The 104889-nt window shown below is 43.1% G+C and overlaps 3 protein-coding genes, 1 long non-coding RNA gene and 1 pseudogene across 5 annotated transcripts; 2 read left to right on the top strand and 3 right to left on the bottom strand.

Moving 5' to 3' along the window:
• Positions 1-24870: 24870 nt before the first annotated feature.
• LOC139559898 (angiopoietin-related protein 1-like) lies at positions 24871-44725 on the bottom strand. Of its 2 annotated transcripts, none has more exons than XM_071376338.1 (5): positions 44592-44725; positions 29949-30815; positions 26639-26832; positions 25814-26084; positions 24871-25679 (listed from the first exon to the last, which is right to left on the bottom strand). In XM_071376338.1, exons 2-5 carry the CDS (start codon positions 30748-30750, stop codon positions 25492-25494), a joined length of 1455 nt encoding a protein of 484 aa, XP_071232439.1. In that variant the 5' UTR covers positions 30751-30815; positions 44592-44725; the 3' UTR covers positions 24871-25491. The 2 variants fall into 2 exon arrangements, with proteins under 2 accessions (XP_071232439.1, XP_071232440.1); XM_071376339.1 differs by lacking the exon at positions 44592-44725 and adding an exon at positions 35181-35256.
• A 6593-nt stretch (positions 44726-51318) lies between these two features.
• On the top strand, positions 51319-67511 carry LOC139560353 (transcriptional adapter 1-like; annotated as a pseudogene).
• Positions 67512-69901: 2390 nt separating this feature from the next.
• LOC139560352 (transcription factor Jun-like) lies at positions 69902-71816 on the bottom strand. Its single transcript, XM_071377037.1, has one exon. The coding sequence runs from the start codon at positions 71385-71387 to the stop codon at positions 70437-70439; it is 951 nt and encodes a 316-aa protein (XP_071233138.1). The 5' UTR covers positions 71388-71816; the 3' UTR covers positions 69902-70436.
• Positions 71817-78129: 6313 nt separating this feature from the next.
• On the top strand, positions 78130-95506 carry LOC139560018 (FGGY carbohydrate kinase domain-containing protein-like). The gene is made up of 7 exons (XM_071376521.1): positions 78130-78147; positions 78548-78734; positions 79804-79919; positions 80058-80146; positions 85305-85455; positions 90938-91045; positions 91387-95506. The coding sequence occupies exons 1-7, from the start codon at positions 78130-78132 to the stop codon at positions 91522-91524; spliced, it is 807 nt and encodes a 268-aa protein (XP_071232622.1). The 3' UTR covers positions 91525-95506.
• A 691-nt stretch (positions 95507-96197) lies between these two features.
• On the bottom strand, positions 96198-98691 carry LOC139560354 (uncharacterized). Its single transcript, XR_011671922.1, has 2 exons — positions 98524-98691; positions 96198-97254 (listed from the first exon to the last, which is right to left on the bottom strand). It is a non-coding gene; the product is annotated as an uncharacterized lncRNA (long non-coding RNA).
• Positions 98692-104889: the final 6198 nt, after the last annotated feature.

The raw sequence follows: 104889 nt of genomic DNA, 5'->3' as shown, positions 1-104889 counted from the left end.
AACCTGAAGGATCTGGAGAAGGTCTGTATGGAGGAGTGGGCCAAAATCCCTGCTGCAGTGTGTGCAAACCTGGTCAAGAACTACAGGAAACGTATGATCTCTGTAATTACAAACAAAGGATTCTGTACCAAATATTAAGTTCTGCTTTTCTGATGTATCAAATACTTATGTCATGCAATAAAATGCGAATTAATTACTTAAAAATCATACAATGTGATTTTCGGGATTTTTGTTTTAGATTCCGTCTCTCACAGTTGAAGTGTACCTATGATAAAAATTACAGACCTCTACATGCTTTGTAAGTAGGAAAATCGGCAAAATCGGCAGTGTATCAAATACTTGTTCTCCCCACTGTATATATATGTGATGGGATGTATAGACATTATAGAGAGTAAGTGGATATAATATTTAGTTTGTCTGTAGAATTCGTAGGATAAAATAGTATATACTGTATACAGCAATGGTTGAGTAGGATGGCTATTTGAACCCCACATTACAGCCATATTCTAAAATGGATTTGAAAAAAAAAAACATTTTCTTTATTAATATACAAACAATGCCCAATAATGACAAAGCGAAAACAGGTTTTTGAATTTTCTACACATTTATTAAATATAACAATGGAAATATTACATTTACATAAGTATTCAGACCATTTACTCAGTACTTTGTTGAAGCACCTTTGGCATTGATTACAGCCATGGGTCTTCTTGGATATGACGCTACAAGCTTAGCACACCTGTATTTGGAGAGTATCTTACATTCTTCTCTGCAGATCCTCCCAAGCTCTGTCAGGTTGGATGGCGAGTGTCGCTGCACAGCTATTTTCAGGTCTCTCCAGAGATGTTCGATCGGGTTTAAGTCCGGGCTCTGGCTGGGCCACTCAAGGACATTCAGAGACTTATCCCGAAGCCACTCCTGAGTTGTCTTGGCTGTGTGCTTAGGGTCGTTGTCCTGTTGGAAGGTGAACCTTTGCCCCAGTCTGAGGTCCTGAGTGCTCTGGAGCAGGTTTTCATCAAGGATCTCTCTGTACTTTGCTCTGTTCATCTTTCCCTCGATGCTGACTAGTCTCCCAGTCCCTGCTGCTGAAAATAAAAATCCCCACAGCATGATGCTGCCACTAGCATGCTTCACCGTAGGGATGGTGCCAGGTTTCCTCCAGACGTGACGATTGGCATTCAGGTCAAAGAATTCAACCTTGGTTTCATCAGACCAGAGAATCTTGTTTCTCATGGTGTGAGAGTTCTTTAGGTGCCCTTTGGCAAACTCAAAGCTGGCTATCATGTGTTTATTTGTATTTGTGTATTTATTACGGATCCCCATTAGATGCTGCCAATGCAGCAGTTACTCTGCCTAGGGTCCAGCAAAATTAAGGTAGTTACATAATTTTAAAAACATTACAATACAATCAAAAAAGATTTCACAACACATTAACTGAGGAGTGGCTTCTGTCTGGCCACTCTGCCATAAAGGCCTGATTGGTGGAATGCTGCAGAGACGGTTGTCCTTCTGGAAGGTTCTCCCATCTCCACAGAGGAACGTCGGAGCTCTGTCAGAGTGACCATCGGGTTCTTGGTCAACTCCCTGACCAATGCCCTTCTCCCCCGATTGCTCAGTTTGGCTGGGCGGCCAGCTCTAGGAAGAGTCTTGGTGGTTCCAAACTTCTTCCGTTTAAGAATGATATAGGCCACTGTGTTCTTGGGGAACTTCAATGCTGCAGAAATGTGTTGGTTTAGAATGTTTTAATATTACCTGTCCCTTAACAAATACATTTTAGATATTATAATTATTTAAATCGTTTTTCTTTAGATCAAATCAGAGGTGCCACCAAAGTGGGGTGAGCCTGAGCCGCCACCGCGGAATAGATGCCCACCCAGACCCTCCCCTATAGGTTCAGGTCTCTATTTGGTTTGGTCAGGGTGTGATTTGGGTCTCTCTCTCTCTCTCTCTACCTCTACCTCTCTACCTCCTCAGAAACTCACATGTCTGCCTCTCATTGGCCTCGCCGGTTACCTGGAACACAAGAACATGCTTTACTGCTTTACATCGTCACAGATGTCTCAGATCCACCAAGGCAATCAATGACAGCAGAAAGGATGAGACAATGTTTTGTAATATATAATAATGTCACCTCACCTTTAAGTTGCCCCAAAAACACCAGCCCACTCCTCCTCGAAGACCTTGGCTGCCCCTTCAGTCACCCTCTTCCTTCCAGAAACATCCAGAGACACAAGCAGTGGGAGAATCCCAGAACTGTGGCTGTGGGAGAGTACAGAGGTCCTCCAGGAAGGGGTCTGTGAATGCCAGGTTTAGTGTCCTCAGGCCCAGCAGAGAGCTGAAGCCCAACTGGGCCCCTTCCTAAACCTCCAGGGACTCCCAGCCCATCTGGTCCCCACCCAGAGTGAGCCTCTGCAGGCTGACTCTGCACTCCGATTTGGAGGCCAGGCCTGATAGGATGTGGGCACCAATGAGGACCCCAGGGACCCAGGAAGCGTACAGCTCCTGCTGCCGGTGAAGGCAGAGGGCCAGGCAGAAGGCCACCTGAAAGAGGGGGTTGGAGTGGATACACCCTCGGCGCAGACGGAGTTGTTCACAGCTGCGGAAGTGGCAGACCATTCGGTCGTTGTAAGGTAAAGCTGAAATGTGGATGAGAACGGTGATGACCAGGATGCAGACCTAGCTTTAAGCAGCAAGATCTATTTCTAAAAATGACCTAAAAGCAACCTATTGAATAGAAATTCGCTTTTTTAAACCCATAGAATGTTTGTTAACCATTACATTTATTTAATTCCATTTGTGTGTGTCTGTTGAACGTTCTCTGGCGCCCTCCCTCCCTCCCTCCTACTCACCCTGGGCATCCATCTTGTGCAGTATCTGATTAGCCATCTCCCGTGGGAGCGGTGGGGCCCAGCTGAGCCTCCGGGACACATCTTGTTGCATGCTGCAGAAGGAGTCCAGGCTGAGACACACCTGGGCCAGACAAAGCTTCCGACAGGGCCACGAGACAGGACTCCTCAGCCTGCAGTCAGACACACAGCTGGCTTTGGTTCTGCAGTGCATGACATTGCAGCTGATGCAACCACATTTGACATGAATGCACACTTGGTATGTGTAATTTCATTACAGCAGGGACATGAGCATTTTATGCTCAGGCAGCCTGAATTTGCCACTCTGTATTTTAAGTATTTGGAATAAACGTTTTCCTTTATTGATGACACAAAACTTGTACAACTGGTAAGCAATGTACATTAGCGGACGGCATCGCGTGGTGACACACTGCTTCCCATTAATTTTCAATGTAAGGAACGAGGTGAGGAGCGGAGTGGGAGGCAGTGACAAAACATTTTCAGCATTTACCAACTTTATGCAAATGTTCTGAGAGCTAACACTGGAGACTTTCTTCAGCAAAGATGGCTGACAAAAATACTAGGATTGAAGCAAATGTAAGTAATTATAACCTCTCAACGAATCATCCCAAAAAAATTACAGTTGAGAGGAATATGTTAGTTAATGTAGAGATGTCACGATCGTGTGGAGGAGAGACGGACCAAAACGCAGCATGAGGAAAATAAGCCATCTTCTTTTAATTAAACGAACGAAGATGAACATGAAACGAAAACACTATTACAAACAAACAAAACAACAAATGATCGTGAAGCTAAATAACGCAAGTGCCCAGACAAGCAACAAACGTTAAACAAGACAACTACCCACAAAAGCCTACTGCCTATGGCTACCTTAAATATGGCTCCCAATCAGAGACAAATGAATGACAGCTGTCTCTGATTGAGACCCAATCTAGGCAGCCATAGACATAACTAGACAACCTAACAATACTCTATCCCATACACATACAACACCCATAGACTAACCAAAACACACACAACATACAATGCCCACCCCAACTCACGCCCTGACCAACTAAACATAATCAAAATAACATAAAAATAGGTCAGGTACGTGACATAACCCCCCCCTCAAGGTGCGTACTCCGAACGCACCACCAAAAGTCTAGGGGAGGGTCTGGGTGGGCATCTGTCCACGGTGGTGGCTCCGGCTCTGGACGCTGTCCCCACACCACCATAGTCACTCCCCGCTTCCGTATCCCCCCCCCAATGACCACCCTCCAACTAAACCCACCTAACTGAAGGGGCAGCATCGGGATAAGGGGCAGCACCGGGATAAGGGGCAACACCGGGATGAGGGACGACAGCTCCGGGCTGAGGGACGGCAGCTCCGGGCTGAGGGACGGCAGCTCCGGGCTGAGGGACGGCAGCTCCGGACTGAGGGACGGCAGCTCCGGACTGGCTGGCGGATCCTGGCTGGCTGACGGCTCTGGCTGGTCATGGCTGGCTGACGGCTCTGGCTGGTCATGGCTGGCTGAAGGCTCTGGCTGATCCGGTCTGGCGGAAGGCTCTGGCTGATCCGGTCTGGCGGAAGGCTCTGGCTGATCCGGTCTGGCGGAAGGCTCTTGCTGATCCGGTCTGGCGGAAGGCTCTTGCTGATCCGGTCTGGCGGAAGGCTCTGGCTGATCCGGTCTGGCGGAAGGCTCTGGCTGATCCGGTCTGGCGGAAGGCTCTGGCTGATCCGGTCTGGCGGAAGGCTCTAGCGGCTCCTGTCTGGCGGACGGCTCTAGCGGCTCCTGTCTGGCGGACGGCTCTGTAGGCTCATGGCAGACGGGCGGCTTTGCAGGCTCATGGCAGACGGGCGGCTTTGCAGGCTCATGGCAGACGGACAGTTCAGACGGCGTATGGCAGACGGGCAGTTCAGACGGCGTATGGCAGACGGGCAGTTCAGGCGCCGCTGGGCAGACGGGCAGTTCAGGCGCCGCTGGGCAGACGGGCAGTTCAGGCGCCGCTGGGCAGACGGGCAGTTCAGGCGCCGCTGGGCAGACGGGCAGTTCAGGCGCCGCTGGGCAGACGGGCAGTTCAGGCGCCGCTGGGCAGACGGGCAGTTCAGGCGCCGCTGGGCAGACGGGCAGTTCAGGCGCCGCTGGACAGACGGCAGACTCTGGCCGGCTGAGACGCACTGTAGGCCTGGTGCGTGGTACCGGAACTGGAGGTACCGGGCTAAGGACACGCACCTCAGGGCGAGTGCGGGGAGAAGGAACAGTGCGTCCAGGGCTCTGGAGACGCACAGGAGGCTTGGTGCGTGGTGCCGGAACTGGAGGCACTGGGCTGGAGACACGCACCATAGGGAGAGTGCGTGGAAGAGGAACAGGGCTCTGGAGATGCACTGGAAGCCTGGTGCGTGGTGTAGGCACTGGTGGTACTGGACTGGGGTGGGAAGGTGGCGCCGGATATACCGGACCGTGAAGGAGGACACGTGCTCTTGAGCACCGAGCCTCCCCAACCTTACCAGGTTGAATGGTCCCCGTAGCCCTGCCAGTGCGGCGAGGTGGAATAGCCCGCACTGGGCTATGCAGGCGAACCGGGGACACCACCTGTAAGGCTGGTGCCATGTACACCGGCCCGAGGAGACGTACTGGAGGCCAGATACGTTGGGCCGGCTTCATGGCATCCGGCTCGATGCCCAACCTAGCCCTCCCAGTGCGGCAAGGTGGAATAGCCCGCACTGGGCTAAGCACGCGTACTGGGGACACCGTGCGCTTTACCGCATAACACGGTGTCTGACCAGTACGACGCCCTCTTACTCCACGGTAAGCCCGGGGAGTTGGCTCAGGTATCCAACCCGGCTTCACCACACTCCCCTTTAGCCCCCCCCCCCCAAGAAATTTTTGGGTGAGCCTCTCGGGCTTCCAGCCTCTCTTACGTGCTGCCTCCTCATACCAGCGCTCCTGGGCTGTGGCTGCCTTCTTCTCCTCCCTCAAGCGGCGATTCACACCAACCTTAGCCCAGGGTCCTTCTCCATTGAAAATTTGCTCCCAACTCCATTCCTCTTCTCTCCATTGCTTTAGTTCCTTCCTTCCTTCCTCAATCCGCTTGGTCCTGTTGTGGTGGGTAGTTCTGTCACGATCGTGTGGAGGAGAGACGGACCAAAACGCAGCATGAGGAAAATAAGCCATCTTCTTTTAATTAAACGAACGAAGATGAACATGAAACGAAAACACTATTACAAACAAACAAAACAACAAATGATCGTGAAGCTAAATAACGCAAGTGCCCAGACAAGCAACAAACGTTAAACAAGACAACTACCCACAAAAGCCTACTGCCTATGGCTACCTTAAATATGGCTCCCAATCAGAGACAAATGAATGACAGCTGTCTCTGATTGAGACCCAATCTAGGCAGCCATAGACATAACTAGACAACCTAACAATACTCTATCCCATACACATACAACACCCATAGACTAACCAAAACACACACAACATACAATGCCCACCCCAACTCACGCCCTGACCAACTAAACATAATCAAAATAACATAAAAATAGGTCAGGTACGTGACAAGAGACAAATAATTATGCATATTTGTTTTGTCATAAAGTTAATTTAGCAAGCTAGCTGAGTAGCTTTATGGGCGTTTTGACATGAGTTTGACATTTTAATTAGTGTGTTTAATATTTTAGGGACTCCTGAGAAAACCATCAAACCAGGCTGTCATCTTGTGAAACATTAGTTTTAACGAATCTAGCTAGCTAAAGCATTTACTGCAAATTTGAATGTACAGTTTTGTAAGCTTACCTTGCCGATATTTGCCATGCAATGCAGCTGAAGTAACTTAGCTATCTAACTCTTCTTGCTGATTATGTAGTGGAGGATAAAAATCCTTGTATGCCTATGGATGTGTAGCTAGCTATGTAGACGATCTGTGTATGGACCGTTTGAAGCGTTTGGTATGAATATTAGTTCAGAGCAGTGGTTTTAATTATTTGCACCAGTTAATCATGAATCCCCAAGAAATTGCAGAAAATTACATAACAATGTCAATATCAGCTAGCTAGCTTTGATCCTAGCTATGAACCTCAGCTATCATAGCTGGTTGTATTGACTTCAAGACACTTTAAATGGCATCAATGAAGCCTCTGGATTAAGTAGAATATAATCTAACTTTAAGTCGTGTATATATATGTAGTTATTACCAAGCATGAGTTTCCCACATTGTAGCCTGTACATTGAATATATTCACTGATCATGTACAGTACTCTACCTTGACAAATAAAGGTACGGCTCAGGTATGAATGTCTGTTAGACATGCTTTTTCAGTCATATCCAATTGTAGGAGTATCAAACTCCAGTCTTTAAGTGATACTGTGTCTGCATGTATGTATTACAATTATACACTTCAACAGTGTTTACCAATCCTGGTCTTGGGACATCAGTAGATGAGAACACATTATTCAACTAGTTAAAGGCTGATTTGTAATTCAGGACCAGAAATGTAAAAAACTGTACACACACTACACCTCCTTTGTATCATGTAAACACTCTAAAACAGGTTCATCTCACCATATCATTTCCTTCATCTGCACTGATCTGAGGACACAGGATAGGTGTATTATTTCATCAAATGAGACTTAATTTCAACCAGTAGAGAATGTGAAAAGCTTTATTGAAAGTTAATTATCCAAGTGTTATAAATATATAATACATGCATTATAAATATGATAGTTAGAGTTTTAAACATGTATTTTTCCATATATAGACACACCCTATGTGTTCTAATAAAATCAACTACATGCATTGAGCTTGTCTGATGCTTTAAGTTTATGGTTTGATGCCTCATGAGGGCGCCAGAGATCTGGAAAACCAGAAGAAAAAAAACCTAACCCAACAATTTTCCTCCCGCTCCTGCTGGCTTTCGCAGATTCTGCCATTACTCTCCTGAAGTTGATGGTAATAGGCTACATGTGGAGTCGGCAACCTTTCTCATGTGGAATGACAATTTAACTTACCATTTCTACCGATCTCTGTGCCAGTTATGGTTTTCATATGCAAATGTTTGTGAAACAATTTAATTTAATTTATAATGTCTTCATATCTCAAAATCGGTGTCATGTGGTTAATCAAAATTCTAACCAGATCTAAATGAAAATTATACAAACCTAAAAAGTAACTTCTATTGCCATTGCCAACTATGTAAATAGCCTACATAAAGCCAACAATTAAAAACATTGCATATCCTGATAAAAGTAAATATTATATAAATCACATTGGCTGCACATGGCCTGTCTGCAATGAACTTGAAACACTGTATCAACTATTAACTTGGGTCAGACCCGAAGCTTGTGCTAGTGTAACGGCTCTCATATGGCTCATTGACAAAGGACACAGCGCTGTTCTCTTTCAAGGTTTATTCAGCAAATATATACTGTACCCAACACTGTGTAAACTTCAGAACTGCAAACCCACCAAGCAATCTCCATCAAAGTTGAATAACTCTTTAGCTGGATCTGTAATAGTTTTAGAAAAGTTCAAATGTATATTCATAATATACAGTAAGAGTCAAAAGTTTGGACACACCTCATTTAAGGGTTTTTCTTTATTTTTTTACTATTTTCTATATTGTAGAATAATGAAAACTATGAAATAACACATATGGAATCATGTAGTAACCAAAAAAGTGTTTAAGCAAAATATATTTTATATTTGAGATTCTTCAAAGTAGCCATTCTTCACCTTGATGACAGCTTTGCACTCTCTCAACCAGCATCATGGAATGCTTTCAATTAACAGGTGTGCCTTCTTAAAAGTTAATTTGTGGAATTTATTTCCTTCTTAATGCGTTTGAGCCAATCAGTTGTGTTTTGACAAGGTAGGGGTGGTATACAGAAGATACTGCTATTTGGTAAAAGACCAAGTCCATATTATGGCAAGAACATCTCAAATAAGCAAAGAGGAACAGTCCATCATTACTTAAAGGTCAGTCAACGCGGAAAATGTCAAGAACTTTGAAAGTGGTAGGGGTGGCATCAAGCGCTATGATGAAACTGGCTCTCAGGAATGGAAGACCCAGAGTTACCTCTGCTGCAGAGGATAAGTTCATTAGTTACCAGCCTCAGAAATTGCAGCCCAAATTAATGCGTCGCAGAGTTCAAGTAACAGACATATCTCAACATCAACTGTTCAGAGGACACTGTGTGAATCAGGTCTTCATGGTCAAATTGCTGCAAAGAAACCACTAAAGGACACCAATAATAAAGAAGAGACTTGCTTAGGCCAAGAAACACGAGCATAGGACATTAGACCGGTGGAAATCTGTTCTTTGGTCTGAGTCCAAATGTGAGATTTTTGGATCTATCCGCCGTGTCTTTGTGACGCAGAGTAGTTGAACGGTTGATCTCTGCATGTGTGGTTCCCACCATGAAGCATGGAAGAGGTGGTGTAATGGTGTTGGTGACACGGTCTGGGATTTATTTAGAATTCAAGGCACACTTAACCGGCATGGCTACCACAGCGTTCTGCAGCGATATGCCATCCCATCTGGTATATATATCTCAGTCGAAAGTTTAGACACACCTGCTCATTTTCTTTATTTTTACAATTTTCTATATTGTAGAATAATAGTAGAGACATCAAAACTATAAATAACACAAATGGAATCATGTAGTTCCCACATATGCTGAGCACTTGTTGGCTGCTTTTCCTTCACTCTGCGGTCCAACTCATCCCAAATATCTCAATTGGGTTGAGGTCAGGTGATTGTGGAGGCCAGGTCATCTGATGTAGCACTCCATCACTATATATATATATATATATACACACACACACACACTTTTGTTTCTGCTCGACTTAGACAATCTCGGTCGACCAACAGTCTAACGACCAAACAATCGACCAGTCAACTAATTGGGGTCAACCCTTCTCTCAGGTCATCACAATTATATAGTGTCCCTAGCCATGTCTTCTAACCAGCCTTGGGCCCCAAATTGGGCCGAGGGTTATCTTCGAGGGGGCGATGGCGGTACTGGGGGTTGGCATCCTCTCTCACATCAAAACATACCTGCAGACGAGAGAGATGGCATGATTAAACCTTGTGTCTTTTTAATTCTAACACTATGTCAGTCATCATAGTCATCAGGGGGTTAAATACAAAACTGACCTTGGTTCATTAACTCTGGGACTACTACATCTCCATTTCAATGTAAAGCATCTCTTTAATAATACTTCCTGTTGACCCGACCAAGTGACCTCTCACCTCTGATCATGCTGTGCACTCCATTTCAGGCAGTTCAGAAGCGGTTCACTGACACAGCTGATATAACCTAGAGGATTTAGGGGGGGGGGGGGGGGGGTAGTGGGTGGGATAGTAGAGTACAATTGGAGGTTTACTTAGTAGAAATGCAAATATCATGGTACAGCTACACTCCCGTTCAAAAGTTTGGATCACTTAGAAATGTCCTTGTTTTTGAAAGAAAAGCATATTTTTTCCCCATTAAAATAACATCCAATTGATCAGAAATAAAGTGTAGACATTGTTAATGTTGTAAATGACTATTGTAGCTGTAAACAGCTGATTTTTTAAATGGAATATCTACATAGGCGTACAGAGGCCCATTGTCAGTAACCATCACTCCTGTGTTCCAATGGCACGTTGTGTTCGCTGTAATATTTGTGTTGTGGAGAAATGACCAGGCAGGAGACGGGAGTAGTTAGTTTTCGTTTAGTCAAAACCTCTCGTGCTCTACAGTTCCCGGGCACACTAGTGCGCATGTGCATTTCCTATTAGGTGTAGTAACGTAACACTGTCGTAATACATCACCGCTTAGTAACAGTATAGTAACTAATATAAACAGATGTAGATCCCAGATACTACACTCCTCCCCCATAGTTTTTAACTCCCAGAGAACAAGGTAAATATGTTAGGGAACTACTAATGCAATATCTGAACAATGCATTCTTAACATTTTTCAACTACTGGGTTGAAGCAGACTTTTCAGAGTCCAGCACAAATCCAGGGGATTATTCTGCCCCGAAGATGGAGTTTGTGTCCTAATAACTAACCCAGGTAATGTCCTTTTTCTTTCCTTTTATCTAGGACATATTAAAGTGTTTGTTTGTTTTACTGTCTGTTACCTTAAACAGTTCAACTCACAGGTCAAGCTTTTGAGGTGCCCTTCGCTGTCGAATAGGATATCTCCGCTCCTCCTGGGCTTCTGGTGGTGGGCCAGGTTCGGGTGGAAGTTCAGGCTCTATCTCTCCCGTACGTCCACAGTCAGGAGAATAGTCCTGGGGGTCGTTATTGTTCTCTCGGCGTGTCTCTGCTGGGGCGTTGGACCGTAGCAGATGATCCACATGAACGTTGACCTGGCGATGACCAATTTGGACTTGGTAAGTCAAAGGTCCTTTGCGTTGCAAGATCACACCTGAGTTCCACAGGCTCTTGGGGTGTCTGAAATCACGTACCATCACCCCCTCTCCCTCTTTGAATTCTCTGACAGTCTTTGAGTGTCTGTCATGAGCTTTCTTCTGCTGTAGCTGGTGCTTTGCCACAGTGCTTGACAAGTCTGGTTTCAACAATGTCAGGCGGGTACGTGGTTGGCGTCTCAGAAACAGTTCAGCTGGTGTACATTCCGTTACTGTGTGTGGTGTGTTGCGGTAAGTAAACAGGAACCGGGGAAGCCTTTGTTGGGTGGGAACAGACTGAACCTCGAGTCTAGTCCAGGCCTTCTTAAAGGTTTGCACGGCTCTCTCCGCTGCTCCGTTTGATGCCGGATGGTAAGGTGGTGACCGGATGTGCCTTACTCCATTGTTCTTGAGAAACATTTCAAAATCGTTTGACGTGAAAGGAGGGCCATTGTCCGATACGAGCTCCTTGACTAGTCCAAAGGATGCGAACAGGTGTCTGAGAAGATTGATGGTCTTCTCAGCTGTGGTCAGTTGAGTAGGGAACACTTCCATCCACTTGGAATGGACATCGACGACAACAAGGAAATGTTGCTTGTCAATCTCGGCGTAATCCACATGGATGCGTTCCCAAGGTGTAGCAGCCCAGGACCATGGATGAAGAGGTGCAGCAGCAGGCTTGTTGCGAACAGCTTCACAAGGTGAGCAGTGGCCTACATGCTGTTGAATGTCCTGATCCAGTCCAGGCCACCACAGATAACTGCGAGCGAGTGCTTTCATTCGAGTGATCCCTGGATGTCCCTCATGCAGGTCAGATAGCAGTCTCCTCTGGAATTTGTGAGGTACCACCACCCTTGATCCCCACAGAACACATCCTTGATCAGTGGACAACTGGTCTTTCTTGTCGATGAATGGACGAAGGTTATCGTCATTTACGAAGTTTGGCCAACCTCCTAATGTTAAGTCCAAGACTTTGGAAAGCACTGGATCTTTCCTTGTTTCCTCTGCTATGTCTGAAGCAGATATGGGCAGTTCGTCAATGAGAGAGATCTGGAAGACTGCTCTATCATCTTCACTGTCGGAGTCACTATTGCATGGTAGTCTTGATAGTGCATCTGCATTTGCGTGATCACTGGATCGTCTGTACTCAATCTCGTAGTCGTAGGCTAACAATATCAGAGCCCAACGTTGCATTCGAAGTGCAGCAAGGGTTGGTATAGCTGATTTTGGTCCAAGGATGGCCAACAGAGGCTTGTGATCTGTCAGCAGTTGGAACTTCCTTCCGTACAGGTATTTGTGAAACTTCTTCACTCCGAATATTATGCTCAGGGCTTCCTTCTCAATTTGAGCATAATTTTTCTCACTTGGTGACAGAGTCCGTGATGCAAATGCAATAGGGTGTTCTTCACCTGATGATAGAACATGTGAGATGACGGCTCCTACTCCGTATGGAGATGCATCACACGCGAGTCTCAGCTTCATCTCTGTGTTGTAGTGGGCAAGCCACTTGCTCTTTAGCAGACGCTGTTTGCAAGTCTTGAATGCTTCTTTGCATTGTGGGGACCAATTCCACTTTGTATCGGCCTGCAGCAGTTGGTGAAGCGGATGCAACAATGTGGACAAGTTTGCCACAAACTTTCCGTAATAGTTCAGGAGCCCCAAAAATGACCTCAGCTCTGAGATATTTGTGGGTGCTGGTGCGTTTACAATTGCTTCCACCTTGCTGTTGGTTGGGTGCAGGCCTTGTGCATCAATCATGTATCCGAGATACTCCACTGAGTCCTGGAGGAACTCACACTTGCTGCGTTTCATTCTCACTCCGTATTTCTCCAGTCTTGACATCACTTTGTCCAGCACTACCAGGTGCTCTCCAATGGTTGGTGCTGACACGAGGATGTCGTCCATGAAGCACACAACGTTGTCTATACCGTCCAAGATCTGATCCATTGTGTGTTGGAATATCGCTGGAGCTGTCGAGATTCCATAGGCCAAGCGATTGAATCTGAATAGCCCCTTGTGTGTATTGATGGTCAGATACTGTTCTGACTCCGGATCCAGCTTCAGTTGCTGATAAGCGAATGCCAGGTCCAGCTTACTGAAAACCTTCCCACCAGCTAGAGTGGCAAACAGATCTTCAGCGTTTGGTAGTGGATATTCCTCTGGTAGTATGCAGCGATTTACTGTGACCTTGTAGTCACCGCACATTCTGAAGGTCTTGTCTTTCTTTGGGACTACAACAATCGGAGCGGCCCAGTCGCTCCTCGCTACTTTCGTGATTATGTTATTCTTCTGTAGGCGGTCCAGTTCCTTCTCTACTGCTTCCTTAAGAGCATAGGGAACTGGACGTGGTTTGTGAAAGATAGGCTTGGATCCTTCTTGCACTCTGACTTTTGCTGTGAAGTCTTGTATTTCGCCGTAGCCATCTTTGAAAAGTTCTTTGTGCTTCTCCAGCATGTTAGTGAGTGTAGCCTGACTCACTGGTTTGTCCTTTCTCAGACTGAAGATTTCTCCCCAGTTCAACTTGATCTTTTGTAGCCAGTTTCTGCCTAGCAAGGCTAATTTTTCTCCTTTAACAATGACAAGTGGTAGCGTCCACTCCTTCCCCTCATACCGGACTGGTACCTGGATCTGCCCTAACACAGGAATAGTGTCACCAGTGTATGAAGAAAGGCGGATGGACGCTGGCTGAAGAGGGCACTCTTTCAGTTTTTCTTTGTAGAGTCTCTCTGGAACCAGAGATACAGATGCTCCGGTGTCCAGCTGCATTTTTACCGGTTTTCCCGCTAACTCCATGTTGAGATAGATTCCATCTTTTTGTTGTTGAGCTGTGTACACTGTGGACAGTTCCAATACTGTTTCAGTAGTACCTTCCTCTTCTTGTGCTGCGTCTGACACTTTGTGCGCTCTTGCTGTGCGTTTTGAGGCTTTACACACTTTCTGTAAATGTCCAACCTTTCCACAATTGTGGCACTTTACATTTTGGAATCGACATTCACTGTGCTGATGATTATCTCCCCCACATCTGTAGCAACTTGGCTTAGACCTTTGAGATGTGGGCTGCTTTGTTCTTGTGTAACCTTGAGGACGGGACTGAGAAAAGTGTGACTTTTGTGAGCCTTTTTCACCACGTGCATCACTGACCTTGTGAACACCTTTCTGACGTTCTGCATATCCCGATAGCTCAATAGTATCCCTGTGGGCAAGCTCGAGTCCAAGTGCGATATCACAGGCTTTCCGAAAGGTCAGGTCCTTCTCTGACAGGAGCCTTCTGTGATATGCTTCACCTGTGAGACCACATACAAACTTGTCTCGAAGAGCATCATCAAGAAATTGTGCAAACTCACATGTACTTGCCAGCCTTTTCAAAGCAAGGATGTAGTCAGCCACGGTTTCCCCTTGACTCTGGTGACGTTGGTAAAATCTGAAACGTTCTGCAATGAGAATTGGCTTAGGCTTGAAATGCCTTGAAAGAGTTTCAGTCAGTTCTGCATAGTTCAACTCAACTGCTTTTATTGGTTCAATGAGACCTTTCAGCAATCCATACTCAGTTGGACCCAAAACACTGAGAAATACATCTGCTTTCTTTTCATCCTTGATTTCATTTGCAGCCAGCCAACGCTCAAAACGCTCCAAATAGGAATCAAAATCCTCTTTTGTAGCCTCAAACTCTGGTACTCGACCAATGGTTGCCATTTTCACAGTTAATTGTTCAGTTTCCTTATTCCTTGTATTCCTTAATTTTCCTTTGTTCACTGCACTCATTTGTAATAATGTACACACCGTGTTACGTTCCTTCTTCCTTTTTTTTTCTTTTTTCTTGACAATATTTCTCCACCGAGATCGCCTAATTTCAATGGGTTCAATGACAGTTTTTTTTTATTTATTTAACCACCAGAGGGCAGTGGACTCCAATAGTCTTGCTACTTGGCAGCTCCTGAACACTGTACCTGCTAGCAGTGCTTATTCTGGACTCCAATAGTCTTGCTACTTGGCAGCTCCTGAACACTGTACCTGCTAGCAGTGCTTAGCCTTTTTTTACTGGCGAAAGAAAATAAAAAATAACTGACGAATTACGTAATTATTTTGAGTTTCATTACTCACGCAACATTCTTCCCTTCAAGCAATGTCCGTTAAAGAAGTTTAATCACCTCGTCGCCACTGTAATATTTGTGTTGTGGAGAAATGACCAGGCAGGAGACGGGAGTAGTTCGTTTTCGTTTAGTCAAAAACCTCTCGTGCTCTACAGTTCCCGGGCACACTAGTGCGCATGTGCATTTCCTATTAGGTGTAGTAACGTAACACTGTCGTAATACATCACCGCTTAGTAACAGTATAGTAACTAATATAAACAGATGTAGATCCCAGATACTACATTCGCTAATCCAAGTTCATCATTTTAAAAGGCTAATTGATCATTAAAACCTTTCTGCAATTATGTTAGCACAGCTGAAAACTGTTATTCTGATTAAAGAAGCAATACAACTGGCCTTCTTTAGACTAGTTGAGTATCTGGAGCATCAGCATTTGTGGGTTTGATTACAGGCTCAAAATGGCCAGAAACAAAGCACTTTCTTCTGAAACTCTACAGTCTATTCTTATTCTGAGAAATGAAGGCTATTCCATGCGAGAAATTGCCAAGAAACTGAAGATCTCGTACAACGCTGTGTACTACTCCCTTCATAGAACAGCGCAAACTGTCTCTAACCAGAATAGAAAGAGGAGTGGGAGGCCCCGGTGCACAACTGAGCAAGAGGACATGTATTAGTGTCTAGTTTGAGAAACAGACGCCTCACAAGTCCTCAACTAGCAGTTTCCCTAAATAGTACTCGCAAAACACCACTCTCAACGTCAACAGTGAAGAGGCGACTCCGGGATGCTGGCCTTGGAGCAGTGGCTTCTTCCTTGCTGAGCGGCCTTTCAGGTTATGTCGATATAGGACTTGTTTTACTGTGGATATAGATACTTTTGTACCTGTATCCTCCAGCATCTTCACAAGGTCCTTTGCTGTTGTTCTAGGATTGAGTTGCACTTTTCGCACCAAAGTACATTCATCTCTAGGAGACAGAACGCGTCTCTTTCCTGAGCGGTATGGCGGCTGCGTGGTCCCATGGTGTTTATACTTGCATACTATTGTTTGTTCAGATGAATGTGGTACTTTCAGGCGTTTGTAAATTGCTCCCAAGGATGAACCAGACTTGTGGAGGTCTACAATATTTTTTTCTGAGGTCTTAGCTGATTTCTTTTGATTTTCCCATGATGTCAAGCAAAGATGCACTGATTTTGAAGGTAGGCCTTGAAATACATCCACAGGTACACCTCCAATTGACTCAAATTATGTCAATTAGCCTATCAGAAGCTTCTAAAGCCATGACATCATTTTCAGGAATTTTCCAAGCTGTTTAAAGGCACAGTCAAGTTAGTGTATGTCAACTTCTGACCCACTGGACTTGTGATACAGTGAATTCTAAGTCAAATAATCTGTTTGTAAACAATTGTTGGAGAATTACTTGTGTCATGCACAAAGTAGATGTCCTAATTGACTTGCCAAAACTATAGTTTGTTAACAAGAAATGTGTGGAGTGGTTGAAAAATAAGTTTTAAGTGTATGTAAGTGCATGTAAACTTCTGACTTCAACTGTATATATATACAAAAATATATATGGGGGATTGGAAATTATGCAGACAATTACATTGATGGAATCTACAATCTATATGACCTATTAAGATGATCTATCCCCTAATTAAAAAAAATAATAATAATAAAAGGTTATCCCAGCCATGTGGATGATTGGAGACAGGGCAACAAAGTTTATTTGTCACCAGAGTGGTTTAGAGCGTTTTACCACTTACCTGTGTATAAATTAATTAAACAGAGAATGGATTAAACTATTTACCCATTTAATAACCAGACCTTCATACAAACTTGCTATGCTGAATTCTTGATGCACAATCGAACGTGGTGCTATATGCTGCTATATGCTGTGGAGCCTCTGGATGCATGCAGAGGCCAAATCGAGCTCTGTACTGCATCACCGCGCACCTCTCAGATTTTGTAACAATGCAGAGCCCCGTAGTTCCGCATTGACATGATTCGTTGACGGTAGGTTGGGGCAGTACATCCTGTATAAACACAATCTCACTTCCTTGACAACTTCCTTCACAATATCTCGGCTCTGCCCCACTGAGCGCAAGAACTATGAAAGCCCTGACGTCTGCGGAGACTGCATCGCAGTAAATGCTGTACGGTCACTTCAGATTGACCTTTTACTCAAGGCATAACAACGTGTGCATCATTCATAGTCACACAGTGACAGAGTGGGTGCCATAGGATCTGCGACATTAACCACAACAGACAAGGCACATTTATATTCCTTTTAAATCACATTCTAATCCTACAGATGTCTTTAACAAAGCGGACAAAAGCAAGGCGCTTGCTAATGTACTATTGACAGGGACAGTATGGTAATACGTCATTGATTTTGGTGGGGTAATAACCCACTCAACGTTTTTAATTGCAAGACTGTCTTTTGTCTTGGATATGCACATGAATATTCTGTTCATTTCCCGTCTGTTGACAGAAGTAGAACTCAGTTACAAAGTATTTACTGATAATCAAATGACTGTTGAGTGTTGATACAGTGGCAGGAGTAGATCCACCACGAGCTGTCTTACCGCTTAGTAATAGGTCAGCAGGAGTCAAACGTCATCCAATGGCAACCTCACTTCAAAGCAGGTGGGATACACAAATCATTTCCTGTCCTACAACATTACAGATTGTCGTTTTATTTGCATTCGATAATAGAATGCAGAATGATTTATTCATTGGGCTTTAGTACCATTTGCTCAGTAGCCTATCTGATGTAGGCCTATGTAATGTTTTTGAAGAAGGCAAGTAACTCGTTTTGCCACAAGGAGGGGCCACTGGCTTCAGGGAAAATATTATCGGTAGAGTACTGTTTATACATTCTTCATGACCATTACTTCAGCTGTTTGGACTTAGCTAGGCCATAAAAACAGCTGAGCAATAAGCAGGAGGGCAGTATTGGCTCTATTACCAGGGGCCAGACAGACATACAGGCATCAAGCCCCAAATGTGATTCTTATTATGTCACACAGTAAGAAGTCACATTAGGGGCAAGCTGACACATAGGCCACTGCCAAGTGACAAAGCTGTCTGCCCAACTGAATCAAGATCAAACTTCTGTTTAAACTATTGATGTTCTCCGGGTTTCATGGTTTGGGGAATAACATTTTGTTAAAGAAATATATGAAAATGTGTTGTTTTATCTATCATCATCTACAATTGCATGCCATGCTCTGGCTGTTGAGAGAGCTAACATAATATATCTGTTTAAGTATAGGGACTGTGGAAAGCTCTTGCTGACAACTGATATGCCTTGAAGGACAGCTAATAGACGTCTAATGGACTAAATACCTTCTAAACGGCAGCCGAAACTTGGCTTGAAGAGACGAGTAACGCTCTTTTCATGGCTCAAGGCTCTCTTTTATTTGTTGTCCTTGGATACGTTTTTCTGTGCTTGGATTTGCTCTTGTGTGCTGTTAAAATAAATGTAATTGAGCCTTGGCAAAGGCTCCTGTGTTTCACGTCTCACTGAAATATCATACCACATTTGAAAGTTATTTGAGTGAGAGGCAAACTCCTCCAGCCAGCTGCCTTTAAATTAAACTTCCCAGCTCTCACTGGATGACTATGAATCTAAAATCTGTATGTCTTAGTGGAGGAGTTGCTCAGTCCAGACTCCAGACAGAAATATGCTCTGTTAGCTAATTGGTTATATTTTTATACAGGGATATTTTCTGTCAATCGGTATGGTTTTGCATCCCAGCTCAATATCATTAGCTGATTGTGGGTGTGCTGCCTGTGACAAGTTTGAGAACAACTGGGCCGGGATGGATAAATGGATCTCTATGGAGATTCCCAACTGTCACCGGGAACCTGTTGGTTGAAGGTTCCACAATTATTTTCCGAAAGTCTTCCGAGCTTAGCACTGTCATGGTGGTCAAAGACTCTTTTCACCTCTGAAAGCACTGATGGTTTCACGGAACACCACAAGCCGTCTCCAAGGCCTGGCTGTAGCCAGTGCCTGAGTGTGGTCTCCTCACAGGGCCAAGGATCTCACCTTTTCCCTTCAGGCTCCTGACAGCAGTGGCTCTCTGGCAGAGGGTGGCAGGTGTGTGGCTAACTGACTATGTAAAGTTTGAGGGTTTATGGTGCAGACAGAGTGACGGGAAGACTCAGGGTGGATGTGTTTAACAAACGGTGGACGTGAGCACACACACACACACACACACACACACACACACACACACACACACACACACACACACACACACACACACACACACACACACACACACACACACACACACACACACACACACACACACACACACACAAAGAAAGCGTACAGTACAGTGTAAAGCTGTGGAATCTGAGCATGTTAACAGCTGCAGAAAGAGCTCAATGTGGTCGGTCCATCTCTCTCCGCCAGCCTCATTCATACACACACACACACCTTTAGGAGAGGCCCCAGCGCCATCCAATGCAAATATTAGAGAGTCTGTAAATAAAATGTACAGTACCTCAGGCCTCCGGTGGAAATCTCTTTCTCTCTTCCCCACTGTACCATACCACTGCACACAGCGCACACAGAGACTCAAGCAACCCATGCAAATCAGTTGAGGGAGAGAAGGTCTCAGAATGTAGATCACGGTAATGCTCAATCTGCTGAAATACATATAGAACTGAACTGTTCTCACATAAAGAGAATAACCTTGGATGACCTCTCTTAGTCGTCCATTAGAAGCAAAGTGTCCCAAGTCAACTGTTCCAATGGGCTTCTAAAGGGCCAATCTGCAGTTGAAACAATAACAAAGTAGACACCCACCTCTTTTTTGGGGGGCGACACCCAGCCCTCAGCTCTCTATCTCTTTTTTGGAAGCTGGGGATGGGAGTGGAGAAATGATATCACTCGGAAGTTCATAGACAGGGCTAAGGATGCAAGAATTGGCCATCCGTTATATCAAAATTCAAGTTTTAACTATGTTTTGAAGCTATACCGTGTTTGTTTACATTTGCAATGTTTACAAACATTGGAGTAAAACAAGTTTATATTTTGGGTTCTGACTGGGTGTGACAGTTGAACTAACCTCATGAGGCATTTATAAAACATGTTCTTCAAGAATCAATGGGTATATCATTCATTTTCAAAAATGGATGTAGAATATAAGGGGCGGCGGGTAATCTAGTGGTTAAACTTCTAGTTGCACACAATCCCGGATCCGGGAGCACCCCCATCAGTAAAAAAGCTGACTAGCATAGCCTAGCATAGCGTCACAAGTAAATACTAGCATCTAAATATCATTAAATCACAAGTCCAAGACACCAGATGAAAGATACACATCTTGTGAATCCAGCCATCATTTCTGATTTTTAAAATGTTTTACAGGGAAGACACAATATGTAAATCTATTAGCTAACCACGATAGCAAAAGACACAACTTTTTTTCCCCACCATTTTTTTCCTGCATAGGTAGCTATCACAATTTCGACCAAATAAAGATATAAATAGCCACTAACCAAGAAACAACTTCATCAGATGACAGTCTGATAACATATTTATTGTATAGCATATGTTTTGTTAGAAAAATGTGCATATTTCAGGTATAAATCACAGTTCTACATTGCAGCTGCAATCTGAAATAGTGCCGAAGCAGCCAGAATAATTACAGAGACCAACGTCAAATACCTAAATACTCATCATAAAACATTTCTGAAAAATACACAGCGTACAGCAAATGAAAGACCAACATCTTGTGAATCCAGCCAATATTTCAGATTTTTTAAGTGTTTTACAGCGAAAACACAATATAGCATTATATTAGCTTACCACAATAGCCAGAAACACAAGCCGTTTACCAGCAGCAAAGGTTAGCGATCCTAACAAACCAGCAAAAGATATATAATTTTTGACTAACCTTCATATACTTCATCAGATGACAGTCCTGTAACATCATATTACACAATGCATATAGGATTTGTTCGAAAATTTGCATATTTAGCGGCACAAATTGTGGTTATACAATGTGAATTGTAGCCAAACTTGAAGCAATCTGTCCGGCGCCATCTTAGAGAGGCACCTAATCTAATCGATAACTAATCGTAAACTTGACTAAAAAATACAGGTTGGACAGCAAATGAAAGATACATTAGTTCTTAATGCAACCGCTGTGTTAGATTTTTAAAATTAACGTTACTCGACATACAGCGTTACAGCGAGACCATGCCGAAATTAATGGCGGACTAATAATTTTACATTTTTCCACAGAAATACGAATTAACATCATAAATAGCTCTTACTTTTTGATGAGCTTCCATCAGAATCTTGGGCAAGTGGTCCTTTGTCCAGAACAATCGTCTTTTGGTTGAAAGATGTCCTCTACTCCTGTAGAATTAGCTGCTAACGCCAGCGATGTACCGGAGAGGTGCCCAACTCGCGATAACGCCTGACAAAGAAACTCCAGAAAATCGCAATAAACTGATATAAGTCGGTTTAAATTAACTACCTTATGAAGTTTTTAAGACAAAAAACAAATTAAATCAGAGCCGGAGATATAGAACTGCTAAACCAAAAGCTTTTCAGGACGCCTGCTGGTGTCCCTCCTGCGTCAGGCCCCGCGTCGAAAAGGTCGGTCCTTACGTTCCAAGAGGCTTTATACTCCCCCAGATGGTGCTATCCACTCCATTCAAAGTCTCACCGCTTACTGACATCTAGCGGAAGGCGTATGCAGTGCATGTAGCCCCATAGCTTACAAGGGAATTTATAAACCGACCCTGGAACAGAGACCTCGATTTCAGAAATCTCACTTCTTGACAGGAAGTGTGCTGCAGAATGAGTTCTGTTTCACTCAGAGAAATAATTCAAACGGTTTTAGAAACTAGAGAGTGTTTTCTATCCAATAGTAATAATAATATGCATATTGTACGAGCAAGAATTGAGTACGAGGCAGTTTAATTTGGGAACGAATTTTTTACAAAGTGCAAATAGCACCCCCTATTGACAAAAGGTTTTAAGAGTGTTGGGCCAGTAACCCAAAAGTTGCTGGTTCGAATCCCTGAGCTGACAACTCTGTCAATGTGCTCCTGAGCTAGACACTTACTCCTAATTGTTCCTGTAAGTCACTCTGGATAAGAGCGTCTAGTAAATGTAAAACATTGTTGTAATAGTTTGTGAGTAAGTTTTGTTGTGGCAGAATTGGGGTGAGCTGTTTTAACTTCTCAAGGGTTATGTTCTGCTCTGTGTTGGACTGTGATATTATGCATTTCATAGACTCCTGTTATCTCTGCACCCTAACACAAGGCCATTGTGTTCTGGAACTGTTGCTTGTATAAAATAACTGTTGTGTAAACAATATGTATTATCACCTCCCACTATGTAAGGGACATTGAAGGGGTTAAACCAAGGCCTTATACTTTTTAAAGGGTTAATAAATTGTGTTATGATAAACTGTAAGGTCTCCTCTTTAGGAGACCTCTGTGTGTGTGTGTGTGTGTGTGTGTGTGTGTGTGTGTGTGTGTGTGTGTGTGTGTGTGTGTGTGTGTGTGTGTGTGTGTGTGTGTGTGTGTGTGTGTGTGTGTGTGTGTGTGTAAACACCTGTTTTGAGTGTTGTGCCCTTCAGACACTATCAGAAGGCGGAAACCACCTACGCTCATATTCCTCCTGTCTGGGCCCCACCGTGGCTATCTGAGATTCTGAGAATAGGACTGGTTTCCTGAGAACACAAGGCTGCCGCAGGCCTGGTGAAAACAGCCACCTGTCAGAAGATGCTTAGACTCGTTCACCTTGTTATGACCCTATACTTGTGATGAAGATCAAGTTTTGGTCAAACCCACTTCTGAGCTTTTAATTGCTGACAAGATGGTTGCTGCTGTCAGGGGGAGGTTAGATGTATTAAAATGTTGTTGCCAGGGAAACTCACGCAAGTAGGACTGGGGAGGCTATATGAGTTACAGGATGTCTCAGACACTTTGCAGAACCTGGGGAGAACTATCATATACTGTACTCTGTACCAACTTCTGCCTACAATTGTATTACTAAAGGAGAAGTTTAATACTTAAACAAAGAGTCTGTTTCCATTCTACTACTAATATACAGTTGAAGTTGGAAGTTTACATACACCTTAGCCAAATACATTTAAACTCAGTTTTTCACAATTCCTGACATTTAATCCTAGTAAAAATTCACTGTCTTAGGTCAGTTAGGATCAACACTTTATTTTAAGAACGTGAAATGTCAGAATAATAGTAGAGAGAATGATTTATTTCAGCTTTTATTTATTTCATCACATTCCCAATGGGTCAGAAGTTTACATACACTCAATTAGTATTTGGTAGCATTGCCTTTAAATTGTTTAACTTACACTTAGGTTGGAGAATTTAAGTTTATGTAAACTTCCGACTTCAATTGTATATAAGTTTGATAATTATATAGATCTGATCATCTGTTGAAGAAATTGACCAACAACATGTAACCAGTTACTCTTAGAGCTCCTTCCCTGACTGAGATCAGAGAGGGATCTATCTTCCAGCTCCTTCCCTGACTGAGATCAGAGAGGGATCTACCTTCCAGCTCCTTCCCTGACTGAGATCAGAGAGGGATCTACCTTCCAGTTCCTTCCCTGACTGAGATCAGAGAGGGATCTACCTTCCAGTTCCTTCCCTGACTGAGATCAGAGAGGGATCTACCTTCCAGCTCCTTCCCTGACTGAGATCAGAGAGAGATCTACCTTCCAGCTCCTTCCCTGACTGAGATCAGAGAGGGATCTACCTTCCAGCTCCTTCCCTGACTGAGATCCGAGAGGGATCTACCTTCCAGCTGCTTGCATTTAAATATTCACTATTATACTTTAAATTATTCTCTGCCTTAATCTTTGGATTGAGTATTCCACAACAGCATGTTTAACTGAGTTTTTGTACGTCTGTAAACATGTCTATAAAACAGTACAAAGAGCCTGTTTGGTTCATTCTGACTGGTTTATATTCAAGTTTGGTGACTTAAACTTGAATATTACTCTTCATCTTGTGTCCATGTGTGACAAATATACAGCAAAGCTCATTATAATCATATGTTTTGTTGAAGTTTATGGATGTCTCTTTCCCATTGACTTTAATGTGTGATACCGTATGTCTTTTGTAGTGTGCCGTGTGCTGCAGACCCATCAGCCAGAGGAACCCGCTGGTCTCTCCTTTGGGGTCAGTTTCCCTCCAGATCTAGCCAGTTCTACCGGTGATTACGGACCACAGGGAGTCGTGACTTTTCAATGAAAAATATTTTTTAAACATACAGCCCAAGCACTTTTGTATGGAAAGAATGTAAATTTTTCTGTATTTAAAAGGAAGAAAAAAAAGATCACTTGAAAATGTGGGCAGAATCCATCCCAGTCCCCCCCCCCCTCTTCCCCTCTCTCCCTTCTTCCCTTCACTCTATCCTGTGGCTTTCAGCCATGTGTTTCTCGTTGTCTGTTCCGATACTTCATACTAACTCTCTGCTTCGTGTGCATTTTTTAAGTCTCCAAAAACCACACAAAACAAACCGTAATTCCTTTCCTTTTTTTTCCTGTTTTGTCTCTGACTCGTATTGAGATTTAATCAACTGCAAAATGAGAAAAACATTGACACAGGCTACAGTACATAAGTCAGCTGTGAAAGCACAATAAATGGTGCGTGATCCACAAATACAGACAGTGAATAGAAAACCCAATGTTTTCTATAGGATCATTTACAGCTTCTCCCTGGTTTATTTCAAATACATGAAAAAATATCTTAAGGGATGCAAATCATAAAGCATCTCAAGATGGAGAAGTTGAAACAAAGTAGATTGAATGCTTACATAAGATGTTATTATGACATGTAAAGATATTTACACACCTCTAAAATAGGCAAGCTTTTACCTCTAGTAACATACACAGATTTCAATTCCATACCATATGGTCAGTTGTTTTGCTCTCCATGGTAACCAATAGGCCTGGCACTCCTTGCTCTAAGTCTAGTGCTGACAGTGAGGCCCAGACATTAGTAGTATACTTTAATACTTTACCATCCCACAATAAGGTCAGACAATGTTTGTACTCAATCTCTGTGAGTGAGTAGGTCTGAGATAGGCAATACTGTACACGTGTTGGTTGAGGGATAGGATGGTCATGTCTCTCCCTCTGTAGTCTCAGTCTATAGGTCTAATCATCATGCGGACTCCCTTCATAGAGTAGAATCCTCCGCCGTAGTCTGCCCAGAAAATTCCGTCCTGGAACTTGCTGCGGTAGACCCCGCCGGTGTACCAAACACCATTCAGATTGGCCTGGCCACAGGAGTTGTACCACCAGCCTCCCTTAAGGAAGTGTGCACAGTTACCTGCATAGAGATAATGTAAATAGCCCATTTGTTTGTCTCATATGCTTTCTTTAGGACCTACTGTATATCTTATGTATTTAGCCAACAGTATGTGAATTGATTGATTGATCAACCTGGTTGATTGATTGACCCACCTGAGAAGGCATCCTTGTCTCGGTCCAGTGTGGTGAACTGCTTGCCGTTGTGGCTGCTGAGTGAGTCGCCAGCGTTTCCCTGGTAGGTGCCCAGCCTCAGGCGGTAGCCCTCGTTCTCATGCTCCAGGTGGAAGCTGCTGTAATCAGCATACACCTTCTTCCCCACCCAGTCCTCCAGCTCCACTAGAAGTCTGTAGTCTCCCTGCTTCCCTAAATTGTAGATCCCCAGCAGCCCCAGCCAGTACTCCCCATCTATGTTGCCGAATCCATTCTAAGAAAGATAAATTAAAAGTTAGTTGTTGGTTTTGTATAGTCTGAGTGGTTTAAAAAGAGGAACGTTAAAAAAAGGAATACTATAAATCAATTTTTGTCAGAAAGTACCTTTGGAAGACAAATGCATCTAAATCACTTTTTGGTCTGTTCAGGTGAACAGCTTTAATCTCTTTGGCCATGATAATATATAAGACAAACAATAATCAGAGAGTTCACTTCAGATTGAATTAGTGCACTGTAATGAAAGAAGATGTACCTAGCAGAGCTGTGGTAGTTTGGAAAGTAAACGTTGGAGATTGAGCGGTGGAATATACCTTCCTGTTGGGTCTTCTTACCTTTCATAATGGCCATCTCAAACTAAATCACTTCAGCAATAATACGCAGACACACATACAATGCATTATATTATAAGTGAAAACACAAGGGGTCCAGGCCTTGGAAAGGATCCTGAGACACCAGACCAGACGAGTTCCTTTGGATAGGTCACATAACGGCACCGTTGTTGTCTCTGGCTTATTCGTTTTCGGTGTCTTTTGTCTTTTTCATCATCACCTTGTAAGCGTCCCAGTTCCTGAAAAAGTTGACAGAGCCATCCCTCCTGCTCTGGATGACGGTCCAGCCTCCGTTGTCCAGGTCCTGCTCACACCACGCCTGCATGGGCCTCTCCGCTTCGCCAGGTTTCAGCAGGTACATACCGCTGGTGCCATGGCCAGCCTCCTGGGCCTGGAGACAGTCCCTGAAAGGACCTGGGGGAGGATGGAGGGAGGGATGGGGGGAGAGATGGATGGAGACATGGAGGCATGAAGGGAGAGATGGAGGGATGAAGGGAGAGTTGGAGGGATGGCGAAAGAGATGAAGGGACAAAGGTAGAGATGGAGGGATTTATCAGTTACAAACTGTTAATCAAATCAAATTGTATTGGTCACATACACATATTTAGCAGATGGTATTGCGGGTGTAGCAAAATGCTTGTATTTATATTGTATCATTGTTTTTTTGTTTTTTTGTGTACACAGCATTTTCTGGGCTAATAATGTAAGAAATAACACACAAAAGAACAAAATATCACACACTAGATGTAGGCAGTTAAAGCAGTGATTTGTTTAGAACACATTGAATATTAGGATTTATCTCTATCTACCATTAATTTGTTATACATTTGTCTTAGAGCAGATGTGAACAGTTAAACTATTGTGTTTGTTTAATGTGAGATGAATCTTTGCCTAGTTTATAGGTGAGGATCGCTATTGGTCTCAGCAAGCGGTGGTGAAGTAAACCAGATGTGCAGTTACTTTGTGGTCAGGGAAAACCATGTCATTCCAGCCTAGGATCTGTCCATACTTAGCATGAGAGGGAGCCATCCTGCAGAGGGTTCACTTTCATACACAGCTGCCTTCAAATCCCACACGTTTTATTATTCTTGGGTCGGGACAATCTAAATGTGTCAGGAATTTCGGTAGATGAGTAAAATGTTTCTTTTCTGTGTTTCTTTTTTCTCTTTTCCTTCTTCTGAACTTTCTGTTCTTTCTGGTGAGCCGCACCAAACCTAGTTCTAGCCGAATATGCAAATGTTACATAATAAAAAATCTGACTAAGAAGAAAATGAATACACATTGGTTTGAGGTTAATTTTGAAATAAGTCTATGCTTTATCCTTGGTACCAAACAACCAACATACTAACCACCCATCCACCCCCTCACCAACCACCTCACCTCACCAACCTACACTAAATGACCAATAGTATGTGGACATCGTCGAACATCTCATTCCAAAATAATGGGCATTAATATGGAGTTGGTCCCCCTTTGCTGCTATAACAGCCTCCACTCTTCTGGGAAGGCTTTCCACTAGCTGTTGCTGAGGGGACTTGCTTCCATTCAGCCACAAGAGCATTAGTGAGGTTGGGTACTGATGTTGGGCATTTAGGCCTGGCTGTTAGTCGGCATTCCAATTCATCCCAAAGGTGTTCGATGGGGTTGAGGTCAGGGCTCTGTGCAGGCCAATCAAGTTCTTTCACACCGATCTCCACAAACCATTTCTGTATGGACCTCGCTTTGTGCACGGAGGCATTGTAATGCTGAAACAGGGAAGGGCCTTCCCCAAACTGTTTTCACAAAGTTGAAAGCACAGAATCGTCTAGAATGTCATTGTATGCTGTTGCGTTAAGATTTCCTTTCAATGGAACTAAGGGGCCTAGCCCGAACCATGAAAAACAGCCCCAGACCATTATTCCTCCTCCACCACACTTTACAGTTGGCACTATGCATTGGGGCAGTTAATGTTCTCCTGGCATCTGCCAAACTCAGTTTTGTTCGTCGGACTGCCAGATGGTGAAGCGTGATTCATCATTTCAGAGAACGTGTTTCCACTGCTCCAGAGACCAATGGCAGCGAGCTTAACAACACTCCAGCTGACACTTGGCATTCCGCATGGTGATCTTAGGCTTGTGTGCAGCTGTTTGGCCATGGAAACCCATTTCATGAAGCTCCCGACAAACAGTTCTTGTGCTGACGTTGCTTCCAGAGGCAGTTTAGAACTCGGCAGTGAGTGTTGCAACTGAAGACAGATTCAGCACTCAGCGGTCCCGTTCTGTGAGCTTGTATGGCCTACCACTTTACGGCTGAGCCGTTGTTGCGCCTAGACTTTTCCACTTCACAATAACATAATTTACAGTTGACCGGGGCAGCTCTAGCAGGGTAGAAATTTGACGAACTGACTTGTTGGAAAGGTGGGATCCTATGACGTTGCCACGTTGAAAGTCACTGAGCTCTTCAGTTAAGCCATTCCACATGACAATGTTTTGTCTATGGTGATTGCCTGTCTGTGTGCTCAATTTTATACATCTGTCAGCAATGGGTGTGGCTGAAATAGGCAAATCACTCATTTGAAGGGGTGTCCACATACTTTTGTATATACAGTGCATTCGGAAAGTTTTCAGACCCCATGACTTTTTCCACATTTTGTTACGTTATAGCCTTATTCTAAAATGGATTAAATAGTTTCCCCCCTCATCAATCTACACACATAATGACGAAGCAAAAACTGTTTTTTAGACATTTTTGCAAGTTTATTACAAATAAAAAATTGAAATATCACATTTACATAAGTATTCAGACCCTTTACTCAGTACTTTGTTGAAGCACCTTTGGCAGGTATTACAGCCTTGAGTCTTCTTGCGTTGTCTTGGCTTTGTGCTTAGGGTCGTTGCCCTGTTGGAAGGTGAACCATCGCCCCATTCTGAGGTCCTGAGCAGGTTTTCATTAAGGATCTCTCTGTGCTTTGCTCTGTTCATCTTTCCTTTGATCCTGACTAGTCTCCCAGTCCCTGCCATTGAAAAACATTCCCACAGAATTATGCTGCCCCCCCATGCTTCACCGTAGGGATGGTGCCAGGGAATCTTGTTTCTCATGGTCTGAGAATCCTTTAGGTGCCTTTTGGCAAACTCCAAGCGGGCTGTCATGTGCCTTTTACTGAGGAGTGGCTTCCATTTGTGGCTTTCCAAATCATATCCAATCAATTGAATTGACCACAGGTAGACTCCAATCAACATGTAGAAACATCTCAAGGATGATCAATGGAAACAGGATGCACCTGAGCTCAATTTCAAATCTCATAGCAAAGTGTCTGAATACCTATGTAAATAAGGTATTTCGTTTTTTTATTTTGTATACAGTTGCAAAAATGTCTAAAAACCTGTTTTCACTTTGTCATTATGGGGTATTGTGTGTAGATTGATGAGGGGAAAAAACTATTCAATCCATTTTAGAAAAAGGCTGTAACGTAACAAAATGTGGATGAAGTCAAAGGGTCTGAATACTGTCCCAATGCACTATATAGTGTATCTAACAATCAGTTGCCTCACCCTCTGCACTGAAGTTGCCCTGCGGAGCCTTCTGGAGCTCCAGGGTGCTTCCTGTGGGTGCTGGCCCTGCTTGGGAGCCCCTGTCTCTGGGAAATGCCCGGCCGTGGTCCCTCTGGATCTCGTTGGTAAATCTCGGGATGTTAACCGGTATGTTCTCTGGCACCACCTGCACCAGTGGTGGGCCCTGAGGAGACTGCTCCTGCCGCCGGCCGTACACCTGCAGACAGCGCTCTTCCAGGGCACCAACCAGAACTGACTGACTGTTGACCACGGCAGAGAGCGCAGCGTATCGGACCTCTAGGTCACGGTAGCGGGCGGCCAGACGTAGGGACTCTGCTGTGGCGTTCAGAATGCGTCCCTCCAGCTGAGCCAGCTCCAGAGAGTTGTCTCTCTTTCTGATGATCTCGTGCAGCAGCTGCATGTAGAGCTGGGTCACCCTGGAGTTCATGTTCCTGCTCTCCTTCCTCAGCAACTTCATCTCGTTCACCATGTTCCCATCAATGTTCACCACCAGCTTCAGGGTATCCATCTCCCGTCTCTGTTTGGAGAGCAGGTCCCTCACCGCTGCTACGTCCACGCGGGTCATGCGGTCCTTGTCCGTGTGTAGGCCCCGGCTGGTGCAGATTGGCCCTGTGATCTTCTGCTCAGGGACCAGGAAGGTATACGAGCACTTTTTGGGTGGTTCTCCTTTGTCCTCCAGGTACCTCCGTCTCCGGGTCAGGATGGGGGATCTGAGGCCCTCACTGCTGCCCCAGACGGACAGCCCAAGCAGGACAAACAGGCACCAAGCTCTGGGCCCCATGGCTAGTGGTTCCTCTTCTCTTCTTCTGCTCCTCTACAACCAGGCTGACTGTGTCACTGGTGCACCTAAAACATAGGCAGGGGAGAGCGAGTCAATACGTGGTTGAATTCTTAGCAGTGGTGTGTGCACTGCAGAATAGACATGCAGAAATACGTTATCACAACTCCAATTCTGACTTAAGTTCATTCACTCTTGGATATTCCTTCACGCTACTGCCACTAACCAGGCTATATCATATCTCTGGGTGTCTTTGGTTAGCCCTGGTTCTCATATTCCTAGATCTCCCCTGCTTACTCAAGCTTCTCCAAAGCTTCCAGATTGTGTCTTTGGGTTTTAGAAAAGGGCTATATAGGACCTATCTATTATTATAATTAAGTGGAGGGATACTGTTAAAAAATCTGTACTCCTTCATAATAAAAGTCTGAAAATCAAGTAGGAGGTTTTTGTTTGGAATTGGATGAAGGCAAACATGAAGCCCCAATTCTAAATAAAGAAAGTTATCTAAAAGAAGTATGTGCATAAGTGTACCTATAATAAATTATGCCTGTGCATCTCTTGGGCGCCAGCTGGAGGCCAATGATTGTTTCAGACTGACCCATTTTACTCGCATCCTATTTCCCCTGGCTGGCCTAAATATGGCACTGACTGAATTTGGTATCGAATGAAAGAGCTGGATGTGTGAGACTGGCTTATAAATAATGTTTTCTGGGAATCTATTTTTTATCAGAACTCAGGATAAGACCCAGATGCAGACAGCTAGAGTCACAGATGTTTATTGACCCAAACCGGATGCATGCAAAATACAGGTCAAAGGCAGGCAGATGTCCGTAATCCAGGACAGAGTCAATAAGGTACAGAAAAGCAGGCAGGCTCGGGGTCAGGACAGGCAGAGGTTTGTAAATGGGTCAGAGTCAAGCAGGTACAGAAAGACAGGCAGGCCCGGAGTCAGGGCAGGCAGGAGACAAAGGGCTGTGAGACATAGGTTAAATCCTAGACACATGAAAAGTTGGATGAATACGCAGGGTACGGGGCAACAGAAGACGTACAGCAGAGAGGCTAATAATCTTGGAGAAATTTGCGGTCCGCTTGTCGTCAATACCTGGAGGTGGTCTTGAGAAGAGCCGACCGGGCTCTCTTCCAGGTATGGCAACAGAAGTGGACAAACATCTGGGCCGAGGGTATGCCGACCTCTTCCTCTTGCTCCGGGATGAGCGAGGGCTGACACCCCAGGAAACACTCAAAAGGTGAGTGCCCAGTGGCAGAGCAGAGGAGGGTGATGCAGGCATATTCAACTCACACAAGTTGCTGGCAGAGTCATCTCCAGGTCTCCCTCCGACTGGTCGTTGGACTGCTAGTGGAACCCGGAGGACAGGCATGACCGACGACCCAATGAGCGTGCAGAACGCCTTCCAGAACCCGGGACTAGAACTGAGGGCCCCGGTCAGAGACCATGTGCACCAGGAGTCCATGGATCCGGAAGACGTGCTGCATCATGACCTGGGCCGTCTCTTTGGCAGAGGGTAGCTTGGGAAGAGGAATGAAGTGGGTGGCTTTGGAAAACTAGTCCACTACTGTCAGAATGGCGGTGTTGCCATCAGATGGGGGAAGACGCGTAACGAAGTCCAGGAATATGTGAGACCAGGGATGGTGAGGGACAGGCAGTGGTTGAATAAGACCAGCCAGAGCTTGCCAAGAAGTCTTGTTCTGCGCACAGATCGTTCAGGCGGCGATGAACGCAGAGAATTCCGGGACCATGGTAGGCCGGCCACCAAAAGCGTTGTCGCACAAAGGTCAGGGTCCGATGGGAGCCCAGGTGGCAGGCTTCCCTATTCCCCAGCTGAGTTCCGTCGCCAGACACGAGGTGGGAAGCATGGCCTCGGGGTCCGAGAGTGTAGCTACGGGGCTATAGCAGCGTGACAGTGCATCCGGCTTGATGTTCTTGGATCCTGGTTGGTAGGAGAGGGAGAAGTTAAACCGGGTGAAAAGCAGGGCCCACCTAACTTGCCTGGAATTGAGATGCTTGGCAGTGCGGAGATATTCCAGGTTATTGTGATCCACCCACACAATGAACAGAAGTACCATCCCCTCCAACCAGTGTCTCCACTCCTCCAACGCCATCTTCACCGCGAGAAGCTCACAATTCCCCACATCGTAGTTCCTCTCCGTGGCAGTTCCTCTCCGTGGCATTGAGGCGATGGGAGAAGAAGGCGCGTGGTTGTAACTTGAGGTCCAGGGCAGAACGCTGGGACAGGACAGCCCCCACTCCGACATCCGAAGCATTGGCCTCCACCACGAACTGACGGGACGGGTCAGAATGAACCAATATGGGAGCAGTGGTGAAGCGGTGCTTGAGGTCCTGGAACACCCGGTCAGCAGCTGGGGACCATGTGAACGGAACCTTGGGGGATGTGAGTGCAGACAGGGGGGAAGCAAAGGTGCTGTAACTGCGGATAAATTTGGCAAATCCCAGGAAACGTTGCAGCTTCACTCTGGATGTAGGCTGGGGCCAATCCACCACCGTTCCATCTGTACATTCCCCGCAGCAATGATGTAACCAAGGAAGGGGACGGTGGAGCGATGGAATTCGCATTTCTCCGCTTTCACAAAAAGCTGGTTCTCCAGGAGGCACTGGAGGACCTGTCGGACATGGAGCATGTGTTCTTGGGCTGAGTGGGAGAAAACGAGGATGTCATCGATGTAGACAAAAATGAACTGGTTCAAAATGTAGCGGAGAACGTCATTAACCAAGGCCTAGAACCACGGGTGCGGGCCACTCAATATTGAGTCTGGTCGCTGATCGTTTACAAACATCGATTAGCCCATATTTGTCATTGGGTACTGGAGTTCTGCTGAGGGAGAAAGACAGCCTTGAGCCTAGTGCTTGGGCTTCTTCTTCCTCAATTTCTTCCTCTGGGAAGATGCCAGAATTTTGGCCACCCTTAAACTCGTCAATGAGAAGGTCCCCTTCTCCTTCATCTGCTATCAAAACATATAGGACATAGGTCCTCAGGGTAACCTGCCGCTACCTCCGCCCAAGTGGGTTGCGATTGCGGGGTCTCCTCATCGCCCTGTTTAGAGGGTGAAGGGGTAAGCACGGTGAGTGCTTTACGCAGCCTTCACTTGCGGGTGGGACCCCCAGCTAGGCGGTACACAAAGAGTGTGTCCTTGTCTGAAATCGTAGCCCCACACGGATAAGGGTGTTCCAGTAGAGGGAGCAGGGGCAGGCACTCCGCTTGGTTCTCCCTGTGAGGGGTTAGCCGGCTCCATTGCTCAGAGAAATAGTACATGTGAACTAGTTAGCGTTCGCCTTGCGGTTAAATAGCCTAGCTAGTAACCACACTGCTAGCCAGAGAAAAGCATGTGCTTCGCTTGTCTCTCAACGAACAAATCGTGTCTCTCAACCATCAGGCTGTGAAGCGAGGGTGGTCGGTCTAGTCAACATGATACGGGTGAAAGTGGGTGGGCTAAATGTGAGAGGAGAGCTAGCAATTCTATCCTTGCAAGTGAAAAAGCTAGTTTGGGGTAGCTAGCTTTGCGGAGACCCTTACAAAAATGCACCATGTAAAGGTACTGGTGCAAATACCATGGTATTTTCCTGCCACGGCAGTGACCAAAAACCATGATGATCGTACCATGGTATTTATTTTATTGTACTACCATGGATGGAGGGAATATACCATGGTTTTACACTAACAGCATGTAAACATGAAAGCATGGTAGTTGTTTATAATGTATTATCATTATGTTCTGCGTAACAACATTTTACGGGTTAAGTGACCAAAAATGCAATAATTGATGGTACTCACATAATGCAACATTCACTACTCACTCTGCAATTAAAAAGCGTCGGCCTAGTGGACACTCTTAAACCCCTTTAGCGCATAGTGAAAAACAACAACATACATTCTTGTGTAGTGTACCCTCTTAAACCTTGGGACCTGGATATGGTGTGGTAAGAAAAATGAAGGGAAACTGACACACCGTGAAGATAAGGGTTTTAAAAATGTGTTTTCTGGTGCTTCTCTCTTCAATACAGCTATATCTCATCAATGACTAGGTTAATCTTATACATAGCCAACATACTAAAAACTATTTGTAAAATGTATTAATAATAATCTTATCTCAAAGATACATTTTCTTCATTTCATATCCCTAACAACAGCAAGTTACAATGTTCCCCTTTACACTCTCTGAGTTTATAAAAGACAGGTGATACAGATCAGGGAGTGACCGTGTTAAAATTTGTTGGAGTCCTGTGTTGCCATGATTACAGGCTAGCTTGACTGGAGCTAAAGTTAGACAATTTTAGCTTTTTTGCTAACATACTTTTATAAATCCATTCAACTTCAAAACGTCATAAAAAAAGAACAATAATATAATTATTCCCAGCCTAACTTTGTTTTATATCCTATGCTTTATAACTCACTCACCTTCAAGATAAGGTTTAAAATAATTCTCTCGTCAATGTTCAGTTGGCTCTCTCTCATTCAACTGACTGTCTAGGCAGGCTTAGCGTTCGCAACTGTTTTTCAGTGAGATCTGCTATTGGCTCCTTGATTTGTCGCTAGTAGTCGCTAGATGACGTTTGCGGTTGCCTTTCTTCATCACTGCTGCGGTCCGGACGTAGTTTCTTCTCCCCTCTCCCTTCACACACCCCCTCCCCTTGTGCTTATCTGCCTGTGTGTGTGTCGTTGCACAGACAGCTTCTTCCACTCTCGTTTGCAGCAGAATTTAGTGGGAAAAGTCGCTAAATTTGATCAAAACCACAGAATGCCTCTGTGTCAAAATTCCCCAAAGACAGCCTAAAAGTAGCTAAATTTCTCACTGGAGGGGCCTGAAAACTCACTAAATATAATCATGATAATGACAATGCAAATAAATAAATAATTCAATCTATAATCTCAATCAGTTTGATCTCAGGATTTATCAATTTAGCAAGTAACAATTACGTTTCATATGTCATACTTCCAGGTTTGTCTTCATATGTAATTTTGTTAAATTTTAACCGTATATCAGTGGAATAATTGTCCCGTGATGATCTGTAGGGCCTTGATCATTGTCCATTGATATAACACAATAGGTTAGAAGCATGCGCTCCAAGCTGCGCTCCGTGGTAATAACTATAAACAATAACTGATGTCCCGCTCTCCCGAGAGTAACAGATAGTTCAGATGAACGATAACAGATTCTGTGGATTTATGTAGATTTGTGCGTGCACACAATGTCTGGATTAGATGGAGTTGGGGGAGAGAAAGCAGCGATGTCGGGCAGTGGAGATTTCCTCCTTTTAATGAGTTGAGATCTGTCAGACATTTCAACCTGACCTAATTAAAGCGCTCTGGTCAAGCTGGGAAGTGGCTATGAATTAAAGGGAGATTTCATCAACTCCATGGGCCTTTTCCACAGCCACCCCAGAATTTTGTTAAATTCCATACTCCTCAAAAGGCTCATCCCTCCACGTCCTCTGTCATCTCATTGAGAGGAATTATTCGGACAACAGGCTGGATATATGTCTGGTTCTTTACCTGGATCTCCACTGATCTAACATGACTATTTGTAATTCAGTATTCCTTCAACCTCTATCAGGAAGGTCCGCAAGACGGTTTAAGTGACAGTTTGGTCACCCAGGACGGCTTGTAAGGCCGTCTTCACCAATTTGATCTCTCGCTCCCATGTTCCTCCAAAATTAGCTCCTCGAGGGTTGAATTTGAAGGAGATTTGTTGGCTCCATCAGTTGATCCTGGAGGGTTGGTTCCATTGCTTGGAAGGTTTCCTCCAACTTGGCTTCTCCTACCTTGAAGTTTGTGCCTCTGTCAGCCAGGATCTTGTAGGGTTTCCCCCGTCGGGGGCTAAACCGCTGTAGGGCCATGAGGAAGGCTTCAGCATCCAAACTCTCCAGTAGTTTCAGGTGGATACATCTAGTTTTCAAGCGCTTGAACAGAATGCCCCAGTGCTTCTCCACTGGACGATCTAGCTTGATTGTAAAGGGCCCTACTTCTGTTGACCAGAAGGGGGGTGTCACGCCCTGACCATAGAGAGCCCTCTGGGTTCTCTATGGTGTTTTAGATCAGGGCGTGACTAGGGGGGTTTCTAGGTATTATATTTCTATGTTGGTGTGTGTGTATGGTTCACAATTAGAGGCAGCTGAATATCATTACCTCTAATTGGGGATCATACTTAGTGTGTCCTTTTTCCCACCTGCTATGTGGGATATTGTTTTGTATGAGTGCCTATGTGAGCTACATTTTTCATCGTTTGTTGTTTTGGAAGTTTCACTATTATTAAAATGTGTAACTCTACTCACGTTGCGCCTTGATCCAATTATTTATACGGCGGTCGTGACAGAATATCGCACCAAGTCAGGACCAAGCAGCGTGCCCAGGAGGTGAAGGAGAGTTGGTCATGGGAAGAGATACTAGGTGGATGCGAGACTCTTCCTTGGCGGGAGTCGCCGAGGAGTAAAGGAGGACAGCGACAACGCCGGGGTCCGCGGCCACAAACAGCCCAAGGGCAACCCCAAGATTTTTTTTGGGGGGGGGGGGTACAAGGGGTGGTCGGCTGAGCCGAGGAGAGAACCAGAGACCATCTGGGAGTCGATGGAGCAGTTGGAGGAGGGATATCGGAGAGAGATTTTGGCTAGGAGTATGCTGCAGTGCAGGCGTTTTGAAGAGCGTGTCATCAGTCCGGTGCAACTTGTGCCGGCTCCACGCACCAGGCTTCAAGTGCGCCTCCCCAGCCCGGTACGTCCTGTGCCGGCTCCGCGCATTCGCCCTGAGGAGCGTGTCATCAGTCCGGTGCAACCTGTGCCGGCTCCTCGCACTAGGCCTCCAGTGCGCCTCCCCAGCCCGGTACGTCCTGTGCCGGCTCCCCGCACTCGCCCTGAGGAGCGTGTCATCAGTCCGGTGCAACCTGTGCCGGCTCCACGCACCAGGCCTCCAGTGCGCCTTCCCAGCCCGGTACGCCCTGTGCCGGCTCCCCGCACTCACCCTGAGGAGCGTGTCATCAGTCCGGTTCAACCTGTGCCGGTTCCACGCACCAGGCCTCCAGAGTGCCTACCCAGCCCGGTACGTCCTGTGCCGGTTCCCCGCACACGCCCTGAGGAGCGTGTCATCAGTCCGGTGCAACCTGTGCCGGCTCCACGCACCAGGCCTCCAGTGCGCCTTCCCAGCCCGGTACGTCCTGTGCCGGCTCCCCTCACTCGCCCTGAGGAGCGTGTCATCAGTCCGGTGCAACCTGTGCCGGCTCCACACACCAGGCCTCCAGTGCGCCTCCCCAGCCCGGTACGTCCTGTGCCGGCTCCCCGCACTCGCCCTGAGGAGCGTGTCATCAGTCCGGTTCAACCTGTGCCGGCTCCACGCACCAGGCCTCCAGTGCGCCTTCCCAGCCCGGTTCGTCTTGTGCCAGCTCCCCGCACTCGTCCACCAGTGCGTGTCTCCAGCCCGGAACCTCCAGCGACGGTTCACAGTCCAGAGCTTCCAGCGACGGTTCACAGTCCAGAGCTTCCAGTGACGGTTCACAGTTCAGAGCCTCCAGTGACGGTCCACAGCCCGGAGCTTCCAGTGACGGTCCACGGCCCGGAGCTTCCAGTGACGGTCCACGGCCCGGAGCTTACAGTGACAGTCCACAGCCCGGAGCTTCCTGCGCCGGTGCCATGGCCGGAGCCTTCCACTGCGCCGATGCCCAGTCCAGGCACGGCATCCAGTCCCGCTCCATGGCCGGAGCCTTCCTCTGCGCCGGTTCCCAGTCCAGGCACGGCGTTCAGCCTGGCTCCATGGCCGGATCCGCGGTCTGAGCGGGTGCTACGTCCCGCACCGGAGCCGCCACCAGTTGCCCACCCTAACCCTCCCCATCTAGTTTCAGGTTTCGCGGTCGGAGTCCGCAACTTTGGGGGGGAGGTACTGTCACGCCCTGACCATAGAGAGCCCTCGGGGTTCTCTATGGTGTAATAGGTCAGAGCGTGACTAGGGGGATTTCTAGTGAGTTTATTTCTATGTTGGTGTATGTGTATGGTTCCCAAGAGAGGCAGCTGATAATCGTTACCTCTAATTGGGGATCATACTTAGTGTGTTCTTTTCCCCCCCCTGCAATGTGGGATATTGTTTTGTGTGAGTGCCTTTGTGCACTACGTTTTGCACGATCGTTATATCTTTGTTGTTTTTTGAAGTTTCATGAGTAATAAAAAATGTGGAACTCTACTCACGTTGCGCCTTGGTCAAATTATTTAAATGACGATCGTGACAGATACAACCGGGACTGCTGATGAGCTCACTGTGGCCTCGTTGGGCTTTTCCCCTACTGTTCCAGACCCTCCATTGGTGGCAGCCTGAAATTAGTGAGAGCTGATGGTTCAGGAACAATTTGCTGTTGTTGTTAATTGGCAGAAAGGCGAAGGAGAGGTGCTTTGGCTAGATGGAGGGGGAATGCTAACTTGTGTCGCTGGCATAGAGGGCGTTGGGGGAGCGGCCTGTCCCCCCATGGTCCATGCTGGCTGTTGACCTCGGAGCCTCCGGGGACTGTGTGCCATGCTGTACCAGAGGAGCAGATTGGCAAAGAGAGGCATACAGGTCAGGTCCATTTGGAGTGGTGGTCAGGTCAATACCCTGTTTGTTCCTCTCCAGGAAGGATGAGTATGTATCCCACTTCCTCAAATGTAGCCGTCTCAAAATTAGGATTGTCTAGGCTAGGATTGTCTAGGAATGGTTCCATGAACATAACAGTGAATTCACCTTACTGCAGTGGCCTGCCCACTCACCAGATCTCATTCCCATTGAGCATATGTGGGATGAGATGGAACAAGCTATTCGGAGTTGAGATCCACTACCAGACAATTTGAAACAACTGTGGGAAGCATTGTAGTTAACATGAGCCAGCAACCCTGTGGAACGCTTTAGACACCTTTTAGAGACCATTCCCCGACAAATTGAGGCTGTTCTGAAGGCATAAAGTGGTGCATTTCAATATTAGAAAGGTGTTCCTAATGTTTTGTACACTCAGTGTATATAGGGTATATATAGGGTATATATGGGGTATATACATTAAGTATACCAAACATTAGGAACCTTCCTAAAATTGAGTTGTACCGCAATGGCAGTACCATGGTAGTACCATCATACTTCAAGGCTAAAACCATGGAACATTTCCACGATTTAGACTATACCATGGTATAACCCATACAGAAAATTCATATATTATAATACACTATATTTACAAAAGTATGCGGACACTACTTCAAATTAGTCGATTAGGCTATGTCAGCCACACCAGTTTCTGACAGGTGTATAAAATCGAGCACACAGTCTTGCAATCTCCATAAACAAACATTGGCAGGAGAATGGCCCGTACTGAAGAGCTCAATGACTTTCAACATGGCACTGTCATAGGATGCCTCCTTTCCAACAGGTCAGTTTGTCAAATTTCGGCCCTGCTAGAGTTGCCCTGGTCAACTATAAGTGCTGTTATTGTGAGGTGGAAACCTCTAGGAGCAACAACGGCTCAGCTGCAAAGTGGTAGGCCACACAAGCTCACAGAACGGGACCGCCAAGTGCTGAAGCAAGTAGCACGTAAAAATTGTCAGTCCTCTGTTGCAACACTCACTACCAAGTTCCAAACTGCCTTTGGAAGCAACATCAGCACAAGAACTGTTCCTCAGGAGCTTCATGAAATTGGTTTCCATGGCCGAGCAGCCGCACACAAGTCTAATATCACCAAGCGGAATGCCAAGCGTGGAGTGAGTATAAACTCATCCCGGAGGCCAGCATCCTGGAGTCGCCTCTTCACTGTTGACGCTGAGACTGGTGTTTTGCGGGTACTATTTAATGAAGCTGGCAATTTAGGACTTGTGAGGTGTCTGTTTCTCAAATTAGACACTCAATTGGACTTGTCCTCTTGCTCAGTTGGACTTGTCCTCTTGCTCACCGGGGCCGCCCACTCCCCTTTCTATTCTGGTTAGAGTCAGTTTGTGCTGTTCTGTGAAGGGAGGAGTACACAGCGTTGTATGAGTTCTTCAGTTTCTTGGCAAATTTCTCGCATGGAATAGCCTTCATTTCTCAGAACAAGAATAGACTGACAAGTTTCAGAAGAAATGTCTTTGTTTCTGGCCTTTTTGAGCCTGTAATCGAACCCACAAATGCTGATGCTCCAGATACTCAACTAGTCTAAAGAAGGCCAGTATTTCAGCTGTGCTAACATAATTGCAAAAGGGTTTTCTAATGATCAATTAGCCTTTTAAAATGATAAACTTGGATTAGCTAACACATGCCATAGGAACACAGGAGTGATGGTTGCTGATAATGGGCCACTGTGTAGATATTCCATAATAAAATCTGCCGTTTCCAGCTACAATAGTCATTTACAACATTAACAATGTCTACACTGTATTTCTGAACAATTTGATGTTATTTTAATGGACAAAAAATTTGCTTTTCTTTCAAAAACAAGGACATTTCTAAGTGACCCCAAACTTTTGAACGGTAGTGTAACTCTGGGTCTTCCTTTTCTGTGGTGGTCCTCATGAAAGCCATCATAGTGCTTGATGGTCTTTGCGACTGCACTTGAAGAAACTTTCAAAGTTCTTTACATTTTCCGGATTCACTAACCCTCATGTCTTAAAGTAATGATGGACTGTCATGTCTCTTTGCTTATTGTCACGTTCTGACCTTAGTTCCTATTTTATGTCTCCTTTTTGGTTTGATCAGGGCGTGAGTTGGGGTGGGCATTCTATGTTTTGTTCTATGTTTTGTATTTCTGTGTTTGGCCTGGTATGGTTCCCAATCAGAGGCAGCTGTCAATCGTTGTCTCTGATTGAGAACCATACTTAGGTAGCCTGTTCCCACCTGTGTTTGTGGGTAGTTATTTTCTGTTTAGTGTTTGTTGCACCTTTCAGAACTGTTTGTTGGTCGTTTTGTTGTTTTTGTTCGCGTGTTCATCTTTATTAAAAGTATTATGGATACGTACCACGCTGCACTTTGGTCCTCCTCTCCTTCTCCCGATGACAATCGTTACACTTATTTGATCTGTTCTTGCCATAATATGGACTTGTTCTTTTACCAAATAAGGCTATCTTCTGTATACCACCCCTACCTTTTCACAACACAACTGATCAGCTCAAACACATAAAGAAGGAAAGAAATTCCACAAATTACCTGTTAATTGAAATGCATTCCAGGTGATTACCTCATGAAACTGGTTGTCAGAATGCCAAGAGTGTGTGGCTACTTTGAAGAATCTCAATTATAAAAATCTATTTTGATTGGTTTTATACTGTTTTTGGTTACTACGTGATTCCATATGTGTTGTTTCATAGTTTTGACGTCTTCACTATTATTCTACAATATAGAAAATTGTAAAAATAAAGAAAAACTCTTGAATGAGTAGGTGTGTCCAAACTTTTGACTGGTACTGTATATGAGTAATACATGTATTTCCATATATGTATTTCAAATATTAGTACATATGTAAATATATTAGGCTTCCGCATTGGTAAGTGGAAGTACCATAGTAGTATCATGTTATAAATTAAAGTGCCATAGTAGTACCATGGTACATGTTAGTATGGGCAGTTATCCGTGTGTAGTGTGGTTAGCTAGTTTTACAGCTAGCAAGACGAAAGCCGGGAATTAGCAACACTACTGTTGTTGTAGGTAGTAGTGCTGGTGTGGTTAGCTTGCATTACAGCAAGCTAGCCAGGTGGGAAAAGCTAGTCCTTTGCTTTCGTGTTTAGCTAGCCTTGCAGCTGGTTAGTCAATTTAGCTAAAGCCTTGTGGCGATGGTTAACCAAATCTTGACAGCTAGCCGTGTGGCATTAGCTCAAGAGAGACTGACGAGTAGAAAATTAATTCTACTCGAAGCAAAACCTTTCGTTCTGTACTCAACACTATCAACAGGAGCTGAGGTTCTACATTCGGCAGTGTTAACCTCACGGTTTACCTGAGAACGTTTCAGTAGGAAAACAGAAATCCAGCCGTGATGAGGAGAGCTTTAGTGAATGCAGTCACTTCGACAAGGAGGAGAGGTGAGAATGACCAGTTTGGCGGGCGAGTGGCTCCCTTTGTGGAGGAAGGGCGCTCTCCTCATTCGCCCATCGACCTGTCTGTCTCCAACAAATGTTGTTTGATTGGTTACTTCGAGCTTGGACACGCCCAAGCATATCCCATAGTGAGAGATCGAAACAAGTATTTGAAATAGAACCATCCAACACTTTAGACAGGTGCAAAATATGACCTACTTCACATCATTATGCTACCCATAAAAACAAATCCTCTGGATTCAAACTTACTGAGGAAGCAAGGGCTCAATATGTCTTGGATGGAAAAAGTAGTGGGGGCACGCAATCATTTCTGCCTGCGGTCTTCTCTGAAATGTTCTGAGGTGCATTGAAGGGTCCCATCCCAACCATACTTAATGGGAGCATTACCTGGGATGGGAGCATCCAGTAGCATTACCTAAACCAAAACCAATGTGATGGCAAAAATGTTCACTGTCAACAGAGAGAAAAATAGTATTACTGCCTGACGTCAAGCAGAAGGCAACATCAGATGTTCTTTATTTATGTATGTCCTATTGATTAAGTGTTATTTATCATTACCAGTCCAGCACTGGAAATCCATGAATTTCCTTTGTGTCAGGCTTTCAGGCAAATCAAATCAAAAACACCCAAAAACATACTGACAGATGGAGAATAGTTTTGATGAAAATTGGAGGAGAGATTTAGAAAGGGTTATATTAGAACTTTAAAGCCATAATAAGTCAATGAGACTTGGGACGTGAACATGAACCATGCGCTCTCTCTCTCTCTCTCTCTCTCTCTCTCTCTCTCTCTCTCTCTCTCTCTCTCTCTCTCTCTCTCTCTCTCTCTCTCTCTCTCTCTCTCTCTCTCTCTCTCTCTCTCTCTCTCTCTCTCTCTCTCTCTCTCTCTCTCTCTCTCTCTCTCTCTCTCTCTCATCAAAACCCTTATTCATCATCACTATCAATAATTAGGCTTCAGCGATTAACCCTTCTTAAAAGTTAGTCCCAAACCCCAATTTAGATAAGTGACAGTGTTTACAGAAAATGATCAATATTGCAGGACTATTAATCTAATAGTGTGTTATTACTGCTGTATAGTATGTCTCTGTTGCTAACACCCTAGGCCTGCTACTCTCCATCAAGTCAGCCACATTCAGAGCATTACATTTTTCATTGACTTATAAAAAGGAAAACAAAGTCTCCAAAGTACATTTTCCCCCTCAGGTAGAGCCAGACCGATAGTTCATTTATATTAATGGGGCGGTTTGCATCCAGACAGGTCAAACTTGCGGTGACTGTCCTACAGTAGGCTGGCAGAGGACAGTCTTTGGGGTGACTGTCGTCCAGTGCCAGTGGGTCACTTGATGTTCTGCTGTGACTGAAGTGTGTCTGTCCAGTTACAGGCAGACCCAGGGGGGATGTTACTGAGTCTTTTCTCCTTACCCAGCGTTTGTCTAATAATGGCTCACATTTGTAAGTTAATAAACCATTGATAACAGTTAATACACCTTTAACAACAGCGAATAAAGCGTTAATAAACAGCAGGAGTGTATTAAAATAGATGAACAATTAATTGTGGTTAATGGTTTAAGTTCTGGGAGGCTTCCATTAAAATACAAGCACTTTGAAATGACATTTCTGCTAAATAAATTAGTTACATAATGATAATAGAACCCATTTTCAGAACTATGTTACTCTTGAGGATGACAGATACGATCTACAAACGTGTTGGTATCTCTCATCTAAACAATACCGTAACTGGAATTTGCTGTTTAACTTAGTTGAAGAAAAGACAAACAGGACAAGATAAGCTACAGGAAAGAGGAGTGTGTACACACCTGTAGCTGTGTGAAGACAGTCTATGCGTCCCCACGTCGTTTGTTTCTCCTGCTGGTCTTTGTTACAGGCTTGTCAGAGCCGATGTCTCAGTCTCCGTTGTGGCTCCTGTATAACTGCATGCTCTTGACTCTCATGCCTTCTCCTTAGTACTGGTCTCTCTGTCTCTCTCTCTGGCATTCAAACACACATGCATGCATACACACACTCGCAGTAGGATGGAGGCTGGTCCAAAAAGATTGAGTTAGCCTGGGGTGATGGTAATTTTTCACTGTGGAGTGGGAGGTTGTCCTGCCAACTACCTTTGATGTCATAGTGCTTCTAAAGAATAACAAAACTCCTCCTAATATAAGGTTTCAACTGCTAATGGAAGGAAGGTATTTTGTTATTTTGGTATTTCCCCATTAGGATCCTAACACCAGCACCAGCTACGCTTCCTGAGGTCAACACAAAACATGAAACATGACCTAATACAGAATATCAATAGACATGAACAGCTCAAGGACAGAACTACATCAATTTAAAAATGGAACACGTAGCCTACATATCAATATATACGCACAAACTAAAAAGGGGAGAGGTGTTGTGCCGTGAGTTGTAAAGGAAGGAAGGAGGGAAGGAGCGTAGGAAAGAAGGAAGGAAAGAAAGAAGTAAGTAAAGAAGGCAGGAAAGAAAAAAGAAAAGATCGAAACCCACTATGCCTGGTTGCCTGGAATTGGTGTGTGTGGTGATGACACTTACACCCGCTCTGGATCACACATACATACTCACACTTGCTGTTGTTGCAGCTTAGTGCTTGGTATTTGTTTCACTCACACACGCTCTCAATCAATCTTAAACTTTCAATCTCGTGGTTAAGCTTTGAAACTTTCCCATATAACCCACTTATCAACAACTCACTCTCTATCACTTTCAACATTTCTCTCATACATACTCTGTTTCTATTTCTAGAAGTCCTCTTAGAAGAACTTATGACCTTGATTATACAGTGTTTTGGCTCTTATAAAAGAGGTTTCTGTGAGGGATGGGGGTGCGTTTATGTGTGTTTGTCCCACAAGGCAGGGTGTGTATATTGTGGCCATTTCAGAGCTATTGGCAGCTGTGTTTATTTGATTATGGACACAATATGTGGTCTTAGCAAACAAAGAGGGCTTTAGGCAAAATGTTTTGGACATAAAACCCAAATGAGGAAATACTTGTGAGTGTGGGAGAAGGGTACTACTTGGAAAATACTGGGATAGGGGACTTTCTTAAACTTTCTTGACTGCTGTATGTGTGTGTGTGTGTGTGTGTGTGTGTGTGTGTGTGTGTGTGTGTGTGTGTGTGTGTGTGTGTGTGTGTGTGTGTGTGTGTGTGTGTGTGTGTGTGTGTGTGTGTGTGTGTGTGTGCGCTTGGGTGTTTCATTGTCTCTCAAAGGTGGTTGTTAGTATGTAAAAAGAGCTAACTCTTAACTTTGGAGAAAAAGTCTCTTATGAGAGTGAAGAAAACACAAAGCATGTAGCAGTCCTTGTCTGGAATTGATTTACATTTAAATGAATACGTTCTCTACCCCTCAACACTCTTTAAGTAACCTGTTACCCATCACACACACACATTTATTTTATTATTAAGAGTCATAGACTTCAATAAAGACAAAGGTATTATAGCCAAAAAAAAAAATCTTGCCCTATTAAAAATGATGTTGCTTTGTTGGATTTGGACACTGTAGGCCAGTGCTCCTAATGTACATTTTATTTAATTTAGCTTTTTATAGATTATTTTCCTCCAGTTGATACTAGTATGGATCAGCCACAAGAAAATTATTGATTGCCAAAGTTGTACATCATTAGAAGTGATTTTAATTTCCATGAAACATCAAACAAGAGCCTTAGTGATCTTCGATGAGTGCAAGAATGGGTATTATCATGTCTCGTTGTCTCGAGATTTTCTTAATGTTTGTGGTGAAAAGATGGTCTCTCCCCAAGGCAACTTGTACATCTATACACTGGATTGAAAAACTGTATATTTGATAGGCATATATTGAATCACAAAGTGTCATATTTAACCCAATAACAACCAATCAATAGAGAAAGAGGAAATTGCCCCAGACACTGGGAGAGTATGCGCTGCAAGACGACAACACAACAATAGTGATAGGAGAAAAAAATATATATTCTGTTTGACAATATATCGTATCGTATTGCATATATTCAATCACAAAATGTCATATTTAACCCAATAACAACCAATCAATAGAGAATGAGGAAATTGTCCCACACTAAAATAAAGTCAGATTTACTGATCCTAGATCTGTGACTAATGACAACTTGTACCTGGGTCCAGACATTTTGCACATCACTGGAGCCAAGCTTCCTGCCATCCAAGACCTATACACTAGGTGGTGTCAGAGGAAGGCCCAAAAAATTGTCAAAGACTCCAGTCACCCAAGTCATATGCTGTTCTCTCTGCTAACACACTGCAAGCAGTACCGGAGCGCCAAGTCTAGGTCCAAAATAGGATCCTTAACAGCTTCTACCCCCATGCCAGAAGACTGCTGAACAATTAACAATCAATCAAATGGCCACCCGAACTATTTACATTGACCCTACCCCCCTTTGTTTTTACACTGCTGCTACTCGCTTTTTATTATCTATGGATAGTCACTTTACCCCTACCTACATGTACAAATTACCTCAACTAACCTATACCCCGCACATCCACTCGGTACTTGTACCCCCTGTATATAGCCTCGTTATTGTTATTTATTGTGTTATTTTTCTATTTATTTTTTTACTTTAGATTATTTGGTAAATATTTTCTTAACTATTTATTGAACTGCATTGTTGGTTAATGGCTTGTAAGTAAGCATTTCACGGTAAGATCTTCAGCTGTTGTATTCGGAGCATGTGACGAATAACATTTGATTTGATTTGACCAACATCAAAGATTTCTATAACCCAGGATAGACCACAGTCTGTCGTTTCCATTAGGGGATATCACCACCATAGTTGGTGAGTGGAAATGCCAACCGGATGCTTTAGATTTATACATCCGGTGAAACATCTGGCTCATTGTTTTATTTGTGCCTATATGCAAAGTTCATTGGGAGTCGTGTAAAGCTAAATCAGGAATGGGCAACTTTGATGGGGATGGGGGCCCACAAAAAAACAGAACTCATCATGTGGCTTGCAAGCAAAACATTTTAGCAGCCCCCCTTGTATAGAGAAAATGTTGCCGTTTTAAATTAAGTTTGCTGCAATTCTACACATTTTGCCATGGGGTGGAGAGAAGATTTAGCAATTTTATAACACATTTCATGCAATTCTGCAAATTTTGCCATGGGTGGAGAGAAAAATTTGCAGTTTTACAGCTAATTTCCTGCAGTATTTTGTGCACAAATTTGTTTACATCCTTGTTATTGTTTATCATTTGCCAAGATAATCCATCCACCTGACAGGTGTGGAATATCAAGAAGCTGATTAAACAGCATGATCATTACACAGGTGCACCTTGTGCTGGGGACAATAAAAGGCCACTCTAAAATATGCAGTTTTGTCACATAACACAATGCCACAGATGTCTCAAGTTTTGAAGGAGCATGCAATTGGCATGCTGACTGCAGGAATGTCTACCAAAGCTGCTGCCAGAGAATTTAATGTTCATTTCTCTACCGTCGTTTTAGAGAATTTGGCAGTATGTCTAACCGGCCTCACATCTACAGACCATGTGTAACCACGCCAGCCCAGGACCTCCTCATCCGGCTTCTTCACCTGCGGGATTGTCTGAGACCAGGCACCCGGAGAACTGATAAAACTGAGGAGTATTTCTGTCTGTAATAAAGCCCTTTTGTGGGGAAAAACTAATTCTGATTGTCTGGGCCTAGCTCCCCAGTGGGTGGGCCTGGTTCCCAAGTGGGTGGGCCTATGTTCTCCCAGGTCCACCCATGGCTGCGCCCCTGCCCAGTCATGTGAAATCCATAGATTAGGGCCTAATTAATTTATTTCAGTTGAATGATTTTCTTATATGAACTATAACTCAGTAAAAATTTTGAAATTGATGCGTTTAAATATTTGTTCTGAATAAATACGGTATCTGTGATGGGATGTATAGACATTATGGACACTCTGTGGATAGAATATGTAGTATATCTGTAAAATACGTAGGATAGAATTGTATATGTACAGCAATAGTTGAATAGGATGGTCTTGACTAGAATACAGTATTATAATGAGTAAAACAGTATGTACAGTGCATTCGGAAAGTATTTAGACCTCTTGACTTTTCCACATTTTGTTACCTTACAGCCTTATTCTAAAATTGATTAAATCGTTTTTTTCCCCTCATCAATCTACACACAATACCCCACAATGACGAAGCAAAAACAGGCTTGTACAGTGCCTTGCAAAAGTATTCACCCCCCTTGGCGTTGTTCCTATTTTGTTGCATGACAACCTGTAATTTAAATGGATTTTTATTTGGATTTCATGTAATGGAGATACACAAAATAGTCCAAATTGGTGAAGTGAAATGAAAAAAATAACTTGTTTCAAAAAATTCTAAAAAATTAAAAACGGAAAAGTGGTGCGTGCATATGTTTTCACCCCCTTTGCTATGAAGCCCCTAAATAAGATCTGGTGAAACCAATTACCTTCAGAAGTCACATAATTAATTAAGTAAAGTCCACCTGTGTGCAATCTAAGTGTCACATGATCTGTCACATGATCTCAGTATATATACACCTGTTCTGAAAGGCCCCAGAGTCTGCAACATCGCTAAGCAAGGGGCACCACCAAGCAAGCGGCACCATGAAGACCAAGGAGATCGCCAAACAGGTCAGGGACAAAGTTGTGGAGAAGTACAGATCAGGGTTGGGTTACAAAAAAATATCTGAAACTTTGATCATCCCACGGAGCACCATTAAATCCATTATTAAAAAATGAAAAGAATAATGCACCACAACAAACCTGCCAAGAGAGGCCCGCCCACCAAAACTCACGGACCAGGCAAGGAGGGCATTAATCAGAGGCAACAAAGAGACCAAAGATAACCCTGAAGGAGCTGCAAAACTCCACAGCGGAGATTGGAGTATCTGTCCATAGAACCACTTTAAGCCATACACTCCACAGAGTTGGGCTTTACGGAAGAGTGGCCATAGAAAAACATTGCTTGAAGAAAAAAATAAGCAAATACGTTTGGTGTTCGCCAAAAGACATATGGGAGACTCCCCAAACATATGGAAGAAGGTACTCTGCTCAGATAAGACTAAAATTGAGCTTTTTGGCCATCAAGGAAAACGCTATGTCTGGCACAAACCCAACACATCTCATCGCCCCGAGAACATCATCCCCACAGTGAAGCATGGTGGTGGCAGCATCATGCTGTGGAGATGTTTTTCATATGCAGGGACTGGGAAACTGATCAGAATTGAAGGAATGATGGATGGCGCTAAATACAGGGAACTTCTTGAGGGAAACCTGTTTCAGTCTTCCAGAGATTTGAGACTGGGACGGAGGTTCACCTTCCAGCAGGACAATGACCCGATGCATACTGCTAAAGCAACACTCAAGTGGGTTAAGGGGAACATTTAAATGTCTTGAAATGGCCTAGTCAAAGCCCAGACCTCAATCCAATTGAGAATCTGTGGTATGGCTTAAAGATTGCTGTACACCAGCGGAACCCATCCAACTTTAAGGAGCAAGAGCAGTTTTGCCTTTAAGAATGGGCAAAAATCCCAGTGGCTAGATGTGCCAAGCTTATAGAGACATATCCCAAGAGACTTGCAGCTGTAATTGCTGAAAAAGGTGGCTCTACAAAGTATTGACTTTGGGGGGGTGAATAGTTATGCACGCTCAAGTTTTCTGTTTTTTTTTGTATTATTTCTTGTTTGTTTCACAATAAAACATATTTTGCATCTTCAAAGTGGTAGGCATGTTGTGTAAATCAAATGATATAAACCCCCCAAAAGTCTATTTTAATTCCAGGTTGTAAGGCCACAAAATAGGAAAAATGCCAAGTGGGGTGAATACTTTCGCAAGGCACAGTAGAAATGTTTGCTCATTTATTTAAAAAAATTACTGAAAAATAACATTTACATAAGTACTGCCTGAACAAGGCAGTTAACCCACTGTTCCTAGGCCGTTATTGTAAATAAGAATTTGATCTTAACTGACTTGCCTAGTTAAATAAAGGTTAAATAAAATAAAAAAATAGCTGTGCAGCGACGCTCCCCATCCAACCTGACAGAGATTGAGAGGATCTGCAGAGAATGGTAGAAACTTCACAAATACAGGTGTGCCAAGCTTGTAGCGTCATACCCATGAAGAGTTGAGGCTGTGATCGCTGCCAAAGGTGCTTCTTAATACATTTGATTTTAATACATTTGATTTCTAACACATTTGCTAAAATGTCTAAAAACCTATTTTTGCTTTGTAGGGTATTGTGTGTAGATTGATGAGGGGAAAAAACTAAGGTAAGGTAACAAAATGTGGAAAAGGTCAAGGGGTCTGAATACTTCCTGAATGCACTGTTATTAATAATACACAGCACTGTCTCTTGAGGCATGTGTGCTCTCTGCTGGCAAGAAATGGTAATTGCAGAAGTGTGTGTGTGTGTGTGTGTGTGTGTGTGTGTGTGTGTGTGTGTGTGTGTGTGTGTGTGTGTGTGTGTGTGTGTGTGTGTGTGTTTGCTTATATTCCAAGTTCATAGGTGGCGCTATTACACCTTTTGCTGATGCACACACTTCCGATAACAGAAAAAGAAGATGCAGACAAGGCGCGGAATGATTACGTCCAACACTTGTATAGACGTCGTTATGGCAGCCCATGCTACTGAGCTTGAAATTGCCAAGAAACATTTAACTGAAGCAATTGGTGATCATGTCAAACAGTAAGTAAGCAACCATTGGTTGATTTGATGTTGTCCTTACACTTTTTATTTTTTTACTTTCCTATTTCGAAAGTTGTTTTAATCCGCCACAAATGGATAGCTAAAACTAGCTCTCTGCCAACGGCTATGTAGTATCTAGCGAGCTAAAGCCTGTAGCTCGTTTCCCAGTCGGTATTATGGGTGCGTTCGTAAATTCACTCTGGCTATCTGCTCGATTTTAGAGCTTCTTGCCTGGGTGTGCAAGAGTGCAGAATAACCGATGCATTTCCGAACGCGCAACACCCGTTTAATATGACCGGTGTCTGTAAATCTCGGCAAAAAAAAGTAATTAAAATTGTTGCCATGAAAAGCAGCCTAACCAGCTCCGTTAGGGTGAGTGAAATGATCAGAGTGAGGTGTTCTCTTATTTGTGTCTGGAAGTAGCTAGCAAACTAGCCAACTTTATTTAGCTTGGGTGCTTTTAAATTATTATTTTGTACATTTAACCTTTGTACATTTGTACATTATTATTTTGTACATTTAACCTTTGTACATTTAACCTCTAGGCAAGTCAGACAAATTCTTATTTACAATGATGGCCAAACCCAAATGACGCTGGGCTAATTGTGCACCGCCCTATGGGACTCCCAATCACTAGCGGATGTGATACAGCCTGGATTCGAACCAGGGACTGTAGTGACGCCTCTTGCACTGAGATACAGTGCCTTAGACCACTGTGCCATTCGGGAGCTCAAAACGGCTTGACTGCCGGCTTGACTGCCGGTTTGAGGTAAGAACACACGGATCAACTCTACTCCTACTCCTCTGAATGCTCCGAGAGTGAACCTCTGAATTTACTAACGGGCAATCTGACAATGCTCTCAATTTACGAACGCCCAGAGTGCAGTTTGGCACTCCAGAGGGAATTTACCAACACACCCATAGGTATAACATCACGACCCCGCCCGCCTGTGGGGAAAACAACCTGTGGTTACCTAGGTTACCCCATTGGCTCTTTTTACAAATGCAATTTTCTTGTCTGCTTGTTTTAGCCAATTACTGTTCAAAACTACTTTTATAAAGTATATGTGTAATGACTTTGTTGTTCTCATTGAAAGCAAGTCTAAAGTCTGGTTTACAGTCCGTCTATCGACATGTCTGTAGACAATTGTCATAGCTACATTATGAACATTCTTTTGTCGCCCAACGTCAAACTTGTATTGTCGTTATGAAAAAGTAGTAATATCAAACGACGGCCCGGTGCTCCAAACAGCATACTTTATTTTAACACCAATAAAAAATTGACGACAAAGTTGGCTCTTTTACACTGGAGGTCAACTGAAAATGTTTGTTTTCACCAATTTGTGGTCGATGGGAATTAATTTTTATTACGTGAATATCGACTCGGCAGTACACGGTTCTCGCATATAAATAAACAAATAAAAACTGTTGGGCGTTACAGATCCATATATGGTAATGGTTAACTTTAGTCCGTCCCCTCGCCCCGACCCGGGCGCGGAACCAGGGACCCTCTGCACACAGACAACAGTCACCCACGAAGCATCGCTCCACAAAAGCCACGGCCCTTGCAGAGCAAGGGGAACCACTACTTCAAGGTCTCAGAGCAAGTGACGTCACCAATTGAAAGGCTATTAGCACCACCGCTAACTAGCTAGCCATTTCACATCCGTTACGTAACTCGTACCTATCAATGCAATATAATCCTACTCTGAAGCGTTCTGCCTAAAACAAAATCTCTTGCATAGTTCGTTTTGTTTCGGTATGTTGCATTGAAAGTGGCTAACATTGCATTGATTCGATCACAATTCCCATAGTAAAGGGAAATGTTCATAGTGTGAGTGAAAATTTGAGTGAAGTTCAATGTCGTGCTTCTCTATGCGGGCTGATATTTCTTCTGGGTGGCATTCCCGGGGATCTGCGAGCCTGCAGGTTAGAGGTAACATTGCCCGAGACCCGATCTGGGACCTGAGCGGGTCAGGATCCAGAATTATAAATAGTGTCTCGGGTCTGGGTCAGATTTGATATGATCGTCTCGGGTATGTGTAATTAAGACTTTTCCAGAATGGGCTAAACACACACACACACACACACACAGAGAGATGCTTTTCTGGAGTGTGTAGCGTGTTGGTTCCCTCCTCCCTGTGTTACTCACAGTACTGCCCTGCCCCACCTGCTAGACTGGCTCTTCTCGCGCTTTATCAGCTCCGGTTAATAAAGTAACTCAGCTCCCTCACTCGGATAGGACCAAGTCTGGATCCGACTAGGTCTATACAGGTTGTCCTCGGGTCTGTTTGGAACGGGTCTATATATACAGTTGAAGTCAGAGGTTTACATACACTTAGGTTGGAGTCATTAAAACTTGTTTTTCAAACACTCCACAAATTTGCCTTTAAATTGTTTAACTTGGGTCAAACGTTTCAGGTAGCCTTCCACAAGCTTCCCACAATAAGTTGGGTGAATTTTTGGCCCATCCCTCCTGACAGAGCTGGTGTAACTGAGTCAGGTTTGTAGGCCTCCTTGCTCGCACACACTTTTTCAGTTCTGCCCACAAATTTTCTATAGGATTGAGGTCAGGGCTTTGTGATGGCCACTCCAATACCTTGACTTTGTTATCCTTAAGCCATTTTGCCACAACTTTGGAAGTATGCTTGGGGTCATTGTCCATTTGGAAGACCCATTTGCGACCAAGCTGCAACTTCCTGACTGATGTCTTGAGATGTTGCTTCAATATATCCACCTCATTTTCCTTCCTTATGATGCCATCTATTTTGTGAAGTGCACCAGTCCCTCCTGCGGCAAAGCACCCCCACAACATCATGCTGCCACCCCCGTGCTTCACGGTTGGGATGGTGTTCTTCGGCTTGCAAGTCTCACCCTTTTTCCTCCAAACATAATGATGGTCATTATGGCCATGCAGTTCTATATTTGTTTCATCAGACCAGAGGACATTTCTCCAAAAAGTACAATCTTTGTCCCCATGTGCAAACCGTAGTCTGGCTTTTTTGTGGAGATTTTGGAGCAGTGTCTTCTTGCTTGCTGAGCGGCCTTTCAGGTTATGTCGATATAGAACTCGTTTTACTGTGGATATAGATACTTTGTACCTGTTTCCTCCAGCATCTTCACAAGGTCCTTTGCTGTTCTGGGATTGATTTGCGCTCTTCGCACCAAAGTACGTTCATCTCTAGGAGACAGAACGCGTCTCCTTCCTGAGCGGTTTGACGGCTGTGTGGTCCCATGGTGTTTATACTTGCGTACTATTGTTTGTACAAATGAACGTGGTACCTTCAGGTGTTTGGAAACTGTGCCCAAGGATGAACCAGACTTGTGGAGGTCTGGTTCATCCTTTTTTCAGAGGTCTTGGCTGATTTATTTTGTTGTTGTTGATTTTCCCATGATGTCAAGCAAATAGGCACTGCGTTTGAAGGTAGGCCTTGAAATACATCCACAGGTACACCTCCAATTTACTCAAATTATGTCAATTAGCCTATCAGAAGCTTCTAAAGCCATGACATAATTTTCTGGAATTTTCCAAGCTGTTTAAAGGTACAGTCAACTTAGTGTATGTAAACGTCTGACCCACTGGAATTGTGATACAGTGAAATAATCTGTAAACAATTGTTGGAAAAATGACTTGTGTCATGCACAAAATAGATGTCCTAACCGACTTGCCAAAACTATAGTTTGTTAACAAGAAATTTGTGGAGTGGTTGAAAAACGAGTTTTATTGACTCCAACCTAAGTGTAAGGAAACTTCCGTCTTAAACTGTATATATTGGGTCAGGGTTGGAAAGGCCAAGGTGCATTTCGGAAAGGGCTGTTTTGAAGCTCTCCGCCTCCATCTAGGCACTCCCCCACTGATGTAAAAACTTTTGGAAGCTATAAAAATGCATTTATTAATGTCTAAATTTATTTTTGCCTTATTTATTCTATTACAGACTCACCTTAATGCATACTTTTATATTATATGAGCCAAAAATTAAATTGAAAAAAATATATAAAAACTAAGTATAATTTTTGGAAAGTTCTAATATTACTGCCCCCAAAACCTGTAATGACATGTAATTTTGTACTTGAAACATTTTAATTGAAATACCTATGGAGGACTGCTTCTTCTGGGGAGTGACAATATGGGTGACCTGGGGCTTCAAAGCCTCTCACTGACCAATACATAGTATCAGCAATCAAGGGTTTATAAACCTAGCTCTGGTCCATGCCAGCGACTTGCATCTTTCCATTCATCCCCCATCAACAATTTATTTTAGTGACTGGCTTCAATATACTTTCATTACTCACCAAAGTTAAGATGTTACTAGAGTTCTGATTTAACTTTTCACTGAATTCTTCAGTTGTCCGTTCTCCAAAATATGAAATGAGAGCAGTTTGTTTACAGCCACTAGCCATGCACATGCGTCCGATTCGCACTACGAGCTGCACACCTGACACAAGCGTATGGACCAGAGCTAGTCTGCTCAGTGCAAAAAAATTAAGAATTTCAATAAAACTCTCCCTATTTTTTTCTTTCTCTCTCTCAGTTCATGTCCACAATGACTTTCTCCTGGCCATTCTCACACGTTGTCAGATAATCGTCTCCACACCAGGTAGGTTTTCCATCGAATATATCAATATCGATGGATACCACACATCTGTATGTTGACCACAAACCTGACTGCAACCCATTCCCTTTTCCAGAGGGTGCTGGATCTTTGCAGTGTGCAGGTAGCTCAGCCTCCAAGCCTGGCAAGCCTGCCAAAGGAAAAAAAGAAGTTCTCCTTCAGACAGAAATTTGATGTGAGTTGTCCTTCAATAATGCGTAATGGGAGGTGGCAGTAATACATGGTTTAAAAACTTCAGACCTCTCCTGTTGGTGAAGTATAATTCTGTGTGTGTGACCTGTTGCGTGTCCAGCATCGTTTCCAGCCCCAGAAGCCTCTGAGTGCGGCCCAGGCCTTCAGCCTGCAGGAGGTTGGGAGTGAGGAGGAGGAGCTGAGACTTAGTGCCCACACCCTGTTGCTGCCAACCCGGGGCCAGCTGGAGGCCCGCATGATGGTCACCGCTTTTGAGCTGGGCCTGGACAGCGTCACGGAGGACGCCGTCAGCACCATGGTCCACGCAGTGGAGGTATGTGTGTGTGTGTTTTTATGGGATACTAGTACAAGATATGAGAAGGGTTGTAAGATTATGTTTTTCATGTAGCACAGGTTACTTTATGCTTTGAGACAGGCTTTGTACACCTTCCAACAGCCAGTTGTATCAGTCCACTCAGGATTTCCCCCCTTCATACACACACTTCACTCACCCGTCGTTCCCTCCACTACCACAGAGCCACCTGAAGGACATGCTGACTGCTGTGGTGTCCAAGAGGAAGGCCTACCGGCTGCGTGATGGACACTTCCCCTACGCCTTCGGCAGTGATGTCACCCCCCCAGCCCTACTTGAAGAACAGCCTGGCAGCCTACCACATTGTCACAGATTGGTAATGAGGTTAATTGTCTGTCTGCAGCGTTCAGCCGCCTTAAATCAACTAGAAAAATGTTCAACGAAGTATCAAATCAAATGTTATTTATCACATGCGCCAAATACAACCGGTATAGGTAGAACTTATAGTGAAATGCTTACTTACAAGCGCTTACATTTTTTTTATTTAACCTTTATTTATCTAGGCAAAATAACAATAGCGAGGCTATATACATGGGGTACCGGTACAGAGTCAATGTGCAGGGGCACCGGTTAGTCGAGGTAATATTTACATGTAGGTAGCGTTAAAGTGACTATTCATAGATAATAAACAGAGAGTAGCAGCAGTGTAAAAGAGGGGCCTGAGTAGCCCTTGATTCTTTTTTCAGGAGTCTTATGGCATGGGGGTAGAAGGTTTTTGGACCTAGACTTGGTGCTCCGGTACAGCTTGCCGTGCGGTAGCGGAGAGAACAGTCTATGACTAGGGTGGCTGGAGTCTTTAACAATTTTTAGGGCCTTTCTCTGACACCGCCTGGTATAGAGGTACTGGATGGCAGGAAGCTTGGCCACAGTGATGTACTGGGCCATACGCACTACCCTCTGTAGTGCCTTGCGGTCAGAGGCCGAGCAGTTGCCATACCAGGCAGTGATGCAACCAGTCAGGATGCTGTCGATGGTGCAGCTGTGGAACCTTTTGAGGATCTGAGGACCCATGCCAAATCTTTTCAGTTTCCTGAGGGTTAATAGGCTTTGTCGTGCCGTCTTTACGACTGTCTTAATGTGTTTGGACCATGATAGTTTGTTGCTGATGTGGACACCAAGGAACTTGAAGCTCTCAACCTGCTCCACTGCAGCCCGGTGAGTGCTACGGGTCGGTAGTCATTTAAGCAGGTTACCTTAGTGTTCTTGGGCACATGGACTAAGGTGATCTGCTTGAAACATGTTGGTATTACAGACTCAGTCAGGGACGGGTTGAAGATGTCAGTGAAGACACTTGCCAGTTGGTCATCGCATGCTCGGATTACAAGTCCTGGAAATCCGTCTGGCCTTGCAGCCTTGTGAATGTTGACATGTTTAAAGGTCTTACTCACATCGACTACGGAGAGTGTGATCACAGTCGTCCGGAACAGCTGATGCTCTCATGCATGCTTCAGTGTTACTTGCCTTGACACGAGCATAGAAGTAATTTAGCTCATCTGATTTGTCATAGACATTTGCTAAAGAACTTTAATGAGCAAGCCTTCCTTCATGAACTGGCCTCTGTAAAATGGTATAGAATCAGCTTGATCCTCTGTCGAAGACGCTTGGACCTTCTTTTTTGATACTTTCAGTGGTATTGTTAACAAACATGCCCCCATAAAGAAAATGAGAATTAAAAACAGGTTCAGCCCCTGGTTCGACCGTGATCTTGCAGAGTTACTCCACCTCAAGAATTGCATTTGGCGAAAGGCTCGGCACACGCATACTCAAGTTGACTGGCTATCGTTCAGGCAAATGACAATTAAGTGCACTCAGGCTATCCGGAAGGCCAAAGTTAGTTACTTTAAGGAGCAGTTCTCTCTCTGTGGGTCTAACCCCAAGAAGTTCTGGAGAATAAACCCTCCTCACAGCTGCCCATGTCCCTTAATGTTGATGATGTGGTTGTTACTGACAAGAAGCACATGGCTGAGCTCTTTAATCACCACTTCATTAAGTCAGGATTCCTATTTGTCTCAGCCATGCCTCCTTGCCCGTCCAACATTTCCTCATCTCCCACCCCTTCTATTGCGACTATCCCCGACGTTTCTCCCTGCAGTCCGACGTGCTAAAGGAGCTCCTTAAACTTGACCCCAAAAAAACATCAGGGTCAGATGGTTTAGACCCTTTCTTCTTTTAGGTTGCTGCCCTATCATTGCCAAGCCTATCTCTAACCTTTTTAACATGTCTCTCCTTTCTGGGGAGGTTCCCATTGCTTGGAAGGCAGCCACAGTTTATCCTTTATTTAAAGTGGGAGATCAAGCTGATCCTAACTAGAGGTCGACCAATTAATCGGAATGGACGATTAATTAGGGCCGACTTCAAGTTTTCATAACAATCGGAAATCTGTATTTTTGGACGCCGATTTTGCCGATTTTTATATTTTTATTTTACACATTTTATTTAACTAGGCAAGTCAGTTAAGAACACATTCTTATTTTCAATTATGGCCTAGGAACAGTGGGTTTAACTGCCTTCTTCAGAGGCAGAACGACAGATTTTTACCTTGTCAGCTCAGGGATTCAATCTTGCAACCTTACGGTTAACTAGTCCAACGCTCTAACCACCTGCCTCACGAGGAGCCTGCCTGTTACGCGAATGCAGTAAGAGGCCAAGGTAAGTTGCTAGCTAGCACTAAACTTATCTTATAAAAAACAATCAATCAATCATAATCACTAGTTATAACTACACATGGTTGATGATGTAACTAGTTTATCTAGCGTGTCCTGCGTTGCATACAATCGATGCGGTGCACATTCGCGAAAAAGGACTGTCGTTGCTCCAACGTGTACCTAACCATAAACATCAATGCCTTTCTTAAAATCAATACACAGAAGTATATATTTTTAAACCTGCATATTTAGCTAAAAGAAATCCAGGTTAGCAGGCAATATTAACCAGGTGAAATTGTGTCACTTCTCTTGCGTTCATTGCACGCAGAGTCAGGGTATATGCAACAGTTTGGGCCGCCTGGCTCATTGCGAACTAATTTGCCAGAATTTTAAGTAATTGTGACATAACATTGAAGGTTGTGCAATGTAACAGGAATATTTAGACTTATGGATGCCACCCGTTAGATAAAATACGGAACGGTTCCGTATTTCACTGAAAGAAGAAACGTTTTGTTTTCGAGATGATAGTTTCCGGATTCGACTATATTAATGACCTAAGGCTCGTAGTTCTGTGTGTTATTATGTTATAATTAAGTCTAATTAAGTCTATGATTTGATAGAGCAGTCTGACTGAGCGATGGTAGGCACCAGCAGGCTCGTAAGCATTCATTCAAACAGCACTTTAGTGCGTTATGCCAGCAACTCTTCGCAATGCTTCAAGCATTGCGCTGTTTATGACTTCAAGCCTATCAACTCCCGAGATTAGGCTGGTGTAACCGATGTGAAATGGCTAGCTAGTTAGCGGGGTGCGCGCTAATAGCGTTTCAAACGTCACTCGCTCTGAGACTTGGAGTAGTTGTTCCCCTTGCTCTGCATGGGTGACGCTGCTTTGAGGGTGGCTGTTGTCGATGAGTTCCTGGTTCGAGCCCAGGTAGCGGCGAGGAGAGGGATGGAAGCTATACTCTAAAGTGCCTATAAGAACATCCAATAGTCAAAGGTATATGAAATACAAATCGTATAGAGAGAAATAGTCCTATAATTCCTATAATAACTACAACCTAAAACTTCTTACCTGGGAATATTGAAGACTCATGTTAAAAGGAACCACCAGCTTTCATATGTTATCATGTTCTGAGCAAGGAACTTAAACGTTAGCTTTCTTACATGGCACATATTTCACTTTTACTTTCTTCTCCAACACTTTGTTTTTGCATTATTTAAACCAAATTGAACATGTTTCATTATTTATTTGAGGCAAAATTGATTTTATTTATGTATTATATTAAGTTAAAATAAGTGTTCATTCAGTATTGTTGTAATTGTCATTATTACAAATAAATAAAAGAAATCGGCCGATTAATCGGTATCGGCTTTTTTTGGTCCTCCAATAATCGGTATCGGCGTTGAAAAATCATAATCGGTCGACCTCTAATCCTAACTGTTATAGGCCTATTTCTATTTTGCCCTGTTTATCAAAAGTGTTGACAAACGTGTCAATAATTTTACATTTACATTTAAGTCATTTAGCAGACGCTCTTATCCAGAGCGACTTACAAATTGGTGCATTCACCTTATGATATCCAGTGGAACAACCACTTTACAATAGTGCATCTAACTCTTTTAAGGGGGGGGGGTTAGAAGGATTACTTTACCCTATCCTAGGTATTCCTTAAAGAGGTGGGGTTTCAGGTGTCTCCGGAAGGTGGTGATTGACTCCGCTGACCTGGCGTCGTGAGGGAGTTTGTTCCACCATTGGGGTGCCAGAGCAGCGAACAGTTTTGACTGGGCTGAGCGGGAACTGTACTTCCTCAGAGGTAGGGAGGCGAGCAGGCCAGAGGTGGATGAACGCAGTGCCCTTGTTTGGGTGTAGGGCCTGATCAGAGCCTGAAGGTACGGAGGTGCCGTTCCCCTCACAGCTCCGTAGGCAAGCACCATGGTCTTGTAGCGGATGCGAGCTTCAACTGGAAGCCAGTGGAGAGAGCGGAGGAGCGGGGTGACGTGAGAGAACTTGGGAAAGTTGAACACCAGACGGGCTGCGGCGTTCTGGATGAGTTGTAGGGGTTTAATGGCACAGGCAGGGAGCCCAGCCAACAGCGAGTTGCAGTAATCCAGACGGGAGATGACAAGTGCCTGGATTAGGACCTGCGCCGCTTCCTGCGTGAGGCAGGGTCGTACTCTGCGAATGTTGTAGAGCATGAACCTACAGGAACGGGTCACCGCCTTGATGTTAGTTGAGAACGACAGGGTGTTGTCCAGGATCACGCCAAGGTTCTTAGCACTCTGGGAGGAGGACACAATGGAGTTGTCAACCGTGATGGCGAGATCATGGAACGGGCAGTCCTTCCCCGGGAGGAAGAGCAGCTCCGTCTTGCCGAGGTTCAGCTTGAGGTGGTGATCCGTCATCCACACTGATATGTCTGCCAGACATGCAGAGATGCGATTCACCACCTGGTTATCAGAGGGGGGAAAGGAGAAGATTAATTGTGTGTCGTCTGCATAGCAATGATAGGAGAGACCATGTGAGGATATGACAGAGCCAAGTGACTTGGTGTATAGCGAGAATAGGAGAGGGCCTAGAACAGAGCCCTGGGGGACACCAGTGGTGAGAGCACGTGGTGCGGAGACAGATTCTCGCCACGCCACCTGGTAGGAGCGACCTGTCAGGTAGGACGCAATCCAAGCGTGGGCCGCGCCGGAGATGCCCAGCTCGGAGAGGGTGGAGAGGAGGATCTGATGGTTCACAGTATCAAAGGCAGCCGATAGGTCTAGAAGGATGAGAGCAGAGGAGAGAGAGTTAGCTTTAGCAGTGCGGAGCGCCTCCGTGACACAGAGAAGAGCAGTCTCAGTTGAATGACTAGTCTTGAAACCTGACTGATTTGGATCAAGAAGGTCATTCTGAGAGAGATAGCAGGAGAGCTGGCCAAGGACGGCACGTTCAAGAGTTTTGGAGAGAAAAGAAAGAAGGGATACTGGTCTGTAGTTGTTGACATCGGAGGGATCGAGTGTAGGTTTTTTCAGAAGGGGTGCAACTCTCGCTCTCTTGAAGACGGAAGGGACGTAGCCAGCGGTCAATGATGAGTTGATGAGCGAGGTGAGGTAAGGGAGAAGGTCTCCGGAAATGGTCTGGAGAAGAGAGGAGGGGATAGGGTCAAGCGGGCAGGTTGTTGGGTGGCCGGCCGTCACAAGACGCGAGATTTCATCTGGAGAGAGAGGGGAGAAAGAGGACAAAGCACAGGGTAGGGCAGTGTGAGCAGAACCAGCGGTGTCGTTTGACTTAGCAAACGAGGATCGGATGTCGTCGACCTTCTTTTCAAAATGGTTGACGAAGTCATCAGCAGAGAGGGAGGAGGGGGGAGGAGGGGGAGGAGGATTCAGGAGGGAGGAGAAGGTGGCAAAGAGCTTCCTAGGGTTAGAGGCAGATGCTTGGAATTTAGAGTGGTAGAAATTGGCTTTAGCAGCAGAGACAGAAGAGGAGAATGTAGAGAGGAGGGAGTGAAAGGATGCCAGGTCCGCAGGGAGGCGAGTTTTCCTCCATTTCCGCTCGGCTGCCCGGAGCCCTGTTCTGTGAGCTCGCAATGAGTCGTCGAGCCACGGAGCAGGAGGGGAGGACCGAGCCGGCCTGGAGGATAGGGGACATAGAGAGTCAAAGGATGCAGAAAGGGAGGAGAGGAGGGTTGAGGAGGCAGAATCAGGAGATAGGTTGGAGAAGGTTTGAGCAGAGGGAAGAGATGATAGGATGGAAGAGGAGAGAGTAGCGGGGGAGAGAGAGCGAAGGTTGGGACGGCGCGATACCATCCGAGTAGGGGCAGTGTGGGAAGTGTTGGATGAGAGCGAGAGGGAAAAGGATACAAGGTAGTGGTCGGAGACTTGGAGGGGAGTTGCAATGAGATTAGTGGAAGAACAGCATCTAGTAAAGATGAGGTCAAGCGTATTGCCTGCCTTGTGAGTAGGGGGGGAAGGTGAGAGGGTGAGGTCAAAAGAGGAGAGGAGTGGAAAGAAGGAGGCAGAGAGGAATGAGTCAAAGGTAGACGTGGGGAGGTTAAAGTCACCCAGAACTGTGAGAGGTGAGCCATCCTCAGGAAAGGAACTTATCAGGGCGTCAAGCTCATTGATGAACTCTCCAAGGGAACCTGGAGGGCGATAAATCAACTGACTGGCTTTCTTGATGTCTATAGTATTGTCTCGGGTATGCAATCTGGGTTCTGCTCCGGTTATGGATGTGTCACTGCAACCTTAAAGGTCCTCAATGATGTCACCATTGCACTTGATTCTAAGCAATATTGTGCTATTTTTATTGACTTGGCCAAAGATTTTGATACGGTAGACCATTCCATTCTTGTGGGCCGGCTAAGGAGTATTGGTGTCTCTGAGGGGTCTATGGCCTGGTTTGCTAACTACCTCTCTGAGTGCAGTGTATAAAGTCAGAAAATCTGATGTCTCAGCCACTGCCTGTCACCAAGGGAGTACCCCAAAGCTCAATCCTAGACCCCACGCTCTTCTCAATTTACATCAACAACATAGGTCAGGCAGTAGGAAGCTCTCTCATCCATTTATATTCAGATGATAGTCTTACACTCAGCTGGCCCCTCCCCAGATGTTGTGTTAAATGCTCTACAACAAAGCTTTCTTAGTGTCCAACAAGCTTTCTCTGCCCTTAACCTTGTTCTGAACAGCTACAATATTAAGGTCATGTGATTTGGTAAGAAGAATGCTGCTCTTCCCCCAGGTATTATTACTACCTCTGAGGGTGTAATAGTTTGCAAGCCCTGCCACATCCGACGAGCACCGGAGCCGGTGTAGTACGGTTCAATCTTAGTCCTGAATTGATGCTTTGCCTGTTTGATAGTTCGTTGGAGGGCATAGCGGGATTTCTTATATGCTTCTGGGTTAGAGTCCCGCTCCTTGAAAGCGGCAGCTCTTCCCTTTAGCTCAGTGTGGATGTTTCCTGTAATCCATGGCTTCTGGTTGGGGTATGTATGTACGTGTGCTCCTCAATGCCATCGGAAGAATCCCGGACCATATTCCAGTCTGCTAGCAAAACAGTCCTGTAGCTTAGCATCTGCTTCATCTGACCACTTTCTTATTGACCAAGTCACTGGTACTTCCTGCTTTAGTTTTTGCTTGTAAGAAGGAATCAGGAGGATATAATTATGGTCAGATTTGCCAAATGGAGGGTGAGGGAGGGCTTTGTATGCATCTCTGTGTGTGGCGTAAAGGTGGTCTAGAGTTTATATTTTTTTATTACTCTCCCCCCCCCCTCTGGTTGCACAACTACTTGTATCAATGAATTGCATAGAAACCAAAATGTAATTATTATGCTATTACCATTTTAATGAGTAACTATATGGTAAGCAGCGGACTGTAGAATAAAGTTGAACTGCTCTGTTCAAATGTAAATTCAAGGGTCAACTTAGAGTAATTTTATAGACTTCAGTTTTACCTTAAATGGTTGTTAGTTCAAACAGCATACTATACTTTAGGTACATGAAGCACCAGTAGTAGCAGTAAGGTGAGGTAGGAGAGCTGCCCGTACAGCACACTGCAAAAAGGATCACTTGGAGACTGGATAGAGGTCCATCTAAAATACTTTTTTATTTTTTATTTACACATTTAATTTGCAGTTTAAGGGCCAGGCAGAATTTCCCCTTACTAATAAATGACTTTTAGGCTCTTGTCATGCTCGTCTGTCTCTGTCTGTCTGTTCTGACTCTCTCTCCTCATCCGTACTCTAGCCCACCTCACAGTGTATCTCGTCTGGCCGGCCCGCCCCCTCCGCTATTACAAGACGATGCTGAGCAGCAGGCTGCTCTCCTATTGGCCTGTTCTGGTGACAGTCTCCTTGCGCCCCTCCCTCCTATCAGCATGTTTGATCTCCTGGAACAGGTGAGAGAATCACCGCTTCAATCTGCCTTAGGTCACATGATTATACCTATAACAAAAAAACATTCTGACATTTGAATTGATTTGCTTTTTCAACTGCATTCAACAAACATTTTTCTCTCTAATAAAAAGGAAAGCTGAAAAGGTATTTGTGTCATTGTATGTGAAAGAAATCAACTCAAACGACTATATTGTTTATGTTTTTCCTTGACGTAGGTCCACTGAGGTGTGATGCCCTTTCACACCATGTATGCCCTGAACATGGAACGGATCCTGTCCCGGCTGTGGCATCCCGGTCATGAGGAACTGGAGCAGAACCATGTGCACTGCCAATGCCTCGCAGGGATGAATGGTCTGCTCGTCAGCTGAGACACACAGACAGTCTGGTGGATCGACAGGCAGATTGTGGTGGGGGTATGGCAGAGACAAATGGAGAGTTTAACAAACAGTGTTGAGGCATCCATATGGGCCCTAAACCCTGCCTTGAAGCAGAGCGAGAGGATGATATCGAAGACTGGATTTACACTCCACTAGGTCTACTCCGTAGAGGCTCTGCAACCGCTTCACCACGCACCACAACTTTACACTAGTGTCGATAACGTTTTCGAACGCTTGGTAGAGTGCAAACCCAGCCTATGATGCACACAGTAGATCTGTGTTGAAGGCTCACAGAGCTGTGCTGTAATGAAAAGGAAGGAATGAAGGCCCAGTGTGGTGTGGTCACAGACAGGTTGTTATGACACTAACATGTCTACACACGCGTGCGCACACAGTGGTATCTCTCCCATAGCCTCTCTGACCCTCCTTTAAATGCACCGTTAGTTATGTTAATACGTTTGAGGATGGGTGCATTTCTGACCTTCTGGTGGGTTTATTTTGTCCGTTAATTTGTTTGATAAAATAGTGTTACTTTTGTTGTATTCCCCACGCCTCTGTGTACAAATGTTGCAGCCCTATTATTGCGATATTGACATGCTCTTGTAGAGTTATGCCTGAGTAGTACACTTGGGTCCTTGTTCACTGTACTTTGTCAGAGCAATGCATGTATTAGTATGCATGCAAATATGTATATATGTGTGTATATATTATTTATAATTTTTTTACACCAGTTTACACCTGTTTAATATCAAAGTCCACTTGATCAATAGTAATTACTCTAGTATTGTTGCCATATCTCACTGTTGCCAATGAAATCTATAGTGCCACCAACTGGTCTGGTGCAGCCATCTAAGGTTGCAGTGACTTTATGTTCACACAGCTTGTAAGGACATATACGTAAGGTTTACTTACCAAGTTTCATGGCCCATGTCCATCGGTTCAGTTCTTTATAGCCCTGGTGTGATATGGTGCCATCTAGTGGTGTAGTGTGGCCGACTTTGAATGCAGCAACTAATCATTGTCAAATTCATTAGGCTAATTCATTGACTCCAGATTTGGTATATAGACTCAATCTGACTTAAAGTTCATGAGAAGATGTTTTAAGTATTATTAGCATAAGGACGTCCATTATAGCGATGATACGTTTCAAGTTGATAGGCCACTTTGGAGTGGCTTTACAGTGGTTTAAATGGACACGTCAAATCTGATTTTTGATTTGCTAACTCTGCCATCTTTTTACCAATCCCTTTAGCTTTTCACAAACTAAGTTAAGACGTAGCATGGTCATGGTTCATGGTTCATGAGAAGATTTCTTTATTGTTTTGAATTTTTTTCCACATGTGCTAATATGCATCTATTGGTATAGTGTGGCCATCTTTGAATGCATCAATGTTATTTTCTCAAACTGTTTAGGGACTGTTTTGATGATTCAAAATACCACATTCTGAGTGTATCAGACTTTCAGTCCAGGTGAAGATTATTTTATGATTATTTTAATAAGCATTGGTCTTACATAGTCAAAGTGAATTGTTAACTTTTTAAGATATCAAAGCCAAACTTAACATGGTTCATCATGGTAATGTGTTTGGTGACCCTACAAAGTTGATAGGCCATTGTGGATTTACAAAGATTTTAAATGGACACGTAAAATCTGATTTCCTGATTTATCAATAACTCAGCCATCTCATCACCAATCCCTTAGTTTTTCTCGAACTAAGTTAAGAGATGGTATAATTTGGATTTATGGTTCATGAGAAATTTTTCAAAGATTTTCCAAAATGTCCAAGATGGAGGAAAATCTATCCTGTGGGTCCTTGAGGCAAATTTTTTCAGCATGAGGAAAGACCTTTCAAGTCTCTAGGTCAAACGGGGCAGCGGATATGAGGGTTTGTGAGACTGATTATAACAGCACCACCTATAGGCCAACTGTGCCATTATTTTTGACCAAGCTACTCATGGACTCTAGTTTCTGTGTGCCAAATAAATAAATTACCAATTTATGCTTGAGTTATTTAACCATGTCAATTGGGGGGAAGTATCTAAGAATAACAATAGGTTTCATAGCTTTGCTGTGAATCCCTTATAATAATAGTAAACAGTATGCAGCATCATAAGTGGTGTGCAAGTGTAGGCGTGATAGGCCAATATACATGTAAACAGGACTAAAACATGACTGGTAGCAGGGATATATATAACTACTTATGGTAATATACTAATGGTATTATATACTGTGCATTTGGAAAGTATTCAGACCCCTCGACTTTTTCCACATTTTGTAACATTACAGCCTTATTCTAAGAATTTTTTTTTTGTTTTAAATCCTCAGTCTACACACATTACCCCATAATGACAAAGTGAAAACAGGTTTTTAGATTTTTTTTGCAAATATATTAAAATAAAAAAATGTATTTAAAGTATTCAGACCCTAGCTATGAGACTCGAAATTGAGCTCAGGGGCATCCTGTTTCCATTGATCATCCTTGATGTTTCTACAACTTGATTGGAGTGCACTGGCGGTAAATTCAATTGATTGGACATGATTTGGGAAGGCACACACCTGTCTATATAAGGTCTCACAGTTGACAGTGTGTGCCAGAGCAAAACCAAGCCATGACGTCGAAGGAATTGTCGGTAGAGCTCAGAGACCGCATTGTGTTGAGGCTCAGATCTGGGGAAGAGTACCAAGAAAAAGATCCACAAGAATACGGTGGCCTTCATCACTTTTAAATGGAAGAAATTTGGAACCACCAAGACTCTTCCTAGAGCTGGCCAAACTGAGCAATCGGAGAAGGGCCTTGGTCAGGGAGGTGACCAAGAACCCGATGATCACTCTGACAGAGCTCCAGACTTTCTCTGTGGAGATGGGAGAACATTCCAGAAGGACAACCATCTCTGCAGTACTTCACCAATCAGGTCTTTATGTCAGAGTGGCTAGGCGGAAGCCACTCCTCAGTAAAAGGCACATGACAGCCCGCTTGGAATTTGCCAAAAGGCACCTAATGGACAGTGACCATGAGAAACAAGATTCTCTGGTTTGATGAAACCACGATTGAACTCTTTGGCCTAAATGCCAAGCGTCATATCTGGAGGAAACATAGCACCATTCCTACGGTGAAGCATGGTGGTGGCAGCATCATGCTGTGGGGATGTTTTTCAGCGGCAGGGACTGGGAGACTAGTCAGGATCGAGGGAAAGATGAACTGAGCTAAGTACGGAGAGATCCTTGATTAAAAACCTGTTCCAGAGCGTTCAGGACCTCAGACTGGGGCGAAGGTTCACCTTCCAACAGGACAACGACCCTAAGCACACAGCCAAGACAACGCAGGGGTGCCTTTTGGAACAAGTCTCTGAATGTCCTTGAGTGGCCCAGGCAGAGCCTGGACTTGAACCTGATCGAACATATCTGGCTTTGCAGCGACGCTCCCTATCCAACCTGGCAGAACTTGAGAGGATCTGCAGAGAAGAATGGGAGAAACTCCCCAAATACAGGTGTGCCAAGCTTGTAGCGTCATACCCAAGAAGACTCGAGGCTGTAATCGCTGCCAAAGGTGCTTCAATAAAGTACTGAGTAAAGGGTCTGAATACTTATGTAAATGTGATTCTTTTTATTTTTAATATAAATGTACGAAAAATGTATACAAACCTGTTTGTGCTTTGTCATTATGAGGTTGTGTGTGTAGATTGATTAGGGGGAAAAAACGAATACATTTTAGAATAAGGTTTTAACATAACAAAATGTCGGGGGAAAAGTCCAGGGGTCTTAATACTTTCCAAATGCACTGTACATGTAAACAGGAGTAATAGTGTCCAGTAGCAGTATGAATAGATACTTGGGAATGTCAATCAATAACCAATGGATAGCAACATAGTGGTAATCATTTAAGCAGCAGTGTAGGTGTGAAGGGGGGCAGTAGTTGACACTATTGAACACATTACAATATCTACACAAGACACCATTGAAGAATGTTTTTTTCTCAGTCATGTGAACTCGTTATCAAAGATATTTTAATTTATGTAGCACCTCAGCTCCTTAAAACACCAGTCGTAAGACTATTACTACCAACCAGCATTTACAACAGGAGACAGTATTTTAGGCACACCCTGACCCACCGTCATAGAAAACGTAACTGCTCTCAGAGCTCTCTTGCCATATTTGGCTTGCTTGCTGCTCATTTCCGAAACGATGTCCAATCGTTGTCGAGGAGCACGGTCCCCTACCAAGCGATTACACTACACTGGAGTGACTCAATGGTCAGTCTGTCCCCATTTTACTGTTAACAAACATTAAATTAATTCACTGTTCATCCAAGAACGAACTATTCAACTTTTTTTCTGTGCCAATAAAAGCTATTTAAAACCCAATTCTTTATAATTATAACAAGACAATATTCTCAATTCATGACTTTTTATTCCACATTGTATTTGTCGTATATTTGTATTTTCTGAAGTGCTCAAAAGACAGGCATAAAAATAGTATTATGATAAACTATTCATTCAGGTCTAACATTTGTTTGAACCTTTTCACAAAATGTTATTAATGTAAATGTTAAGAAAGTAAGGCAGTTTTGTGTCAGTCCTAGTACACAAACACCTCTGGGTCAATCCTCGCACAAGGTGTGTCAATAAAGCAATGTCTCGTAACGTTATTGTGTTACATTGTACAACTTGTCGCTGGTGAGAAAACTCAGTGCTAGACTTGGTCTATATACATACTAGACAATGTCAGAACTCGTAATCGATCAACAGGCATTGCCACTGTTTGTTGGCCGTAGACACCACTAGCCTATTTATTCCACGAATACGTTTATTTTTCTTGTCGCCATTCTGTCAGGGCGCAAAGACGAAGAACACGCCCCTTATAGGAGCTGCGTTTGGTCCCATAATGAAAAGTCTCTCACTCAAACCGCAATGTCTTATGGCTGTTCAGAACGCCTGGAGCTGCTGCGTCAATATGAGTTGGCACCCGCTGTTAACGTGGTCCATGACCTTCTGTTTGAGCAGTGCCAGTTCGTCCCGGAGCACGTTGGCAGAAGAGACCAACTCTGTGTGTTGGGTCTTCAGGTTTTTGACCCTGTCCTCCAGCCTCGATATCCTCTCCAGCTTCCTTTTCCGGCATTTAGACGCGGCCACCCTGTTCCTCATGCGCTTTCTCTCGGCCTTTATCCTCTCCTGGTTCTCCATGTCGATAGGAGACATCGGAGGGGTATCGCCGCTCATCTCGGGCACCGTCTGGGGCTCCTCCTTGAATGGCTGTAGCCGTGGGTGCTGGGCTGGCAGCTGGGTCTCGATGTGGGTTTGGGACGGGACGGACGTATAACTGGCGGAGGAGTGTCTGTCGCCGGTAGGTGCCGACGCAGAGCTGACAGCCCGATTGAAAAGGCCCAAGTTTGTGTATTCCGGTGGCTCGGGGCGCACGGTGCAGCTGTAGGGTATAGGACTGTCCGACACAGTAGAGGCGGATGCCATGTCGTTGGAAGCATTCGTCTGAGAGTCACAACTGCCATTAGGCATATGCTGTTGATAATGAAGCTCCGCGAGCGCCCTCACGAAACCCTCAGCAAAACCCTCTTGCTCGTCGGTGATGTTCTTGGGACAGAGGAACTGAGTTGGGGTCGGAGTCGTCAAACCATTGCAGGACTGGATGATGAGCCTTTCCAATTCCGGAGAGGCCAGTTTTAATAATCCCACATCAGGGGACGTCAGTATATCGATAGCTTTCGCCCGCAGATGAGGTTTAAACATTTTAGGGTCGTTGAGGTTCAGTGTCATACTCTGCTTCATACTATTCGGGTTAAACCCATGATATCCACCCACTGCGCCTTGCTGACCATTTAACGATTCGTCATAGAATGTAGCTTCCATCTTGGTGGGCATCAATTGACTGGTCTTTATCTCGAAGATAGTTGTTGGGAAAAAAATTAAAGCATCAAATGTTGAAATTGCAATAAACAATTTGGAGTGATAAACTGCAATCCGATGTCCTCAATCTTTTGACAGTTTTAGGACAAGTAGACTAATGTTCGAACCTCAAGTCGGAGGATAACTTTTGATGTCCTAAGTGGAAACTTTTCTTGAGGATTGATAAAAAGAAGAATAGTATCAAACAAAAAATATTCACTTCCTCAATCGATATGCGTCTTTGTTTCAATGAAGAATTTTTTTATTCGATTTGCCTACTGAAATGAGGCTTTTCTTTTCTAAGCAGATGTTGTATCTCACTCGATACAATGTACTTTCTAGCACTTCCAACGTGGAGACGAACTTTATCCACTTCTATGCTGCTGCTATACTGAAAATAACAATGATGTAATTTCTAAGGCTTCCTATTGGTTTGAGATGATGTGATGGGCGTTACTTTTTGTAATGACATGCACGTTGCGTTGACAACCAGCCATGTTCCCGCCTCCCGCAATGGTTGATGGGATTAGGTAATGCAGTAAAAGGAGCGGTGTCCTCTGGGATTACGTATTGTTTTTGAAAATATTGTTACCCGCTCTATTTCGTAACCCAATCTTAATCATGTTGACTAGATTTCCTTTTGAATAACAGCTTTCACAATATTTGCTTTCCTTCTTTTGCTCTTTGATTTTGTAGGTGGAAGCGTGGCAATTTGGCACCACAGTCACCACACAAATTATTGGCACCGTTGATGAAGATTAGCAAAAAAAAGCGATATCAAATAAATATTTCAAATAGTGAGCTATATTTCATGCATAAAAATTGGGATTTTTTTTTAATACTAACACAATTACTCAGAGAAAGATATGTTTTTTTTTAACAAGCAATTTTAAAAAAATCACAAAAGATTAAAAAAATCACAAAAAAATCACAAAATTCACAAAAAGATAATTATTGGCAGCCCTGTTTTCAATACTCCAGCACCTTTGTGAGGATAATGGCACATCCTTTTTCTAAAATGTTTATGAGATTGGAGAACACATTGTGAGGGATCTTAGACCCAGTGCTATGGTCAGATGACATGAAAATAGAGCTCTTTGGTCACACACACCAGTGATGGGTTTGGCTTAAAATAATGGAGGCATATGCAGAAAAGTACCTCATACCTACTGTAAAATATGTGGTGTATTTTTTTTTCACACCTTTATTTAACCAGGTAGGCCAGTTGAGAACAAGTTCTCATTTACAACTGCGACCTGGCCAAGATAAAGCAAAGCAGTGTGACACAAACAACACAGAGTTACACCTGGAATAAACAAACGTAAAGTCAATAACACAATAGAAAAAGTCTATATACAGTGTGTGCAAATGGCGTAAGGAGGTAAGACAATAAATAGGCCATAGTAGCAAAGTAATTACAATTTAGCAAATGAACACTGGAGTGATAGATGTTATGGGGCTATTTTGCTTCCACTGATACTGGGAACCTCGTTAAATCAATGGCATCATGTACCAGGACATTTTAGCCAAAAACCTGGTTGCCTCTGCAACTTGGCCACAAGTGGATCTTCCAGCAGGACAATAACCTCAGGCACACATCCAAATCCATAAGAAATGGTTAATTGACTATAAAATCATCATTTTATCAGTCTCCGGACTTGAACCCATTGAAAACCAGTGGTTTGAATTGAAGAGGGCAGTCGAAGATATCAAGGATCTGGAAAAATTCTGTATGGAGGAAAGTCCTATGATTCCTCCCAATGTGTTCTCCAATCTCATAAAACATTTGAAAAAAAGGCTCTGTCGTTATCCTCCCAAGGGGAGGGTGCTGGAGTATTGAAAGCCAGGGTGCCAATAAGTATTAGGCTACTTGTTAAACAAAATATCTTTCTACTAGCAATTGTGCTATTATAAAATAATATAATTTTCTCGATATGTTGAGCATACGATATAGCTCAGTATTTTAATTATTTATTTGATTGTCTTTTTTGCTCATCTTTATCAAGGGTGTCAATCGTTTTGGAGGTGACTACTTCTGGTGTGTGTGAGAGAGGGAGAGAGAGAGGGGGCCGAGGGAAGGGGGTGGCTCCCCCTGTTTTTTTGTTTTGCTTTTCAGGTGATACTTTCTGCATTGGTTATATAGGGGAAGGAAAATGTTCAAATGAATATCAAATAGAACATTGTGCCTCACATTTTAAGGGGTGCTTCAAGTACAGGTATAACAAGTAGGCATCTGCCAAAATAAAGGAAACACCAACATAAGGTGTCTTAATTTGGCGTTGGGCCACCACGAGACAGAACAGCTTCCATGCACTTTGGCATAGATTCTACAAGTGTCTGGAACTCTATCGGAGGGTTGCAACACTATTCTTCCACAAGAAATACCATCATTTTGTGTTTTGTTGATGGTGTTCAATTGGGTTGAGCTCTGGTGACTGAGATGGCCATGGCATGTGGTTTACATCGTTTTCATGCTCATCAAACCATTCAGTGACCATTCGTGCCCTGTGGATGGGGGCATTCTCATCCTCAAAGAAATAGCCAAAATAATGGCCTGCCCAGCAATTTTATACATGACCCTAAGCATGATGGGATGTTCATTGTTTATTTAACTCAGGAACCACACCTGTGTGGAAGAACCTGTTTTCAATATACTTTGTATCCCTCAAGTGCTTCCATTATTTTGGCAGTTACCTGTATGTAGCAACAATGTGTTTCTACACTGTAATTACATAGGTACTACCATGCAAATACATATCCTAGGTATTAGCATTACTGAATGTAAACTCTCTAACTAGGTTTTTCATTATTTTCCTGAATAGATGGAAATATGTCTTATGATCTGTCTGTAATATGCAATGTGTGGAGAAACTCCTTACAGTTCCAGTAGAGCTCTATGGGCCTCAGTGTTGCTCCTCAGTCTCAAGCAAACTCATGGACTGATAGCACTGTTATTGTCTCTGTGCTCTGTCCTTGCTGTGAGATCAACCCTGAGATGACACGCTTGTCTTCAGGTTGCCTTGACAGCGGAACAACAACCACCATTTGGAGATATTGACACCTTTAGTTGGAATTCCAGATTGGAATATTTTGGAAAGTCTGTTCCTTCTGTCACGATAATGATACTATAATGGGTTCAACAACAACGTTCCAATACCACAGTCATGCACACAGTCACAGGGACAGATCAAACACACATAAGCCAAAAAAGAAAAACACACCTGCATTCTCTGTATGGAGCTAGTAAGACTTGAGACTGGTCTCTCAGCGGTCTCTTTGCTGAAGATAAAATAGGTTTACACATATCCCCCAGCACGCTGCTGTGTTTATTGCTGTAACTGGGAATTTTCCCATCAGCCTTCAGCTGACCTGGCCATACTTCCTGTTCCTCTGTACCTGCTTCCTGTTCAGTGGCCTGATGGGTAACCTCTAGATAACACCATCTTCTTCCCCCTGGCTCAGCCAGCTGCTTCCACTGCATGGAGGTCTATTGCCCGATGTCCAACAGATGCATATGCGCTTTGTTTTGCTGGATGTCTAGTCCACATTTTCCGTACTTGACGCACATGTGCTTCGCTTTTCAACTACAGTAGCTAAAAGTTAGCTTGTTAGAGTCTGTGACTGTACTTCCGTTTGTACCACCGCGCGGTAAAGCAACCCACGATTTGAAAATATTGAATGCATGCAGTACACAGAATGCACCACAGCCTATTGCGGCACCCCAACGTAGGGTTGCGGACTGCTTCATTGACAATGAATGACTTCCGCCGGAACGCAAATAGTTTGATGCATCTGGAAATGAGGCGTAATCAAGAGTTTAGACCCAGACCCAGCTGCCATAAGCTGTTCTTTGTTGGAAAGTGATGGATCCTAAGCCCATGAAAACACACTCTTCCTGTCTGTGCTCTGCTCTATCCAAAATGTGGAGAGTGCCCTTTGCATTTGTTGTTCATAAATAGAGGAAAGTTAGATTACCCACTCACTCACTCGTGTGTATGTTAAACATGTCTACAGTGTTTGTTAACGACCATCTGTTTCTTCCTGTCCTGCTGCTATGTTTTCCTCCATCCTCTCCTTCCTCTATTCTCTCTCCCCTCTATTTATGTATGACCCAAACACAGCCTGCTAACTGTACACTGCTTCTCTGTTTCCCCTTGGCTTTAAGTGTTTATACTTTAAGAAAATAACACAATAGTAAGATACTGTATTCGCCCTTGTAGTATTGGCAGGGTCAATAGGATTGTCTTCCAATTCTGACTGAATGTTTAAAAAAAAAATCTGTTAGACTCTAATGACCCTGACTTGTTATTATCACCCATTTCTAAGAAGTGTATGCCTTTTTTTCAATTGAGGCCAATACCATTTGAAGGTATAATTTTGGCAGAGCTTTTTTTATACATATAGATTCGTTTCCTGACATCCTCACTTTAAAATAAGGCAACAGTAAACATGTCACCCCCCATGAATTATGCAATGCCCCCCTTGGGCCAATCAGTGTACTGTTGTAAATGAGAATTCTCTATGGCAAGATGCTTCATTCACCCATGTTTTGTCAAAATCAGGCCAGCGGTGTCTGAGATATCGTGTGGGTTAGCTAGACTCGTATCCCTGAGCATGTAAGCCAAATTTCAGCACTCTGAGTCAAACAGATTAAGACATATTGAGTCTTAACAGTGTTTGCAACATGTGTATCAAATTGTGTTACAATACGAATATCCTTGACGGATTTATATGCATTTATAAGCCAGACCACGCCCACGTGAGTGTTTAATGGTCAACAGCGACCATGTTATTTTAGGTACTAGTCTGGAAAATATTGTGTTGAGAGACTTTTGTTCATAGATGACACGTCAAGTTTTGTCCAGATCAGTCATTTGGTGCCAGAAGAGTAGCATTTTAACAAAATTCAAAAAAATCCATCATGGCAGACCTTATGGGTCCCTGAGGCAAATTTGTTCCTTGTGAGGAGAGGGAGCTATGTACCGAATTTCAAAACGGGGCATTTGACCTAAAGTCTTTAAATTCGGCACATTTAGTGGGCTAATGTAATTTCAGATTTGTGTGTGTAGGATAATGAGCTGCCAGTGTCGCAGACTCACTGTTTACGAAGCTGACCAAACCAAAGAGAAACCTCTCTGGACTGGGGTGTAATTAAAACAAGATTTTCTATTGGACAAATTCAGTTAAGTCCCTCCCTGTTTTGTTTCTTTTATTTCTGTTTAACTTCTTATGGCTGCAGGGGCAGTATTGAGTAGCTTGGATGAAAGGTGCACAGAGGTGCCCATAGTAAACTGCCTGCTCCTCAGTCCCAGTTGCTAATATATGCATATTATTATTCATATTGGATAGAAAACACTCTGAAGTTTCTAAAACTGTTTGAATGATGTCTGTGAGTATAACAGAACTCATATGGCAGGCAAAAACCTGAGAAAAAATCCAAACAGGAAGTGGGAATTCTGAGGTTGGTCGATTTTCAACACAGCCCCTATTGAACACACAGTGGGATATGGATGAGTTTGCACTTCCTACGGCTTCCACTAGATGTCAACAGTCTGTAGAACGTTGTCTGATGCCTCTACTGTGAAGTGGGGCCGAAGGAGACAGGAAATAGTCAGGTCTACCATGACCTGGCCATGCTCTGACCATGCGCGTTCACATGAGAGGGAGCTCTGTTCCATCGCACATCTGAAGTCAATGTAATTCTCCGGGTGGAACTTTATTGAAGATTTATGTTAAAAACATTCTAAAGATTGATTCAATACATCGTTTGACATGTTTCTACGGACTGTTACGGAACTTTTTGACATTTCGTCTGCTTTTAGTGAACGCGCTTCCTGACTTTGGATTTGTTTACCAAACACGCTAACAAAAATAGCTATTTGGACATAAATGATGGACATTACTGAACAAAACGAACATTTCTTGTGGAAGTGGGAGTCCTGGGAGTGCATTCCGACGAAGATCAACAAAGGTAAGTGAAGATTAATAATGCTTTTTATGAGTTTTGTTGACTGCACAATTTGGCGGGTAACTGTATGGCTTCCTTTTGTGGCTGAACGCTGTTCTCAGATTATTGAATATTGTGCTTTTGCTTTTTTGAAATCTGACACAGCGGTTGCATTAAGAACAAGTGTATCTTTAATTCTATGTAAAACATGTATCTTTCATCAAAGTTTATGATGAGTATTTATGTTATTTGACATGGCTCTGCAATTTCTCCGGATATTTTGGAGGCATTTCTGAACATGGCGCCAACGTAAACTGAGGTTTTTGGATATAAATATGAGCTTTATCGAACAAAACATATATGTATTGTGTAACATGAAGTCCTATGAGTGTCATCTGATGAAGATCATCAAAGGTTAGTGATTAATTTTATCTCTATTTGTGCTTTTTGTGACTCCTGTCTTTGGCTGGAAAAATTACTGTGTTTTTCTGTGATTTTGCGGTGACCTAACATAATCATTTGTGGTGCTTTCGCTGTAAAGCCTATTTGAAATCGGACACTTGTGGGATTAACAACAAGATTACCTTTAAAATGGTATAAGATACATGTATGTTTGAGGAATTTTAATTATGAGATTTCTGTTGTTTGAATTTGGCGCCCTGCACTTTCACTGGCTGTTGTCATATCATCCTGTTAACGGGATTGCAGCCATAAGAAGTTAAGAAACGTTTCGCAACAGAATCGTCTGAATGAATACACACATGCCTTGGTATGCGAGACCACAACGACGTACCCTTTTTGGCCACTAATGCGTTAAGTTGGAAATCAGAACGTTGTCGTGGAAGTTATCAACATAAATTGTGAACTTCGACGTAAAGTAATGTTTCAAAAAAGTTAAAGTTTCCCGTCGTGGTGTCCCTGTTTAAATCAAATGTTTAGAGAGTCATGTTTTGCACAATAAATTGTAAAATGCAGCAGACTGAACGGAGACCGAAATTATGGTTGAAACTCCACACAAAACAATTTGATCACTCACCATAGTGCAATAGTTTTGGTATTTTTACACTCTATCAATGAGTCTCTACATATGTTTATACGTTTTAAATAAATGTTTGGGACCATAACCTATAAAAAACAGATCCTGACTTACCCTAGTAACCTTGGTTAATGATTTCTCTCTCTCCTGCAGGTGTTGTTCATAGTTGAGTCAGGTCCAGTAGAGTGGCACTATGTGGGTGTGGGGACAGCCAGAGTGAGGGCTGCTCTGGTCACCAGGGAGGGACAGATGAAGACTACTGCAGAGGAGCCTGTCACCATCTGGGAGCCTCACTCAGACCATTATGTCCAGTCATCCACTGACATCTGGTCTAAGTGCTGTAGCACAGTTAGGGTAGGTGTTAGGATATTCTGATTAATCAGAGTAATACACAATTCATTGGTATACAGCCTGAGATATTTGTGTGCAAAATCGTTGAAATTTATACCGTACAATATAATTACATTTGAACTTTCTCTACCGGTTGTCTGTGCGGTTTGTACTTTAGTTTCCCTGGTAGGTATGGTTAATCAGACTAGTGTTCAGGCTATTTGAGATTGTGTAGGTATGACTTAAGTGCTCTGCAAAGGGATGTATTCTCTAGGAATTTCTGTCATTATTGGCGTAGATTAGTATGACGCTTAACTCCAAGGCCTTTATGGATACTTATTGCCGTTTTGCAAAATGTTGTCCTTATATTCAGCAGCAATACAAAACCAAAGCATAAACAACTGCCACGCCCTGATCTGTTTGACCTATTCCTCTCATTGTCTCCACCCCCTCCAGGTGTCGCTTATTTGCCCCAGTGTCTATGCCAGTTCATCTTGTTTGTTAGTCAAGTCAACCAGCGTGTTTTTCCAGTATTCCTTTTGCTATTCTCTTTTTGCCAGTCCTCCCGGTTTTGACCCCTGCCTGACTCTGGACTACTTTCCCGCCTGCCTGATCATCCTGCCTGCCCTGACCTTGATTCTGCCTGCCCTTCGGTACCTTTTGGACTCTGAACTGGTTTTGACAGTTTTGCCTGTCCACGACCATTCTCTTGCCTTCCCCTATTGGATTAATAAATATTGTAAGACTCCAACCATCTGCATCTGGGTCTCGCCTTGTGTCATAACAACATGTTTCGAACACCATATTCATGTGACAGAGGGTGACCCAGGGAGTGCAGAGGAGCCAGGTCTGAGGGGTGGGTTTTGATGCTATCTGTTCTATTGTGGTCCTGAACCAGAATTTCCACCCTGTAGCCATCAACCAAGATGGTGAGTGAGAGAGTGGTGAAAAGTAGATGGATACCCGCACTAACACTGTTGAATGCTCATGCAGTTTTATTGAGTGCAATGTTTCAACTTGAAAGTCTTGGTCAAAATGTCTCCTCCTCCTCTGTTGCCCTGTGTGTAGGTGAGGCTGAGTGGAACGTGGTGATGTGGATGGACGCATCACCAGCACCGGCCACAGGGTCCTGGGCAGGGTTGGAGGGGTGATATCATCAGAGATGCAGCCTCCCAAGCTGCTCTGGCTGAAAGCAGTCAGAGGTCACCCATTATAAGTCAACAGACAGTTTTAATGGTGGACTCTGCTGATTGGCTAGTTTTCCTAAGTGATGTTTGTTTATTGCCCTGACGTTTTAATGTAATTTCCTCCCTACCCTTAATTCTTTGGTCAGAACATGAGAGAGACCTGCTGGTGGGACGCCACCCACTTTCTGGACCTTCTTGACTTCCTGTCCTGGAAGGACACAGGTTCTCGGGCCAGGTGAGCTATAGAACAGGAGGAGAGAGGGGTAGGATGGATTTTGGCAGTGGGTTTGGTTGATTATTGGGGAGGGTGTACTCTGTATGTGTGTCTAAATGATGGTGTGTGTGTGTGTGTGTGTGTATTTTGACCAGACAGTGTGTGCAGGGCAATTCCACCGTAATGGAATTACACTTTGATTCAGTTTTTTCACTGAATCAAAGTGCCAAACAAAAATAGTTGATTTCAAAGTTTAACAAACCATACAACTCTATGCACAATGACTACTTTTAACAATTTCCACTGAAAAATGTACAAAAACTAATTTAGTGGAAGAACTGTGCAGATGCAAACTTAGGTAACAGAATTACGGTAAAATATCTCAGTTTTTCATGCGACCACATTTTCTCAAAACTGTCAAATATCTACTCCAAATTAAGAATAAAAGATGTCTGCATTAAGAATGAGGGGTCAGCGATGACATGACACCTTGAGTTTTGATTATTATAATTTTTGGGGTTATTGAGCTACAGTAAGTGAAGTGGATTTACACCCGGTAACGAAATGACGGTAACAAAATGACATCATGGGTCCCTGATCTGTACTACAAAGAAATGCATAATTATGGATATGTTTCACAAGTTTGGACATCACAGTTCAGCACAGTAGAGTACAGTGCAGTACAATAGAGCATAGTAGAATTCAGTACACTACTGTAGAGTATAGTTTTGTACGGTACAATATACTCTACTACACTGTACTTTTCTTTACAGTATTGTATTGGACTGTACTCGACTGTGCTCTACTCACTGTACTTTGCTATCCAAACTTAAGAAACATACGTCTATGGTAGGTTCAGATTTGGTCCGGTCCATAGGTGGACGTTAACATCAAAGGCCAGGGTGAACAGACCAAATTGTAACTACTTTTCAACGTCCATGGACGTCCGGTGTCGGTTGGTGCTAAGTGGTTGAGGATGTTGGTTACAGTAAATATTTACATTACATTTAAGTCATTTAGCAGACGCTCTTATCCAGAGCGACTTACAAATTGGTGCATTCACCTTATGATATCCAGTGGAACAACCACTTTACAATAGTGCATCTAACTCTTTTAAGGGGGGGGGGGGGTTAGAAGGATTACTTTATCCTATCCTAGGTATTCCTTAAAGAGGTGGGGTTTCAGGTGTCTCCGGAAGGTGGTGATTGACTCCGCTGACCTGGCGTCGTGAGGGAGTTTGTTCCACCATTGGGGTGCCAGAGCAGCGAACAGTTTTGACTGGGCTGAGCGGGAACTGTACTTCCTCAGAGGTAGGGAGGCGAGCAGGCCAGAGGTGGATGAACGCAGTGCCCTTGTTTGGGTGTAGGGCCTGATCAGAGCCTGAAGGTACGGAGGTGCCGTTCCCCTCACAGCTCCGTAGGCAAGCACCATGGTCTTGTAGCGGATGCGAGCTTCAACTGGAAGCCAGTGGAGAGAGCGGAGGAGCGGGGTGACGTGAGAGAACTTGGGAAAGTTGAACACCAGACGGGCTGCGGCGTTCTGGATGAGTTGTAGGGGTTTAATGGCACAGGCAGGGAGCCCAGCCAACAGCGAGTTGCAGTAATCCAGACGGGAGATGACAAGTGCCTGGATTAGGACCTGCGCCGCTTCCTGCGTGAGGCAGGGTCGTACTCTGCGAATGTTGTAGAGCATGAACCTACAGGAACGGGTCACCGCCTTGATGTTAGTTGAGAACGACAGGGTGTTGTCCAGGATCACGCCAAGGTTCTTAGCACTCTGGGAGGAGGACACAATGGAGTTGTCAACCGTGATGGCGAGATCATGGAACGGGCAGTCCTTCCCCGGGAGGAAGAGCAGCTCCGTCTTGCCGAGGTTCAGCTTGAGGTGGTGATCCGTCATCCACACTGATATGTCTGCCAGACATGCAGAGATGCGATTCACCACCTGGTTATCAGAGGGGGGAAAGGAGAAGATTAATTGTGTGTCGTCTGCATAGCAATGATAGGAGAGACCATGTGAGGATATGACAGAGCCAAGTGACTTGGTGTATAGCGAGAATAGGAGAGGGCCTAGAACAGAGCCCTGGGGGACACCAGTGGTGAGAGCACGTGGTGCGGAGACAGATTCTCGCCACGCCACCTGGTAGGAGCGACCTGTCAGGTAGGACGCAATCCAAGCGTGGGCCGCGCCGGAGATGCCCAGCTCGGAGAGGGTGGAGAGGAGGATCTGATGGTTCACAGTATCAAAGGCAGCCGATAGGTCTAGAAGGATGAGAGCAGAGGAGAGAGAGTTAGCTTTAGCAGTGCGGAGCGCCTCCGTGACACAGAGAAGAGCAGTCTCAGTTGAATGACTAGTCTTGAAACCTGACTGATTTGGATCAAGAAGGTCATTCTGAGAGAGATAGCAGGAGAGCTGGCCAAGGACGGCACGTTCAAGAGTTTGAGAGAAAAGAAAGAAGGGATACTGGTCTGTAGTTGTTGACATCGGAGGGATCGAGTGTAGGTTTTTTCAGAAGGGGTGCAACTCTCGCTCTCTTGAAGACGGAAGGGACGTAGCCAGCGGTCAAGGATGAGTTGATGAGCGAGGTGAGGTAAGGGAGAAGGTCTCCGGAAATGGTCTGGAGAAGAGAGGAGGGGATAGGGTCAAGCGGGCAGGTTGTTGGGCGGCCGGCCGTCACAAGACGCGAGATTTCATCTGGAGAGAGAGGGGAGAAAGAGGTCAAAGCACAGGGTAGGGCAGTGTGAGCAGAACCAGCGGTGTCGTTTGACTTAGCAAACGAGGATCGGATGTCGTCGACCTTCTTTTCAAAATGGTTGACGAAGTCATCAGCAGAGAGGGAGGAGGGGGGAGGAGGGGGAGGAGGATTCAGGAGGGAGGAGAAGGTGGCAAAGAGCTTCCTAGGGTTAGAGGCAGATGCTTGGAATTTAGAGTGGTAGAAATTGGCTTTAGCAGCAAATAGAAAATAGAAAGAGAGGGGTTGCATGAGTAGGTATCTTAGGAGTTGGGAGAGGTGACATTAACTGGAGAGTGAAAGAAATAGTCAGCGAGAGAGAGACAGGAAAATAGGGAGGGAGGGATTGTCAAGACTCAGACTTGTTTTAACACTCTTGATTTGACCTCCAGACAACAGAAAGAGAAAGAAAACAGTTATGAGCTGAACATAACAGTATGCCAGTGGAAGGGAGGACAGTAACAGGTGACCCAACTGTGGTCTGTGACCAAGGATTGGAACCGGTTCAGGGAACAGAACCGAAAACCAGAAAATAACTAAATTGAGTAACAGAACCCGAACTGAAAACAAAATAGATCTATACTGTTACGGAACAGAATTGTTATTTTAAAAGTACGGGAACCGGTTATTTACGTAATTTGGCGTTTCGGGCAATTTTTTTCCATAGTCAATCGGTCATAGTCAATCGATCAATAATATAATAATACTCTTAGGAAAAATGTTTATTGAATTTACAATCTGTAGAAACTATGAGAATAGACAGGTTCAGAACTTTTGTGAAACATCACAGCACAGTTGAAAAATATATGGCAAATAGTATACCACTGGTGCTTCATATTGCCGTTAATCTATAGATGAGCTTAGAATAGAGATCTAGATGTTAACTGCACGTTTCTGTGAGCAGTTCTGTAGAAGCTACTGCAGGAGTTTATCATCACCTGGTCCAGTCACCTAACCAGACCTTGGCCATCTGGCTCTGTTTAGGCAGTTAAACTGCTCACGAACTTCGGCTTCTGTCTCCTGCCATGACCTCAGCCGATAACACATTGGGTCGAAGGTGAAAGGTTGAAGCACTCGGTGCGGTTCTGACTGTTTACATATCAGAGTGGTGTGCACTCTGCTCCTCCACCTCTGTTTCCTCCTTCCATGGCCGCGGGAAGATGTTTTGGGTTAGGTGTGCTGTCAAACAAATGTGACAGCCTTGTCAAATAAATGTGTTCTTGGTGTTAAAAAAAGAAGCAGAAGCCTTGTGCACAGCTTCAATGGGCAGGTTATGGCAGGAACAACTAAGTTTTTTTACATCATGTGTTTTCTGTTTTCCTAGTGAACTTTCAAAATGTAGAAGTGGAAATGTCAAGTAGACCGAAGAATGAGAAATGCTTATTTTTTCACAACATACTTGGCGGAAATGTAAATGTACAAATGTTCTTGGTCCACGACGTTTAACTTTTAAAAACTTCTTAGGTCTAGACCCCTTTTTTCTCCACTTCCTGCCGGAATGACGTACCCAAAGCAAACTGCCTGTAGCTCAGTCCCTGAAGCCCGGATATGCATATAATTGGTACCATTGGAAATAAAACACTTTGAAGTTTGTAGAAATGTTAAAATAATGTAGGAGAATATAACACAGTAGATATGGTAGGAGAACATCCAAAGAAAAACCAACCAGATTTTTTTTTGAGAGACCATCCTCTTAGAAATGCAAGAGAAAGGTCATATTGAAAATTAGCTCACTGGATGCAATTCCTATGGCCTCCACAGGGTGTCAGTCTATGTTCAATGTTTCAGGCTTGTAACTTCAAAAACTAATAAGAAATAACAGTTTTAGTAGAAGGACACAGTCTTGGAAATTCGTGTTTGCGAGCGCCATGAAGACATTACGCACCGGCTAAAATCGGTTTCCTATCGAACAAACTTCTTTCAGAAATAAATATTATAGTTTATCTGAGGAGTAAATAGTAACGTATTTTGACTTGTTGAAACAAAGTTTAGGGGTAGATTTTTGGATCCCTTTCTCTGCAAGTTGAACGAGTGGATTACTCAAATCGAGGGCGCCAACTAAACTGACTTTTTGGGATATAAAGAAGGATTTTATCTAACAAAACGACACTACATGTTATAGCTGGGACTCTTTGGATGACAAATCAGAGGAAGATTTTCAAAAAGTAAGTGAATATTTAATCGTTATGTGAATACATGAAACCTGTGCCGGTGGAAAAATATTTGTGTGGCACCGTCCTCAAACAATCGCATGGCATGTTTTCGCTGTAATAGCTACTGTAAATTTAACAGTGCAGTTAGATTAACAAGAATTTAAGCTTTCAGCCGATATAAGACACTTATATTTACCTAAATGTTTAAAATCCATAATATTTATGATTATTTATTTGAATTGCGCACCCTGCAGTTTCACCGGAAGTTGTACCGCTAGCGGGACACCGATCCTTAAGTTAACAGTGTAAATAATGAAACCAAGGGGTGTTTTGTGGTTCCAGGTGTAATTGGTGCAGACATGAGGGGTTTCTGCCTACCCTGTGAGGACCAGCTAATCACATTGCGCATGGCCATGATCTGTGGAACATCTTCCTGTCACATGGCAGTGAGTTTGTTAGAACAGCTGCTGTTTTACTACAACATAATGTGGCACTTAGCAAATTTTATACAAAGCAACTTCCAGAACATTTTTTACAGAACATTTTTATAGCGCTTTTCATGGAATCTCAAAGTGTTTCAAGAGCATAAAACAAACAAGCAATATATCATGACAGGTCAACCAATACAGGCCAAGTGATGAAAAATCTGGGAAACCTGGCCTGCTATTCATACATTCATACATTCAGACTTTGAAAAGGTTTTTGATAAAGCACGACTGAAGTTTATATATAAATACCTGGAACATTTCAATTTTGGAGATTCTCATAAAATGGGTTAAAATCATGTATAGTAAACCTATGATTAAAATACTAAATACTGGCTACTTCTCAAAGTTTTAAACTGTCAAGAGGAGTAAAACGAGGTTGTCCACTATCAGAATATCTAATTATTATGGCCATCGAAATGTTAGCTATTAAAATCAGACCCAACAATAATATCAAGGGATTAGAAATCCAGGGTTTAAAAACAAAGGTGTCATTGTATGCTGATGATTCATGTTTTCTTTTAAATCCGCAATTTGGATCCCTCCACAGCCTCAGAGGATCTAGATAATTTGTCACCTCTCTGGATTACAACCAAATTATGATAAGTGTATTACGTATTGGATCACAAAAAAAAAAAAAAAAAACTTTTACTTTACCATGTAGTTTACCAATAAAATGGTCTGACGGGGATGTGGACATACTCGGTATACATATCCCAAAATAAATAAATGATCTTACTCCAATACATTTTAATAGAAAGTTAGCAAAAATAAATAAGATCTTGCTACCATGGAAAGGTAAATACCTTCTATTTATGTAAAATAAATCACCCTGATTTAACTCTTTAGTCATATCCAATTTGTAAGTCGCTCTGGATAAGAGCGTCTGCTAAATGACGTAAATGTAAATGTAAATATCCCAGTTCAGCTATTTGTTTATGTTCTTGCCTACAACTAGTGATTTTTTTATTTTATTATATGAGAAACAAATATTACATTTTTTTAGGAACAGCAAGCTAGACAATTAAATGGGCCTATTTATTTTTGGAATATATGAATTCGGATGGCAGAAATGATTAAATAATGAAGCGTTAGACCTCTCACTAAAGGCTTCTGTCATACGAAAGTAATGCTTAAATCCGAACTGATTCACTAGCAAATTAGTAAGTGTCTCACCCTGTTCAAGAAAGACCTTTTCCTTTATTCAGATTACAATCTCTCACTTTCAGTTATTTGAAAAGGAAATTATCTCCCAAATATCGCTATTTTTAAAACAAGCCATAGAAAGTCAGTTGCAATTTAAATTTAATCCACCAGAAGAGAACAAATACAACAAATATTGTGGTTAAACTCAAATATAGTAATTGCTAAAAAAATATATATATAAATAGCATAATCTTCGTAAATTATATCATAAATACGACTGGTGGAGTTATGTCAATGATGTAGCTAACTAAAACATATGGAAATGTGTTCTCTACCCAAAATTACGACCAACTAATTGCAGCATGACCGCAAAAATGGAAGAGGAAAGTGGAAAGGGGAAAAGTAAGGAACTTATCTGTCGGCCCTGCATTAAAGACCATAATTGGTTAAAGAAAATTGTTATAAATAAAAAAGTATACCAGTTTTATTTAAGGACCAAAAAATTGACAGCCGTGCCATATAGATTGCAAAAGAGTTGGGAAGAGATTTTTGACGTAGCAATTCCATGGCACATGGTTTATGAACTGATACGTAAAACGACACCGGATTCAAAGCGTATAATTTTTCAATTTAAATTATTAAACAGAATTCTTGCAACCAACAGAGTGTTATTTATATGGGGGATACAATCTTCCCAGCTCTGCATATTTCACTGCGAAGAGGCAGAGTCATTTCATCATTTGTTTTGGTACTGGATATGTAGCTTGTTTTTGGTCACAGGTCCAGGAATGGCTAAAGAATTGCAATATTTACCTGGAGCTAACCCTGAAGATAGCATTACTGGGTGATCTGAAAAGTCATAGTGAATCGATCAATAATATAATAATACTTTTAGCAAAAAAAATTATTTTCAATTTACGATCTGTAGAAACCATGAGAATAGAAAGGTTCAGAACTTTTGTGAAACATCACAGCACAGTCAAAAAATATATGGCAAATAGAAATCCAATATGGATGGTGTTAAGAGATAGATGGGAGGGGTTGAGTGGAGCTAAAGGTTGGGACTAATAACAACAAATAATAACAAGATAACCAGTGGTGGAAAAAGTACCCAATTGTCATGCTTGAGTAAAAGTAAAGATACCTTCATAGAAAATGACTCAAGTAAAATACTACTTGAGTAAAAGTTTAAAAGTATTTGTTTTTTAAAATATACTTAAGTATATTTTGCAATTACATTTAATTTTGATACTTAAGTGTAGTGAAGTAAAAGTCTTCAGAAATATACACTACCGTTCAAAAGTTTGGGGTCACTTTTAGTAAGAAATGCACATTATTTTGTCCATTAAAATAACATAAAATTGATCAGAAATATAGTGAAGACATTAACTTCTTATGGCTGGGGGCAGTATTGAGTAGCTTGGATGAATAAGGTGCCCAGAGGTGACCAGAGTAAACTGCCTGCTCCTCAGTCCCAGTTGCTAATATATGCATATTATTAGTATATTTGGATAGAAAACACTCTGAAGTTTCTAAAACTGTTTGAATGATGTCTGTGAGTATAACAGAACTCATATGGCAGGCAAAAACCAGAGAAAAAAATCCAACCAGGAAGTGGGAAATCTGAGGTTGGTCGATTTTCAACTCAACTCATTTTTTACAAAATGCGCTAACAAAAGTAGCTATTTGGACATAAATTATGGACATTATCGAACAAACAAACATTTATTGTGGAACTGGGATTCCTGGGAGTGCATTCTGATGAAGATCATCAAAGGTAAGTGAATGTTTATAATGTTATTTCTGACTTCTGTTGACTGCACAATATGGCGGATATCTTTTTGTCTTGATTGGGCTCTGAGCGCCGACCTCAGATTATTGCATGGTTTGCTTTTTCGAAATCTGACACAGCGGTTGCATTAAGGAGAAGTGGATCTAAAATTCCATGTATAACACTTGTATCTTTGATCAACGTTTATTTTGAGTATTTCTGGAAATTGATGTGGCTCTCTGCAAAATCACCGGATGTTTTTGGAACTACTGAACATAACGCGCCAATGTATACTGAGATTTTTTGATATAAATATGAACTTTACCGAACAAAACATACATGTATTGTGTAACATGAAGTCCTATGAGTGTCATCTGATGAAGATCATCGAAGGTTAGTGATTAATTTTCTCTCTATTTCTGCTTTTTGTGACTCCTGTCTTTGGCTGGAAAAATGGCTGTGTTTTTCTGTGATTTGGCGGTGACCTAACAATCGTTTGTAGTGCTTTCGCTGTAAAGCCTTTTTGAAATCGGACACTGTGGTGGGATTAATAAGATCACCTTTAAAATGGTATAAGATACTTGTATGTTTGAGGAATTTTAATTATGAGATTTCTGTTTGAATTTGGCACCCTGCACTTTCTCTGGCTGTTGTCATATCGATCCCGTTAACGGAATCGCAGCCATAAGAAGTTTTAATGTTGTAAATTACTATCGTAGCTGGACATTTTTTTAATGGAATATCTACATACTGTAGACGTGCAGAGGCCCATTATCAGCAACCATCACTCCTGTGTTCAATGGCACATTGGTGTTTTGACGGTACTGTTAGCTAACACAATCTCAACGTCAACAGTGAAGAGAACACTGGGATGCTGGCCTTCTAGGCAGAGTTCCTCTGTCCAGTGTCTGTGTTCTTGTGCCCATCTTAATATTTTATTTTTATTGTCCAGTCTGAGATATGGTTTTTTCTTTGCAACTCTGCCTAGAAGGCCAGCATCCTGGAGTCGCCTCTTCACTGTTGACGTTGAGACTGGTGTTTTGCGGGTACTATTTAATGAAGCTGTCAGTTAAGGACTTGAGGCATCTGTTTCTCAAACTAGACACTAATGTACTTGTCCTCTTGCTCAGCTTTGCACCAGGGGCTCCCACTCTTTCTATTCTGGTTAGACACAGTTTGCTCTGTTCTGTGAAGGAAGTAGTAACACAGCGTTGTACGAGATCTTCAGTTTCTTGGCAATTTCTCACACGGAATAGACATCATTTCTCAGAACAAGAATAGACTGTCGAGTTTCAGAAGAAAGTATTTGTTTCTGGCCATTTTGAGCCTGTAATCGAACCCCCAAATTCTGATGCTCCAGATACTCAACTAGTCTAAACAAGGCAAGTTTTATTTCTACTTTAAATCAGAACAGTTTTCAGCTGTGCTAACATAATTGCAAAAGGGTTTTCTAATGATCAATTAGCCATTTAAAATGATAAACTTGGATTAGCTAACACACCGTGCCATTAGAACACAGAAGTGATGGTTGCTGATAATTGGCCTCTGTACGCCTATGTAGATATTCCATTTTAAAGAATCCAGCTACAATGGTCATTTACAACATTAACAAGCACAGTTTGAAAGATATAGAAATCAAACCGGATGGACATCATAAATATATGGGAGAGGTTGAGGGTAGAGGAAGACAAGAGTTAAAAACAAACAAAATAAAACTATTGGACTGTGTCCATAAAATGTATATAGTATGTATAAGCTGGAAATACAGGCCTAAGCGTTGTTGTTCACTAGTTTGCTCCAATTGGGGAGGGTTGGAGGGTAATAAAGGAAATATATATAAAAAAGATATGTATGTGTATATGTATGTATATATGTATGTATGTGTACAGTTGAAGTCAGAAGTTTACATAAACGAGTTTTAATGACTCCAACCTAAGTGTTTCAACCACTCCACAAATTTCTTGTTAACAAACTATAGTTTTGGCAAGTTGGCATGACACAAGTAATTTTTCCAACAATTGTTTACAGACAGATTATTTCACTTATAATTCACTGTATCACAATTCCAGTGGGTCAGAAGTTTACATACACTAAGTTAACTGTGCCGAAAATTCCAGAAAATGATGTCATGGCTTCAGAAGCTTCTGTTAGGCTAATTGACATAATTTGAGTCAATTGGAGGTGTAGCTGTGGATGTATTTCAAGGCCTACCTTCAAACTCAGTGCCTCTTTGCTTTATATTGTTGTGATCATTGTGTTTACTTGATAGCTACCAACACAAATAGCTAGCTAGAACAAAGTGTTAATAAAATACAAATTCATTAGATTTAAAAGCAATACAAATAGTAGCCAGTCTTTCTCACTATGAGCGCTCTGCCTCAGCACTGCTGTATGTCCAGATGCATTTTTCAAACAAAAATATTAGCCCGATAGCTAGCTAGTTAGCCAAGCCAAAAACATGTCAGTCAATCTGTAAATCCGTGGCTTAAAAACACAAGATATATCTTCTGTCCCCGGGTGTTTCAGATCAGTCAGGGGCCCCTGATTGTCCCCGGGGTGTGGAGACCCTACCTGTCCGCCATGGTGCCTGACCTGTGGCTCAACGAGGGAGGACAGAGTGCTACTGGAAGACTGGTCAGTTCAGCTCTGCTCCGCCTGGGTCCTGCTAGATCAGGCTTATTCAACTACAGGCCCTTGGCCCCGCAGAGCTGCTGTTTTGCTGTTTTTTTTTCTCCATACCTGGTAGTTAATTGATCAATTCCTTTCACTGATTGGCCTGAGAAGCCACACACCTGGTGTCCCAGTCTCCTTTTTAGAAGGAGAGAAAGAAAACCCTGTAGTTGTGACCTGAAGTAATCAGCTACATATTCATTATACACTGACATTTTTTTGACATAGTAAGCCTTGATGACTAGGGTTGCTCAAACCAGATCCACAAAACCATACTTTTTTTTCTCTTTTTCCTCCTACCTCAGATTGACCATGTGGTGAAAGGTCATGCAGCCTACCCCAAAGCTGCAGAAGCAGGCTGTGAAAAGATCAGCTTATTTGCAGCAAAATCATATCCATCAAAACAACAACATACCTTTCACCTGGAACAGGCCCCTCATTAACATTGACTTGGCTGTAGTGGAGTGGGTCGAGAGTTTCAAGTTCCTTGGTGTCCACATCACCAACAAACTATCACGGTCCAAACACACCAAGACAGTTGTGAAGAGGGAACGACAACACCTTTTCCCCTTCAAGAGACTGAAAATATTTGGCATGCGTCCCCAGATCCTCAAAACGTTATACAGCTGCACCCTCGAGAACATCATGACCGGTTGCATCACCGCCTGGTATGGGAACTGCTCGGCATCCAACCGCAAGGCCTAACAGAGGATAGTGCATATGGCCCAGTACATCACTGGGGCCAAGCTTCCTGTCATCCAGGACCTACAGTGCCTTGCAAAAGTATTCACCCCCTTGGCATTTTTCCTATTTTGTTGCATTACAACCTGTAATTTAAATAGATTTTTATTTGGATTTCATGTAATGGACATACACAAAATAGTCCAAATTGGTGAAGTGAAATGCAAAAGTTCACTCGTTTCAAAAAATTCAAAAAATAAAAAAAACGGAAAAGTGGTGCGTGCATATGTATTCACCCCTTTTGCTATGAAGCCCCTAAATACGATCTGGTGAAACCAATTACCTTCAGAAGTCACATAATTAATTAAATAAAGTCCACCTGTGTGTAATCTAAGTGTCACATGATCTGTCACATGATCTCAGTATATATACACCTGTTCTGAAAGGCCCCAGAGCCTGCAACACCACTAAGCAAAGGGCATCACCAAGCAAGCGGCACCATGAAGACCAAGGAGATCTCCAAACAGATCAGGGACAAAGTTGTGGAGAAGTACAGATCAGGGTTGGGTTATAAAAAAATATCAGAAACCATTAAATCCATAGAATATGCCACCACAACAAACCTGCCAAGAGAGGGCCGGCCACCAAAACTCACAGACCAGACAAGGAGGGCATTAATCAGAGAGGGAACAAAGAGACCAAAGACAACCCCGAAGGAGCTGCAAAGCTCCACAGCGGAGATTGGAGTATCTGTCCATAGGACCACTTTAAGCCATACACTCCACAGAACTGGGCTTTACAGAAGAGTGGCCATAAAAAAGACAGAGCCGTTTTGCCTTGAAGAATGGGAAAAAATCCCAGTGGCTAGATGTGCCAAGCTTATAGAGACATATCCCAAGAGACTTGCAGCTGTAATTGCTGCAAAAGGTGGCTCTACAAAGTATTGACTTTGGGAGGGTGAATAGTTATGCACGCTCAAGTTTTATGTTTTTTTGTATTATTTCTTGTTTGTTTCACAATAAAAAATATTTTGCATCTTCAAAGTGGTAGGCAAACCCCCCAAAAATCGATTTTAATTCCAGGTTGTTGTAAGGCAGCAAAATAGGGAAAAATCCAAGAGGGGTGAATACTTTTGCAAGGCACTGTATATACTAGGCGATGTCTGAGGAAGGCCCCAAAAAAATGGTCAAAGACTCCAGTCACCCAAGTCATAGACTGTTTTCTCTGCTACCGCACGGCAAGTGGTACCGGAGCGCCAAGTCTAGGTCCAAAAGGCTCCTTAACAGCTTCTACAGCCATAAGACTGCTGAACAATTAATCAAATATCCACCCGGACTATTTACATCATACCGGTTGTATTTCTGTATTGTTTAATGTTACTGTGCCTTCAGAAAGTATTCATACCCTTTGACTTGTTCCATATTTTGTTGTGTTATAGTCTGAATTCAAAATGGATTAAATTGATTATTTTTCTCATCCATCTACACACAATACCCCATAATGACAAAGTGAAAACATGTTTTTAGAAATGTTTGCAATTGTATTGAAAATGAAATACAGATATCTCATTTATTCACACCCCTAAGTCAATGTTAGAATCACCTTTTGCAGTGATTACAGCTGTGAGTCTCTTAAATTAAGAGCTTTGAACACCTGGATTGTGCAATATTTGCACATTATTCTTTTAAAAATTCTTCAAGCTCTGTCAAGTTGGTTGTTGATCATTGCTAGACAGATATTTTCAAGTCTTACCATAGATCTTCAAGTCGATTTAAGTCAAAAATGTGACTAGGCCACTCAGGAACATTCAATATTGTCTTGGTAAGCAACTCCAGTGTATATTTGGCCTTGTGTTTTCGATTATTGTCCTGCTGAAAGGTGAATTTGTCTTCCAGTGTCTTTTGGAAAGCAGACTGAACTAGGTTTTCCTCTAGGATTTTGCCTGTGCTTAGCTCTATTCAGTTTCTTTTAAACCCCCCCGCAAAACCTCCTAGTTATTGCCGATGACAAGCATACCCATAACATGATGCAGCCACCAACATGCTTGAAAATATGAAGTTGTACTCAGTGATGCGTTGTGCTGGATTTGCTTCAAGCATAATACTTTGTATTCAGGGCATAAAGTTCAATTTTTGCAGTTTTACTTTGGTGGCTTATTGTTTACGAATATTTTTATTCTGTACAGGCTTCTTTCTTTTTACTCAGTCATTTAAATGTTTTACATTTGAGTAATTTAGCAGACATGCTTATCCAGAGATACTTACAGGAGCAATTAGGGTTAAGCGCTTTGCTCAAGGGCACAACAACATATTTTCACCTACCCGGTTTGAGGATTCAAACCTTTTGGTTACTGGTACAACGCTTTTAACCACTAGGCTACCTACCACCCTCCATTTAGGTTTGTATTGTGGAGTAACTACAATGTTGTTGATCCATCCTCAGTTTTTTTCTATCACAGCCATTAAACTCTGTAACTGTTTGCGGAAGTAATTAAAAAATGATGTTAAATGCTATTATTGCACACAGAGTCCATGCAACTTATTATGTGACTTGTTAAGCAAATTCTTCCTCCTGAAGTTATTCAGGCTTGCCATAACAGAGTTTGAATACTTATTTACTCAAGACATTTCAGCTTTTCATTTGTAATTTCAAAATGTTTCTAAAAACATAATACCTCTTTGACATTATTGGCTATTGTGTATAGGCCTGTGACACATCTCAGTTGAATCCATTTTAAATTCCTTCTGAAGGAACTGCATATACCTTGAAAACTTAAGACTATATCAACAATGGACTAATGAAACAAATACCAAAAGATAGTTTTTGGGTGGAGTTTCCCTTTAAGTCGTATGTACTCTGTGCCCTGGTGCCTGAACTCACTAATCTAGTAAGAGCATGGGTTAGTTTGTTTGAACTGTCTGGCCTAGTTAGAACAAACCCCTTGGGCAAACCAGTTTTTCTAGCTTGGTAACATTTTTGCTTGAAATAATGTCTGTCCTCCTGTGATTTATTAATGATCAGAGGCATTATACACAGTGGCTTGTGAAAGTATTGGGGTATGTCTCTATAAGCACATCTAGCCACTGGGATTTTTGCCCATTCTTCAAGGCAAAACTGTTCCAGCTCCTTCAAGTTGGATGGGTTCTGCAGGTGTACAAAATCAAATCAAATTTATTTACATAGCCCTTCTTACATCAGCTGATATCTCAAAGTGCTGTACAGAAACCCAGCCTAAAACCCCAAACAGCTAGCAATGCAGGTACAGCAATCTTTAAGTCATACCACAGATTCTCAATTGGATTTGAGGTCTGGGCTTTGACTAGGCCATTCCAAGACATTTAAATGTTTCCCCTTAAACCACTCGAGTGTTGCTTTAGCAGTATGCATCGGGTCATTGTCCTGCTGGAAGGTGAACCTCCGTCCCAATCTCAAATCTCTGGAAGAGTGAAACAGATTTCCCTCAAGAATTTTCCTGTATTTAGCGCAATCCATCATTCCTTCAATTCTGACCAGTTTCCCAGTCCCTGCCGATGAAAAACATCCCCACATCATGATGCTGCCAACACCATGCTTCACTGTAGGGATGGTGTTCTCGGGGTGATGAGTGTTGGATTTGCACCAGACATAGTGTTTTCCTTGATGGCCAAAAAGCTAAATTTTAGTCTCACCTGACCAGAGTACCTTCTTCCATATGTTTGGGGAGTCTCCCACATGCCTTTTGGTGAACACCAAAAATGTTTGCTTATTTTTTTTCGTAAAGCCCAACTCTGTGGAGTGTATGGCTTAAAGTGGTCCTATGGACAGATACTCCAATCTCTGCTGTGGAGCTTTGCAGCTCCTTCAGGGTGATCTTTGGTCTCTTTGTTGCCTCTCTGATTAATGCCCTCCTTGTCTGGTCCGTGAGTTTTGGTGGGCGGCCATCTCTTGACAGGTTTGTTTAATAATGGATTTAATGCTGCTCCATGGGATGTTCAAAGTTTCTGATATTTTTTATAACCCAACCCTGATCTGTACTCCTCCACAACTTTGTCCCTGAGCTCCTTGGTCTTCATGGTGCCACTTGCTTGGTGGTGCCCCTTGCTTAGTGGTGTTGCAGAATCTGGGGCCGTTCGGATCAGGTGTATATATATATATATATATACACACGGAGATCATGTGACACTTAGATTGCACACAGGTGAACTTTATTTAATTAATTATGTGACTTCTGAAGGTAATTGGTCGCACCAGATCTTATTTAGGGGCTTCATAGCAAAGGGGGTGAATACATATGCACGCACCACTTTTCAATTTTTTTAAAACATGTTATTTTTTGCATTTCACTTCCCCAATTTGGACTATTTTGTGTATGTCCATTACATGAAATCCAAATAAAAATCTATTTAAATTACAGGTTGTAATGCAACAAAATAAGAAAAACGCCAAGGGGGATGAATAATTTTGCAAGGCACTGTAGTTCCAAAAGCAGCTAAGAAGCTGAATTTCTTGATACACTTTACAAAATAGATCGCTAATGAAAAAGCACCATGCTACACAAAGAATTTGAAATCAACAACATACACTCCCATACATATGTATTTAGGCTGTGATGCTAAATTTGTCTCTATACTCCAGCATTTTGGATTTGAGATCAAATGTTTCATATGAGGTGACAATACAGAATGTCACCTTTTATTTTGGTGTATTTTCATGCATTTCTGCTTTCCATTTAAAAATGGAAGCACTTTATAGATCTAGTCCACCCATTTGAAGATGTCATAAGTATGTAGACAAATTTCACTTATAGTGTAGTAGTAAAGTGTAGTATTTGGTCCCATAATCCTAGCACACAATGACAACATCAAGCTTGTGACTCTACAAACTCATTGGATGCATGTGCAGTTTGTTTTGGATAATGTTTTTCCCAATAGGAACTGAATGGTGAATGAGTATCAAAGTGAGTATATAAGATGTTTCTGAACACTTCTAAATCAAACCTGATAATGCCATGATTAAGAAAAATCATGAATGAATCATGAATAATGAGGAGTGAGAAAGTTACAGAGGCTACATCAAAGCATGCTAATCTCTCATCATCACCAATAATGGGGCAGATTAGCATTTTTGGGGGCGGAGTATGACTTTGTCCTTCTGTAACTTTCTTACTCATCATTCACAATTCATTCATGATTATCCATAATCATGGTAGCATCCACATTCATGTAGAAGTGTTCAGAAACGTCTATTCTTACTGCAACAGGTCAGCACCTCAGGAGTAAATGTCACTTGGCTTTTCATAGCCGATCATTGAGAGTATCACTACCGCTCCTGCTGTCTCTAGAGAGTTGAAAACAGCAGGTCTGGGACAGGTAGCACGTCCGGTGAACAGGTCAGGGTTCCATAGCCGCAGGCAGAACAGTTGACACTGGAGCAGCAGCACGGCCAGGTGGACTGGGGACAGCAAGGAGTAATCAGGCCAGGTAGTCCTGAGGCATGGTCCTAGGGCTCAGGTCCTCCGAGAGAGAAAGAAAGAAAGAGAGAATTAGAGAGCATACTTAAATTCGCACAGGTCACCGGATAAGACAAGAGAAATACTCCAGATATAACAGACTGACCCTAGCCCCCCGACACATTAACTACTGCAGCATAAATACTGGAGGCTGAGACAGGAGGGGTTGGGAGACACTGTTGTCCCATCCGACGATACCCCCAGACAGGGCCAAACAGGCAGAATATAACCCCACCCACTTTGCCAAAGCACAGCCCCCACACCACTAGAGGGACATCTTCAACCACCAACCACAAGGCCGAGTATAGCCCACAAAGATCTCCGCCACGGCACACCCCATGGGGGGCACCAACACAGACAGGAAGATCACGTCAGTGACTCAACCCACTCAAGTGACGCACCCCTCCTAGGGACGGCATGGAAGAGCACCAGTAAACCAGTGACTCAGCCCCTGTAATAGGGTTAGAGGCAGAGAATCCCAGTGGAGAGAGGGGAACCGGCCAGGCAGAGACATCAAGGGCGGTTCGTTGCTCCAGTGCCTTTCCGTTCACCTTCACACTCCTGGGCCAGACTACACTCAATCATAGGACCTACTGAAGAGATGAGTCTTCAATAAAGACTTAAAGGTTGAGGCCGAGTCTGCGTCTCTCACATGGGTAGGCAGACCATTCCATAAAAATTGAGGTCTATAGGAGAAAGCCCTGCCTCCAGCTGTTTGCTTAGAAATTCTAGGGACAATAGGAGGCCTGCGTCTTGTGACCGTGGCTACATGTAGGTATGTATGGCAGGACCAAATCAGAAAGATAGGTAGGCGCAAGCCCATGTAATGCTTTGTAGGTTAACAGTAAAACCTTGAAATCAGCCCTTGCCTTAACAGGAAGCCAGTGTAGAGGCTAGCACTGTAGTAATATGATCACATTTTTTGGTTGTAGTCTAGATTCTAGCAGCCATGTTTAGCACTAACTGAAGTTTATTTAATGATTTATCCGGGTAGCCGGGAAAGTAGAGCATTGCAGTAATAATCTCAAACACAACCAAAACAACCTGTAAATGCATCCAATAAATTTGCAGAGTCACAAGCTTGATGTAGTCATTGTGTTCTGTGTGCAAGGAATATGTAACCAAATACCAAACTTGACTACACTATGGGTTCTATATTCGGCTGGCATTGAGGCGCAAATGTCAAACACACATTAGCTTGCAATTTCGTCATCCCAAAAAATAAAATGCGCCCTGGCATTTTCCAGCCCTAACGCCAAGTTAAGCAATTTACCTGTCAAACATCAGCTCGTTTTCCCTGAGATGGGAAGGGTGGACATTTTAGAGGTGTGTCCTTGAAGCAGCAATCAGCAGTTGAAACAATAACAAATCTCACTCCCCGCCCATTTCGGTAAAAAGATGAGGAATGGGGCTGGAGAAATGTAACCGCTCTCAAATACATAGACAGGGCTACGGATTCAAGGATTGACCATCCATGGTATCAAAATTATGGTTTTAACCATGCTTTGATGCTATTTGTTTACATTTACTTTGTTTACAAACAATGGAGTAAAATAATTATATTTTGGGTAGTGATGGGGTATGACAGTTGAACTAAGCTCATGAAGCATTTATGAGTTAAATTCTTCCAGAATTAATGGGTTCATATGATTAATTTATAAATCCAAAAATGGATGTAGCATCTGCAGATTGACCCTTTTTTACATTTGCAAAAGTGACAATTTCATGCAGTGCTAATGGGGTGTTTTAAGACCCACAAAAAGCAGGTCTTAACAGTAACGCAGTTGATATAATTGCACGGATTTTAAGAGCAGAAGCGCAGCCTATCCAGCCATGACATACAGTGCCCATGGAAAGAGAAAAGTGCCTTTTGTCCCAATGAATCTCGTATTTAGAAACATAAAGGTTGGTTTCCCCCCCATTTAGTTTAATTTGAATAAAAACCAAGCATAGCCTACCCACCCCTTAATCCATGCTGGTTTAGCAGCATTGCATATGTGCCTATTTTTATCCTGGGCATTAGCCAAGTAGCCTATGAATAAAGGGGTTTTAAATGGTCTACTGAGTGCTTTGAAATATTTTGGATTTTTGCCCTCATGCATTTTCATTATTTACAGTTCACATACCTGCATATTTCATTTCGCTTGTTCAAGTTGGCTGTCCATCCTCATTTTCATAGAGCGCTCCTCGTCCGATTACCAAAAAACACGCTCCAGTCCAAACTATTCAGTCTTCCTATAATGCTGTATCAGCTGCAGATTGTTTTGAGAATCTGCCTCGCACATAGGCAACGATATAATTAACAGGAGCCTAGTATGTTGTATAGATGTGCAAATGTTACACGTAAAGACATTTAGGCCTACGCGTGCACACAGTGCCAGTGCCACAGAATGAGAGAAGTAATTTATAATAGCATGCTTCTTACCTGATCCTATTTAGGAATGAACTTATTAGAAAGATTCACCTTCCATGGGTTTGTGGTGAGGAACGTACATGGCTCGAATGCAATGTAAATTAATCTGCTATTTCTGGAGAAGTGCAAAAATGATCTTTAAAACTTCTCTAGGATAGGGGGCAGCATTTTCACTTTTGGATAAATAGCGTGCCCAATTTAAACTTCCTTCTACTCATCCCCAGAATATAAGATATGCATATTATTAGTAGATTTGGATAGAAAACACTCTGACGTTTCTAAAACTGTTTGAATCATGTCTGTGAGTATCACAGAACTTATGTAGCAGGCAAAACCCCGAGGACTAACCATTCAGATTTCTTTTTTTTTTTGAGGTCACCGTCTGTTCAATGAGTTTATTGGGATACTAGATTTCTAATCAACCTGTTTGCAGTTCCTACCGCGTCCACTGGATGTCACCAGTCTTTGGAAATAGGTTGAGGTTATTCCTTTGTGCAATGAAGAAGAACGGCCATCTGGAATCAGTGTAACGTTATGTGTACTGTTTGAGAGTTGCGCAAGACTAGAAAGTAGCGTTAGTTTGTTGACCTCCTGTATTGAAAACAGATAGACCCATCTTCAATTTGATCAATTATTAACGTTTACAAATACCTTAAGTTGTATTACAAAAGTAGTTTGAAATGTTTTGGCAAAGTTTAGAGGTAATTTTTGAGATATTTTGTAGTGACGTTGCGCAAATTGGAAGCTGTTTTTTTCTGGGTCAAACGCGCCAAATAAATGGACATTTTGGACATATATGGACGGAATTAATCGAACAAAACCATTTGTGATGTTTATGGGACATATTGGAGTGCCAACAAAAGAAATTTGTCAAAGGTAAGGCATGATTTATATTTTATGTCTGCGTTTTGTGTTGCGCCTGCAGGGTTGAAATATGCTACACTCTCTTTGTTTACTGTTGTGCTATCATCAGATAATAGCATCTTATGCTTTCGCCGAAAAGCCTTTTTGAAATCTGACATGTTGGCTGGATTCACAACGAGTGTAGCTTTAATTTGGTATCTTATATGTGTGATTTAATGAAAGTTTGATTTTATATCATTCTTTTGAATTTGGCGCTCTACATTTTCCCTGGCTATTGGCCAAGTGGGACGCAAGCGTCCCGCCTATCCCAGAGAGGTTTTAAGACGGTTCCATGATGTTTACAAACCATTACAATTGCGAGCGGTACAGCGGTCAGTGGACATTCCCCCATCTTCTTTATATTGGATCTTTATCCAGCTCCTGTGAAAAGTTTGGATGTGCGTAAAAACCCCCCATAGTCTTAATTTGCCGTGTCTGTGTTTTATGCCCACGAGGAGCTATTATGGTGCCTGTAACTGTATTTAAAACAAGGTGTTGTTTAGTTTTTATTCAAATTTGATTAGAATGATACACTGTCTTTGAAGACCTTATCAATAGCCTAAACTTGCTTATTGACTACGTTTGACAAGTCCATATCCAGACTCTAATTTACAGCAGGCCTAGCCCCTATATCAGTGTGAATCCTATAGCCTATATTTAAAAATGTACTTCCATATTTAAAACCTCTAACGAGCCTCTACCCCGGGTCCGGGATCACCCCCCACCCCCCCACACACTGATTAGCATAGCTAGCATAGCTTCACAAGTAGATAGTAGCATCTAAATATCATTAAATCACAAGTCCAAGACACCAGATGAAAGATACAGATCTTGTGAATAAAGCCACCATTTCAGATTTTTAAAATGTTTTACAGGGAAGACAAAATATGTAAATCTATTAGCTAAACACGTTAGCAAAATACACCACTTTTCTAACTCCATCAGTTTCTTACTACTTCAGGTGCTATCACCAATTCGGCTAAACTAAGATATTGATAGCCACTAACCAAGAAAAAACCTCTTCAGATGACAGTCTGATAACATATTTATGGTATAGGATAGGTTTTGTTAGAAAAAAGTGCATATTTCAGGTAGAAATCACAGTTTACAATTGCACCGACCATCACAAGACGACTAGAATTACTATAGAGAGCAACGTGTATGACCAATTTACTCTTAATAAAACATTTCATAAGAATAGACAAAGCATAGCAATGGAAAGACCCAGATCTTGTGATTCCAGACAATATTTCAGATTTTCTAAGCGTTTTACAGCGAAAACACAATAAATCGATAAGTTAGCATACCACATGTGAAAACGTTACCAGAGCATCGATTCCAGCCAAAGAGCGCTATAACGTAATCACCGCCAAAATATATTAATTTTTTCACTAACCTTTCTTCACTAACCATTCTTCCGATGACACTCCTGTAACATCATTTTACAACATACATATACAGTTTGTTCGAAAATGTGCATATTTAGCCATACAAAACCGTGGTTATACAATGGAAATAGTCACAACTCAAGCCTCAAAATGAGGGACGTCAGCTTTCAGAGTGATCTAGTTTAATCGAAAGCTAATCATATACTTGACTAAAAAATACAGGGTTGACAGGAATCGAAAGACAAATTAGTTCTTAATGCAACCGCTGACTTACATTTTAAAAATTATCCTTACTTTTCAATACAGGGTTCGCCAAGTGAAGCTATACCAAACAAAATGGCGAAATATGCGTTTAAAATATTTCGACAGAACAACGATTTATCATATTAAATATTGCTTACTTTGAGCTGTTCTTCCATCAGATTCTTGGGCAATGTATCCTTTCTATGTTATAAACTTCTTTTGGTCGATAGATGTCCTCTGTCCTTCGAAATGTCCACTAACAACGACCGAGACCCCGAAACGTTCCCAAAGCTTAAAAGTGCACGACAAAGAAATTCCTCAGAATCGCACTAAACGGATATAAATTGCTATAAAACGGTTCAAATTAACTACATTATGATGTTTTTAACAACTATAACGAGTAAAAACATGACCAGACAAATATTACTGGTTAAACAACGATTTGGAATGAGGCAAGTCCGATGTCCATCCTGCTTGTGACGCGCGAAGAAAAGAGAGTGGTACTTCCACGTTTTCTTGTTTTATAGTGGCTGTGATTGTGCAATCGACTCCATTCAAAACGTGATGACGTACAGACACCCAGAGGAAGACGTAGGCAGTGTCGGTTTCTTCATAGCATTCACTGTCGCCTTAAAAACAGACTCCAGATCAGGGGTAAAAATGTCTGAAATCTGACCCCTGTCATGAAAAGTGCTGTAGATAAAGTTCTGTACCACTCAGAGACAAAATTCCAACGGCTATAGAAACTAGAAAGTGTTTTCTATCCAATAATAACAATAATATGCATATTGTACGATCAAGAATTTAGCACGAGGCAGTTTAATTTGGAGACCCAAATATGCTAATGCAGAACAGCACCCCCTATAGTTCCAAGAAGTAATGCAAATAGAACAATGTGGACTGCAACCATGTTCAACATACCGGTATTTAGCAAATATGGGGCAGGCTATTTAATGAACTAGGCTATAATGGACTAACATTTGAATTGGAGTTGATGACAAGGCAATACATAAAAGACTGTAAATACACAACTTGAAGCAACCACATATTTAGTCAAGAGGCATGTTCTGATTGGCCAGTGAGGTGCCAAGCCTCTACACACCCACAGCTTGTTTATACATCAAAACCCAGCCCTTTCGTGCCACCGCCAGCTACTGCGCCCATAATTCCGGTTATGAAAATAGCAAAAATATTTCTGACACACCCCTGAACCTATGTTGCTTCCGCCAGCGCTTAGATTTACCATTGCATTAGGTTTGTTCAACTAGAGCCATATAGCTGAAATTTGTCCAAATAGTTATGATGATCTATTCCCTTCAAATGGGGGGACTAGATCTATAAAGTGCTTTAAGATATCTATGAAAATACCCTCGGAAAGTATTCAGACCTCTTGACTTTTTCCACATTTTGTTACAGCCTTATTCTAAAATGGATTAAATTGCCCCCCCACCCCTCCTCAATCTACACACAATAATACCCCATAATGACAAAGCAAAAACACTTATTCTTTTTGCTAATTTATAAAAAATTACAAACTGAAATATCACATTTACATAAGTATTCAGACCCTTTACTCAGTACTTTATTGGACACATTTGGCAGCGATTACAGCTTACACCGAACCCAAACCGGCTGCGCGAGTGTGCCATCGTGCATATATTTATTTTGCCCCCCCACACCAAACGCGATCACGACACGCAGATTAAAATATCAAAACAAACTCTGAACCAATTACATTAATTTGGGGACAGGTTAAAAAGCATTAAACATTTATGGCAATTTAGCTAGCTAGCTTGCACTTACTAGCTAATTTGTCCTATTTAGCTAGCTTGCTGTTGCTAGCTAATTTGTCCTGGGATATAAACATTTTGTTATTTTACCTGAAAAGCACAATGTCCTCTACCCTGAAAATTAATCCACACATAAAACGGTCAACCGAATCGTTTCTAGTCATCTCTCCTTCTAGGCTTTTTCTTCTCTTGAGTTTATATTGCGATTGGCAACTTTCATAAATTAGGTGCATTACTGCCACTGACCTCGTTCGTCTTTCAGTCACCTACGCGGGTATAACCAATGAGGAGATAGCACGTGGGGTACCAGCTTCTATAAACCAATGAGGAGATGGGAGAGGCAGGACTTGCAGCGCAATCTGCGTCACAAATAGAACTGACTTCTATTTTAGCCCTTGGGAACGCAGACGCTCGTGAGCAGTGTGGGTGCAATAATTGAATAATATAGATTTCAACGCTTGCGCACGCGACACGAGCGGTGTAGTCAGCCTGTTAATCTTCTTGGGTATGACTCTACAAGCTTGGCACACCAGTATTTGGGGAGTTTCTACCATGCAGATTGTCTCAAGCTCTGTCAGGTTGGAAGGGGTGTGTCACTGCACAGCTATTTTCAGGTCTCTCCAGAGATGTTTGATCAAGTTTCTCATGGTCTGAGAGTCCTTTAGGTATCTTTTGGCAAACTCCAAGCGGGCTGTCATGTGCCTTTTAGTGAGGAGTGGCTTCTGTCTGGCCACTCTACCATAAAAGCCTGATTGGTGGAGTGTTGCTGTCACGTTGGTATAAAGGGTCGGGAGACAGGCGCAGGAATGCTCAATAGTTTTTAAAATGTCTTTACCCACAGCGTGCCATGTAGAGGCACGGGGACGAAGACCAAACAAACACGTATACAACACATAGGGTTG

This window comes from Salvelinus alpinus, chromosome 30 (assembly GCF_045679555.1).
Source record: "Salvelinus alpinus chromosome 30, SLU_Salpinus.1, whole genome shotgun sequence".
In the NCBI taxonomy this organism is placed as follows: domain Eukaryota; kingdom Metazoa; phylum Chordata; class Actinopteri; order Salmoniformes; family Salmonidae; genus Salvelinus; species Salvelinus alpinus.
The sequence above is the reverse complement of the archived record's forward strand: the minus strand, read 5'-3'. Positions and strand labels throughout refer to the sequence as shown.

Bases quoted from the DNA above. Each gene is read 5' to 3' on its own strand.
- LOC139559898 (XM_071376338.1), bottom strand. From the start codon at position 30,750: ATGGGGCCCAGAGCTTGGTGCCTGTTTGTCCTGCTTGGGCTGTCCGTC. The intron at 26,833-29,948 runs GTGAGGCAACTG...ATCCTCCCCCAG, and splicing joins GGGCAACTTCAGTGCAGAGG to GTCCTTTCAGGGACTGTCTC. The intron at 26,085-26,638 runs GTGATGATGAAA...TATCTTTCTTAG, and splicing joins GGAACTGGGACGCTTACAAG to AATGGATTCGGCAACATAGA.
- LOC139560018 (XM_071376521.1), top strand. The intron at 79,920-80,057 runs GTCAGAGGTCAC...TTCTTTGGTCAG, and splicing joins AGCTGCTCTGGCTGAAAGCA to AACATGAGAGAGACCTGCTG. The intron at 91,046-91,386 runs GTCAGTTCAGCT...CTCCTACCTCAG, and splicing joins AGAGTGCTACTGGAAGACTG to ATTGACCATGTGGTGAAAGG.
- LOC139560352 (XM_071377037.1), bottom strand. From the start codon at position 71,387: ATGCCCACCAAGATGGAAGCTACATTCTATGACGAATCGTTAAATGGT.